We start from the raw sequence: 142,787 nt of genomic DNA, 5'->3' as shown, positions 1-142,787 counted from the left end.
AATGGCCTCCTTTGGTTTCCCCCTCAGACTTCAAATCTCTTGGGTGGTTACGGAAGGAACCCGGAGGGCAGAGGGGACATGTAGGGCTCAGCACTGGGTTCTTGGGCCTTCATCCCTCTGCCTCCTTCTACTCAGGGCCCCATGTGGTGTGAGGCACTGGAGATCACGATGAACAAAAGGAAACATGGCGCCTGTCTTCTCAGAGCTCGTGGACCAGGGGGAAGGGAATGAAACAATTGCTCTAAGGTGAGCATCGAGCCACAGCTCCAAGTTCCAAGAAGGAGAGGAGTGGGGTGCCACTTCCAATTAAAACAGAGGGGACAGGCATAGTCAGTGGACTCAGGGAAGAGAGGGCCTTGAAAGCAGAGGAAGCAGCACGTGCAAAGGCCCTGAGGAAGTGAAAGAGGCTGGTAATGGGGGCCATGGTCTGTATTTGAATGATCCCCAGGTCATGGTGGAGAATGGACCAGAAAGGGCCCGAGGGAAAACATGGGGCTCTCAGAGGAAGGATGATGTCAACACCATCCCCCTCGCAGGCAGCCCTTTGCAGTGGACCAAGTTCTCTACCAGAGTCTGTTTTCATTCCCGGAGCTACAACAGTCGTGGGAGGTGGGTTTTAAACCTCCTCTTATCACAGGAGTAAATGCTTTGGGTAGAAGCCAGGACCCTAACCCAGGACAGACTGATGTCAGCGTCGCAACCTCCCCTCTCCATGGGGCCACGGAGCGGATGAGGGCTTTCTGGGCCCCACTGGGCCATTTTCCTGGATCACACCCAGCCGCAGCAAGTTTGGGGTCCCCACATCTCAAGCCTCTCAGAGCACACAGGTGGTGGCAGCTGGCCAGCCCACTCTCTTCACAAACCTCACATCCAGGGCTGGTGGTGACCTGCCGGTGTGGTCACACGGGCCTGCCTTTCTCTTCTAAGACGATCCCTGCTGGACGGGTGTCTCTTTGTCCCCCCGCCCCCCAGCCACAGGCCAGAGCGGCCAGACCAACAGTTTGGTTCATGGGACCCACCTCTGACTCTCGCTGTCAGTTTCCTGGATTTATTCCATACCTTGTGGCCCCTCCCTCCTCACTCACATCTGGACTTGGCAGCAGCACAATTGATTCTAGTAGCCAGAGGGTCCTGGGCTTTTTGGGCCATGGGGAACCATGGGGGCCTTAGAGCCCTTCCCACGCCAGACAGTACGGTTCTCACCCGGGAACCACGAGCCATGAGCCAGCATAGGGCTCCTCTCCGGGCCTTGGGATCTCCATTTGTTCAATGGGATTGGCGCAGAGCGGATCCCTAGGCCGCCACATACAGGTGTTCAGACCGTCCACTGTGCAACCCCACACACCGTGCCTTGCAGCAAGCCGGGCTGGGATGAGGATCCTCTGAGCTTATGTAAACAGAGGACCTGTAATGATGCCAGGCCAAGGGGCGTGCTCGGTATGTATTAGCGAGGATTGTTATTATTCCTACGCTCCCATTATCAATCATCGTTATGTTTCAGGGCTGGGCTCAGCACTTTCCACATGTGATCTCCATTCCTCTGACAACCTGACATCTCCACAAAAACCTGGAGGCGGAGAGGTTGACTTGCCCAAAGTCACACAGCAAGGCGAGGAGCCAGGGTCTGAAGCCAGGACCGCCCGACCACAGTCCAGAGCTTTACGCCAGGACACGGAGCTGCCTGTCCGTGCTGCCCACCCCAAGTGTCCCAAGTGTCCCACGCCGGCCCTGCAGAGTTGGGGGGCAGGGGGCACACTGTGTTAATGGAGGAGTGAGGGGAAGGCCTGCTCTGACATTCACTCTTGGTTGGGGCAGGTCAGGAAATAGAAGCCAAGTGCAGATTCCCAGGCTAGCCCCAAACGCCGAGTATGACTCCGGGTCTCTAAGCGGCCAATACCTTCCCTAGGTAGGGATTCAGCAAAGGATAGGCAGGACACTCAGTTAAACATGAACTTCAGATGAACACTGGATAATTTTTCGTATAAGTATGTCCCCAGTAGTTCATGGGCTATACTTATGTGAAGAGATTCTCTGTTGTTTATCTGAAATGGAGATTTAACTGGGCATACTGCCTTCATCCTGACAACGCTTTCCCCAGGTGATACAGGTGCCCGAATAATCATAGTTCTCACCATGACTCGTGCTCTAGGAACCCAAACTGGGGGTTGGGGTCTCCACGTGAAGCCCACGGCTGCACGCCATCCCCGGTACACAAGGAACGTGGGCGCTGCCCTGCTCTCGAGACACTCATACTCCAGGGTCACAGCTAGCTGGCACTGAGGCTCAGAGAGAGCCTGCCTGGGGCCGTCCCTCCGAGAGAGGCTAGTCGGGGAGGCCAAGAGGCCGGCTGGACCCCAGTGCGAGCTCAGGCCTGAGGCAGGCCTTCCCGGTAGTCAGGGGCCATCTGGGCTCAGACTCAAACACCTGGCATCTCCCGAGCGGGAAACGGCCCCCCTTGCCCCCCTGGGATGGTTTCCCGCCCACATTGGCCAGATGGCTCGGCAGAGCGGGGGGCTGCCAAGGGCCGAGGAGGGGCCGCGGGATCGTGCGCTGGAGCCAGCCCAGGTGCTTTGGAGGGCAAGTGTTTTTATTCCAGCCTTGGAGACTGGTCCTATTTCTGGGAAGAGGAAAGTGAATGCATGCACAACCCCCCCCCTCCCCAGCCCTCTGGCTGTTTCATTTCAAAGAAACCCAAGGTTTAGAAAGAATCTAATTAAGCATCTCATGGGCAGTCTTATCTCGCAGGGAATGGAATCGCTCATGAAACTTGGCTCATCGTGGACTAGGTGCTGGGAGTCAGTGGCTCTGCTGAGACATGGTGGGCAGGGGGAGGGCTCTGCCAAGGAGCTTCTTTTGGATGCTACTGCAACTCATGAGCCCGCCCTCTTCCCTTTGGTCCAGCACCCACCCCAGCCCCTCCCAAACACTCTCACAGGTGCTTCAGGTGTTTTAGGAGTTGACTGTCTTCCCCAGGTTCCCCAAACCAGGCAGCACTGGGTTTGAATCCTCTTGGCTAAATGTATAGCCTTGAGCAAGTCATTTTCTCTTTCTGACCCTTCAGTCATTTTCTCTTTCTGAACCTTCATAAAATCTGTAAAGTGGAGGTGATCGTTCTTCTGTTCCAGGATTGCTGTAGGAATACATGAAACACAGACCTATCAGAGTCAGTACCCAATGAGTCACAGATGCTATTCCAATCAGTTTTCATTCTCTGTTGGCTTTGGTCTCCCCCCACCCCAACACACACACATAAGAAGCTCCACGAGGATGGGACCTTTATTTTGTCCAGTGCTAGATCATGAACATCTAGCCTCTGGAACAGCTCTGGTCTGGTAATAGCTCTTAGGTAAATAAATACACAAGAGAATGAATGTCCAAGGGTCTGGGGGAAGCTGCTGTGTAGCTTCCAGGAGCTGAATGACAACCTTCAAGGAGAATGGACTGAGGTGGGAGGAAGGTTGGCAGGTCCATTGAGTGCTTTCCAAAGTGTTTTCAAAGTAGGACTGTCATCCCCATTTTCAGATAAGGAAACTGCAACTCAGAAGGGAGGATCAGATCCCCCAGGTGGCTAAGAGAATGGAAATACACATGTGGTCGCAGGTCCCCATGGTCCCCAAGGACTCCTGTCTCTTGCCATCCATTCGTATCCTGATACAATCTACTCCTCTACCGAGTAGGGCAGACCTGTGTAGACCACCACAGGATTTCATGGAAACGGCCACATGGTACGTCTGAGGCTATCACAGAAGACGTTCTGCCTTCTGTCTTGCCTTCTCTTGGGTTGTTCTTCAAGGGACACCAGCAGCTGTATTTTGAGGACACTCAGGTAAGTGCTCTGGAGAGGCCCCTGGGACCACCAGCGCTGTGTGAGTGCGCCCTCCTGAAGGCAGATCTCCAGCCCCAGTCGAGCCTTCGGACAACGTCACCATGGTTGACATCGTAACTGAAACCTTGCGAGAGAGCCCACGCCAGAACCACCCAGCTGAGCTGCTTCCAAATCCATGACCCACAGAATGACCCACGTGCAATAAAAAATGTTTTTCATTTGAATCACTAAGTTTGGGGTTAATTTGTTACGTGCCAATCCACACAAGAAATCACAGTTGGGAGAAAATGCTCGCCAGGCACGTATCTGATAACTCATATCCAGAATATATGAAGGGATCTCACAACACAATAACCAAAAAACCAAACAACTCAAGAAAATGAGCAAAAGATTTGAACTTGCATTTCATGAAGGCTATATGGGCAGCCAACAAACACATGAAAAGATGCTTAACATCATTAGTTACTTGAGAAATCCAAGTGAAGTCATACTGAGATACATCTACACGCCTGTTAGAATAGAAAACATTTAAAAATCTGACAATACCACATGATCACAAGGATACAGAATAGGCAGAACTCTGACTTCCGTGGGCGGGAGTGCAAAATGCTACAGCCACTTTGGAAAAGAGTGTGGCGGTTTCTTGTGAAGTTAAACACATATTAACCGTATGACCCAACAATCTCACCCACAGGCACTTACCCAAGAGAAATGAAAACCCATGCTCATAAACAAAACCAAAACAAAACCAAGTGAATGTTGATAGCAGCTTTATTTGTAATTGCTAAATCTGGAAACAATCCAAATGTCCCCTCCAAAGCTGTGGTCTGTCTCTATGATGGAACATTACTCATCCAGAAAGAGGAACAAACTCCAGACACGCTCAGCATGGATGAACATCAGAGGTGTTCTGCTAAGTGAGAGGAGCCAGATGCAAAGGGATGGCATGGCTCCAAGATGCACTGGAAAAGGCAGAACTGTATGGGCAGGAAACAGACTGGTGGTGTCCAGGGCTGGGAGTTAGGGAGAGAGCTTGACTATGCAAAGAGGCAGAAGGCAACCTTGCAGGGGCTACAGAGCTGTTCTAGATCTCGTCTGAGGCCATGGTTACTTGGTTGTACATGTTTGTCAGAATTCATGGAACGGTGCACAGAAAGGGTGAACTTTAAGTAAATTATACTTCAATAAACTTGACCTTTAAAGAGATCCTCCAAGAAGCAAGCAAAGACAGACCTCTCCGATGATGACCCCTCCATCCAGAAGTCGTAAAAGAAGGACGAAGTTCAACTGCGTAATCAAAGTCACTGTGTGATACGTCAAAACCAACCAGAGAATCAAACCCAAAAAGGCTGTAAGCAACGTCAAAAGGCAAGTGACAAATTGGTAAAGATATCTGAAATTTACATTGTAGACAAGGACCTAACATCCCTAAAATATAAAGCACCTTTCAACAAATAAAAAAAAAAAAATAATAAATAGATAAAGGATATGAATGGCTAATTCACCAAAAAGGAAACATAAATTGGTCTTCAATATATGAAAAAGAGGTATAATCTCATTCATATCACAAGGAATACAGATTATAACTACATTGAACTGATCATTTTTACCTGGCAGATGGACAAAAAGCCAAAAGGTGAATAATTCACCGTGTTGGTTAAACTTTGGAAAAACAGGCACTTTTAAACATTGCTGGTGGGCCCATAACTTGGCATAACCCTTTATCCCCTTATGGGATGGAATGGGACAACCCAACAACAAATCTGTAACATAGTTTTGGAATTAGCAATTCCAATCTTGAAAGTTCGTTCTACAGAATGACTTGCATGTCTGAAAACTGGTGCATGTACATAGTTATTTCCTGAATTATTTTCCAATAACATAAAATTGGAAGCAATCCAATAAAATATTATGCAGCTATAAAAGAGAAAGAGAGAGAGGAGGAGCCTACCCCTGTCTGGTCAGTGACTTTTTTAGTAGGTCTTTAGCCACCTCCCCCCTTGGAAGTCTCAAAAGCTGCTCTTTGGCATTTTAGGGACCTCTCAAGAGTCCCATCCAAGTACTAATGACCAGAAAACCATAGGTCTTTAAACTTGACTTACAGGTCAGTCTTCAAGAACAACAGCAAAACAAAGTGGTTTTATCTATGTAAATTTGTAAAATAATTACGGTTAGATAAAAAGTCACCGACTACTCACCTCTCTGTTTTAAAATATAAGAATGAAAAAAGATACACACACACCCCTCCTTCTGACAAGGGGGCCAAAGTTATCAATGGGAAAAGAATAGTCTTTTCAATAATTGGCCCCGAATCAACCAGCTATCCACCTGCAAGAGAATGAGTTGGATCCCTACCTCACGCCATTCACAAAAATTAATTCAGAATGGACTAAAGATATAAATGCAAGAGCAAAACTATAAAACTCTTGGAAGAAAACATAGGGACAAATCTTCAAGAACTTGATTTGGCAAAAGATTCTTAGATAAGACACTGAAAGTATGATCAACAAAAGTAAAACCAGTTAAATTGGACTTCTCAAAACTAAAAAATGTTGTGCCTGAAAGGACATCATCAAAAAAGTGTTACGACTACACACTGAATGGGAGAAGATATCTGGGAATCATACATTGAATACAGGACTAGTATCCAGAATATATAAAGAATGCTGATAGCTCAATGATAAAAAGACAGAGACCCCAACATTTAAAATGAGTAAAGGATCAGAAAGGACATTTTTCTGGGGAAGATCTACAAATGGCCAATAAGCACATAAAAAGACGCTCCGCGTCATCAGTCATCAGGAAAATGCAAATCAGAATGACAATGAGATACCACATTATACCCACGGAGGTGGCTAGACTCCGAAAGTCCAAAAATCAGTGTTGGCAAGGATGTGGATAAAGGGAACCCTCATGCAGTGCTGGGGTGATTTAAAATGGTTCAGCCGCTTTGGAAAACAGTATAGCTGTTTCCTAAAGGATTAAACATAAGATTGCCATATGACCCAGCCTTTCCAGCCTGAGGTATCCAAGAGACAAGACGTATGCACCCTGTATGCAAATGTCTATAGGAGCATTATACACAACAGCCAGAAGCGGCCCAAATTTCCATCATCTGAATAATGGATAAACAGAGAGCGATTCATCCACACTATGGCATATTAATTATTCGTCCATGAAAAGGAATGAACTACCGATTCACTCCATGCCAGGGAGGGACCTCAAAAACATTATGGCACCTGAAAGACGTCAGACACAAGAGACAAATAATGTATGATATCATGCACGTGAGAGTCAAGAACAGAGAAAACAAAAAGGAGATTAGTGGTTATTTGGGGCTGGAGGTGGGAGTCAGGGGCGAAGGGTGTGAAAGCTCAAGGTTAAGAGTTTTTTTGAGATGATGAAAATGCTCTGATAACGAGTTGCACACTTAAAATGAAGGAATTGTATGAATTATACCTCAGTAAAGTACTTTAAAAAAAAAAAGCGGGGGGGGGGGTGGGCGGAGGGAAGAAGAAGATAGCCCCAGGTGCTGCTGGGTGGAAGACTGGAATCCGCGGGGAAGTGGCCCAGGCAAGCCTCTGTGTCCAGCGGGAGGTCCCACCACACAAAGATGCAAAAATCCATCTTCATAGGATTATTTTCAAGACGTTCATTTCACATATTCTTTCCCTCTGGGGAATATGTGCCCAGAAGCCAGAAATCCTACTTTTGGGCAGAATCTTGGACCACACTTGAACTCTGTAACAACCCCTAGGTATGGCCCCAGAGGGTATGATTTGAGAAAATTCAAGAAGACTCCAACCTTCCATACCCAGCAATGCTCCATCTGCTGGGGAAGGCTCCCACCTTCGGTTCTGCCCTGCCTTCTCCAGAGAGCGGTTTTCAGTGCAATTATCCCAGGGAGGACATAAGGTACCAAGCTCTTTGGGGAAGAATTAAGTAATCGGATCATTTTTTCTCCTTGACAAGGAAGAGCCAGGGACAGCTGGGGATGCTGGAGGCCTAGAAGCTCTTTGAGGGGAAAATGAAATCTTCATTACAACTCAGGTCCTGCTAATGGTTGAATGGAAGAACAGATGACCTAAACCAGGGTGCCCAAAGCATGGTCCCCTGCAACGGCTGCGTCACCTAAAACCAAATGAGCGATGCAAATTCTCAGGCCTTACCTAGGCCTGCTGGGTCAGAAACTCTGGGTGGGACCCAACCGTCTGTGCTTTAAGAAGCCCTCCAGGTGATTCTGATGTGAGCTCATGTTTGAGAACCCCCAAACTAACGGGTGATTTCATTCATTCATCCAGCCATCCAGTAAATATTTACCGAATGTTCCCAGATATGCCTGGAATTACTGGAGGCTCAAGGGCCAACTTTATCAATTGATTAAGATGTCCTGGATTGAATGGTGGTCCCCCTAAAAGACATGTGTCCCCAAACCATGACTGTGACCTCACTCGGAGAAAGAGTCTTTACAGACATAATTAAGTTTAGGATCTTGAGATGAGATCATTCTGGATTACTTGGGGGGCCGTAAACCCAATGACAAGTGTCCTTAAAAGAGACAGAAGAGGAGGGACATAGAGAAGTCTGTGCCAAGCCCAAGGCACAGGGTGGGATGAAGTAGCCACAAGTCCAGGAATGTCTGGGACCACCAGAGTTGGGACAGGGTGGAAGGAGCCTTCCCTCTTGCCTCTGGAGGCAACGTGGAAGTGCCAGCCTTTGACTCTGGCACCTCTGTCCCCCAGAACTGTAAGAGGATAAATTCTTGTCATTTTATTTTATTTTTTAAAAGATTTTATTTATTTATTTGACAGACAGATATCACAAGTAGGCAGAGATGTAGGCAGAGAGACGGAGAAGCAGGCTCCCCGCCGAGCAGAGAGCCCGATGCGGGACTCAATCCCTGGACCCTGGGATCATGACCTGAGCCGAAGGCAGAGGCTTTAACCCACTGAGCCACTCAGGCGCCCCGATTCCTGTTATTTTAAACCACCTCGTTTGTGGCAATTTGTTACTGCAACCACAGGAAAGTAATCTACATGACAAACAAGGGTGGTGACTTTAAAAATCTGATATTCTGGTGGGGGAGATAGATGAAGTTATACATAGATGATATAGATCAATGGGTGGATGGATAGATAGAGAGAGAGAGAGAGAGATAAGACAGATGGATGGATATATGGATAATAGAGAGGTAGACAGGCAACATCAATAAGTGACTAAGATAATCTCACACAATCTAAGTGCTATTACAGAAATAAAACAGAGGGATGTGTGAGAGAGAAACCCAAAAGGAAACAGAGTTGAGACCCAGAGGACGTGACTTCAGGCACAAGAGCTTACAAACATGAGGCAGAGGGGCACAGAAGGATGGCCTGGGAGTCAGAACGAATGCGTCAGGGGAGGGGAAGGAGTTTGGACTTCTCCCCAAGGGCCATGGGAGCCGTTGGACAGTGAGCAGCAGGAAGCTGGTAGGAAGGGACAGGGCCTGCGGAGTAGAGACCAGGAGGTCAGGAGCCCCCTGCAGGTGTGCAGGTGTGCAGCTGAGAGGCTCACGTGGGCTACCTCCTAACGTAATCTCAGCAGTGGCCTCCCACCACGTCTGCCTCCTCCTTTGCATTACCAGGAGGTTACAAGGTCCCACCCACATTCAAAGGGGGGGAGGACTGAGCTATGGTGTGAGTACCGGGATCCCTGGGAGCCCGTTCCGGCACTGCCTACCACTCTGGAGGGAAACAACAAGTTTTATTCAGGATATGGTAAGTTTTAGCTGCTTCTAAGTGGTCACTGAAGACTGTAGCCTGACTGAGAGTAAATAAGTAGTTGACAGATGAAGGAAGAAAGGAAGGGACAGAGGAGTAGAGAGCCCGGCAGACTAAACAATGGAAGACTGGCTGGTTGGTCCTGCCAAAAGCACTTAAAGACCCCTGCCCCCAGACCCCCAAGCACAAGCTCTTTCAGAAACGGTGACCCTGCTCTACCGTGGACCTCCCTGCCCTCCCTCTCCCCGGCCAAGCTCTGGGGAAGATGAGCTCAGAGGTGGGTTTCTGCCCAGCCAAATGGAAACTCGGGCTTCCATCCTGCTGCAGAAACGTCGGCTGGGGTCCGCAGAGGGAGGCGCTGACTGCCTTGGAAGGGCTGCTGGTGGATCCTGGAACTCTGCCTCGACCCATCATCTTCAGGTCCATGAGCTTGAATTATGACAGAGAACCAGGAGCGGTGGGAGCTTGGAGGTCACCCACGAAGACGCTTGCACATGTGTTTTCTATCTGCAGCCTCCTTTTCCAGCTGCATGGGGCACTTAATCCAACACCAAGTCCTGCCTATTACATTTTCTCCGTGATCACAGTCCCTTCTCCTGCTCCAACCAGCGCCAGCACCCGATGGGTGCTTGCTTTGAGTTCTCTCCATGTGTGGCTGTGCACGGCTTGAGCCGAGCCTTTTGTATTCGGCCTTTGGTCTCCTCCCAGGAGTCTGCTGGGCTGCTGGCGGGAACGGGGGCGGGGGGGAGCCTGAAGCGTGCATGGTGTCTGTCCGTGAGGTGGGCTCCTGGAGATGGGTTTCAGGGAGCAGGATCGTGGAAGATAATGGGTATGGTCAGGGCAAGACAGAGGCTTTTCCAGATTAACCAGGCTCCTGGGGGTGAAGATGCTGAGCTTCAGAAGAAGCTTCCCGAACTTAAGGCTATTAAGTTATTATGGCTGATTACATGCAGAGGGGCCTCAGCCGACGCGTCTCTAACTGGCAACACTCCTGTGATTTTATGGGAACGGGGCTGGGATGGGGGAGGCTGAGAGCACCGGGAAAAGCGGCCCCGCCCGCAGAGGCCAGATGAACTGGGTTTTGGATTTTCATTCTGGCAGCCCGGCTGGAATCCCAACGGGCCCCGGGTCTCCGCGGGTGGCCCCCTTCACAGGGTCGGGGAGGCCAAGAGGAAGATGAGAGACTGCTGAGGACTGGGAGTCTCTGTTGGCCTGAGCTGGCCTCCCGGCGTCCCCTTTACCCTTCAGTCCTTCCTCCACCAGGAAATGCATGTTGAGACCCGGGGATAGGAAGAGAGTCGGCAGCTGGAGTGATGGAGGGGGGCGGGTGGTCAGAGGAGGAAGCTGTGTGAACACTTGGAGAAGGTCAGAGCAGCAGCCCTGGGGCCCCAGAACCTCCAAGTGGAAGGAGCTTGGGAGCTTCATTTGCATCGCAAACCTGTGATTTTTATTTAAATTGTGGTTCGTTTGGAGTTGCCTTGAGGGATCTTACGGGTTCAGCTGTTATAACCAAAAACCAGAGAGAGTAGTGGCTTAACTGACACAGAAATTCATTTCTCTCTCCCATAAAGTCTAAAGTCACAGTCCAAGGTTGACAGAGCCATTCCACATCCATCAGAGATTGAGGACTCTGCTACCTCCTGTCTCTGTGTCACACACACACACACACACACACACCCCTTCCATCTCAAGACACAAAGTGGCTGCTCCGGTTCCTGCCATTACTTCTGCATCCCAGCAAATGGGAAAGAATAAAAAGGCAAGGAGTGGGCCCGCCCCTTCCCTTTCGGAGCACAATTTTGGAAATCGCTTGCACATTTCCCCTCACATCACAAGGGCCAGAATCTATCGCACGGCCACGTATTGTTGCAAGGCAGGTTGGGAAGGGTGGTCTTTATTCTGGGTGATCACACACCCAGCTATAGTCTGTTAATGCAGAAGGAGACTCATGAGTGGTTCCGCCGAGGGTATGATGGAGGGATGAGAGCCAGAGTGTCCAGCCACAGCCTCCACTGGGCACACACCTCACTCTGAGCTACAGGGATGGCTCCCCTCTCTTCTTTCAGCATTCAGGGCAGTATGCAAAATCTACCTCCTCCAGGCTGACTTCTGGAATTAATAACTGCACCTGCTGGCTAGTGGTTTGACCTCATCTCCAGCCCATTCTTCCCTCTGGAGGACCCCTGGCTACCTTGGGAGCCGGGCGTTCCCGCATCATCTGCCCTACCATGGTTAGGACACTCTATGCTTCCTGAGTCAGGGATCCGATGTCTTCCTCTGTGTTTACCCCATCTACTACCTCCCCACCGCCATGGGTGGGAGAGGAAGTGGCCCCTCAGAGGCTGGAGAGCCGAGCCAGGCCAGCAGCCCTAAGATGGGTCTATTTCAGACCTGGATGGGAGCCCTTCTGGCACCTTCTCCCCTGTCCAGCCCACCACATCCTCCGGCATTAGCCCTCTAAGATCCCCCATCTCCAACGTGGGACATTCTTTTTTGTTTTGAATTATAAAGGGTTAGCAAACTCTGGTCCAATGGCCAAGGCCTGCGTTTACTTTTGTAAATAAGTTTCATGGACACACAGTTGCCTCTGCTCATTTACATATTGTCCACAGCTGCTTTTTGAGACAACGGTGCTGAGTAGTGGGCAACAGAGACCTTCCGCCCCGGTAAGCCACAAATATTTACTACCTGGGACCCGTGACACCCCCGTCCCCATTACTGAACGGCTGGGCTCCCCCTCCCTAAGGTATGTCCTGCAGCCTTTTGTCCTTTCCCACCACGGAGCCCACAGGTGGGTCGGTCTCCCCTCCCTCTGTGGGCGATGAGCCGCCCCCGCTCCCCAGGACAGCCGGCCGCCCCCACTGGCCTCCTTCCTCCTGCTGGGCCCCTCTTTTGCTGTTCAAGGGCTTGGTTTTCTGGAGTAGCTCAGGACATTACCCAGCTAAATGAAGAATGTGGAATACTTGAAATTTCCACTCACACACTCCTTGGAAAAAACACATTAACCTTTAAGAAGGGAATAATAGCTTCGTTTTCAAGTGACCTTATGTATTAGCTCTTGCCGAGCACTTTCTGGAGGGAGCCACGGCCCATGGCAGGGACCCAGCGGGTGCAAAAGATAAGAAAACATAAAGCCCAGCAGAATCCTTTGCTGGCTCTGAACTGAGGCAGACAATTGTCGACCGACAACAGCGATAGCCTCCCTCACTCCTGCAAGACACCAGGTCTGCCCACCAGGATGTCACCTGCTCTCCTGGATTTGCTCCGGGCCTGGGGCTGAGCGAGCAGCTGCTGTCTGGCTGGCGGGCCCTCTGCTCTCTCTTTCAGTTGTAGCTCCTTCTGCTTGACCAGAAGGCTCACCTTCCTCCTTGAAACAGCCTCCCCCAGGAAAAGCTATCCCACCAGCCTTCTCTGCCTCACCTCCCCCTTAAAACGCAGACTCCACGGTCCACACGTGGCAGAAAACTGCATAATCTACACTATTCTGGGCAGGGGGTGGCGGGGACGGGTGTGTGACGGGGAGATTTACAAAGCATATTAGCATAGGAAAGGCTCTGAGAAGTCCTGCCAGGAAGAAACCTGTTTAATTTTGTGGAACACCAGCATTTTCCAAACTATTCTGGCATGGGAAGCCCCTAGCTTCTTGTATTTTTTGGATAACACCTGTGAATGTTTGGCAGCATTGCTTATCCATGGAGTACATGTTAGAAACTGCCGACCACTGAGCATGCCTTCTCCAAGATCATTTGAGCTGCAGAAAAGACCAGAGCTCATTCTTCATGCTCCAGTTCTTCTGCTGATTGATCACACATGCATTCATTCCTGCACCATTCATTCATCAACGCCAGGTTCCGAGTCCAGATGCCTCCAGGAGCACACCCAGACCTGGGCGCCTCTGCTTCTCCAAGCTTCCTGGACGGCAGGGAAGAGAAGCGAGGCTCATGAGCTGCGGAATATGAAAGAAAGGCGCCGACGTCATGTTCCTGGACATCAAAGGCGCCACTTCCAAGGATGCTTTTTGAAGATAATTAGGGGGCAGATGATTTCAAAAGTTCACCACGAAGGGTCCAAATTTAGACAGTCAAGAAGCAGCTTGAAGGAGAGGGCTAGAAGGAGAGAGGCAGACCGAGCAGAGAGTGGGAAGGGGGCGTGCCGTCAGCTGCCTGGGGAAGATGCGTGTGCCTGGCCCTGAGCTAAGAGCTGTATGCACCACGTGCCTCATTCCCTGCATGAACACCTAGAAAGTGCTTCTCAGGAGCCGGGGTGGGGGGGCAGCAGGGTGAACATGACCTAGCTCAGAACAAGCTGGGGAGGCAGAATCTCCCCAGTAATCACAAGGAGGGTGTCTGGCCACTAAGGGCAACACTCAGGGGTTTGCTCAAAGCCATGAAGCTGGAAAAAGACAACCCAGGAGTCCAAGGCAGGACCCTTGACTCCCAAATCCATTTTCCCACTGAAACAGGAAGCAAAGGGACAATAAACTTAAAACATAACCGATCTCATTAGAAGATCAGTGATGTGGCCGAGAAGGAACAACGTTGGCAGAGAGTGAGCAGGAGGCTCGTGATGGATGTCAAGTGGAAAGGTGCAGCCGGTGGACAGAGCAGACTCGAGGGATGTGGGCCGTCCCCGTGACAGCAGCGTCTCCCCCCAGCCCACCTCTCCTCCCAACAGGGCAATTTAATTCCAAAATAGTCCAGCCCCTTCCCAGCAAGCCAACTGCCAGGGAGCACAGGCCTTACCACCAGCCCCCTGTGCCCTCACGCCTTTGCAAGGGGCTGGGAGCAGCTCCTCATTCTCGGTGGTTCCTCTGCTCCTCTAATGGAAAGCCACCATGCCATTGTCACCAGAGGGGCCCAGGGAGTTGGAAGACTGCTGGGGCAGAGCTCTGCCCCTGTTAGCAGCCAATGGGGTGCCTAGAAAGCAAGGCATGGCCACCCCTTTGTGTTCCCAGAGGGGACAACTCAGCCCTGCTGGTGATGAGGGAGCAGGAGGCCGGCTGAGGACAAAGCAAAAGCTGGCGCCTTGCACCCCCTCTTCACCCGCTCCCCTCCATATGTGTAGCATTCCTCAGGCACCCCTGACTGCCATAAAACGATAAAGAGTTAACTTGCAGGGATCGCAATCCTGCACAACAGGAATCTCCCTTGCTCTACAAGATGTCCTAGAGACCTAAACAGGGAGGTTACCTTATCAATAGCACAAATTTCCAGAGGCAAATAACTCTTGGTTCCTGAAGCCCTAATGTCCCCCTCCCACCATAAACTGGAGGAGACTGGGGTAGAAAGGAATGTAAATGATAGCCAGATCATAATGCCCCACCAAGAATGCCCCATTATCTTGATGTTAGTGCTTGACCTAAAGACGACATTGATCAAGCCATAAGGGCAAAGACTACCCCCCACCCGCACCTTGTAGGCCCTCCCTAACATGTGAGAACTCTGTTGAAACATCCCATCCCTTCACCACCACCCCCAACCGTGGGGTATATAACGTGCCCACCTTCACAACCCGGGGCAGCAGCTCTTCCTGCCCACGGGTCCTGTCCCCGTGCTTTAATAAACCACCATTTTGCACCAACGACGTCTTAAGAATTCTTTCTTTAGTCGTCGGCTCCGAACCTCCTCACCCCACCGAACCTGACTTAGGTTCTGGGACTTCATCACTGGTGGCAGTCCACATCTCCCCAATGGCTCCTGGCTCCTCCGGCCCCCCAAAACCCTGGTGGGAAACCCACCCTGTGATGCTATGTTTTGGACATCATCTTTCCAGAGACAGTCTGTATGCCTTTCCTCTTGCTGCTATAACAAATTTTCACAAACTTAGTGACGTGGAACACAGACGTTTTTTATCATGCAATTCTAGAAGTCCTAAAGTCAAGGCCGTAAGGACCTATTTACTCAAGATGGAGTCGCTCTGGCAACTTTAGAACTTCAAACTAAACCAGAATTAATAACATGGGACTAAACACACTAAAAGATTATAGTATTGTGTCTCTTAATGTTTTGTCTCATTTTAAACATTGCTGGTTCTCTGATGTTTACTCTTCCAGCTTAGAAAAACCTTTTTCTTAAGATGTCTATGACTTACAGAAATGTAAAAGAATTCATTTGCAAACAAATCAAGGCATTCAACTTTTCTCTCTATCTGAACCCTCTGAAACTCAAAAGATCTCAGCAAGTATTCTTTCTTCCGTAGCAATCAGTCATTTGCATAAGTTCAATAAGAATCTGTTCTCCTTGTAACAGGACACTATTGGAAACACTGGTTATCTTACCAAGACTTTGACTGAAATGTCATTATTTTGAAAAGACTCAGATAGGACCAGACTGCTTAAAGGAACTAAGGTTGACTTTATAAAACCTGGAGCCATAAAGCCCCTTGGAACTGTTGGCCGGATACCTTGCAGCAGCCTCACCAGGTGAGTAAAAAATGTCCCTTCCTGACAGGTGCAGGAACTGGAGGAGACCCTGGGGACCTCAGAAAGAGGAATTCGCCCAAATGATAGGTATTCCAGGCATGTCTGATGGCAAGTACGTGGCGTGGCTTCTGGCCTGGAGAGGCTACTAAAAGTTCAACCTAAAGATTCCTTATAAAAGTTCCAGCAAATGAGATTCTTAAAGATCTATATTATCACTCATTGTTCTTACCGAACTTATGTAAATAATTAGGCCAAGTTTCTTAAAACTAGACTTGTTTTTCCAAATCAATTAGTCCTGATTTGGCTATCTCTAGGATTGAAGATTATTTTAAAGAGAAAAAAATATGTTTTAATAACACACCTTTATGGATATTAAGTTCTAAATGTTATTGTCTTTAAATGTTTGTTTACCTAAGCTAGACAACTTGACGTAAACTTCAGAAAAGTTGCACGATAACTCGTTTAGACAATCTTGCTTTTCCAGTCAGTCAGCCCCAAATATAAGAAAAAAAGCTTCAGAAAATTAAAGGATTTGAAGGGAAGAATCTGAGTTTATGGGACTAGCAAAAAAAGATGTTTAACTGGGCACCTGGGTGGCTCAGTGGGTTAAGCCACTGCCTTCGGCTCAGGTCATGATCTCAGGGTTCTGGGATCGAGTCCTGCATCGGGCTCTCTGCTCAGCGGGGAGCCTGCTTTCCCTCTCTCTCTGCCTGCCTCTCTGCCTACTTGTGATCTGTCTCTGTCAAATAAATAAATAAAATCTTAAAAAAAAAAAAAGATGTTTAACAACAGAGAAAATATAGACACAAGTATATGTTAGTTTTTGTGGATACCTTTTCAGGATGGGTAAAGACTTTTTTCTGCCAAACATAAGATGGCAGGAATAATAGCCAAAAAGGCTAGAAAAATAATTCCTAGGTTTGAGTTGCCTCTCATGATTGGGTCAGACAATGGCCCTGCATTTGTGAGTTCAGTCTCACAGGCATTGGCCAAGGCCATGGGCACTAATTAAAAACTACACTGTGCCTACTGGCCCCAGAACTCCAGAAAAGTAAAAATAAAAAATAAACCAGACTCTTAAAGAGACCTCCACAGAGTTAATTCTGGCGACTGGCGGTGGAAGGTGGGTCTCCTTCCCTCCTTAGGGCGCAATATACACCCCACTTTCTTTCAGTGATGCATGTGGGACTCCCCTCATCTCTTGGTAAGTTTTCTCCCACTTGCCAGTAATCCTCTGTAATCAGAATACTGTTACAGGCGATCCTGACCACGCACAGAGACACGTCTTCACTGTCAGCGCTGGATTCAGCGGCCTCCGTCTTTCGTAACTCCCCTACATTCCCCTTCTCCAGGTCCTTAATCACATCTGAGGGTCTCTGCCATGTAAGGTCACATGTTCTCAAGTTTTGGGTTTTAGGAAGCGGCCATCGCTGGGGGGCCATTATTCAGTCCAACACAGAGTCCCCTCTTAAGGCCTCCTGACTTTCCTGGCAGTTCTGTCCTACTGCTGTGGACACCAGCCAGGGCCTGGGGTCGGGTAGGGGCGTGCTGCAGGTGGGTGGCCGGATGCCTCAGGGAGCAAGAGAGGAATGTTTGCCTCGCTGTCCCAGCTCCCCCACAGTCACCTGGGAGACGGTGGGAGCACAGTAAGCACTGGCGGAGTGAACAAATTATTCTGTGCGAAGGGATGTTGGACTCTAGGACAAGGCTCTTCCGCTCTGAGACTTGATGTCCTCATCTGTGAAATGGGGGCGTTCAACCCCGTCTCCTCCTCCTCTGAAGGCCTGCTGGTGCCACAGCAGTGAGCAAGAGATGTGAACCCCGGCTAACAGCACAGCCCAAGACCAGCCTCTCTTTATCTCCAAAGCACCACCAGAGCCCACTGTCCCTCTGCCCTTGAGGACATGGGACAGCACAGCTGGTGACACTTGCATGGACGCTGTGCCAGGCACTCTGCGAGCATGTTGCAAAGGGCCACTCAGTGCTCCACAATCCTGGGGAGTCACTCCTGTTCAAATGTGACTCAAATGGGGGCTCGGAGGGGGCGGCACCAGCAGCCAAGGGCTTTCCTTTGAAGCCTGAGCTTCTGGTGCACACTGAGTGCTCCAGCCGAGCATGGTGGCCAGCTGTTGTCCAGCTCAGGCACAGGTTTGCATGACCCAAATCTTGAGTGACACAGGTCGGTTTTACTGGAAGCTGGAGAATAAGGAGGTCATGAGGCACTCATTCATTCATTCATTCATTCACTTGTTCAGTCCACGTGGACTTACTGAAAGCCTACTCTGTGCCCACACTGGGCCAGAAGCCAGGGTCACACAGCGGGCGATAGCTACTTGAGGGCATGGGGAGAGCAGGACCCCCGAGTCCGTGGCGAGCTCCCCAAGCACCGTGCTTCAGAAGCTGGGCTGTGCTCTGCAGGACACAGATGCCTCTAGCCACGGCCGGGAGAGCAGAGGGGCAGCAGGGCCTGGGGAGACCCTCAGAGCACGTGCTGAAAGCAGGGAGGACCACCGTGTATGTGAGCCCAGCCCGGCCTGGCTCCTTACCCTCACCCCCCCACGGCATGGATGGCCCACGGACCCGGGGGCCGCTCTGCAGGCCACGTCCGCCCGTCTCCAGCCTGCAGCAGCCCCCAAAGACCAATTGGTTCCGTCCGCTGCCCTTGGCCTAGCAACCCAGGCAGACTGGATTCCTGTCACCACTGTGCTGATTCCCCGGGTCCCCCCAGAAACCTGCGCTCTGCTCCCCAGTCTCAACCAGTATCTTTTTGCAAAAAGGAATCACCCTTTTTGGCCATGGGCTTGGACCTTCCCGCTTTATTTGCCTTGAGTATCACCGGGAGGTAAATCAGAGCCCCCTGCCATTCTCTCCAGGAAGAGAGCTTCAGAGGACGTGACTGTCCCCAGGTCTCCGGCCATTTGCCATTCGCTCACTCAGCCCATGGACACTTCTTGCCACCAGCTTCGTGTCCGGTCCCTGCTAGGCCCTGGGGTTCCATGCAAACCAGGGGGACAGAAAGCCCACTCCATGGAGTGTGCAGTGCCAGTGGGGAGGCATGCCAACCCCGGTCCCCCAGCTCCCCAGTGCCTTTCCTTGGTCTTAGGACAAGCCCACGCACCCCCAAGGGCTCGAGACGCAGCCCAGCACAGCAGAGGGGGTGGTCAGTGTTTGCTCTGTGAGGCAGTGAGGGCCTTGCATGTGCTAATGCTCCCACCCGTCTGGGGGCAGGCAGAAATTCTATCTAAAGCTCAGAGAGATGAAATGACTTGCCCAGGGCCCCACAGCTAATGAGTCGTGAATTCAGGACTCCGGCTTGTTACCTGATTCCAGAAGCTCATGGTCTCAACCATTAGGCTTTACGGCCCCTAAACTCCAGCTGACTTGGGAGGAGGAACTTGGGTCCCATCGACAACCAAGAGGCCACATAAGCCAAGGAACATGGGGAAGAGGGACTGTGTGTCAACAAAGAAACTCTGAAGGGGTCAGAGTAAAAGGCAGTGAAGACCCTGCAGGTAGGCCGGCGGGGAGCCTTGTGGGAACGCAACACGAGCAGGGGACACTAGCCCCACGACTCCCACCACGCACCCGGCCACCATCAGCCAAGAGCGGGCCTGGGGCTGGGGGACGCGTGCTGCCCGCCCCAATTCCACCAGCTAACCCGGGCCTCACCATCAGGCAGCTCGAGGTGACTCCCAGACCACATCCATCTTCTCACACCAAATTTGCAGTAAAACTCATCCACTGGGGGGGCGGGGGGGGTCGTCACTTTTTATCAGTGAGGGTTACTATCCGTCACTAAGATCCATCCAAATGTGCTTAAAATACCAAAGCCAACCTTTTAAGGGGCATGCTCTTGGAGCGAGCCCTTCCAAGTCCACGAATGGATCCTACAGAAATCACTGTAGAAGCCCACAAACATAGATATCCACCGCAGCATCGTTCACAATAATGTAAAATTGGAAACAACCTAAATGTCCCAAAGAAAATCGGTTAAACTAATGACAGTACCTTCACACGATGTGCGGCTGTGTAGGCAGTAACCACAGGGGCAAAGGAGACCCGTATTTATGGACACGGAGCCATGGTTGTAACAGATTTGTTAAGGGAAAGCAGAAAGTCACAACACAGTCTGTTGAGAAGGATCTTCTGTTCATTTAAAACATGTTTTCAGCTAGATGAGAGATATGATTGGCCGACGATAGAGAGAGGGCCGAGTAGGCAGGTGGGTGCGTAGACAGACAAACACACACAGAGAGGCAGACGGATGAGGGAGGGATCTAACAAAAATTGACAGAGCATCTACTACGCTCCCAGCACAAGGCTGTGTGCAGGGAAACTGTAAGGAACAAAACTTTAAGCCCCAGCTGCTGGGTGCTTGCATTCTGGATACAGACAGAAACACTGTATCAGGAGCGGGAGGGTGCAGGGCCAGGAGTCGCGAGTCATGTGAGCTTCGGGATGGGAAATCCGCATGGGAGAGCGGATCGCTAGGGGCAGAGGAGAGTCAAGCGTGGCCAGCACTGGGGGGTGATGGGTGTGGACAGGTCAGTAAACTCCGCCCCCCTCTCCTTCCACACACATTTGAAGTTTTCTGAAATAAAGATGGGGAACGAGTGTGCGAGACAGCTCCCCAGGGAAATGGTCCAGGTGCAAGGGCCATCCCCTCGCTCTGAGTCAGCTGAGCACTCCCCTCTCCCGGCTGCTCACTGTCCGAGGCGGAACTCATCATCCCCCTCTGCAGGGCTTGGGGGGGGGCGCAAAGAGGGAGCCCTCAGCAGATGGTGCCTGGGGGACGTGAGCATCTGTGTAGAAGCCAGGGGCCCCGGCGTGCTCGCTGTGCGGGGAATCGAGGCAAGGGACGTCTGTTTTCCCACACCGTTCATGTTTTTGTCAATGGCCACGACTAACCTGGATAATGAAAGTGTAATGGGGAGCCCGAGATGCGCCCAGTGTAGCCTGGTGGGGGTGAGGACTGGCAGGCCCAGGAAGGGGCCATCATTAAGGGTGTGGATTTAGAGCTCCAAACCTGTGTTGAAATTCTGGACACCAGTTTTCTGCTTATTCTCAGTATGACCTTGGGCCCTGTAGCTTCTTCCCTATTGTCTACAACACAGTATCCAAAGCATGCTCCTGGGGCGCTCCCAGGTGACAGCAGTCTCTGGGCAAGTCAATGTGAGTACCATGTAGCCTCCCATGGCCCTCCTACTGTAGTACCACCATGCACATAGAGAGTCAAGGCTCTGACAAGTCCTGCAGCGTAGACAGCTGTCTAGCTTTGCTTAAGGCCATATATTATCCAGTCTGAGGCCTTGCTGTCTTGGGTTGAGATGAGGACGGAGGGAGAGGGATTAGTTAGGAAACATTTCAGGGGCTTGTCCTATGGAGGGTGGGTAACCGACTCACTCTTATAGCAGGTTTTGGAAAGCAGTGGGGATCAGCCACAGGGTCCTTCCCACCAGAGTGAGGGAGCACGGTATATATAACCTCACACTCATATGCCCCAGTTATAAGATTAAGGTTGCCCCCAGGGTGGGGCTGTGAATTCCCAGGCACATTCCTGCTTACTATGTGGGCAGACAAAGTAAGTTCTGGAAGCCTGAGAGAGGCCTTCAACGGAGAGATGCAGGTGCTGGACCCTGGGAGTGAAAGCTCCCGGGAACTGACAAGGAAGTGGCAGAAGGACGAGACAAAGGAGCAGGTCACTGACAGTGTGGAGGCTCTGACAAGTCCCGCAGGACGGGCCACTTTCTAACTTTGCTTAATCCAAACCTGTCTGGCCATGAGCCCTGCTCGATCTCTGTCAGCTGGTTCTAGGAGGCCTTCTCCACGATCCCAAGCACACAGGTTCTGCCAGCACGGTGAACTTGCACTCAGCCATTCTTAACTTTTCAGCTGATGCTAATAGAGCTGCCCTATCACCGGTTGCTATAAGGCAGAGATGATGACCTCTTATTCTCTCTGTGTCCTCCAGGCCTGGCATCCCCATGGAGGAGAAACAAAACAAATCTCTCCGAGAAGAAAATGAATCAATTCACCGTTTCTTTAAGCTGCGGAGTTCTATAGCTGGCTCGGGGCTGGTGGGAAAGAACCACTCTCCCCTTGGAAAATGTGAGGTGCTTGTATATTTAATAAAGTATGAACTTTCTGTGCAAATGGAACATAAGCCAGTGATGTCAGTAGAGCCACCGGCCACTCGCTGGAGCTGCACAGTGGCCGCAGCAGCACCGGAGAACAGAGTGCTCTGGGAGGCCCGGGCCCCCCAGCCTCTCAGTCCCAGCATGACAGACGTCAGTGACAGGTCATGGAGGTGGGGCCACCAAGGGCCTGTGACTGCTACCATCTCCCCTAAATCTGACCTTCATAAGTCCATCATGATGGCCAGCGGGCCTGGGAGCCTTAGGACAAGGTAGGGGGGTGGGGTGAGGGAGAGCCAGAGAGGAAAACCCTAGTCTCTTTCTCTGTTCTAACCCTTTAAAATGAAATCCAAACTCCTCACCAGGCCCTGTGGGGCTTAGCCCCTGCCCGCCTGCATCTCCACCTCCCCACCTTCTACTCCAACCCAGGATCGATCCCCCACAACACCCTCAGCCTTCTTTCTGTGCCTCCAAACCACCCAGCTTCCTCCTGCCTCAGGGCCTTTGCACTTGCTGCCCCCACGACCCTGGAAATCTCTTCCCCAGAGCTTTCCCTGCAGGCTCTTTCTCATCATTCAAGGCTCAGCTCCAACCCCCCTCTTTCGGGGCGGGGCCCGACCAGCAACCTCACGCCTGGCAATCTCACCTCCAAGCTCTTCCATTTTCTGAAAGAAAATTCTTTCTGTGTGTTTTCTTAAATATTGCCTAGAATGGGCCTCCAGAAGGGCAGGGACCACGTCTGTCTTTGCTCACCACTGCGTCCCTCCTTACAGAGAACAAAGAAAGTGTCCCACAAGCACTTGAGATGAGGGCGGAAGGAGGGAGGAGCCTCGGCTTGGCTTCCGCGGCTATGATCTGGGCTTCTGGGATGAAGCCAGGAGCAGGGGAGTCAACATTATAAAAATGATCTACATCAGCGGGTGTGTTCCCCCAAAAGCAAAAGTTCAGAACTTGAGCCAAGAGTGGGGGAGGTTCTTAGAACGTGCCAGGCACTCTTCGGAGCCCTTCAGGTAGATTTCAGGCATGCAAATCGTGCCTCCAACGACCCTCGGAAACAGGTTCTGTTCGTGTACCTGCGTCACAGATGAGGAAGCTGAGGCACAGAGAGGTTGGGTATGTCGCCTGAGGTCGCACAGCCCTGGGCACGCTCACACCTTACTGTTTCCCCCCAGTACGGTCCCACCACAGTCCCCCCACAGAGATGCCTCTCCCTGCTTCTTGGCCCGACCCCAGCCCCACTGGCCTACATTTACAGCCAAGTGAGCAGAAGTGAACGAGCTCACGCGGCTCTGGGAGCCCGTGAAAGACAAGCGGCCCCCTAGAGCCCACCGCCACGCAGGCCACGGCGCTGCCAGCTTCTCTCCAGGATTTATGCCCTGGCCAGCGGCCGGCGTGTGTCACCCTACGGAGGTGTGAGGCGAGGGGTGAGGCAGAGGGAAGGCCAGCGTGAGGACGCGGGCGCACCTGCGCGGGGGACACGCGGCGCCCCACGAGTTCGGCCCCTTCCCGGCAACTCCCACCTGCCCCTTGCCTCCGCCACCAGGGTAATGAGGGAAATGTCAACAGAAGCAATTGCTAGGAGCCTTACAGAGAAACTGCCCTATTGAGTTTTTTAAATTAAATCTATTTATAATTTATACCCTGCCTGCTTCCAACAAGGATTTGAGGTGGTTTACCATAAATGACACATAAAATGGAAAGGCCGCTAAGTAGAAGGAGAAAAATCAAGACCACCACGCAGCAGGAGGAGGCAGAAGATCTCCCAAACGCCCAGGCTTAGGGACAGGGTGACAGATGACGTATTCCAGCTTGACACCCAGCATCCGGGCCATTGGTGCAAAATGGGAAATCATTGCCACAGACCACAGGGCTCTGAGTGACCTGGGGATGCTCGCCCCCCACTCCGAGCAGCTGGGTTTTCCCAGTGAAGTGGGAAGACCCCCGGCTCTGGAGCCCAGCTGCCTTCCTTTCTCAAAACTTTCTGCTCTGCTGTCCACTGGTTCTCAGCAAATGGACTCTACTCTCCGGGAACGGGGGTGCCAGCTTCTCTCCCTCCCTGACAGCACCACCTAGCATGAGCAACCTGTGAACAAGAACCTCCCTTTCCCTGTTTTACAGGCGAGGGCACTAAGGCTCAGAGAGGGTAGGGCAAGTGCCCGAGGCCACACAGCCAAGCAAGGGGCAGAGCTGGGACCTGAATGCAGACAGCCCGGCTTCCGGCTTCCTACCTAAAACTTGCACCTTGCATGTGTGTCTCCCCATCTCTCTAAATTGGGACCCTGGCCTGCCTGGGAAACAGAAATTGGTGGCCATGTTTCTGAGTTGCAGACGACACCGTCCACTCCTCTCGCTGCTTCAGACAGCCAGCAGGGGTGACCTCGAACACTGGGCAAGTCCCACTCTATCCCATGAAAGGTCCTTTGCTTCCTGCTCACCCTGGCTAACACCTAGTCCTTTGTTACCTAGAAATACAACCTAAGATGCAGAGATAGCCCTTTGTGTGTCGCTGGAACCCCACGTCCCACCCGCCTAGATGCGGGCAGTGTTCGGACACGGAGTAAATCTCTAAATGTGCCCTCGGGTCCACCAGCGGAGTCCACGGAGCCCCTCCATGGAGGCATTCACACAGGGGCAGGGAGCAAAAATGGTACACGTACATCAAATTGTTACACTGGACACCTTAACTGATACAATGTTCTGTGTGAACTACATCTCCATAAAGCTAGAAAACCAAACACAGGAACGAACCAAAAGAACACTGTTTATAACGGCAGAACAGCAGAGCACCCCAATGTCCGTCAACAAAGTCCATCCACGGTCTGGAATACGACACAGCCAGAAAAAGGATGCGGGATTCCTCCGCAAGCTCCCATGGGACTAGCAGCTCCCCTCCTAGGTATAATCCAAAGGAGCTGAAAACAGGTGCCCCCACGAAAACCTGCAGGTGAATGTTCACAGCAGCACTGTCTTCCTGAGCCAGAAGGTGGAAACATTCCGAAGGTCCGTCAGCGGAGGGACTGATACACGGAACATGGCACGTCCATTCGCGGGACAATTATTCAGCCACAATCAGGAGGGAGGTCCTTACACCCACTACGATGTGGGCACTAGGCTCAGTGAAAGGAGCCAGGCACAAAAGGCCATGTCCTGTAGGGTCCCATTCACATGAACTGCCCAGACAGGCAAATCCACAGAGACGGAAAGCAGATTCGTGGTTGCCTGGGGTGGTGGCTTGGGAGTGGGAATGGGGAGGAGGGCCTGCCTCCTGGCACAGCGTTTCCCTTCGTGGGACAAAGTGGGGGTGCCGGTTGCATAGGCTGAGTGTACATAACACCATGAGTGGCGTGTTTTGAGTACGGTGGTAAAATTTTATGTTATGTGTATTTTATCATGATTTAAATATGATAAAGAACAGAATAAAAAGGAATCAATCTGCTTCAATGAAAAAAAAAAAAAAGAAAAGAAAGAAAAAGAGTGTGGGAAGCCTGTTAGCCCAAACTTGGGGAGACCGCCAAGACACCACAGAGGTGAGGAATCCTGCGTTCTTTTTACCTGCTGTGTCGTGTTCCAGGCCGCAGATCATCAGGCTCGTTTCCCCCAGTCCTCTGTCGATGGGCACTGAGGTGCTCTGCTGTTCTGCCGTTGTAAACAGTGTTCTTTTGGTTCATTCTTGTGTTTGTGTTTCTAGCTGTATGGAGGTGTACTTGACACAGAACACTGGGTACGTGGAAAACACAGGTCACAGGATAACGCCAACAGTAGGGTCCAGTTAATGGAAGAAAACGATTCAAATATATCTGAAATGCATACAGTTCATGCGTGATAAACGGGGCAACCTTCGGGGCAGGGTAGGGGTGAAGGGGAAGGATGAAGGGAAATTCTCCACTCCGAACCCTTTGGGGAAATGTTTTGCAACAAGAGCTCATGCTTATGCCCTATGTCCATGGAGAGTTCCATGCTCACTGCCTTTCCTCCCCATGGCCAATCCCTCCGGGTGTCCTGGCCTTTCTAGGGACCCTGTCACCCCTCCAATGTTCTCTCCCTTTACACGCTTGGCTGACCTCACTGAGGCTTACTCTGGAAAGACCCCCCAGACCTCCTGCAAAGGGAACTTGAAGTCCAGTGGGGAGACCTGCCACCCCCGCAGGACCATCCCTCATCAAATTCAGTGATGCTCACCAAGGAGAAGGTTCTGGAAGAGCTCCCAGAAGACGTGGCACATGGACACCCACAATTACCTGGGAGGCTTGTTAAAGCCTCCAAATCCTAAGCCTGGCCCCAAATCTGCTGAGCCCGAATCTCCAGCCTGGGGGTTCTCCCCAAGGCCGGTCTGGTGAGCACAACCATCAGCCACACAGCAGCTGCCTGCACTCCTGCCATCACCACCTGCATCCCTTCTGCTCCAGACAAGGCGCTCCACCTGCAGCCACAACCCTCCCTAGGTCCCAGTGGGGCTCTGCTGCCTCACATCCGCCTTCCTTCCTCTGGCCCCACGGAGTTGCCTGAAATACCTTAATGCCCTAAGCTGGGAAACTTTGGAGCCAGACCAGAGGTCTCTAGTCCAAGGCAGACCACATTCCTCAGCCAGATCAATAACCTGTAGCTGAAAATGATCTGGGTTTGGGAAATGAACGTGACGTTGGATCCGAGCTGTCAGTGAGCCTGCAGACCCGGCCCTGGGCGGCAGGCCTGTTTGCTCAAGATGATGGTCTGCTCATGGGGGTTATGAGCTTTTTATGGGCCAACCTGCGCCCTCCCAGCCTCTTCGCCGGGCCATTTGGCTGCGTCTAAATCAAGACATCTCAGTCCGCAGCCACCGCGAGGCATTCACGCACCGGGCCGCCTTTCTTCCCCTTGTAATCGAAATCTAATTTATTGGCCCAGGGATGCAGGGAGCAGCCCACGCACATAGCTGGTGTGCAGTGAAGAATATAATATACAACGTTCCCATGTAATAAGGCTCTTTCTAGAAGGCATTAAGTAGGGGCTGGCTCGGAGCGCCAACGCAGCCATGATTAATCCCCGCCTGGAAAACATCTAGTACCAGACCTTAGAAGGCTCTGTGGGGGCAGGACGGGGCTTGGCGCCTCCGAATTCTCTGGCTGCTTCTACAGCTGGATGGTTTATAAGATTAGATGTGATTAAGCTCCCTGAGGGCAGGAGTCGTGTTTTATAGGTCCCTCTCCCCCGTCTAGCCATGATGGAAGGTATGCAATAAACTCTCGTTGAAAGAATCTGGATGGAATTGAAGTGAGAAGTTATTCTTTGTGCACTTGCTATGACTTTGGGTTTGGCTTCTTCAGTTGATGAAGAACAGCCCTCTCCTGCCTCCGGAGGCCCGAGAGTCCCGGTGGCCCAGGATCTGGGAAGCCTGGCTCCTTCGAGAACCACAGCGGCCCCTGGGCCTGAACAAATCCTTGAGCTCCCGAGGCCTCGGTTTCCGCTCAGGTCCTGGGGGGCGGTGGGGGTCCCAAGAGGAGGAATGAAGGCTGCTTGAAGGACATTCACAGAACACTCAGGGAACTCACCGGGAGGTACCCCTCTTCCCCACAGAACACTCGGGAGCAAGACTGGAGACAACATTGGTTCATTCGCCCAACAAATCCTCAATCTCCTTGACTCTAAGAAAGCTACTCTTTTTACCTTAGAATCTCCTTGACACCAGGATGCCTCGGAACATCGACATTTTTGATTCAGCAGGAGTCCAAATCCAGCCTACATCCAGCCCGTCGCCCGTGTTTATAAATAAAGTTTTATTGGGACACAATCCGGCCCATGTGTTTAGGGTCCGACCAGGGCTGCTCTTGCAGCTTCTCTCTAAGACCGGTCCTCTGTGGCCCAAACCTCCAGCCCCCGATGACCCCTGCTCCCACCGCCGCAAACCCAGAGCCCCAGAAATGCCTCCGTCCATCTCCGAGCTGCACCCACTTCCCGCCCAGAGTTCACTGGGTCACGTCAAATACAAGCCTCATCCAGTCTAGAAGAGCATCAACAAAGCACGTTTTTAAATTACGTTGGGCCGCAGGGCCTGTGCTTGTCACCAGGCCTCTGGGAGGGAGTTCCAGCTGTTGTCAAGTATTTAACGTGGCCACAGACAGCCGCGGGCCGGGTCCTCAAGGGCACGGCCTTTGTTGGGTGACACGCAGAGGCTATCACACAAGGCCTGGCCCCCTGGCCCGGGGGAGCGACTGCCTCTAGCTTTGAGGCCAGAAACAGAGCAGAGAGCCCCCATTACCCACACCCTCATGGAGCACCTAGAAAGGGCCTTTGCTCTGAAGCACCAAGAGTCCTCCCCCGAGCCCAGGGTTTGCTGTCGATCAAATGACAGCAGCGTTCAATCTCCATGCGGGGCCCTGAGCGCATGCCCACAACACGGGCGCTGTGTGTTTTCAGTCTACAGAAGCCTTCCCTGGGGCCCAGAGGTGACAGTGCTCTCTCCCGGCCGGAGGAGGGGGACGGGGTGACCGCCTAGCCCATCAGAAGGCGCCAGCCCAGGTTCGGGCAGGCGGGGCCCCTGCAAGGTCAGGATGCTGCCGGGAGCCTGCCTGGCCCACGGACACTCGTCTGATGGAAGTCACCAGACCGCCAGGCAGCGAAGCATGAAGCTCCCCACCCACGGCAGGTCACGCAAGCAGATATCTGCTTTCGGGAGGCTCCTCGGACGGCCTTGAAGAATTGATGGAGGCAGAGCGGAGGCCAGCCTGGCGTGGGGAAGATGAAACTCTGACATTGAACCACCCAAGTACCACAGCGGCTCCGTTGCTGCGGAAGCGCGACGTGACATGAAACGTGAGCTCAGAGCACGGTCCCGCCAAGGCATCTTGGGGGGGAGGGGGGACTAAACGTTCTGAGATTAGAAGCTCCCCCCACACTAAACACTTGAGCTCATACTAAGTGCCAGCCCAGTCCTGGGCTCCGGGGCCAGAGACAAGCAGAGTCCCTGCCCTCTGACAGCACAGTGACCAGAGACAGAGCACACGTGGTAGGCCGAGGTCCCGCTCGTACCAGGGTGACTCAAAGAGGGCAAGCCTGCGAACCCCAGTGCCCCGGACTGCTCAGGGTCCAGGTCCCGTGGGGAGACCGACTCAGGCATGGGCATTCCAAACAGCCAAAGCTTGTTCAAGCAATTAAAAAAGATCGCCACTCTAATTTGCAGCTTTTGATAGAACAATAAAAATGGCACTGAAGGAGGCAACCTGTCTTCCTCCTTCCCTTCCCCCCCCTCTCTCTCTGTCCATCTTCCTTCCTCTCTCTCTCTCTCTCTCTCTCTCTCTGTCACTCACGTCCTTCCTCTTCTCCTCCTCCTCCCTCTCTGGGCCCAAGACCTGTGTTTAGACATTTGGGGCCATCGTGGTGGCAGAGTGGATTTTGGGGTTGGGACAGCTACAGATACTGAAAGGTTAAGGTGTGCACAAGAAAGTGTAGGTCGCGTCACAGATAGGAAAGACGTGGAGACGAAATTTCAGACGCCCCCGCCCCTTTGCTTTAGCGAGAGAAACTCTGAGTCTGGAGACGAGGGCGCATTTTGGCATCACTGCTGACGTTCCCGAGTAGCTCTGGTGGACGTTGTCTGTGTTTTGCCCTGAAATAAAAACCTCCGTCTCCAGTGAGCGGTGGCGGCCCCCGGGGACCTGAGAAACACCTGCGGCGCCGCGCTCCGCTCCTCTCCTGTGCGCACGTCCTGCCCAGCGCCTCACCCACTTCCCCTCCGCAAACCTCCCTCTTGCCCAACGTCCTTTCCTTCACCTCCTCGTCCCCCAATATGCTGGCAAGGAGCCCCCTCAGCAAGGAAAAGGAGTCCCTTTCCTCCTCCTTGCCCCGATGTTCGCAGCCCCTCCTCCCCATGCTGGCATCCAGGGTGACCACACCTCCCGCGGCGGGGAGGGGGTCCTAGTTTGGGCCTGTCACTCTGGGATCATTCTCAGTCGCTTCCCTTCTCGTCCTCAAAAGTGTCTCAGTTTGAACAACATGTTCTTTCTGCCAATACATCACCTTTTGGTGAGGACCGCTGCTTCCCCAGGCCGTCTTTAGGCAGCCTCCTGACGTTCTTCCAGATGGCCCGCTCTGTTTCCCTGCGGGGTGTCTCACTCTGAAGTGAGTATTTTGCTTGAGAGCAGAACATCTGTTTTGTTTTCCACCTAGAGCAGTGCTAGTCTTAGTAAACCACTGAAGCCGTGTGTGTGTGGAGGATGGATGGACTGACGGAGGGAGGGAGGGACAGACAGATGGAGGGGTGGATGGACAGACGGACAGACGGCTGGGTGCATGGATGGACGGATGGATGGATAGATGGATGGGTTGTAGGGAAACCAGGTTCCCACCTGACAGAAAAGTGACCTGGAAGATGCTGGTAAGAGAGAATGGATGGTTTGGAGTAATTTTGAGGGGTAGTTTGGCGACCCCTGCTTTAGCTCAGAGAATGGAAATTCTTTAGGCACCCATTTTACCTCAGACTTCAGGAGTCAGATTTGTACACATCAAAGAGTTAGAAAATGGGCAGTTACAGTAGTCTGTGTGACGGCCTCAGTATTCTCTGTGAGAAGATGTATAAGGAATCTCTTCTTGATATTTCTCTGTGGGACATACTGAGCTGGGTTTTCTGACTGAGTGCTAAGCCTCCAAATTGTTGCATCCACAGAGAGGTCTTTTTCCTTCCCTCTTTCAGCAGGTTTTAGGAAAAACAAACCATTCTTTCTGCATGGGTGAGGAAGAAAAGCAGCAGCAGACTCAGAGAGTTAAATCATCTCCATTACTCAGCCGCCCGCCATCTTGAACCTACGCTTCTCCTGGGAACACATTGGTTATGTGAGTAAATGTGATTTTTGGTGGAAAGAAAATTCAGATGTGCTCTTCAGATGAACATATGGCTTCTGGACACCAGTACCGAGCCATCTTAGAAATATTTTCCAGAGGGTAGGGTTCGGGGTGGTGAAGCCACTCTATGACTAGACCTTAGATCTTCTGCCCTCTTTCCACTGAGTCGGTGGCTTCCAAAATCACCACTGCGTAGGTAGCAGGAAGGAATGGGGTGGGGGAAGGGGCCCAGAAAATGGTTTTTTTGGAACTGTCGGCACATTTATAACAGAATTGTAACTGTATAATGTTATTGTATCATTTAACTGACATGTCTACTTTGGAATGTTTATAACTACCGTAAATCAAGAGGCCGCCAAGCCAGGGCAGCCACCGCACATAGACATTCCAAGGAAAACGTATAAAATAAATAAAACAATCACACAGTATCAACATTCCATTCCTGCTCAGAAAATGGAAAATTAACAGCTCCCGCATAAATGTAAGCGCCCAAAACTGAGTTTGGGGAAGCTGAGGGGGCCCGGGCCTCCTTGCTAGTTCTCAATAAAGATGTCAAGTGAGAAAAAAGTTATGAAGCTCATAAGAACAAAACGCTTGAGCCCCAACAGCAGCCTCCCCCCTGCCACCTGGTTCCTCGGGCATTCCCCTCTAGGGGGGTGCAGGGGACACCCTGATTTCTACATCTTTAGTCTGTGATTTCCTGCACTGGGGAGGAAAGCAGGAAATCACGATAGCTTTGCTCTTGGCCTGTTTTATGACTTCGGACCAACTGACATTATCTAAAGAAAAATATACAGTTGCTGTCCCCAAGGCAAGAAGTTCTCTGGATTGACAAACTGCTTAAGATTTCTGACCTCCGTGATGGTTTGGGGGCCTCAGTTACTCTGTGTTTTGACCAGAGGCTTATAAAATACGCGTCTCCATGAAGTCTGGCTCGATAAACATTGGGTTGTTACATCTAACAGCATGGTTGAGATCATGCTTTGTCCGAAAACGGTAGCTCGCTGGTTTTTTTCAAAAGTGTTCGCAGAGCACCTGGGTGAGTCAGTCGGTTGAGCATCCGACTCCTGATCTCAGCTCAGGTCTGGATCTCAGGGTTATAAGTTTGAGCCCCACGTTGGGCTTCAAGCTGGGCAGGGGGCCTACTTTTAAAAAATAAAAAAAGTGTCTGCAAAGCCCTTCTGCTCCATCTTTCCTGGCTTGGGACCTTTGAGGTAGGACGAACTAGCTCAGGTAATAAAAACTACCAATTAATAACCGCTGGGGATTCATTACCTTAACTTAGCGGCCTTGAGGGAACTTCTTCATTCTCCCAAGGGAGGGTCTCTGCTTTCCCACAGCACTGGAAGAAAATGCCAGACTTGTTTCCCCTGAAGTGCTTGAGAGGACAATTGCAAAGTATTTTTCAAACACTCTATTTTCATCTTTTTGAGCTCAGTTTGCCTTTGCTCATCAGATCAGAAAAATGGACGGACTTTGGATTTTTTTCAGAAGCTTGGACTTCTGAGCAGAAAGCAGGGAATACATTTTGTCCCCACCTCTTTGGTGGTCTCAGAGATGTTTAGAAAGTTTAGACTCAAAAAGAACCCAAACACACAGAAAAAGAATTTCGAGTGGGGGCTGGTGCTAATAACAGAGGCCCAGGGCCTGCACAGCCATTCCTGCCCCGTGGTAGGCAGAGCGTGTCTCCTTCCTTGGACCTTCATTTCAGAAGGGAAAAAAAAAAAAAAATCTTCAAACTTGGGTCTAGAATTCTTATTTCTAGCCCAGGGCAGAAATGCGGGGACAAGTGCAAATATCTGACCAAGTCTGGCTTCTTTCTTGGTGCTTTTCAGACCAAGTCAATTCTGAGAGTGTTGTTTGCAAGTCTCTGCCGGTCTGGGTTTTGAACACTCACTGCTTTGGACTGCGAGGTGGTGAGGACAGGGCCTGGCAGAGGGCCCTGTACCCTGGGAGCTTCTCATATGACAATTGGACCAACAGAACTGTGCACTCCCTACACCTGTCCTTCCTGAAATGCCATGCTCTCTGCCCGCCGATGGGAAAGAATTGGTCCCTGATTAGCATTCCATTTTTACACCAAATGGACAGGGGCTCAGACTGCAGAATCCCAGATGCTGATATTTGTATTACTGGATCATAATTACATTTCAAAAAACAAATGACTGCTCCCTGGAAGTTAGAGTAATTGTCCCTTCGTTGTCCTTCCCCTGCCTCCTCAAGCGGCCCTCGGGTGATTTATTATTTCGGGGACCCAGAGGGGACACAGCACTCCCTGTCTGTAAAGGTCATGCAGTTAGAAAAGACTTGATCCGGGTCAGAAGTTACCCTCGGATACCAAGGGGAAACTCCCAGGGAGCTTAATCAACATCCAGCCCAGAGCCGGTCAGCGAGCCTGCACCGCAGTCCGGGCGGGGAACCTGTCCTCACAGCGATCCGATTTCTCCAAGGGCAGATTTCTGCGCCCCCGCCCTGTCCCCTCCAGATGAAGAAATCATGTTTTCAAAACATTTACAGTTCTGATCCTAGCCCCACTCCCAAATGAAATCCTAGAAATCCACTCCCCATGGAGTGAGGCCTCTAACACGATCAGTTAGCTTGGGACTTGGTCTTCTTACTCCCCACAGCTGGTAAGTATGGGGAAGACTTCCGACATGGCCATGGCCAGCCTCTGGTAAGCAAGCTGGGGTCCCAAGGGCACCCGAGTTGGAGTCTGGGGACTGTTTATTACGATAGAGAAGTAAGAGGTGGAAGGAAAAACCAACAGGTAAATTCCAAGTCGTCCCCGACATTTCTGGTTCAGGTCACACATCCTAATGCCACGAAGGGGCCCTGGGGCCATCCAGGGCGACCCCTCTAAGCTCGGGCAGTGGCTGAACGCTCGCCCCAGCTGTTGCGTCCCAAGGGCTCCTACGAGGCCCTGGTGTGGGGAGTCTCTTGCGGGCAGTGACCTGGGCCATGACTCACAATTTAGAGATTGTAACTAGCGAACAGCACACGAGGGGCCCTGGTGGGGGTTCTCTCTGATGAGAGGACCAGCCCCCGCCCCCGGGACTCCCGAAACTTCCCTTCCATGCAGCTTTTCTCTGATGAAAGGGACGAAAGTGGAGGCGACCGTGATAAACCCGCAGAGGGTCACGGTTCTCAAGAAGACGGAGGGAGGCAGCGGTGTGAAAAGGAGACGGTGTTCGGGAGTCGTCTTTAATCCCACTGAAAAATGCCCCAAAACACCAAAATCAGCATCTGACCCTTCCTCCCCATTCAGGAAAGGGAGGGAGGAAAGGCCCTCCGCTCAGATCTGCCAGGCTCCCGGGGTCCGCGAGGAGGGCTCCCTGAAGCTCGGGGCGGGCCGACCTTCATGCAAGGGAGCTGGTCCTCCCAGCCCCGGCCACACACCGGATGGAGGTTTCCTGCGGCTTCCAGCGCCGAGACAATGTGGGCAGAGGAACCAGCCAGGATACGGACAATTACAGTGACTGACTGTCTCCAGCTCTGTATTAATCTTTCAAAAAGGCTTCGCTCTGCAGGCAAGGTATTAGGTGGCTCAGCCAACTTCTTAAAAACGTTCCTCTTTCTTTCCAGAATGTCAAGTGAGATTTCAAGGGGGCATACTTCATAACCGAAGTATGTTTTCCTTAGGGCAATAAACCACGACTACGTTTACTCTCCACCCGCCCCTCCGCCCCCCGCCCCCGCCAACCCTCCCCGACTTCCAGCCAAAACCTCATCTGTTTTTCAGAGAAACAACAACAACAAAAAACCACAACAGCACCCGTAGGTGTTTTCTTTCAAGTGCAGCGAAGGTCCCTCCTGGGTGGCAGAACGAAAGTTAGACAAACTTTATAAATCTCGAGGGAGAGCTGATTTTGGCAGCGGTAAGAAGTCGAATGGGTTTTTCTGCCAGTGTTATTTAACACGGGACCAAGAGGGGCCCTGCCTCCCACGGCCCCGGGGGGACAGAGGAGTGGGCAGCGCCCCCCCCCCCGCCACACACACACGAATAAAGGGACAGTGCAGAAGTGAAAAGACAGGCTCCCGGACTCCAGGGCTCCCACGGGGAAGAGCAGGAGTGGGAGGCTGCCTGGGGCTGACGAGAGCTGGACAGAAACGGAGAATGGATGGGTCGACACAGTAGCGCTCAATCCTGGGGACCCCAGCAGGGCAGACCCAGACGTATTATTGCACCAACAGAATAGGAGCAAGGGTGAGGGAGGAAGAAACTAGGTGCAACATACACATGCTCTGAACGATACGCCTCCTCCCGGGGAAGTCACAACAGGAAAGCCGCACTCGGTAGAGCGAAGACCTTCTCCTGCCAACGGGCAATGCCAAGGGGACATCCCTGCAGCCTGGGAGGGTGGCAGGTGGGGGATGGCTGGGAAGGGAGCAGAGCCCCAGGTGCCCATGGCCGTGGGGCTGGGAGGAGCAGCAAGGGGTGTTGTTGGGTGGTGGCGGGCGGGGGGGGGGGGCGTCCATCAGCCACAACCTGCCGCGTGGCCAGGACTCACCCAAGGTCACACAGTGACTTAGAAAGAAACAATCAGCTCCTCCTCTGTCCCTGACAAGCAGAATCCTATCAAGAAGAAGAAAATGACTCTGGGGATTTGAACAAAGAAGCCAGCCTATAAATCTACTCTGCACACAGCTGTGGTTCATCTTCCTGAAATGCCGATCAGACGCTGCCCGGACAGGATACCATATCCAGATGCAGCCGGCGCCCTCGGAAGCCGAGGGCCAGGGGGTTTGTGGCTGGAAGATATACAGACGCCACGGCCCCCCAGGCTCCCCACTCCAGCGTCGACGCCCCCCGCAGACCAGTTTTCTTCTTTCCTTGTGTGTCTCCGTTTCCCTCTGCTTGCCTCTATCTGTGTCTCTGTCTCACCCGTCCAGAAACATCCACGCGACAAAGCTTTGTCAAGCACCACCTTTCTCTCTGGCCCCGTGCTAGGCACCAAGGATGTAACAGTGAACAAATGGACATGATCCTGTCCTCTTGGAGTTTCCAGCAAGAACTTCACCAATTAACCACACCAGTATTTTAAATGTAAAACTCTATATAGGTCTGTGTTTTTAAAAATACTTGTGCAGGGCGCCTGGGTGCCTCAGGGGGTTAAGTGTGTGCCTTTGGCTTAGGTTATGATCTCAGGGTCCTGGGATCGAGGCCCACGTCTGGCTCCCTGATCAGTGGGGAGTCGGCTTCTCTCTCTCCCTCTCACACTCACACACACACACACACACACACACACACACACACTCTTTCTCTCTCTCTCTCTCTCTTTCTAATAAATACCTAAAATCTTTATAAAAAGATACCAATGCAGAAAGTACGGGAGGACTGATGGCCCAGAAGTGACCCTGCTTTGGTTGGGGGGGTGGCCCCTGAGAAAGGATTCCTGGGGACTGAAGGGTGACCAAGCGGGAGGCAGGAGGGCCAGGTGAGTGGGTTCCAGGGCGAGCCTGGAGCAGACAGGGAGGCCAAGAAGACGGAGGCCGGGCGGAGCCTGGGGGGCATCGGGGGTCCTGGTCTGGACTGTCAAAGACGGTAAAATCAGGGGTGGGGAAAAGTTGGGAATCCAGAATCCCACTTTAAGAAACTAGAAAAAGCACACGTTGAAGCCACAACACATATAGAAGGGAGACTCAGGGGAAGGGAAGAGAGCTGGAGAATCGGGAACCCCCACCCCCAGCCCCGCGAGTCCAGGGGAGCGGGAAGCTGGGTGGGTTTGCCTGTCTGAGCGGGGGGCTGGGGGCACCCCACAAAGGCGCCCTGCTCCCCTCGACCTGTCGGTGACCCCGGTGACCCCCGGGTGCAAACAGCCGGCTTCTGGTGCAGGAGGGAGTGTGGGGGCTGGGCCCGGCGGCGCAGGCCAGCCAGACACACAGGTCTCCCGCTTCAGCCGGGCCGTGCTTGGTGGAGGGTTCTGCCATCACCGCCTTGAAACCGTTCAATATCTTCTGAATAAACAACCCCGCATCCTCCCTTCGCACAGACTCTGGAGCCGGTTCTGCCTGGGAGGCAGGGGACAAAGGAGGACGCCCCCAGGGGTGGACACCCACCGTGTGTTCAGACAGCCTGGGCCGCCATCTGCTAGGCGCCCGCCCGGGGCAGCTGCGGGAAGCGTGGCCTCACGGCGCGCCGTCTCACACGGCCAGCGAACGTGCTTGCGAGCCGCTGGGACACATTTCCTCCTGGCTTTTGTCACCTGTCTGACGCTAATACTAATTGTGGCCACTTACTTCCCGCCGCGGAAGTCTGAGCCTCGTGAACGGAGCACACGGGGAGGAAAAGAGCACCAGGCTGCAGAGAAGCCCTTGTGTCTGGAGAAAGGCAAAAAGCCCGAAACTGGAGAGATTGGGGGACCCCATCTGCCCAATATCAGAGCCCCGGGCCCCCTTCATTTCTCCTACACAAGGCCAGGGAGCGCGTCTGTCATTCACGCAGGCTGCTCGCATTCCGAGAGCATGGACGCGAGGGCAGGAGCCTGGGCAGGGTACCCTCCGCCGCCCATTCATGGGGTCCCACGGGGCACCTCCACCTGGCATTCAAGGCCAGGCACAACCTGCCATGGGCTCTCCCAACATTCTGCCCGGTGACCACTAGGCTGGGCTTCTGGGGCACCTCTAGCTGAGCTGTGCCTTTCTGAGGTCAGGAACCCCTTCCACCTGCCCCGGGAAGCCCCCCACCCACCCACCCAGCCCCTCCCCCTGCTCCTGTGTGTCTGAGCACGCGGCTGGGCTGACAGTGAGTCGTCCGCTTAGTGCTTGAGAACACGCCTGAGCCAGACCCCTGGGGGGGTCACAGACCCATCGCCACGCCGGAGCCCGAGCCCCGGCGGTAAATGACAGTGACACTCTCTGGCCTGGCAGATGAAATGAGATAGTGTGAGAAGCCAGGAGAACAGTAATACTGACAGTGCCCTTGCTTTTATGAAAAACACGGCAGATGAGAAGGCACCGCAGGAGAAAAGCGGCTACAGATAGGAACATTAACAAAAAATCCCTCCGGCAGCAGACAACAGCAGGCCCGCCGGAGAAACGATCAAAACCAGACAGCAGCGCGTCAGAAGCCCCAGCGGTCTGAGACCGAGCAGGGCAAACACAGCCCCGGACCCCGGCAGGACCACGGCGCGGTCCTAGCAGTGGGAGGGAGTCTATGACCAGTCATCCGCCCCGCTGTCGGGCGCCAGGGCACACAGCGCGATGCTGGGTCAAACGATAACATATTTCAGTTCTTAAGAAACTGCTAGACCTCTTTTCCAACCAACAGTGTAGGAGAACTCATTCTTCCCAGCCTGGCCGCCACCTGGCGTCGTCAGTCTTTATAAAATGCAGCCATTCCCGTGAGCGTCGTGCATTAGGTATTGTGGTTTTAATTTTCATTCTCCTGATGATTAGTGATGCCCGACAGCTTCACACGGACTCACTGGCTGTGAGGTGTCTTCTTTTGCGAGGTGTCTTTTCAAATCCTTCCCCATTTTCTAGGTGGCTGGGCTTTTTTATTATTGAACAGGAAGAGCTATTTACATATTGTAGAGACAAGTTCTTCGTCAGACACCCATGCTCAATATTTTCTCCTAGGCTGTGTCTTGTCTTTTTGTTTACTTCATAGTGTCAGAAATTCTTTTTTTTTTCCTTCCAGAACGTTCCTTCATGACCAACATGATAATTCCTCTCCCTCCACCCATGGGTTTGCTTTTTCCAGAATGTGAACATTGTATAAACGAAATCTCTGCATTGTGGAAGCTACTGAGCCTCATTCTACATCTTCGTCACGATACCCGCACAGCCTCCGGATGAGTTGCATCAGCCCTTTTGTCCCTCACTACGGCTAAGTAGCTGCACGTTGAGAATTCCTTTTGTGTGGATGCTCCGTCCATTCCCCAGAGATAAACTATAAACAGACGCGCGTGTGTTTTTATGTGCATCTGTTTTCATGTCCTTGGGGAAAATACCTAGAAGTGAGATCGCTGGGTGTTACAGTACACGAGTATTTGACTTTGTAAGAAACAGCCCCGTGATTTTCCAAAGTGGCCATCTTGTTTGGCATTCCCATCAGCAGAGGATGGGAACGCCGGTCGTTCCTCCAGCACTTGATAAAGTCAGGATCTTCGGGCGTTGTTTTTATGCTGATTTGTCTTGGTGAATATTCCACATGTATTTAAAAGAAACCGTGTTCTACTGTGGGGTGCTGTGCTGTGCTAAAAACTGCCGATGAGACCAAGGTGGTTGAACACATTGTTCAGGTCTTCCAGAACCTTACCAGCCTTCTTCCTACTCCTACTAACTCAGGGACGTTGCCATTTCCAACCATAACTCTGGATGCGTCTGTTTCTCTTTCCAGTTCAAGTACTTTCACTTCAAGTATTTCGTATCTCTTATTTCTGTGTGTCTACTTAGGATTACCACGCCTTCTTGTGAGTTGACTTCTGTGGCATTAAAGAATGTCTCCTGCTTAGCTCCGTTAATATTTCCTGCTCTGAATTGTCCTTAATACACCACTTCAACCTACTTTGGATTTGCATGTGGACAGCCAGTCCTCTCCCTCCTGGTCTTCCTCCTCCTCCTCCTCCTACTCCTCCTCCTTCTTCTTCTCAAGATTTTATTTATTTGTTAAAGAGAGAGAGAGAGAGAGAAAGTGCACAAGCAGGAGCAGCAGCAGGCAGAGGGAGAAGCAGGCTCCCCACTGAGCGGGGAACTTGACGTGGGACTTGATCCCAGGACCTTGGGATCAAGAGCTGAGCGGAAGGCAGATGCTTGACCATCCGAGCCACCCCGGCGTCCCTGGACAGCCCATCTTCTTCCAGCATTCAACTTCGACTCATCTGTCTTCACAGTAAAAGTGGCTTTCTGGACGACGGCACGGGGTGGTGTCTTGCTCGTACATGCAACCTATCATGTCTGTCTTTTCACCGGGGTATCTTGACCATTGCATTTCATGTTAATTTAATATTATTATCGATGTAGTTGGGTTTATTTCCACCATCTTGCGGATAGATGTTAATGGTTCCGTTTTATTTCCACCATTGGCTCACAAGCTAGAGCTCTTTATTTTACTTTTACGAATTTGCATCTTTAGCTTATTCTCGTCTACCCCACTCCCATATGATGTGATATTTTATCACAACAGACTTTCATTGCCCGCTTCATCCATCCTGCTTTCGTGGTCACATATTTTACTTTTCCATGTTATAAATCCCACTGCACATTGCTACTGTTTGTTTGAAGTAGTCACTTATTTTTTTTTTTTTTTTTTTTTTTTTTAAGTAGGCTCCACACCTGGCAAGGAGCCCAACAGAGGGCTTGAACTCCCGACCCTGAGATCAAGACCTGAGGTGAGATCAAGAGTCAGAGGCTTAACCGACTGAGCCACCCAGGTGCCCTGGTCAATTATCTTTTTAAATGACTTTTGAATGTGAAATCAATGTCTCTTCTATCTACTCACGTAGTTGCTATTCATTCCTTTTTGTAGCTAAGTTTCTACCTGGTGCCATTTTTTCTTCTCTGAGGGCTTGCCTCCAGTGCTCCCTTTGTGCTGATCTGCTGCTGCTGATTCTATCCGCTGTTTTGTTGTTGTTCAAAAAGTCTTTATTCTGTCATTATTTTGAGTAATATTTTTGTTGTGTATAGACAGATCGTTTTCTTTCAGAACCTTAAAGAAGGCGCTCCATCATCATTCTCTGCCTTATATGCATATTTTTGTGGATTTCTTGTTCCTCTTTACATAATGTGTCATTTTTCCCCCCTGGATATTTAATGTTTTCTTCTTTGTCATTATTTTTCGGCACTCTGGGGATGATGTATGTCAGTGTGGGTTTGGGGGGGCCTGATTTTCTGGGTTTTGTTTTTATTTGTTTTGTTTGGGTGTTTATCCTGTTTGTGGTTCTCCGGGTTTCTTGGACCTGAGCATTTATTACATCCATTAAATTTGGAAAATATTCAATCATTATTCCTTCATATTAATTTCTGTCCTCCCCTCCCCCCACAAACATGCTTCTCTTCCTGTGAATCCCAACCCCACATGCTTGTTATTGTCCCATGGCTCAGTGAAAGTCTGTTCCATTTTTTTCCAGTCTTTCTTCCTTGTTTCATTTCAGACTATTTGTCTTCAAGTTGACTACTCTTTCTACAGCGTTTTCTAATCTGATGTTAAAGCCATTTGGTACATTTTACATTTCTGATACTGCATTTTTCATCTCTAGAAATTCTATGTGGTTCCTTTGCTCTCTTAAATTTCTTCCTTAAATATTGACTGTTTCCCTTAAATACTCAATTTCCTTAAAGATTGAATATGCATTTAATATTTTTTTAAAGGTTTTATTTATTTATTTGACAGAGAGAGATCACAGGTAGGCAGAGGGACAGGCAGAGAGAGAGGAGGAATCGGGCTCCCTGCCAAGCAGAGAGCCGAATGTGGGGCTCGATCCCAGGACCCTGAGACCATGATCTGAGCCGAAGGCAGAGGCTTAACCCGCTGAGCCACCCAGGCGCCCGTTAATGGTTGTTTTAATGTTCTTGTTTGCTAATTCCATAATCCCTGTCAGTTCTGGGACTATTTCTGCTGACTCTCTCTAGGCTATGGGTCACATTGTCTTCCTTATTAATATATCTAGTAATTTTTGATTGGATGTTGGACATGATGATTATTACACAGATTTGGCCGTCTTCCTTTAAGGTGTGTGGGACTTTGTTTTGCCAGGCCAACGATAAAATAAAGACTTTAGTGAACAAAGACCTTTCAAGGCCCATTGTTAGGGTCTTTGTTAGGGTGGATTTAGTGTAGATTTTATTCCACAATTAGTTTAGGCTACCACGAAGGTGTGGCCGTCTGCTTTCTCCAGTGAATGTCTTCAGTGGTCAATGAGGACACATGGCTCTGGTTAATCTAAATTTGAATATCCCCCACCCCCCAACACACACACACGTGCGCGTGCACACACACCCTCTTGTGTTAGCCCTAGGAACTGTTTAGCTCAGAGCTCCTGAGTTGTTATGCACGTGGCTTCATGAAATGTCACCCAGTACACATGTATCTTAATGTCCCCCTGAGATCCAAGACCAGCACACGTTTCTAGAGTTTTTGCCACATAGTCCCCTCCCCACCATGTAATCTGCCCCCACACATCCTAGGCTCTTCAGCCTCCCCTAGTTCCCATCTATGCCTCCTCGACTTATCAGGACAGCCGTGTTTGCTTGGGATCCCCCGTGCTGGTCCACAGACAGAGAAGTGGCCTCAAGCAGAAAGCTAGGATGACTGGAGGGCTCGCCTGTCTTGTTTCCTTCTCTGTGGCCACAGTCCTGGACTGCCCATTGTCCAATCATGGTTTCCCTTACTCTGTCCAGGTTTCTGGTCGCCCCATTTAGCCCCTGTTACCCGCATGGCCAGAAGGTGACCTGGATCTTCCATAGGGTCAAATCACGTCATACTTAACACGTACTCAACATCCTCTCCGTCATTCCAAAGCTAAAGGCCACAGGCCACACCACCTCCCCTAAGGTCCTGCTTGAACTGACCCTGCCCAGGCCTCCACCCTCTCCCCTCTTCATCCCTGTGGGTTTCGAAAATGCTGGTCTTCTGCCCAGAACACTCTGCCTCCTCTCGCCACCGAGGTCATTCCTATTCATTCTTCATCTCTCTGACCAATTGTCTTTCCCTTAGCGAAGGCCTAGCGGACTATGTCGATTACGTCCACTCATAACACCTTATACCTCGCCTCCGAGGAACACGGATTCTACACAACGTGGGACTGCTGTTTGTTTATCCCACAAGAGTGCCAGCCCCACGCGGCATGGACCTGTGTCCCCCTGGCACCTAGCAGACTGCCGACCCCATCGTAGGTGCTTGGTAAGGATTACTGAAGAAAGAGCCTCTACGAACTGGCCCACTGCCTGTCTTCTCTCCACTCCCCTTGCCTCGGTTTCCACTCTCCTCGTGTGTTGTGCGGACCGCACAAATTCTCTCGTGATAACCAGCCGATCTCCAGCTCGGCCAGCACTTCACCGTGCCAGGCTCCAGCCACGCGAGCCTTCCACCACACAGGACTGACGCGGTCACTCGCCTGATTAAAACCCTCCTGGTATTTGTCTTTCTCTGACTGGCTTCCTCATTTATGGAATCTAACAAAAAAATGGATGAACAAAGGGGAAAAGAGACAAACAAAAAACCAGACCCCAACATATGGAGAACAAACCGGTGGCCCCCTGAGGGGAGGGAGGGGGGTGAAGTAGCTGATGGGGACGTGGGCTTATCACGATGGGCGCGGAGCAACGTATAGAATTACCGGAACATTCTATTGGACACCTGAAACTAATGTAACACTGTATGTTAATTGTATTTGGATACAAAATCATAATAGTTTAAAAAAAAAAAAAGGCACCTTACAGAACTTCCTGTCACCTCTGGGGGGAAAAGGGAGATAAAACATTTGACTGTCCCAAACGCTGTCTTTCGCATCCTGTTCCATACTTGACCCTCCAGTAGCATCAACCGATTTACGTCCCTCAGACACCGAGCAGTCACAGGCCTCCGTGCTGCTGTCCAGGTGGTCCTCGCCGCATGACAAAACACAGATATGTCTCTGAGGATGTAGCATGTGTACCGGCCTTTCCACCGCCCGTGCCAGTGTGAATCAGGGGGCATCGGATAAATCGTAGGGGTCAAAAGTTACAACAAGGGGGCTCGCTACCTCTGAGCTGTGCCCCCACTTGCCAGACCCCTGAGCTGCTGGCCCATCACTGAAGATAACCTTCCCTCAGCAAGACACCCAGGGGTCCTTGCGTCGCCCCCACGGGGCAACCTGGGGAGCTCCGGACCCTCTGGACCTGGCAGGAGGACCTGGGAAACAGCCGTCTGGGACTCTGAGGTGTGCCCTGGTGAAAATAGGGCCACGCTCTCTGTTCTGAGCAAAGACTCTGGAGCCAGACCCACTTCTGCTTCTGGCTCTCGGGTCACATCACCTCTTGTGGCTGTGGGTTTGCCTGCACTCCGCCTAGAAAAGCCTCCCTGAGAAGGTGGTGAGGGAGCCCAGGCCCAGCAGGCTCCCATCCAAACCCGACCTCCATCTTCCTGTTGCAGCTTCTTCTGACCCATGCACTAGGCTAGCACGCACGGCCATTTCTTCCTTGCGGAGGGTAGAGGCGTCCTCCTCGTGGGGCTACCAGGGGCCTTGGCCGAGAGACTCTGTGGGCAGGTGAGTGGAGGCGTCTTGCCTTGTAGGGACACAGGGACCAGGCTCGTGCAGCGACTCCAGAAGACTAGGCTGGCTTGGTCCCTGCACTCCTCAGGAAAGCAGGAGGCCCGATCTGGGGCGGGGCGGCGGGGGTTGGTTTCGATGAGGCAGGAGGAGGAGAGCCATTTCAAACCCAGCAGCAAGGCAGAAGCTCCTAAGCAAAGCTAGGAACTCCCTCCCTCCCAGTTCCGCTGCTCTTTGACTCCTTTGGAAAAAGCAATCCAATAAAGTCAATATGACCCATGGCAGGAGCTGACCTTCCCAGCCCTGGGGAAGGTTCTGGATGGCCAGACAGGGTCCTGACAAATCAGAATTCTCCTGCACTCGGTGAGGGCAGGTTTGGAGGTGAGAAAGGCATGAACCACCGCGGCGCCTTCCAAAAATGAGATAATGCAGTCAGGCGACACCCGCGTGAGGCAGACAGAGAGCTGCCGGACACACGATTTCCTTGGAAGGAGCCGGGCAGTGAGCCCCACAGGCTAGGGGGGTGCAGAGAGCACGGAAGTACGGGGTGGGGGTGGGAGCTGGGGCTGAGTTCACTGCCGCTCGGATTCTGGGAACTTTTCCTTGAAGCAAATGATAGCTTAATGGGGCGAAAAACTTGGGTGGTTTTGAAATTCAAGCACAACATCCCCCCCACCCCAGTTCCCCCAGCTCCCTCCCCTGTGCTGCCCCCCCTGCACCCTGATGGAGCCAAGGGCAGGGGCTGCAGCCATGGTCACTAACACTTAATTCAGCCCGGAGTCCAGATCCGACAGCTGGGGGGCCGGCCGCAGGGGGACCACAGAGAACAGCGACAGAGGGAGATTTAACCCGAGTGACGGCAGTGACCAGCCACGTGGCTGTGACTCAGGTCCAATTTCTCCCTCTCCGCCTCTTGCCTTGGATAAACTCCACGCAGGTGACACCAGAGTGATTGCCTTGCTGCCGTCTGACGCACCGTGACATATAGTAAGCCAGTCCAACCATAAGTCAACATTTATCTGTAGGGAGCCACATTCTGCGCGTCTAGAAAAGGCGAATTTTCCAGATGAGAAGGACCTTGAAGATTTTCTACTTCACTGCTTCCCACCGTCCTGGCTGCCCGGCAGCACTTCTGTTCTTCTCACCGCCAGGCCTCATGTTTGCAAAGATTGTGTCGCTGAAACGGCCTCCGCGAAGTAATAATTAATTTGTTTCCCAATTGTTTAATTAATCAAACACATAAATAACCGCCAACCTGAGCTTTTAATCAGTGTGGGGGGAGAGAGGGCCAAAATGAGGACTTAACTAAGCACCTGCCGCGCCCCAGTCGCTGGCCAGACATTTTCCCTGTTGTCTTCCATCCTGTCCCTGTGCGACCCTTCCGGGCGAGGACCAGGAGGGGCAGAGAAGCCCATTTCCTTGCTCAAGGTCGCATGGGCAGCCAGAGACAAAGCCGGAACTGGTTCCTGGGTCTGCTTGATGTCAAAGGGTCTATTCTCGGGGTGCCTGGGTGGTTCAGTCGGTTAAGCATCTGCCTTCAGCTCAGGTCTTGGTCCCAGGGTTATGGGATCAAGTCCCAAATTGGGCTGCTTGCTCAGTGGGCAACCTGCTTCTCCCTCTGCCTGCCACCCCCCACCTTGCTTGTGCTCTCTCTCTCTGATAAATAAATAAATAAAACCTAAAAAACAAAAAAAAAAGGGGGGGTCTACTCTTTCTACCACCCTGTTACTATCTCTATGCTCACCACACTGGAGTGTTGTAAATTCAGCCAAATGCAGAGGAAACGCAGCCTAAAACATTGAAAATACCTATGTTGAGTCAAGACTCTTTCTATTGCAAGTGAGAGAAGCCTGACTCACACTGACCCAGGAAAAACAAAGGGAATAGGAACTGGTGGGCTCACACGACTGGAGTCAAGGTGGTCAAGCTTCAGGCATGGCTAGATCCAGGAGCTCAAACAAATTTGTACACTCTCCCCTTCCACCTTACCATGTCCAGACTCTAATTGGGTCTGTTTCTCCTTGCCCCTGGTTCCCATTCGTCCTGCCCAAATGTCCCCACTAAATCCACACTTAAATGTGCTACCATCTCCTTGATATTTAAAATGCATTTCTCCTTCAACAACATGGCCACATGGGACTATCTGACTCTCCTGTCCTCAGATCTGTTCATCGCCAGCTTCCCCAGCCCAGGAAACGGGGTCCCATCCACCCAGACCCTTAGGCTTTCGGGGAGGGCTCCTTCACCCTCATGCTGCCAGATGCCAATATCCAGTATCCAATATCCAATATCCGGTATCCAGCCCTGCAGAAGATCCCAGATTTCCTCACCCTCTAGCCCCTGACAGCCCTCCTCCCGTGCTGTCTATGGCACCTGGCCCCTTCCTGACCGCCAGCCCCCAGCTCCACTCCCACGCCCGACACCCTCTCAACCCCACGGCCAGAGCCAGATTTCAAAATGAGCCGTGGGTAGCCCTTTACCGCACAGGAGCTCAACACTCCCTCCCGCGGTCAGCAGGTCCCACACTGCTTGAGCCCAGCCTGCCTTACCAGCGGCTCCCTAGACCCGCCACACCTTGCTGCTGAGCCTCTCGCCACACTGACATTTCTGTCTCTCTGAGCACCTCGGCTCCCACCTGCCTCTTGGGCTTTGCCCTGGCTCCTGCCCCTTGGTGGGCCCCTTGTTGTTCAAGTATCACCTCCAACATCACCTCCCCGGGAAGACTTCCCTGAGCACCACATCTAAAATCTTCCTCCCCTGAAGTTACCCTCCAGTCAATCCCTTAAATATTTATTGCCACACGTAATTATCTTACTGAGTTATTTGGTGGCCCGTTGTCTTCCCCCAGTTAGAACAGGTGCCCGGCTGTCTGGTGAACCTCTGCACCCCAGGCTTAGGACAGGCTCCTGCTCCACACTCCTTAATTGTCTGTGGAATGGCAAGCAAATGGGTGTATTGGGCAAATGCGGGATTTCCCTGCCGAGCACCAAGGATCTTGCCTCCTTCTGGATGTGCATGGGGACGTTGGGGCTGTCTCGTAAAATGTTCTGGAAAATCCACATCTGGGACCCCGGTGAAAGGTGCGTGATGCTGGGCAGCACCCCCTTCCCATTCCAGTGCAGCTGCAGGTGGGTGCCGGCGGCCTGCTGTGATGACATGGCTTGCCGTGATGGATGCCGTAATGACAAACACATTTCAGCCTCCGATTCTAAATGGAACGACACATTTCTGAAGCCAGCACCAAAGGAAAGGCACGCCAGCTAAAGAATGAGGTCTCATTAGGGACATTCCTGCAGGGAACGAGGACTCTGGGCGGTAGTCTTTTCTCAACGCTGTAGTCACAACGCAGCCAAGCAGAGTCTCAAGGAAGGAGGGGTGGTCAGGCTGGCTCCCCCAGCTCGCCCTGTCACTGCTCTGGCCCTCTGTTCACCCTGGTCCCACCAGCAGATATCCCTGGCCCTCAGCTTCTATCTCTCCATGTCCAAACCCCTCCTGCAAATAAAAATGCCACCTCCTCCACGAAGCCCTCAAGGATTCACCTGAGGAGAGGAGCTCTCTCCTTTCTTGAGCTACCAGCACTTAATTTCCCCAAAGACAAAAATCATTTTCTACCCACAAGTCTGGTTACTTGTACGTAGGTGATAGATTGCAGTAAACTAGAAGCTCTGTGAAGACATCTTAGATCTACCAAAGCCCGAGTGTTGTCCCCAGAGTATGGAGAGGACCATTTGTTAGATGTTTGTTGGCTCGACGCTGCTTGCTTGGATATACAAATTATGAGTGGATGGTTGGTTGAATGGATGGAAGGATGGAAGGATGGACGGATGGGTGCACGGATGGGTAGATAGGTGTGTGGATGAGTGGATGAGTGGATGAGTTGGTGGGTGGGTGGGTGTGGGGAAAGGTGGATGCCTGGATAAATGGATAGATGGTTAGTTGACTAGCGGTCAAGCCGAGGAATGGTTGCTCACCGCCATTTTTTAAAAGTTGTTACTGAGGAAAACAATGGAACAGGGCGATGATGCCAATTTAAAGCAGTGTACCCAAAGTGATTTCAACAAATGCCTAGTCCATAAGATGGACCTCCAGTAAGCACTCGCACTTAAGTTTGAGAAACGTTACATATCATAGGCCCCCTACGGTGTGGCCATGATATTCACTGGCACGTGAGACAGCCCTGAGAAGTCCTGCAGGAAGAGAGCACGTTCGGCTCAGCGTGCTTCATTAAGTATTGGCTTGAAGGCTTTGTGATGAACTCACTCACACAGCAGCCCTCATCCAAGGACTTTAGAGCTGGTTAACATTCCAAGCAGGTGAATGAGATGGTGAAGACCCTGGGCTCGAGGACCAGGGCCGGTTAGCTGAATGTCTACAGCGTGCAGGTGGGGGACTCTGGGGAGGAAGCTGCTCCGGCCCGTCTTCCTGACTCCTGGAGGCTGTGGTGATGGTGGTTGGGGGCGGGGGTGGGTGGGGATGGGTTGTTGTCTCACTTTCCTGAGCTTTCACGACCCAAAACTGAGTCATCCCACTTTATCTTCCCTTTGTTACATTGGCAAGCATTCAGACGGTTTTAGCTGTAGCTATGATACAATGCCGCAATGATAAAATACCGTCTATTCTCCTTGGAACAAGAGGTCGTGAGGAATCTGATCATTTTTCCTGAAGAAATCATCTTGCATTTCAAACTAAAGACTCTCCAAATTCTCCAGTGGCTACAGCATACAAAAACAGAAGAGGCAAAGACTCAGAGCGTACTGGAGAAACCTCCCTATCCCCCCAGTAAAGGCAGGGAGGGCGGTCTGTGGCCCCTGCCGGCGGGCACTGTGAGGGAGGGTCCTAACTGTGCCCACCCTGAAACAGGGCCGCTGGACTTCCAAGCATCTCCCCACTCCCTCCCTGCCTCAGCCCATCTGGCTAACCGGACCTTGCACCCATGTCTCAGATGCCCCTGCGGCCTCTGCTCATTCCTCTCCCATCTAGACCAGCAGAGTGGCCTCCAAGCCTCGCTCGGTCAGCGCAGCTGTCCTCTCTACACCATGCTTACCCTGACCGCCGCGCCTGCCCCTTCCTTCCTTCAGAGTTTCAGCCATTTGGGAGGTATGACATTGATTTCCCTCTGGGTCTGCCCCCACACACCACACTCTCGTGATGACCAGACCTTCATCTGTTGGCCCTCCCATCACCAGTCACCTGTCCCTGGCCCGGCGCTGTGTGTATAGTAGGTGCTCAATAAAGATTTGCTGAATTGGTAACTACCTCCAAGTGGCATTTCCAGGCATAACGAGAGGAGGAGAGTTTCAGGATGGGGCCGCCCATCGCCTCTCACAAATCTACTGGTGCGGGATACCATCACTCCCATCAAGGTCACTCACGGTGCTGGGTGAGGTCATTAGATGGAGAACCTAGCCTTCCTCTCTCCTTCCTTCTCACTAGCCACGGGTCTAAACATCCACTGCTGGAAGAATTTTACTCTTATCCTGAAAAAGAAAATGCCCCTTGTCCAGACGCAAGACGAGAGGCGGGAACAGAATTCTTGGCAATGGGGCTCCTTCCGGACGCCCTGGCACGTGCGTGCACATTTCCATGAAACTGTCCAGAGTCCACTGCAATTGCTCCGGAGAGAGAAAGTGTGGGCTAAGCCCTGGGCTCTGGGTCTGTAGTTGGAGGGGTCCCGATCCTGGTGGTTTAGAGGCTGAAGCCACTCCACACCCCCATCCCACCCCCACCTGCCCGCTGCCCAGTGGGTGACCTCATCCTCAGGTCCTCATCCTTGCTCTGTAATTAGACCCTCCCGCAGGACGGGGCTGGAGCCACGTCAGAAGTCTCTCTTGCTACTTCAAAGCTTTGGGGGTCCCCCACCCTTTCTTAATTAGGTAATGACAGAGGGAGGCTTTTCTGGTTGTGGCTTTGCTCTCTCTCCTTGGAGAGTCCATTTTTAGCCTCCAGAAGAGGATAAGGTCACCAAGCATAAGAATCTTCAAAGCAATTATCAGTTCCCTGAGCCCTCAGGAAGTCCCACCCCAGGAAAAAGGCTGCCTGCGCCCACTCTGACCACGCAGGGTTGAACGTGGAGCGGGACACCCTGATTTTCCTTCCAGTTCTCTCTCTCTTCTTCTGCTAGCCCGACATCCTAAACATCAGCTGCTTGGCAAGTCCTGTTGTTCTCTGGATACATGAACCCCAAAGCCACCTGTGAACCTTTACATATACAGGTCCCATTCCCAGAAAGAGCTGCCCCTTTCCTGAACTCAAGGACTCCTGGGCATCCATCAAAACCCAACATCAATATCCCCCCTTCTGAGAGCCTTCCCCGATTTGCCCCAACAGATCTGGGTGACTTTCTTTGCGCTTCTGAAGCCCAAATTGCCCTCCTGCCCAGCAGTGCGGCAGAACAGTCTTCATCCAGTCCCTGCGCTGGCCTACATCTTAGGGCTTTCAAGGGTACGTTGGACAGTTTGGGCACTGCTAGTTCCTACTTTGCTCCTGGCCGAGTGAAGCAGTTGGAGTTCCAAGTCTAAGGTTTAAGCCCTGAATCTGGCACTGATTGCCCATGCGACTTCAGGCAATTCCTCTACTTCTTAGGCTCCCCAGTTTCTTGCCAGTATAACGAGGGGCCGTAGCCTGCCTCACAGGACCATGATGAGGGTGGGGAGAAAGGAGGAGCGTGGAAGAAAGAAGGTGGGGGGGGGCGCTTTCCTTGTTTAGTCCTCGATCAGACTGGGGGCTTGTTTCCCGTTTCCCGCATCATACAAATAGGGTCTTGGGGAAATGTCCCCCAGGCAACCAAGAGAAACCCCAGCCTGAACCCCCAAGGCCCCACGGCTCTGCAAGGGGAGCTCTCGCCCCCGGTGGACCTCGGCGGGTGTTGGGAGCAGCTCCTGCACCATCTCACCACTCTGTTAAGACCCGATCGATCTCTCCAGCAAAACCTCCTGCAACAGCAAAACTGCGGCCAACAGATGACGGGAGGATTAATCACGGCCGCCCCTGCGCTCCCACGACAGGCCGTACCCACCCCTCTAAGTGCAGTTAATCAGACAATGTGCGGAGGGCCTCCCCCTTCTGCCTCGGTGACTTCACGTCGTGCTCCAAGACGCCACTCAGACACGGCCTCTTGGGGAAACCTTCCCCGAGCCCCCTCCCCTTCCATCGCCTGCCAAGGCCCCCCTCGCGTGCATACCCATCGTCATGCTATCTCACTGGGCCTTCCACGGACTTCTCTGTGGCCGTGAGGGTCTGGGCGCCTGGGTAGCAGGTGTAGGGCTTGAAGACCAGCCTCCCCGGGTCCCCAGGCGTCTATAGACCCATTCAAGAGGGGTATGTTGTGACAAGCAGGTCCAGGCAAACCCCATTTCTTGAAGCCTGTGGCATTTGTGAGAATGAAGGTTTCGGCAAAATACCCGGAACATTTCATTTACCTTCTCTGAGCCTCAGGATCCTTGTCTGCTAAATGGGGGTCACGATCCTCTAGCCTCTTGGGGTTAATAAGAGCCATCGTAAGTAAGACTCAAGCGCGAGGGCTGACCACCCCCTCCAAAGCTCAATAAATATGCGCAAATCCCGCTACTGTTATTATCAAGACAAATGCAAATTGATACATCTCATGGGAAAGCAGGAGCCCTGGAGGGGAAAGAAAGGAATCACTTTATTTTTATGGATGAGATGCAGTTGCTTCAACTATTACCATGATTTTAAGTGGGGGGCGGGATAGGGATAGAAGACCTGAGGAAGCTCCCTTGGGGAATCTCCCCAGCCTGACCTCCCGCTGAAACCGCGGCGGGACTTCACTCCCGTCCGGTCCGAGCAGGGAGGGAGCGGCAGCTGCTGGGCCCGTCCTACGGGGCAGCGCCGGACCCTCTGATCAACAAGGACTCCGAGGACCCAAAAGGGCCAGCCATGGGAGGGAACAAAGTGCCAGCGCACGACACACACAGATGAACCGCGGGGTCCCGGGGCCCAGGGGAAGACGCCGGACGCGAACGGAGCAAGGCTGTAGGGTCTCATTCATGTGAGATGCTGCGCGAGGCAAGTCTGTAGAGACAGAAAGCAGATCGCACGTTGCTTAGGGCTGAAGGCGATGGGGGCAGGTGGTCGCGAAAGGGTACATACGGGGTTTCTTTTTGAGGTGGTAAGAATGTTCCAGACTCTGCAGTGGTGGCCGCACCCATCCATGAATATGTTGAAAACCAGGGACTTGACATTTTAAATGGGTGACCTGTCTGGTATGTGAGTGATATCTAGATACAGCTGTTTATTTATTTATTTTTTTAAGATTTTATTTATTTAAGAGAGAGAGAGAGAGAGAGAGAGCACAAGCAGGGGGAGGGGCCGAGGAAGGAGCAGGCTTCCCGTCCCGTGGAGCACAGAGCCCAATGCGGGGCTCGATCCCAGGACGCCAGGATCATGACCTGAGCTAAAGGCAGACACTTAACAACAGAGCCACCCAAGGGCCCCTGGGTACAGCTGTTTAAAGTAAAGACAGACAAGGAAAGGGAAGGTATAAGCTCAAGACCACAGAGCCAGGAAGTCTCAGTCCGGGTCCACCACCTAAAGACCCTCACCCTTCTACCCCATGGCCTCACAGACCACCCTCAGTTCCTGGCACCTGGAGAACATCTGTCTGAGGGCTGAGCCCACCCACCCCATGTCTCCCACCCGCCAGAGCCCTGTTTGCAAAAGTACATGCTGACGATCCATTTCCTGGTCGCATAAACAGTCTGAGGATGGCACTTTCTGGAATCCCCCCACCTCCACCAGCCCCAGCTTATCTGATCGGGTGCAGACGGCTCTCAATAAACAGTTGCAGACTACCCTGTCTGGTCGAGCCGTTCTCCAAGATCATCTGAACTGGCTTATAAGTAACAGCTCCTCCCAGGCTGGTTGCTATAGGCACTTTATTAAAAACCACCGATTTGCAGCTAAAATCCGGCTCTGACCAAATCCAATTTTCGTATCTGCTGCTTTTTTAGACATAATGATGAGGACATCGTTTCTGTTTCTATGGGGAAGAATGGATTCAAAGGGCTGTTTTTCTGTGTGTTTTCTCTTTCTTAACAGGCAGGTGGACTAAGGCGTGTTTCAGGCCGCTGTTTGCCACAGTCATAGAGGCCTTCGATAGAGAACAAATATTTATGCTTTGTTAGTGCACAGACGTTCTCGGCAATGTTGATTAGCGCTTGGGGCTTATATCCGACCAAGGTCAGGGGGCTCGTGCCCCCCCCAACAAACTGGGCCCATTAGCTTCTCTAAGAGGGAAAGTTTCTGCTTCAGCCCCCACGCCAACCTCTCTCTGACTAATGCATATTACTGACCGTGCTGGAGTTTGAATGGGAGACAGAGGTGGGTGGAAAATTCTCTGCACTATGGCAAAAACAAACAATATGCCCTTTTCATAATGGGTCCTCAATGGGACCTGTACATCGTGCAGCCTTTTGAGAAGCCCAGAGACAACATGCATGGTGGTGGGAGGCGGGCAGGGATTCAAGTTCACCCGCATGGACTCGGTGGCCCAGGTCAGGCAGTCCTGGGTTGTGGGAGGGTTTCTAAGGCTTTCTGGCCGTCTGCTGCTTCAGCTCCACCGAGGACCAGGACAGAGCCGGCGTCAGGGAATCAGAGGAGATCAAAACCAGCTGAAGCCCATGACACAGAGCCGGTGGGGCCACACTTAATCCATGCGAGACATGATGACAGTACTGACCGCGATGTCCCCAGGATGGCCCACGTAACATGGACACTTCTTTCCAACTTCTATCCCCCCTAAATTGTCATTTGGTTTAATCATTTGCAATGAAGAAGATCAGCTCTGGTTTGAGTCGGAAGCTATTTCTCAGCCTTCTGTTGATGAAATCCTCCTTCTGGTGTTTCTCCCTCATCTCTCGGATTTGATGCATGAGCAGTCACATAATGAATATTTGCAGAGACCTACTGTGTGTCCAGCCTTCCGGGGGGAATTGAAATGAGCAGGAGCAGACTATGCTTCAGGGCATGCGTATCTCCTTGAATCAGAAACAAATGTGCCACGATCCGATATATACCGGGTCGAAAGGAGTGGGGTGGGGGGGCGGGGGCGGGGGAGGCTGGCTCTGCTCTTGGTGGGTAGGGAAGGGGGAAGGGAAGGGGCTTCAGAAGTAATCCCTGGAACAAGGTTTTAAAATCCACAGAAGAGATGCCACAGGGACAGGGAGGGCCGGCCGGCGGCAAGTCCAGGGAGGGGGTCTGGAGCTCAGAGGAGAAATGAGCTTTGTGGCCCCAGAGATCTGGAGGCCACCATGGTCTGCAAATCGAGGGAGGGGGTGGGTTGGGGGAAGGACCAGGCGGCAGGAATGTCAAGGGGACCAGGAAGGGTGCAGGGGAGGGGGCTTCGCGGTAGGAAAGCAAGGGGGCTTCCTTTCCGGAGGACTCCGGGATTCTCCCTGTAGGTTTTCTGCCATTCACTGATTCATTGCTCACTCACTCTGCATTTTGAAAGGTGACTGGTGCTAGCTCGGTTGCCTTTAGGGAGCCCTTATGTTCCTCTCTCCCCTCGTCGCCGTCGCCTGCCTGGGATGACTTTCTCCCGCCCTGGGCTTCCCTTGGAGAGCAGCCTCTGGACTTCAGCCTTCGGAGGGAAAGGGCTCACTACTTAAGAAAATTAAAGCACTCAGTCACCGAACTGAAATAAAACTCTCGTCTCCGCCAAAACTTAAAAAGAGAGAGTAAAGGCTGATCTTAAGACTTCAAGGCACCTGGTTGACGGGCTTCGGGTGGGAGCCCGTTTGGGCAGAATTAATAGTAACGGCAATTCTAGAAACAGGTTATAACAACAGCCCTCACCAGAGACACGCCGTGTGCAGAGGTCTCTGGATGATAAAGTGGATGGAAATAGCTTATTTCCATCCCCAAATTCACTAACAGAGAGCACTTAGCCAGGGCAGATCACGGGTAATGACGCTCGGTTGTCTGTGAATTAATTTCTGGACAGTACTGCCGGGAGCTAATGCATTTTTCAGTGAAGAGGAGCATCAAGAAATCTTGATGCTGGTGCGGACTGGCTCATCATTGTATTTACATCGTCTCGGTGGGGTGAGGGGCCAGCTGCAATGTCCTCTGGGGTTAATGGACATTTTGGAAACTGTGAGGATGCGGGCTTGGCAGAGCAAAGATACAGAAGCCGTCCGTTTCAACCCTGGGGCTGAGACACTCTGCCTGCTGTCAGGACCTGCTGATTTGCTGGCCGGTCGTTGCGGAATTAAAAATGCATCTACTTTCTGATTAGCAGAGTTCAGCTTCTTTTGTGAAACTTCTCAGACAGTTTTATTCCCTGGTCACCTCCACATTTATTCTCCAATCTCTCCTCGGAGGAGAGGCTGGTGTCAGGGCAGAACTGATTTGGCAGCTTAGTGTTACCGTGATTTATCGATAGCAGTGTGAGATATCATTTTGATGCATCGGCCATACTGATGATAAGGTATGCATTACTACAAAAATAAACTCATTGTGGCTCCTGAATGCCTTTTTATTTTTTTTCTTTTTGGCTGCACAGCATTCCCGGGAAATGATTAATAAGATGTTTCATTTAAGTACCAAGCAATCTAGAAACCGAGCAGGAGCACGGGCGCCCGGATGCAGGAAACCTTGAAATTAACAGGCAGCCATAGAAAGTATAAGATTAATTTCATTTTCTTTTCTTATCTTATGTTCTTTTTTATGTCTTTCCCTATGTAAAGGGGAGATTAATTAATCCAGGAACGATCTTTTTGTTGGTAATTTTATATTCTGTTTGACTACTTAATAGAAATCTGAACTATGGCGAGGCGCCGTGCGGAAAGCGCGTCCCGAAGGACAGCAGAGAAGTCATCTTTGAGCAGAGTCGGCAGATTTCACGGCTGCTGTCAGAAGCCGTGGCTGGGAGAGTAAAGCGAGTGCCACGAGGCATTCGTTCGTTCGCGGGTTCATCCATTCCACAGACACTCCCTGACACCTGCCGTGGGGCCGTCCCATGTCGGCCCTCTCCTTGAGGAAACCTTTGGGCCGTACCTGACCAAGTTTTTAGGATGATTTGGAACTGATCTGAAATTCAATTCCATTCGGTAAATATTTATCCTGGCTGTGTGGGGAATATCAAAAGGGGCGAGACATGGTGGCTGTCACCAAGGATCTCGCATCTAATTGGGGAGATGAGATATACACACACAATACAAGGCAATTATGGTAATAGCACGCATTTAAATACCACTCTCCTGTTTACCCACATTTTCATATCACTCTCTTGTACATTGTTGGAACCTCTCAACGACTCAGGGAGGGGCGGCAGGGCGGATATGATGAGTCTCATTTTGCAAATGTGGGATCGGAGGCTTAGCAGCGGGGTGGGGAGGCCGCCTCCAACCGCCCAGCCGTAAACGGCTGCGGCGGGCTGCCAGCCGGGGTCCTTGACCATTCTGCGGTGTGCTTCAGCTAATCAGCTACGCTGATTAAACACCCAACGAGGGGCACAGAAGGTGAGCTAGAGGAGGGCTGGGCCCCTCAGCTGGGAGGTCAGCTCTCAGCCCAGTTCTGGGAAGGAATGGGATGAGGGCACCTATCTCGCTTTTGAAACCTCCCTCAATTTTCCACGAGAGACCCTGACGGTAGCGCTGCCTTCTCTGCAGCACACTGCTCCCCAGAAGAACCCTGCCCAAGCCAGCAGGAGGAGACCAGGCGGCAAGAAAATGCAGGCCCTCCCACAGGCGGCCTAGGGAACAGGTGGCTGGTCTAAGCGCTAGCTGTCGAGCATCGGCGCTGATCCCTGGCCGACCTCTTCTCTACCATCGGGGGGGCATCAGTTTTAGGGTACCATGTCAGCAAGGGCACAGAAGATGCCAGAAACAAGGTCTTCCCAGGATCTTGGCAGGGGCACAGCAAGGGAACACTCCGTAGAGACTTCTGGACAGACGCCTGCATGCAAGATCCTGGCCATCCTTGCTCCCGGGAGGGTGCCTGCAGACACCCAGCCCCCAGCCTGTCTTTGCTTTGTCTCTCCTGCCTCTCATTCTGAGTGAGAAGGACAGATGAAATCAGTCCTACTCAGCCCCATTAACCACATGGATCGACAGCAAGGAATAAAGTTTGGATTTTTCAAAAATCTTTGCAGCAGACGGCCCCGGGAGACCAATTGCAGGCTAAAATATGACAAGATTCCTAATTAAATATAATTAAATAAGCATTAAGAGAGAGACTGATGCTCTCCTCCACACACTACATCACTGTGTGCCCAAAGAATACAAAACTGAGAATGTCATTTTCTGGAAAACACACACGCACACACACACACACACACAAATCATAGAGCCTAACTCCCTGGTGACCCAGGTGGGGAAACTGAGAACAGAGGGGTTTATAAATTCAACAAAGGGCCAGTGACAAAGCTGATCGAGAAGAGCAGATCCCCCGAGAAAAGTCTCATTTGGGGGTGATGCTGTTAGCATGTAAAAGGCCCTGCTGCTTGCATGCTGTGTGACCTTGGGCAAGTTACTCAACCTCTCTGTGCCTCTTTTCTTCCTATAGACCAGCATCATGTGACAGAAATAAAATGGGAGTCCCACCTGGCACTTGTTTTCTAGCAGACAAATTTAATACAGTAAAGCCAAAAGCGCAAAATACATATATGACGTAATGATACATTCTGTGTGACACAATGTATCCAGAATGGTATCATTCCACATTCCAGCGTGTAATCAATATAGAAAACCATCGGTTAAATACGTTTTGGTTTGGTTTGGTTTGGTTGTTTTTGCCTTCTGTCTGAAGCTGGTGCCTTTACACAGACAGCTCCTTTCAGTGTGGACCAGCCGGCTCAGAGAGGGCCCTGAGTGGCCCCAGAAGATGGGCTGGAGGACCGCGTCTAACCCATTGTTTCGAGTTTTAACATAAACACTCGGTGAAAGGCACGGAGCAGCTCCCTCGAGGGTCATTAACGCCCAGCACACATCAGCTGAGCCTGGTCTCCGAAAGCCGGGTCCCCACGGTTCACCCAGACAGGGCGACGATTCATGGCTCCCGATTATGAAATGTTCTCTCTCTTCCACAGAAACAATCCCGGATGCCGCTGCTGGTGGGCAGGCGGGGGGACGGGGGTGGGGGTTTCTTCCGTCTCATGGGTAAAGGCGCTGGAAAACAAATGGAGGCTTCTGGAGCTTCCCCTTGAAGCAGTCAGTGGGTCCCCAGATTAAAATTCAAGTGTGGCCAAATTCTGTTATAAACGGCTTCGCTCCACCTGAGGCCTGGAAGGCCGGCAGATGGAATCCCCTCTCCTGGGCATACGCTGATGAAAACCCTGCGCCCTCCATCACCCCGAGCCCTAAATCAGCCATCATCCCCGGACGGACTTCGCCGGCCCCGCTCTAAAGCTGTCTCAATTCTGTGGCCCGAGCTTCCTAAGGCTGGTCCTTACCCAGCAATCCAAACAAAAACAGCACTATCGATCACGAAGGCATCAATAACGTCAGCCCTAAAGCCACTCGTGCACATTTCTAATTGTCCTGTCCCTTTTTATATCTTTAAATATTACCATAAGCTTCTAGGAGCCGCTGCCTCCACCTGGGACGGGGGAGATCACGACCCGGTCCCACCCGACTGAAGGCCGCCGGGAGGGCACCTCTGTGCTACGAATAATGGTGAGGTCCCTTTTTATAAAAAAGAAAATAAAACACTGGCTAATCCCATTCTGGGCTCCGTGTTCTCACGCATCAGGAAATGCCTCCCAGTGACGCCTAATTCCTCACTGGTTTTCCGACTGGTTCGCATCCCGGCAATTAGGCTTCATTTGCTGTAACAGAGAAAAGTAAAATCCCCAGCTGGCAGGCAATTTCCCCGTGATTAAAGCATCGGGCTGATCAGAAAGTTGACGTTCAATAAATTAATCAAGAAATCAGGAATGAACACCCCTGTTTGATGTTTGCAAATCACACATGTGGGTCGCCAGATGTTTTGACTTCGTTTTTACCACCATAAAAACTAAAGAAAAGGAAACCCCGGGAGGGACCCCCCAAGTGCAAGCGAGCCCCCTCCACCGCCCCCACCGAGGGCACAGCGACCAGCCCTGCAGCTTCTGGAAACTTCTCACCAGCTGCTGAGGGTGAAGCTGCTCCTCCTAGCCATAAGCGTGAGCCTTTCCAGGCCTATGGAAGTGTGTGCAGTGCGGAGAAAAATTATCGGCTCCAAAATTCAACAAGAAAGCAGCAAAATCAAAATTAATAAATGCTTCATTAAACGCCTGCGAAATGCGGCAATGAAGCCTGCTTGCCGTTGTTGGATATGCAGTATTCATGATATCGGAGTCATAAAAACTTCATTACATTTGAGAAAACAGTTGCAGGAATTCCTACGGATGCTATTGGTTGTGGGGGAAATCACAGGTAATTGCGACTTTGATGAATTACCCACTGCCAGATAATTTAACAAGCAAAATCATTAAACTCCTTTCAAATATTTTTACTGCAAATAAATTATAGTTAAAGTAAAGGGTGGGTGTGTTTTAATTTGTCGGAGGTGGTGGGGATTGAGGTCCCCAACGGGAAGACTGCCTGGAGCTTACAAAGGGCTTAGGAGCCACGGAAGGTAGCATTCTGCGAGGGGCGCCCCCGGGGTGGGGCCCAGCTCGCCCTGCACCCGGAAAGCTCAGGTGGCACTAGCGCCCTACGAGGACCCAGGGGCCAGCCCCACGGTTCCCGTCTCCATCATCTCTGACATTCTCCCCCTGCTTCGAAGGCTTTCTCCGGCGCCCCCCACCCCCACCCCACGGCAGAAATGAGCTGCCCATTTCTCCCACTGTTCTGCGAGCCCGCGGCCGAGGGTGCAAGCTGTAATTACATGCTCGCTTAGGCAGTGACACTTCCGAGCGGCGCGGGAGAGCTGATTAACCACCTGGTCCGCAGGCACAATTCAAATGGGCACCTGGGAGGCGGGCTACAATGACGGGGAGCGCGGTTGCCCAGACAGTGCTCGAGACAAAGGTCGCTCTCAGAGTCGGAACAGCTCTGCTATCTACAGTCCCACAGTCCTGCTCAGCCCGCCAGAGCTCTTGAGGCTTCTAAGGTCTCCCGTCCACATGCGGGGACACCAAGCAGCGGCCCTGAGATGGCTCCTGGGACGCAGGACTCTGCGAATTGCTCCCCGGGTGATTTTTTTTTTCTCCTGGGGTCGTTTGGCAGTGGTGGAGGCTAGGTTGTCACCACCGGGGCGGCGGCGGGGCGGGGGGAGGGGGGTGGCCGGGCAAGGGGCTGCTCATAGCATCTGCTGGGGCGAGGCCGGGGATACTGCCCAACAGCCTACAGACAGACAGAATGACCCCTGCACCCTGAATAATCCGGCTGCTCGTGTCAGTAGCGCAGCGGTTGAGTACCCCTGCCCCCGAGAACCTTCCCCACCCAGGGAGCTGCCTCTTGAAGGATCTTTCTTGCACATGGTTTAGAGCGCGGGAAAGCCCAGGTTGGGGGACCTCACAGATTCCGAGCCCACGGCATACCCAGAGCTGCGGGCTGGTGCAGCGACTCTGTGGGGTCTTGCCGGCTGCACAAAACCCACTTTTTTGGCAGCTCTCGCCCCTGGACGTATTTTTGATGGAGTCAGACCCAGATGAGGCCGTGAATCACCAACTTCCAAGAAGAAAGGGCTCTCCATTTCTAAGCCATAAATTAAGGGCCAGGCCTCTCCCCGGCCTCCAAAGCCTGCAGCTCTCCCCCCCCCCCCCCGCCCGTTCCTCTCTCAGAGCCGATTTCCTGTTGAAATCCTCTTTCAGGAGAGTTGATCCTGTCGAAGGCCGCTTTTAGACCGTTCTCTAGAATGAAATAACATCAGAAGAGATTGATCATAGCCTGAAATTGAAAGGGATGAAGCCACATCCCACTGTGACCCTTTTAATTTTCCTTGTGATTGCCTGCCCGAGCCCCTGATGAACGCTGGCCCTGGGGTGGGGGGTGATTTTCAAAGTGGCCCTCGGCTCTGAACCCCACTCACCGCAGTGAGGCGGACAGCTCCTCGGATTTATGAATTAAGCGGTGACCTCCTAAGGATTAGTTTGGCGCCTCACAACGGAAACGGTGATAAGAAAGAAGGCTCACCAGCAACGGCACGATCAGATTTGGGGGCTACGGTGGAATTGCCTGGTGCTGGTAAAGGTACGAGAGCGACCCTCCCGCAAAAACAGTGACTCATTCCCGTGTGAGTGTGAGCAGGGTAGACATTAACTCTGTTTTCCAGGGGATAAAACTGACACCGGAAGAGAGGCCAGGCCTGCCCTGGGCCACAGGCAACCGGTCCTGGGTAGAAATCAGAACCCCAATGTCATGGGCACCCAATAAGAGATAAAACCCTCACCACATGATAAGTTACAGTTTGAAAACTCCCTGTATCCGTGTTGAGGCATGAGAGTACATGATCCCTGATTCGAATAAAAATAAGGATGGACGAGAGAAGAGGAGGAGGGGCTGGTCCAAAGGGAGGCAGGGGCGGGAAGGGTCTTCTCCCCGAAGTCAGCAGATGGGAGCATGTGGGTGAGCCCTAAGGTGAGCAGCATCCTGTTCCGCACACAGCCTTCTTCCCTCATTTCAAACCCCTTCTTTAGAAGCAGGAGACTCCAAGAGGCATCCTGGAACCAGAGCCAGGCAGCTAATTCCTGGGCTCCCAGCTCAGCGGCAAGTTGCAGGAAAGACTCAAGCCTGATGATTATAAATTGTGAGGAGCAGAGTCCTGAAAAATGGCCCCTTGCCTGCTTCCATAACTTTTCAGGAAACGTGGCACAATTATCCTTTCTCTTCCCTCGCTTAAAAGTCGAACTGAAATTAATTTTTTTTAAACGAGCCAGTTATAAAAGAAAACTATAATGCCTTGCCACTGGGTAATTCCTCCTTGATTAAAGACAGGGGCTGTTGACAAAATTGATGCCTACTAAGCACATAACAGATGAAGACCCATGTCTGATGTGCCTTTCTGAGTGGATGGGTTTCCCAGGCAGGGAATGAACAGTTTCTAAAAAAGTGGTACAAAGCAAACCAAAGTGAATGGGGTGGGGGTGGGGGGTGCCCTGGAAGGGGGTAAGGATATGGGACAGGACAGCTGGTGGTTTTTTTCCTATCTGGAATTCATTTGCCCTTTTTCTTAGTAATAGCCCCCTGACTTGACTTTGAAGGCATTTAGTCCATGAGGCTCATATGAAGTGGCCCTACAGCCACCCTCTGCTGCCCTCCCTGCCTCCAAGGAAGGACACACAACCCAGCCTGGTTCTTCTCTCTCAAATTTCCTGCTCCAATTATTGGAAACAAGGTGCTGCCTTTTTGAGAGAGTTGTAAAACTGGCAGGATTGAAACCTGGTACCACTGAAAATCATCGTTGACACCAAAAGGGAGAGTCTTCTGGGAATAGAGCCACTATGCCTCACTCTGGAGCAATTCAAGAGCTGAGAACAAGCCAGGGCCACCACAGACAGTTGGACAGGGTGTGCACTGCACAAAGTCTTCCAGATGCAGGGGCAAGCGGGGACTGAAAGCTAGCCCCACCCTGCTCGCCAAACCACATACCTGGAGGGGCACCTCCTTGCAACTTGCTCAAAGGTATGAGCTGCTCATTGAGGTGGGTACTGGGAGGGCTGTGTCTGCTCAGAGGGGATACCTTTTTCCTATTCATATGAAAACACCATACAGGCTAGCACTGGCCTGCACACAATGGGATTCGCATTCTGACCCTAAGAGCCTCAGTGAAGTAAGTCAGGATATTGTTGATTGATGGATTCAGCCAGCCAGAGTTGGGTACTCTTCACATGCACCAGAAGACGAGAGATGGGGCTGAGGGACCCCCTTCAAAAATAAAAGGAGGGAGTGATCAGGAGGTCCTCTCTGGAGGGGAATCACCCAGGGATGAGTCCGACCAATCCAGAGGAGATATCTCTCTCTCTCTCTCTCTCTCTCTCTCTCTCTCAGCAAAGCCCAGAGATATTGTCAAAAGGGCATTGAGAGAAGCTAGACATTTTCCAAATGTACCTTGTTTTATATTTTTGGCTTCAGAACAATGAAATTGTTTACAGAATTATAAAAACAAGAAAAATTTAAGTGAAAAAGCAAACAATTTAAATGAAAATAATTGCAAATAAAGAGAAAGTATATGAACCTGTTTGTCAAGTCGGTGCTTTGCAATGGGTTTGCAGTGGGGGCCAGCAAAATAGGAGCTGCAAGCTAGCCAAATCTGGTTTGCTGCCTGTTTTTACAAATAAAGTTTTAATGGACCACAGCCCTGCCACCTCATTTATATTTGGTCTAGGCAGCCACCTTTGTGCTACGATGGCAGAGTTGAATGTTTGCAACAGCCTGGACACCATTAAGGCCCACAGAGCTGAAAGTATTTCCTCTTTGGATGTACATCTTGATGGGACAATAAGAACCACAAATTGTTCTTAGGAATAATAATATCGTTAGCAAGATTATCTGTATTGTTATTTTGAAACACACATGCACATCCATACACACAAACACACAAAGCCAATAAGCAATCATTGCGATGGCTGTCGGCCTAAGAGAAAAATACAAATATAAAATGAAAGTGATTAAGTAAAAGCCTTGTCATCTGAAGTTTGAAGTGGAAGTATCAGTACGAACACATGCTGTCTTTTCCTCTCTTCTATTCCCGGGCTCTGTCCACTGAAAAAGCTTAGAAACAATCTGTCTGGCTGCACTGAGCACCCACACTCCACAGACTGCGGTCTCTAAATACTAATTTCCACTGAAGAGCACCGGGGCTCCTGGGGGAAATGTCTGGTTCCAAGCTTGGAATAGGGCATGCAGATGGGCCTGGAACATCTTGTCACCCCAGGAAGCAAGGAAGCCATTGGACTCCTGGGAGCAGGGAGAGGGCATCAAACAAACACAGAGAGCAGCTTTGCGAGGCTCCCACTGACCATCAAGAAGGATAACCACTGCGATTAATGAAGGTGCATCAAATATGTTAAGATCATGAGTTTACAATGATTCTTAAATTCAAAACAAAAACAAAACATTGGTCACCCTTGGAGGTTGCTAGGGATCTAACTCCTTATCCTGATAACTGGAAAGTATAGAGAAAGATGAAAGGATTCATCCTGCCTTTCTTATACCAACTATAATCAGGGTAACTGAATAGCTAATTAGGAAATGTTCTTCTTTATAGAAGTGTTCCAGCTAATAAATGCAGAAAGAATAATACCATTTGAGTGCTGCCATTTTGCAAAGCTTAGTGATATGATGGAGGTCATTAAGGATCATCACTGGCTGATGAAACCATGATGTGAGAGGCTAATGGTCCACTTGTTAAAAAATGCGTTAAAAAAATAACGTCCGACAGGCCTGATTGATCTTAACATCATCAAAAGACAAACAGGCAGACATCGTGTGCCTCCCGGGACGTTGCAGTGAGAAGTCCACAGTTCCACCTCTGACGATTCTTGTCAAGAAATCTAGTGAGTATCACCAAACTTCTAGATCTAACTGAAAGCTAACTACCAGTTTGCAGGAAGCACAGAGAATGCAGGACGTGTCAGAGGACACCAGGCCTAGGGAACCAGCAAGATCCAGATTATGGCAACTACTAGAGGACAGATGACATGGTTTTCAACAACAACAAAAGCATAAGAATTAACAAGGGGAGGGAGACTCATTAGAGATTTCTGAAGACAAACTAACCAAATGCAATGTGTGGATCTTGTTTAGATCTTCATTTGAGCACAGCACTGAGAAGACATGGATGAGGCCAGCAATGGAATTGGACCATTGACTAGATACCACATGACATGAAGAAATCTTTGCTCATTTTTGAAGTACAGCAGTGATATTACGTTTACAAAGTCTTTATCATTTAGAGATACGTAGTAAATTATTCTTGAATAAAATGATATTATGTGTTGGGTTTCCTCTAAAATAACCAGTGGGGAGGAAATGGAGGCATTGGATAAAACAAGATTGGCATGTGGTAACTGTTGAAGCTGGGTGATGGGTACATGAGGATTCACTGTATTATTCTCTCTACTTTTTTATAGAACCAAAAATTTTGACAACGATCAAAGAAAAAAGGGGTATCTGAAGATGGAAGGATGAAGAATCCAGAACCTGTCCCACTGTTCCTCAATGTACCTCAAAAACTGACTGATATGGAGTCCAAACTCCCCATAGAAGGGATTGAAAACTCAACTGTCCACAGGGAGCAAATAAGAGAAACCGAGAGAGAGCAAGGAACAATTCAGACAGGTCCCTGCCCTTGTGGAATTCACACTCTTGGGCAGGAAGCAAATGACCACCAGATAATTACACAAACGCAACTACAAGTTTTGGAAAGGAAAGCAGGGGGTCAGAGCATGCAGTAGGGTGTCCTGACCTGAGAGTGCAGGGGTGACGCAAGGTGTCCTCTGTCTTTGATGCTGCTCACCAAACATTCTTGAACACATGGCAAGGACTGAACTTCCTAGCCTCCTGTGGTGGGTGTGGCCATGTGGCTAATTCCGGTCCAGAAGGTAAGAGAGGAAGGGACACGAGTGTCATTTCTGGGCTGAGCACTTAATGCCTGGTGTGAGACTTGCCAGAGCCCTCTTTCCCTCTGCTGCTATGCCTGGTGGTGTTCCAGGTACCAGCTGATCCAAAGGACCAGACCTTGGAACAAGGATGTACGAAGTTGAGAGCAGAGCCCCCAGCCAACCCACAATGGACATCAGGCTGAGTGGGAAATAAATCCTTACTGTTTTAATCCCATTGAGAGCTTCATTGTTTGAGAACTTCACTGAGCTGTGCTGACTGATACCGGAGGCTTCTCTGAGGAGGTGATCTTTACCTGATACTTACAGGATGGGTAGGGATTAGTCCAGGGGGACTGGAGTCATGGGGGATGAAAGAAAGGGACAGCCCAGAAAGCAGACAATCAACAGCTGATCGATGATACTAATATTCACATCCCCCTTACCACAAGCTAAGCACTGTGCTAAGCTCTCCTGTACATCAGCTCCTCACAGCAACTCTATGAGGGGGCAATTATCATTGTCATCCCTGAACGCATGAAGAATGAGACCCAAGGAAGTCTGGCTCCAGAGTCTCTGCCCTAAGCCTCTAAGTTACTCTGCCTCTTGTGGGGTTCTGGAACAGAGCAGCAGAGTGTTCGAGAGAGTCCACTGTGGCTAAAGGAGAGAAGCCAAAGAACAGGTGGTCCAAGGGGAGGCTGGAGAAGTCAGCAGGTCAGAACACATAGGGCCTTTCCACAAGCTGACAGAAAGAAGGACAAGCCATGAGGGTGACATGATCAGATTTCTGTTTTGAGCAGATTCTCTTTGATCATTGAATCACATATAAATGATAAAGGACATATCCAGATGAAGGATTAGTACAAGTCAATGAGAAAATACTTTTGCACAAAAATGAGCAAAAGACTTGAACAGGCACTTCACAAAAAGATCTCCAAATGGCCAAAAGCTCATGAGAAGAGACTCAGCCTCATTAGCCCTCAGGGAAATGCAAATTAAAAGTACAGTAAGATACTCTGCCCACCGAGAGAATGGCATACTAAAGAAACAAAAACAAAACAGACCCCAAACCACTGGACAACAGCAAGTCTTTCAAGGGCATAGAATGGCTAGAACTCTTCACCCGAAGGCAGGAGGATCACATAGGACTGCCGTTCTGCTAAAGTGTTTGGCAATGTCTGTAAAAACATATCATACCCTGAAACAAAGAGAATCAACCTCTGCCCATCAGAAACAAAATTGCAAGAGAATGTTTATGTGTTGGTGGTGGGCGCTAAAAGGAAATAACCCAAATTCCCATTAAGCAAACGGATAAAAGCATTACAACACAATCATAAGCAGAATACTATCCAGCAAAGACAATCAAATAACTGGATGGAGCCACACACGATAGCTTGCTTGAGTCTCAAAAATTATGCAAGGGGTGCCCGGGGGACTCAAGCAGTATAGCAGCCAACTCTTGGTCTCAGGGTCAGCCACTCAAGCTCCACATTGGGTGTGGAGCCTACTTGAAAAGAAAAGATGTTACGCAAAAGCAGCTAGATGCAAAAGCTGGGGGTCTGAATTACTCCATCTAAAGAAAGCCCCACAGCAGGCCAAATGAAACTGTAGTCCTGGGTGTCAAACAGTGGTTCTCTTTGGGAGGGAAGGGGGTGGTCGTTTTCTAGGATGGAGCAAGGTGACCTCACGATCCAGGTTGAGATTTCCCAGAGGGGCGGAGGCCCCAGCTGACCTACAATGGCCATGCAATCTCGGGATGACGTGACATTTCAACTGCGGGAAAGAAAATTTACCTTGGCTCTGGTGGAGGTAGAATGTGGGTGGGACCTGGGCAGCAACAGGAGCCGCGAGACCATTTCAGAGGCTGTGGCACTTGTCAGGCGAGAGGTGAGGAGGGCCCAGGCTGCATGGCAGGAAGACAGAAGGTGGATGAGTGAACCTGGACCAGATGAGACAGACCTGACGTGGTGCAGCCAACAGAGGGGGCCAAGCACGGTGCCTAGGTCTGTGCACACCAAGCACCTCTGCCTTCCTCATTTCTCTCAAGAGGGAGCCCGTTTTGTACCGGGGTTCTCTGGCCTTTTAAGAAAAGGTTTGCCAATTCCTCTTTTAACCAATCCAAGAAGAATCATTTCGTGTTTTTAAAATACACGAACCTGGGTGTGCTTTCCTGGTGGGATAAACAGAAGTTTTAAATGGCCTTCAGCAATAATAATATTGTTGACAATGGCACCGGCATTGTCATTTTGAAACAGACAGAGCCAATAAGCAATTCTTTAAATTATTTTCAGCCGAAGACAGAAAAGGACTGCAAACACAAAACTAAAGCAATCAAGCATCCACGGTGGGTGTCCAATATCATGTGTTGGGTGGGGACAGCTCGCAGCCCCGGGGCCCTGAGTGGGGTCAGTGCTTACGTCTGTCCTTCTCCACAAGATGTGCTTCTCCAGCTCACGCCCTCCACCCCACCAGCCATGCCCCAGCATACGCCCACCCATCCCTCAAACCTCAGCCCCAAACTCACATTCTCAAGGAAGTGTCCCCAAACCCCCAGACTTTGTTGGTCCTCTGTCAAGAGCTGTCATGTCACCCTGTGAAGTCCCTGTTTGTCGTCAGCTCTGTGTGTACGTGTGTGTGCAGCTATGTGTGCAACTGTTGGTTACCACAGGCCCAAGTCATCACCAAACCATTGTATCTCCCGCTTAACGATGCCCAGCACATGGCAGAAGCTTAATACATATATATTGAGTGAAACTTTGGAGACCTCATAAAGAGCTAATGTTTTCTGAGCACTTGGAAGTGCCAAGCTATCGTGAGCCTTCTCATCTAATCCCCTCAGCGACAGTAATAGCTGCCATTTATGGCAATGCACACTCTAAGCCAGGTCCTATCCCAGACCCTCTCCATATAACACCTCTTCTATTGTTCGCTTCCATCCTACACCATCTGTCATGGTCAGTGTCGTGGTCCAACTCGGCTGGGCTATGGGTCTGTGTTATTCCTTCAAACACCAACCTACGTGTTACTATGAAGGTATTTTATAGGTAGGTTAGCAAGAACAGATGACTTTAAATAAAGGAGGTGATACTTAATAATCTGGAGGGTCTCATCCAATCAGTTGAAAGGCGAAAGTTAAGTTTCCTTGAAGAAGAAATTCTTCAGTGGCCTCAGCTCCTGCCTGAAGGTCTCCAGCCTGCTGGCCTGCCCTGCAGATTTCAACTTACCTAGCCAGACCCCCACCCTGACAGCTGGTTCCTTAACAAGCATCTTCTCATATATACATCCTACGGATTCTGTTTCTCTGGTATAACCCTGACCAATATACCGTCTAAACTTTAAAAAGGGAAACTGAGGCAGCAGCAGGTTTCTGTAGTTTGTCGAAGATCGCACATACATGTACGTGTGTATATGCTGGAGCTGGGATTGGAACCCAGGCAATCAATTCCACAGCCAGCACTGACACCCGCCATAGGGCTCGACCTCTAGTACCGAACCCTCCATCCCCACCCGGAAGGATGGATGACCACCGGGGGGGGGGGTGAGGAGGGGGCTGCGGTAAAGTAAGTGAAGTTCTACTACAGCAAAAGTGGAGTTAGAAATTCCTGCTGCATTTGGATACGGGTTGAGTTGGGTCAAGGGTAGCAATCAATAAGATTAATAAAGCCCAACTCGAGTTTTTACTCCCCCTGTTGTGATGGATGAGGCCTTTGAAGCAACTAACGGAGGCCTCAGCCTGAGCATCCAAGAGAGATTTGTGGACACATTTATATGAAGGATTCCTTGCAGCTCCCACGAGCGTTTAAGTTGACTCGCTTCAAACCAAGATCAAAGCAGGGGCTGGAGATATTGTTTCGCCGATTTGTATAAATCAGCCAGACAAACTGTGGCCTCCACAACTCCTGATGTTTCTCCAGTTGGACGTAACTTGTTAAGAAACATGTCGGGCAGCCGCAAAAATCTGAGAGCCTCCTTGGGATAGAAACTTCTAGAAGAATTGATCACTTGCTGCCTGACTTTACCTTAACTATTTCTGAAGCCATAATTGAAAAGGCCCCAAGGTCCACTTTCCACGTATCCTTCAACCTTTCAGAATGCATTCGAGTGATCATTTTTAACACTAAGGCCTTATGTTTGTAGTTTTCAGATGGTCACAGACATCCTCTTGTCTCAACTTCATAGCAGCCATCTGAGGTGAGGGAGGGCAGCAGAGATTTCTGCCATCTTGCTGGTGAGAAACTGAGGCTCAGAGAAGTCAAGGATCTTGCCCCAGGTCAAGCCGACACACAGCTGATGAGAGGGAGACTCAGCTGCTGGGGTCTCTTCCCAGCCCCAGCCTCTCTCTGTCTGAGGATTTCTCTCTTGTCATTTTGCCAATGTTTACTGAGTCCTTCCTATGTGCCCAGGGCTGGGCTAAATACTTTCATGCTCTCTTTAAATATTTCCTGATCTACACATTTTCTTTTGTCTTAGGATAGGTTTCCAATGTGGAAGTAATGGCAGAAGCTACTTCAGAGAATTTCATCAAAGCCTCAAACTCACACGCTGCGCGCGCGCGCGCACACACACACACACACACACACCAGCCAGAGTCCAGGAGATGTGGGAATGGTACAGAAAGCAACAAGAACAACAACCCTTCTTTTCTCATCTGTGTACATCTGGAACTGCCTCTTACACCACAGATACGGTCTTCAGATCTATGAAAATTAATAGCCACCATTTACGGAACACTTAACATGAGCCAAGCCCCATGCCAAGCACTGTTTATATATTAGCTCTTTTAATCCTCTGGAGTAGATTACATTTGATCTCCATTGTACAAAAGAGAAAAAAGAAACTAAAACTCATCAAGGTCAAGACTCTTACCCAAGGTCATATGGAAGCAGGCGACGGATGGCACACAGGTTGCAAAGCTCTTGTCCTTAATCTAACATTGCCCCAGAACATGGCCTCACCAACCACCCCTATTGTCTTTACCTATACTTTCCTTCGCTTTGTATCATTAACTTATTATTGAAAAGACACATTATTTTTACTGAAAAATAATTTTTTTTTTAAATCAGACAACTTCAGATGTAGAAAGCTGGAAAGAGCATCACTCCCATTCTTACCACCACCACAAGGAAACAGGCCAGATAATTTGAAATCTTGCAACTTTTCTTTAATCCAGCAGAGAGCTGAGGTTGCCAGGCAACCAACTACCTTGAAATATAAGGAAAGATAGGTGCCTCCAAGGAGAGACAGGAGCACTTGCTTAGCTGGGGTAAATGCCACTGGACACTGGTAGGAAAAAATAAGCTAAAATATTTAACAAATTGCTAAAGATTGAATGTGGGCTGGTGAGGCAATCTAGCATTTCTGAGAGCTACACACACAAGAGGAATTCATTCTATACAAGGGTCTGTTCCCATGGCTGAACTGACACTTACAAAAAGATAAGAAAGGGCAGGATGAGAATTCTGAGAAAGTTCCCTCCCCGTGTATACCTGAGGGAGAGGAACAGCAGCCACTATAGGAAAAACACAAAGCCCCACTGAGATTCTTCTTCCCCATAGGGCACCAGTGAAAGCAGTGTACCTGACAAAAGGCAACTACAACAAAACCCCTCTATTCGTGGGGTGGACAGGATAGGCAGGAAGACATCCTGAGCCCAGACTTGTGACAGGGGTTTGGACCTGCTCACACAGTGCCTGGATGAGACTGAAGCATACTCAGAACAGCAAAGAACACCCCCCACTATGCAAACCAGCATCTACTGCTGGCAGAGGGGCAGGAATGTGGGGACAGACACTCACTTTGGCAAAGTGCAAAAAAAAAAAAAAAAAAAGACTTAAAACGGAGAGCAGGGCAAATATTGAGGAAAGCCCTCTAGCAAGCCAGCCCCCAACCTATACCAAAGCCCAGATAAGTGGACTTTGAAGCTAGTATGCACTGAGGGAAACCATAGTTACAACAAACCTCAACCCAGCTCAACTCCTAAGTATGTTGACTCAACTCCCCCATACTAAAGGTCTAGCAGAAATAAAGCCATGCTCCATTTCCAGATATAAAAGTTATTTACCCCAGTGTCTACTGTCCTATATCAGATGTATGGCTTTTGGTAAAAAAAAAAAAAAAAAAAAGTGACTCCTTCAAAGAAGTGAGAAAATGCAACATGTTGTCAAGGGACAAAAGAATCAACAGAATCAGACTAAAATGGTACAGATGTTGGAGTTATGAGACAGGAATTTAAAATAACTCATTAGCATGTTAAAGTCTCTAGTGAAAGTAAAGACACTATGAATCATCCTAAGGGTAATTTCAACAAAGGGGTAGGAACTATAAGAGAAAATCAAAAGAAAATGTTGGAAATAAAGACCTAGCACCTAGCAACAAAGATAAAGCATGATTTTGATGGACTCACTAGTAAATGTAACACAAGTAATAAAATTGAAGATAGTCCAATAGAAATTATTCAAATAGAAACTCAAAGTGGAAAAGAGTTTTTTTCTTACTAAAGGAGAAACAGAGCTTCAAGAATTGGGGGACATGGGGCACCTAGGTGGCTCAGTGGGTTACGCCTCTGCCTTCAGCTCAGGTCATGATCCCAGCATCCTGGGATCAAGCCCCCCTTAGGGCTCTCTGCTCAGCAGGTTCCTGCTTTCCCCCTCCCCCTCTGCCTGCCTCTCTGTCTAACTTGTGATATCTCTCTCTCTCTCCTCTCTCTGTGTGTATAAAATAAATAAATAAAATCTTTTTTAAAGTTTTAAACAGAAGAATTGGGGGACACTAATAAAGGTAACAGAAATATAGTTGGATTCTCAGAAGGAGAAGAGAGAATGAGGCAGAAAAGAAGGATTTGAGAAAATATTCATCTAACTGGCATTTATAGAAAACTCTACCTAACTAAACGAGGAACATTCACCAAGACAAACCATATACTAGACCATGAAAACAATGGTAAGATTTCTAAATACTTAAAATAAGTAAAATTAGACAATAATAATTTTCCAAAACTAATGATGAACACCAAATCACAGATCCAAGAAGCTCAGAGAACACCAACCCAGGAAGTCAAACAGAACAGACACCTCAGCCACCATATCAGCATGGTTGAAAAGGAAGGATGAAGGACAAAGAGAAAAATCAAAAGTAGCAGAGGGGAGAAATGCATTACATACAGAGGGGAAAGAAGAATCATATCGGACCTCTCACCAGAACTAGATAAGCCAGAAACTGATGGAAATGATGTCTTTGGAGTGCCAAAAGAAAAAACCGTCAACTCAAAATTTATTCCCAGCCTGTGGGCCATCTGCAGCCTGCTCTCCATTTTTGTAAATACAGTTGTATTGAATTTATAAAATTCAGCTATATATTGTCTATGACTGCTTTCACACAACAATGGCAGAGTTAAGAAGTTGTGACAAAAACCATATGGCCTGTAAAACCTAAAAGTTTTATTACATGACTTTTTACAGGGTCTTCCAACTCCCCTTCTAAAGGATAAGGGACTCAAACGAGTAGTTGCAAAAGCAAAAGCAGTAGCCAGCATACGTAGAAGTAGAATATATGGCACCCGTGGCTCAGAGCATTAGAGGGAAGAATTATTAGCATATTGTTGTAAGTTTCTTAGACTAGACATAAAGCAGTATCCTATTATTTGAAGTTGGAATTTTTAATTAAAGATTCATATTATAAAACCTAGGGCAACCACTAAAATTGTTTAAAGAGATACAAATAATAAGCCAATAATGAAGAATCATAAACAGAAGGAGGAAAATAATAATGAGTAGAAATTACTGAAATTGTTAGCAGAAAAATAATAGAGCAAATAAATAAAACCCAAAGCTGCTTCTTTGAAAAAAGATAAATAAAACTAAAGATAAAATGTTAATCAGACTAACCAAGAAAAAAGAGAACAAGAGAAATGATCAATTTTTGGAATGAAAGATCAGACATCACATTGCAAAGATTAAGACAATATTATAATCAACCCTATGTCCCCAAGCTTGACAACTTAAATGAAATAGAGAAATTCCTTGAAAGACACAAAATATCAAAGCTCACTCAGTAAGAAATAAATAACCTGAATAATTCTTTATCTTTTAAAGAAATTAAATCCATACTCAAAACCTTTCAAAAAAGAAAGTTCCAGATCAAGATGGCCTTACCAGTGAATTCTACCAAATATTTAAGAAAGAAATAATACTAATTTTACACATATTTGCCTGGAGTACTAAAGAAGAGGGAATACTTCCTAACTCATTTTACGAGACCAGCATTTATCCTGATGCCAAAATCGCACAAAGATATTACAACAAAACTACAGATCCATAACCTTCATGAATGTAGATAAAATCCTTAACAAAACATAAGCAAATCAAATCCAACAATCAAATAAGAAGGGTGATTCATCAGGACCAAGTGGGCTTCATCCCCGGAAGGCAAGGCTGGTTCAACATTCCAAAATCAGTCAACATAACTCACTATATCAGCAGACTAAAGAAGGAAAACTGTATTATCATCACAAGAGTGACCCAAAAAAGCATTTTATATGCACACATCCATGATAAAAACTTTCAGAAAGCAAGGATTTACAACCTACAACAAACAGCATATACAGCGGTGAAATCCTGAGTGCTTTTTCCCTCAGATCAAGAACAAAGCAAAGATATTGCTCTCCTCACTCTTACTCAAAATTGTACTAGTGCATTAAGTCAAGGGGAGAAAAAGTCATCCACACTGAAAGGAAGAAATAAAACTATCACTATTCATAGACTACATCATTATTTACATATAAAATTCCAAAAAATCTATTAAAAAGCTACTAGGCATTGGGGCAGCTGAGTGCCTCTGTTAAGTGTCTGCCTTCAGCGCAGGTCATGATCTCAGGGTCCTGGGATGGAGCCCCGCATCAGCCCTACTTACAGGGAACCTGCTTCTCCCTCTCCCTCTGCTCTCTCAATCTATCTGGCAAATAACTAAATAAATAAAATATTTTTTTCTAAAAAAGCTCCTAGGCATAAAAGCTGAGTATAGCAAGGTCTCAGAACACAAAGTCCACATACAAAAATTAATTGTATTTCTACATACTAGCAATGAATAGTTGAAAATTTAAGTTTTTAGGGTACCATTTACAATAACACAAACCCTCAAATACTGACATATGAATCTTAAGCACATGCATTCTCCCTATGCTGTAAACCAAAAACCAAAAACAAACAAACAAAAAACCCAGAGATGAAAGAAATTAAAGACCTAAAGAGACAGAGGCCAATGCCGTGTCAATGGCTTGGAAGACAATGCTGTTAAGGTGTCAATTCCGCCAAAACCAATCCTTACAATCAACCCAGTTCCATTCAAAACCTTAGCAGGATTTTTTTTTTAATAAATCAATAAGTCAATTCTAAAATGTATATGAACAGGCAAAGGAGGAATAATGAAAACAATTTTGAAAAGGAAGAATAAATTTAGAGTAAAATAATAAACTTTAGAGAACAGAATCACACTACCTGGTTTCCAGGCTTCCTATAAGGCTAATGGCTAGCGTAGCCAAGACAATGGAGAAATTATTTGAAGAGAAGGTAGATAGATGGGAGAGAGGAACAGAATAGAAAGTCCAGAAATAAACCTATCTCTATGGGTCAATTAATTTCCTTTAGAGTTGCAAAGAAAATTAAATGAAGAAAGGATAGTCTTTTCAACAAATGTTATAGGAATACTATCCATCAAAAAAACAATATCCATCAAAAGAAATTCAACCTGTATCTCATACCAAATAAAAATAAACAAATAGGGGGCGCCTGGGTGGCTCAGTGGGTTAAAACCTCTGCCTTCAGCTCGGGTCATGATCCGAGGGTGCTGGGATGGAGCCCCACATTGGGCTCTCTGCTCAGCGGGGAGCCTGCTTCCTCCTCTCTCTGCCTGCCTCTCTGCCTACTGGTGATCTCTGTTTGTCAAATAAATATATAAATAATTTTTTTAAAAAATTTATTATAAACAAACAAACAAACAAACAAACACTATCCGGGGCACCTGGATGGCTCAGTGGGTTAAGGTCTCTGCCTTCGGCTCTGGTCATGGTCTCAGGGTCCTGGGATCAAGCCCCGCATCGGGCTCTCTGCTCAGCTGGGAGCCTGCTTCCTCCTCCTCTCTTTCAAATAAAATAAAATAAAATAAAATAAAATAAAATGTAAATAGTATCCATCAAAAAAATTTGATCTGGATCTCATACCATATATTAAAAAATTCACTCAAAATAGATCCAAGATCTAAGTACAAAACTAAAACTATTTAAAAAAAAAAACTTTGGGAGAACACATAGAAGAAAATATTTGTGATCTTGGCTTAGATAAGTATTTCTTAGGTATGGCCCCCAAAGTACAATCTACAAAAGAAAAAAATGATAAAATATACTTCACAATGAACAATTTTTGTGCTGCAAAAGACACCATTCAAAAAAATTAATAGGAATGCTACAGACTAGGAGAAAATATTTGCTAGTCACATTATCTAGGAAAGGACTTAATACATAAAGAACACTCAGAGCTCAACAAAAAGAAAGCAAACCACCTAAATAAAAAAATGGAGCAAGATCCGATCAGATACCTCAGAAAAGAAAGTAGATGGATTCCAGAGAAGCCCAGGAGAACGGGCTGACCATCACTGGCCCATCAGGGAAACCCAGGCTGACGCAGAGGGTTCCTTTCCCTTGGCTACAGGGAGAACTCGAAAGTGTTAGAGAGGTGTTGAAGACACACCAGCTCCCAACAGAGATGTTCTCTTTGACGGAACACCTGAGAAAGGAGGCCATGAGACTCCAACCCCGTCTACACGGCTCCTGCCAACCTCTGGGAACAGACTTCCCGATTGCTGCCTCCTCGCGGGGCTCTACTCCAGCCCTCTTCCAAGCATCCAGTGAACAACTGGCTACTGATGGAGAGACACCCTCCACCCTTCCTGGGGGTGGTTTCCTGCGTTCCTCAGTTTTCCATCATGGGAACGTGTTTTATGTTGGAATCCGGAAAAAAGAGAGGAGACAAACCTGCACCCAAGGCGTCTGCCAGTTGTGGAAGGTCCGTTTCTCAAGATCGGCAACCGTGCGCGTCACACCTCCTTCCAACGCGCTGGGGCAGTTTTAGGATGAGCAAGCTAATCCAGAGGGGGACAGGGACCTGGGAAGGGCACACAGGAGTCAGTGGTTCAGCGAGGAGGGAGCCAGGACCCCGACTCCTCCTGCCTCTGCCTCCACCTCACCAAAGCCAACATTCTCCAACAACCACCTCGTGCCACGCACTGGGTTGTGGCCTCACATGAGTCTTATTGATCCAGAACAGCCCTCTGAGAACCACACAAAGCCGGCTCGTGAGGCCGTCCTAGCCCTCCAGCAGAGCCCACGGGACCCGCCCTGGGCCGGGGCAGAGCTCCCTTCAAGAGGCAGGACCGCCGGTGAGAGTCCTGTGGTTCCCTCCCCAGCCTCGAAGCTTCTGCGGGAGAACAGACGACGCAAACCCATCACACACTCTGCTTCCCAACAAACCACGCGACCTTAGACCCAGCAGCAGCCAGCGGTTTTAGGGGACACGGGGCTGGCCACCCAGCGTCACCTTGGGAACCAGCTTCCAAGGAAATGCCCGCCGGTCTTAGGGGTCCGCAGGGGGCTCACTCGTGGCACACAGATGCCCACCAGCTTCCCCTCCACGGCCAGGCCCGAGGTCTGGTCACGTAGCCCCTGAAACCCCTTCTGTTCCCCTTCCATGGTAGCCGGGAGACCACAAACAAATGTCCGACCTATGAGAAATGTGGAGAAGGTACTAGAAGAACGGCAACTAGCTCTCGGCAACACTGTGGCCTCCCTTCCACCCATCGGCGCCTCTGCCTGGGCCAGCAGCTCCCGCGCGGGGGGCCGGGGGCGCTGAGCGCGGGGTCTGCGTGGAGAACCCAGGCCTTTGCCCGGGTATCTGGTGTTCGTTTGTTCCAAGTGTTTGCTAAAACCAACGGCACGTTTCTTAATTTCCTGGAGCTTTGGGGAAAACAGGCTCGGGGGAGAAAAACCAGACTCCGATTCATTTTCTCGCCACCTCCCGCGAACGAAAGAGAAAGCCGAACTCGTGTCTGGCTGAGGACCGTTGAGGGGCTTGAATCAAGGCCTCAGCTCCTCGAGGGGGGACAGGCCCGCGCAGCTCCCGAGGGACCCGGACGCCCGCTCTCCCTCCGGGTTTCGATCCGAGGACCCCGCCGGCCACAGGGGCGCAGGTGAATCCCCGCAGTGTCAAACCCAAGTGTTCCCCACCTCCCAGCCGGTGGGACGACTCTTCGAGTGGGGGTGGGGAAGAAGGGAGAGGAAGGAACACCACATCCCGTGGACCCTTTCTCTCCGGGGCCTTTGCGCCATGACCGCCATCGCAACACACAGCTACCTTGGCCTTGAAGAACTGGGACGTTCTACAGAACAAGCTGGAAATCCTCTTTTTTGGAAGCTTAGCAGGAGCCCAACATACCAGGTATCTGTCCAGGCCTGTTTCAGAAGGAGAAACCCCAGCCAAGCACATAAACAACCCCCCACCGCGTTTTATCATCGAAAGGCGGCCAAACACAGGTTCTTACTGTTATCTCATTAAGCCCATTAAATATGTAGGAAAGAAAAATGCCTTCACATCTTGGGTCTGGTTTAAGCTATCAGGGAACAGATTAGAGTTAATTAATGCCGTGAACTCTGAAACCGCCAGCCGGGAGGTTCCCATCGGAATCCACACCTGTCACAGATGCGATGTAGAAAATCTAAGGGAGCACAGACGTGTGCCCCCGCCCCCATCCCCGCATCCCCCGTGCTAGAACCCTGAGTGCCTGATCTGTGACTTCTGAATCTGGATCAAGAGATAACCCCCCCCCCCCCCGGGACACAGAGTCGGTGGACTCCAAGCAGAAACTGTGCAAAGGTCTCTTGCTGGTGCTCAGGAAATTGCCACAGGTTCCAGGCCGCAAGGCGAGACCGCTAAGTTCCTGCCGGCAAGTTGGAAAGAGCTTATCAATTATTCATGCAGCTGGATAAACAGGGATTTTATCTTGTAGCATGAATCAAGAGATAAAAATTCCATTTCAAGAGGGAGGGTGCAGACGAAACCCTGAATGTTAATTGTAAACTGAAAAAAAGAAGGAAAGAAGAAATAGGTAAGGGTCTTCTGCCTCCAGCAGCACCTGTAGGCTCCTCCGTCCCCAAGGGCGTGCCTTTCACCTTGAAGGTAGCGTACCTCCTCACCGCACGTGGCCCAGCCTCTCCACTGACTCTCAGTTGATGGTGGGGGCACCTTTGGATGGATTGTGAAACTCCCAAGCAACCCCACCTATCGGGTATTTCTATTTAAAATCAATTTGCTGCCTCCAGCCTGAAATCAGAAGCAGAGGAAAGTTCATGACCTAGTACGGTGAAAGGTTCAGACAAAACAAAACACGGGCAAAGCAATATGCGGGATATCGGGATCCAAAAAAAGAGGATGACTTTGCTTTCTGCCCTTCGGTGCCCCCTTCGCCCGTGGCCCTGCACGTGCCCAGGCCTGAAAGGCTGGTAAATTAGCCCAAAAGATGAAATTGGGGGAATGAGTGGTTTATTTAGACATTGGCGTTATTAAATGTGATAACAGATCGGAAGAAAATTTATGTAAGGGCAGAAAACAAGTTGTGGCGTGTGGGCTTGTCCTCAGGTGGTGCCGTGCAGGACTCTGATTTGCATTCCTTCTCTCTGCGTTTTCCAAAGAGTGTATTAAGAGCACTGTTGATTTTATAATGGGAGAGAAATAATAAACTTTGTGCTTTCTAAACGTATTAGATATATTAGCTAATAAATTAGCTCTGTGAGGTGCTTTTCATAATGGGAAGAAAACAATAAACATTATTGCTGGGGGAAAAACATCAACAGTCGGAAGCCATGCATGTCCCTGCCTTCCTTTTGATTTGCCTCTTCCACGAAAAGCCCCTCAGACCAGAGGAATCGTCACAGGAGGTTTGGGCCATGCCACTCAGCTGGTGGCCGGCGGCGGTGCAAAGGGGAGACACCCCCCTCCCCACACTCGGGGCAGCCTGTTCTGCAAACACTTGCAGGAGTGGGGAGGGGGCTGGACCACACTATCTAGGCACGGAGGGAACAATTCTGACTCACCCACCGCCATCCTGGTAATCCCTCTGCCCCTTGCCGTGCCTCCGTTTCTCTGTGTTTGAGAAGAGGGAGCCCGTGGTTTCCCACCTCTGTTGCTCAGACGCAGAAAGTTGCCATAATATTACTAATTTATCTGTGTAAGGGCCCGCACGTGTATTGACGGCAATTTCTCCCTTCCCGCCTCCGGCTCCCGTGCCCGCCCGCCAGTCAAACATGCCGGATGTCCTGCCTCAGAGACACACATACCTGAAAGGCATGTTGTCTGCTGTGTACAGTCCTGTGCTTGAAGTTTACATGAGAGAGCCCTTCTGATTCTTTCCTGACACGCTGCGCCTCCTAGATCTCTCCACGTCGCATTTGTCTCATTCATTGCTCCAATGGCCGAGGAGCTCATGTTTGACAGAAATGCGTAGGGGACCGCCGCTCCCCCCCACCCCACGAAGAGCGCCCCAGTACAGCTAAGGCTGCGGAGGATGCCGCTGAGGCCAGGGAAGAGGGAGAGCTGCCTCCTTTCCCATGTCCTCCTCCTGAGGAGGCCCCCAAGGAACCATCTGAAAAAGAACGAGCTAGAAGACCTCCTGAGGCCCTCCCGCTCGGACACCCTGCAGAACAGAGCCCAGTGTGAGGTCCTACATCTCTGTGTTTGGGGGACACAGCCACAACAGCTACCGTCTTACCAAGGACACTCCACCCACCGGGCCCCACGCTAAGGGGCTTATCGCATCACCTCCCAGGATCCACCCCCAAACCCTCCAAGAAGTCTCACTTTTGATGAGTCAAAGGCTCCGAAACATTGCCCAAAGTCATGCTGCCCGTCAATGGCAATGCCAGGAGAACCCCCTCAGACACCCAAAGCCTCCCTTCTCCCCTCAGGCAGGAGCCTCTCCTCAGCCTTGGTATCGACACTGAATGTTCTTTTTTATTTTCATTTTTTAAAAGATTATGCCACAGGGAAGATTCCTATGAGTCTTTTTTTCTTTTAAGATTTTAGTTATTTTTCAGAGAGATGGAGAAAGAGAGAGCACAAGCAGGGGGGGTGGCAGGCAGAGGGAGAAGTAGGCTCCCTGCTGAGCAAGAAGCCTGACCCGGGACTCCATCCCCAGACCCCGGGATCATGACCCCGATCTGAAGGCAGACGCTTAACCAACCGAGCCACCCAGGTGCCTCAACACTGAATGTTCTCAGGTAAAATGGACTGGACCAACCCATTCTCTCTACAATCCACCTGTGAGCCCTGGTGGGTCTAAGTAGCTCCAACTTGTCCATCAGTCCTGAATGGTGAGGACGGACTGGGTGTTCTGTGGACAGACCTACTGGCATCGGACTGGGTGGCTCTTCCAGTGATCCCACAGCCAAGCATGAGCAGCCCTGGCATCACAGAGGCTGGGCTGGGTGGGGGCACCCAGAGATTTAGAGGGAAAGCCAACCCCAAGCCTCCAGTTAAGCAAGCCCGGCAACCCTAGAGCCGCAACCTCCTCTTCACTCAGCGAGAGGCTTCAACCCTCCCCACCATGCTGGCTGTGTGGCTACTCCTAGGGGAACACAGGGTCCCACCCTTGGAAGAGTGCCCTTTCCGTGCAGGAACTATGACGCAGCTCCCCAGTTTGGGAATCTGTAATCCAAGGGTGAATGAATGCATTAGTGAACACTACTAATTAATAAATGTGATGATACAATGAACAAATGATTCAGCTTAGGTACCACCCAGAACAATTGTGACAACTGTGATGTTAGTCATTCTACTCATCTATCCACCTGCCCACTGTACCTGCCTCCCATCTATCCATCCATCCATCTATCCTTCCTTCCATCCATCCTTCCATCTACCCATCTACCTACCCATCCCCCTGGTCATCCATCCATCCATCTGCCCACCCACGCATGCATCCATCCACCCACCCATCCATCCACCCACCCATCCATCCATCCACCCACCCATCCATCCATCCACCCATCCATCCATCCATCCATCCATCTACCCATGTTCAATGAACACTTATGCCGGGTCCTGGGCTAAGTCCTCTAATGTCTCCCAGCTCCTACCACCGCCTGATGGAGCAAGCAGACGGACAGGTATGAGGGATCCTGGGTAGGGGGAGTTTCTGGGAAGCCCAAGGCATCTTCTCCGGGGAAGGCAGGTGAACAAGAATCCATTCAGGACCGGAGCTGTTTAGAATAAGGCTGAGCAGCCAGACTGTCAAGTCCCAGACCACATCGTCATCCCGGCTCCATCTCACACCGGCTGTGTGACCTCTGACTCTTCTCCAGAGCCTCAGGACCAGAGAAGACTGGATCCTCTGCCCCAAGCTCATGTCTGCAGACACCGACTTCTTAGTCCCACTGGGCAGCGCGAGCATCATACCCATTTTCAGAGGAAGAAACCAGGAGTCAGAGTGAGCGGCGGAGCTGCAGCTAGGGTGAGGCCAGTGAGATGCCCGGGACTCAACACGTGAGGGGGCACTCACTCTCGGGCTCATATAGGTGCAGGGTGAGCGTCTGAGAGCGAGTGACCCCTTCCGTGTTGCACCCTCGGTGTCTCGCTTGCCTCGTCCTAGCCCCAGCCCCAGCCAGCTGCTAAGTCGTAGCATTAAGACGCACGAGCGCGTCTTCTGAGGCAAACCCAGCGCTCATTCTGTAGAGAGGCTCTGCTCATTCACCCGCGCAGCAAAGATGCAGTGAGCCTCCGTGACACACAAGGCACGAGCTGGGCACAGGCATGCACTGGGGCAAGGGGAGGAAGGCCAGCACCATGGCAATTACCTGACGGCCTTGGGCTCCCCTGCAGGGCAGAACATGGTTTCCCTGCCTCAGTTTCTCCATCTGGAACATGGAGGCCCCTGTGAGGATCTGGCCAGTGTGACACTCTGTAGGCAGGAATGGTCACCAAGAGGGGTCCAGCCACTCTGGCCGGTCCCTCACTTCATCCGGGGCTGTCCCCCCCCCACCCTCCCCAACCAGGGAAGCCAGCCTGGCTGTTTATTTGGTTATTAGATAACCAGGTCTGGGCACTGTTTCTTTGATCAGACACCCCTGATAACAAGCAGAGCAAACAGACCGTTTTATAGCGAGATTTCATGGGGCGATCGTACCTTCCCACGGTGTTTTCAGCAGAGACAAGGATGAGGAGGTAGGTGTGTGGTGGGGCGGGGAAGGAAGAGGCTCTGTTCTGCGGTGCTTTCCATTGACCCCTCGCCCCCAGCCGTGGATCTGGGGGGAGGGGGGGAGGGAGGAAAGAGCCAAGCCTGCCCGGCCGGCCTCCTCCTCTGCCATCATGGTCCCCCGGCTCAGGGCGGCCTCCCTCACGCTGGCTGTGCATGGACCCAAAGCAACATCCCCTGGCCCCCCTCCTCCACCTCCATGCCCCCCCCCCGCTGCCCCCCTGACTCTGATCGCCTGGGGAGGGTCCCTGCAGTTAACAACCGGAAAAGCCCAGCTCTAGAGGCCAAAATGGGATCATGCCCATGGATGTGACTCAGCCAGAGTGGGGGCTTGAGAAATAATTTGCTTGTCCCCCACACAGCCTTCTAATTACCAGCATTTCAGATGTTCTCAGGGGACTGCTCTGTATGCAAGAAAGGGGTGAGGGGCGGGGCATATACCCCCCCTTCCTCTGGCAAAATGCACAGTCAGGACAATATAATCTTTTTTTTTTTTTTTGGTTAAAAATAAGTATATGTTTGAAAGCCGTAAGTTTGAGCGCTGGCTCCTTCTTTGTCTTGTTTGATCTCCTTGTAACGAGAGCAGAGTCTTGTTCAAACACTGTTCATTTTCTTTCCTTTTTTTTTTTTGTTTTTTTTGTTTTCGGGAGTAAAATCTGCCTTAAAACCGGTAGCTCACCTCCCTGCACTTCTGTTCCCTCACCGGGGGAGGAGGGGGCGTCCTGTCCTCTCCAGATGCCCTCTCCTGAGGGGCCCCCTGCCATTCCCTTGATGAGGGCCGGCCTCCGCAGGGGGTCTAGCTAGGACTTAGGAAGTGCCCTGTCCCCATGCTTCCCCTCATCCCGAAGCCTCTTCCCGAAAAGGCTGTGATTGTAGCGTGGGCTTTCCCCTTGAGGATCTTCAGGCTCGGAATGGAGGGAACAGCGCAGGGAAACGGACACCCCCAAGGAGACACAGAGCGTCCTGGTCACAGCAGCATCTCTGCCACCTTCCAGCTGTGTGGCCTGGGGACAGCAGCCCAACCTCTCCAAACTCAGTTTCTCCATTCTGTAAAACGGGGCCACACTAATTCCTACTTCTCATCGGGTCCTTTGGATGTAAGCTACGCGCGCCTAAGGCACCTCGCCCGGCCCAGGCTCTCGCTACACCCTTGGCGATCCTTCTCATTTAGAAATAAGCCAGCCCAGCAATTCCTAAACGGGCACCATACTTCTCAGGAAGTCCCACATCTAAGAGCAGTACAGTAAGTTCTAAAAGCCCCAGATTATCAGCGCACCAGGGACATCCACGTCACAGACCCTCCCCACGCCAAACCCCGTCAGCCGTCCGAGACTTGAAAGCACCTGCCTTCGGAAAGCCCGGAGAGCCTCCCTCAGGTCCGGCCGGGACAGCGCGCAGGTCTTGCGATGATCCGGAGGTATACGTTCCACAGATGTAAAGACACATACTTGCCACAAATAGCCACAATTATGCAATCATAAACAATCATCCTGAGCAACTCCCCTCCCGCCACGGAAGTCAGCCGTGCCACTCCAGGTTTGTCTGTGCAACAGCCCAGGTGCCCGGGGAGGGCTGGACTGGCCCGTGACGGCAAGGCTGCTCTGCTTCTCGTGCCGTCCCCTGCAAAGCAGAGAGCCCAGAAAAATGTCATTTTCAGGAAGGGAACTGATGGTTTCTCTCACATCTCCATTCGTGTAAGAGCATGCTGTGGCCTCATCCAGCACTTTCCACTCATCTCTGCTGCGCCCGGAGAAGAGGGACGTGAAGACCCAGCTGGGTGGGAGTGTCCCCAGATCCGGGGTCCCTGACATTGCAGTGAGCTGCAGGGCTCCCAGGGGCCTCATCTAAGCTTCTGGCAAGGAAGCCAAAGGAGGGGTGCTGTCTTGGAGCCCCCCCACGACAGGTGCGGACCCATCGGTCTACGCATCCTTCGAAGGGCAGCCAATGGCTTGGAGTGCGGCCGGGGCACAGATGGGTCCTGCGGTCCCCTCACCCACCTCGGGCGTAGCCTCCGTCTCTCGTCTTCCCTCCCCTTCGCTCGCCTCACACTTCCTCCCCGGGTCCGTCTCTCCTCCTTCTCTCTTTCCTGAGTCTCCTGCTTCCTTCTTTGTCTCTGTGGCCCCCTCTCTGCCTTCCAGTCCTTCCTCCCTCCCTCCGCTCTGGGTCTCTCTGTTTCTCCCTCTCCTCTGTCCTCCCAGCGAAAGGCGACCAGCATGGACGGATCCTGATCCATGCACCCCAGCCCCTCCCCCCCCCAGGCCTGCCCCGCACAGCTTTGCTTTCCGGCACCCAAACGGTCCATGCGGGCAGGAACAACCCGGCTGAAACCTTCCAACCCAAGTGATGCTTTCTCTCTGCCTCATTCACAAATCCAACAGCTGGCAGAGAACCTCCTTCCCAGATGCTCACCACCTCCATTCAAGGCTTGCCTGCCACTCAGAGAGGTGCCCCGGCCTGGGGTGGGGGGCAGGAGGTGACTAGTTTGGGGGCAGGGTGTCTGTTCCCTCCTCCTCCTCCTCCTCCCAGCTGCCTTGCCCCTGGGCTGCCACCCTAAACTGACTCACTGGGATGAGAAGGGGGGTGGCTGGAGGAGGAGCTGGGCTGGGGGAAGGGAACCCGCCCTGGTCCTCCACACTGTGTGCCGAGATGATCTCTGGAGCAGGACGTGCTAATTACAGGGAGGCCGCTGGCTGCGGGGCGCCCGGGTTGGCCACTTTCACTGTGTTCCTGCGCTTACCAGGCTCCAAGTTGAGGAAACTTTTCTAAGAGTATCTGAACCGCCTGACTAAAACATTGGGGGTCCTGGGACCCAGCGGGGCCGAGAAGAGCCTCCCAGCAACCCCTCGCCCTTCCAGGGATTCGCCTGTGGCTAGGGGTGCTCTTTGGCTGTAGACGCACGCAGGGCTCTGGCTCGGCCTGGGCAAGAGTTTGAGGGAGGCCTCTGGGCTCACTGCGAAGACTTTGGGGGAGGCGAGGACAGAGGACGGAGAGGGTCGGCTGGGGGCTCCGAATGGCAGGAGGAGCCTTGCCAGAGGGCTGGGCGCGCGGCGGGGGTATGCGCGCAACGCCTGGGGCTGTCTCCACCTCTTCTGGCAAGTTGGACCTATGAGTGCGCAGCTCGACTTACAACTGGGAACAGCCTGGGCGGGTGAGCGCGTGTGAGCGCCGAGGGGGGCTCAGGACCCTTACAACTTCTTCTCGGGACCCCGCCGTAAGGCCAGCGTCCGCCGCAGGAGAACTCCGCGCGCGCCTCCTCTCCATAACAGCGGAGGCGTCCCGGGGGGGCCGTCCTGCCAGCCCGGACAGGATGCCCACAGCCATGCTCCCCTACGCCTGCGTCCTGGTGCTTTTGGGAGGTAGGTGCTGCCCTCCCTCCCTCCACCGGCTCGCTGCCCGCTGCCCGAGTTCGGAAGGGAGGGAGCTCGCCGTCGGATGTTACTGGGAAGCCCGAGGGGACTGCTGTGTGGGCCTGTGGGCTGGGCAGGTGATGCTGCGCTCTGCGCGCTCTTGGGGGGGGGGCGCTCTTCTCTGGCCTCACCTGGCGTGCGCCTACAGCACCTCCAGGGTCCTGCACCACCGGGCAGTGCTCCGCGCTGTGCGCCTATGGGGGCCTGGTCTCCAGGCGCCTGGGGCAACCCCTTGTGCCAGGCCCCGGGGGGAGGGTGGGCTGGGGCCTCCAAGGAGACGCAGGAGGATCCCAGGCCCACTGAGCAGCCCAGTGGCAAGTTCTGAGCCCCGGATCCCTTAGCCCAGAGCTGCAGGTTCGGTCTCGTCCACTGAATCCCGAAGCTGTGGGTGCTCAGGGTCTGTGCCCTGCAGCCGAGCTTGGAGCGTGCAGTGCCCCTGAGCCCATGCTGCTGTCCAGTGAGCCTGATGGCGTGGAGGGAGGGCAGCCAGAGGACCCCCGGGAGAGGAGGCAGTGCCTTCTCCAGGACTAACTGCTCTCCTGCTGGCCCTCTGTAGGGCATGGGCATGGACAAAACTCTCTGCAAGTGCCACCTGACCACGGTGTGTCACCATTAGCCAAAAGGACAATAACAACCATAGCCGTGGAAGGGTGTACAGCCCTGGGCTCAGCCCCGAGCACCCTCACATGGTTCAGGATTAAGAATTCTGGCCCTGGAGTCAGAGCACCCGGCTCAGAACCCAGATCACCTTCAACCTGCGTGGCCTCGGGCAGGCATGTCCATTAGCTGTCTTAGCTTCAACCTTCCAATCAGTCCAGTGGGCTTACAGAATCGCCCCTTCACCTAGGACTGCTGTGAGGTCCGCAGGGAAGCACTAAGCGCACTGTCTGCACCAGGGAAGTACTCAGTGAGGGGCAGCCGGTGGGATGGGGCTGTTGGCTCCCACCAGGCTCCCTGCTCCATGTCTAGGCGCGTCTGCTCTACCCACAGGAGCTCATCAGCTACGCTCTTTGCTTCCCAACCCCCAATTTCTAAGCAGGATATTTGAAGAAGAGACGAGGCGCCTGCGGGAAGGTCAAGGGAGGGCTGGGCTAGCAGTGCGAGACCCTCACAGCGATACCCACGACACCCAGCCACCGGAAGGGGCTCCTTTGCCTCCTGCCGGGGCTGGAAGGGAGCTTCCCACAGCTACCCTGTGCCTTGGAGTCCGCCATCAGTGCAAAACCAGGCCGGGCCACCCTGCTGGTCCCCCGAGGGGCGGAGGGAGCAGGCGAGGACAGAGGGCAGGGTGAGAGCTGTGCACGGAGGTCCCGCACTTTCCTCTGGATACGGAGGTGGGACGAGGGCAGGGAGGAAGCCCTCCACCTCCCTGGCACGGTGCCATGGACAGCAATAGGGCCGAACACCCCAGAAACCTTCGGTCTTGGTCACAGCACAGGGCTGTTGTCTTTGGCAGGCCCCGAAGTCTCGTCATGCCAATGAAACCACCGGAGGTCTCGCATCGCGGCTTGCTCTTGGGGAGCGCCGCCGCTTCTCTCCCTGGCGACTTTTCGCCACAGCAAGTGCCACAGAGGCCACAAGAGAGACGCCGGGGTGGGGGGGGGCGGTGGCCCCGGGTGGGCAGACGGAGGCCCCTCCATAGCCCGCCGCTCCTCGAGGCAGACACAGACCCTAGAGAGGGGAAGGGTCCCATGCGGGGGGCTTCACACTCCCTGCTCCCGACTCGGGCACCCTTCCCCACTGGACGCTTTTCTTCCAAAGTTCTCTCCTCCACTGGCTGCATCGCCACACACCAGATCCTTTTGCTTTCGTGAAAGAAAACAGAACCCACTTCATCCTTGAGATGCTTACATAATCTCAGTACCTGAGCTGGGGCATGCCCGAACATCAGGTCTGCAGTTGTGCGGATGCGGTATAGGGTGGCACACGAGCAGCCCCCCACCCCCCAGTGAGTTCCTACTGAGCACACACACACACACACACACACACACGGCTTCTCAACCTCAGCACAACTGATAACCAAGATCCAGCCCGTCCTCTGCCGTGGAAGCCGGCCTGTGCCCTGTACGATGTTCTACAGCATCCCTGACCCCTCCCCTACCAGAGGCCAGCAGCAGCATCTTCCCAGTTATGACACCGCCCTGGTGTCCCCTGGGGCCGGGGGTAGGTTGGAAAGGGGGCAGGGGCAAAACCACCTCTGATGGAGACCCACTGGGGTGGCGAGAGCCAACTCAACTGGTAGCTTTTCCAATGATTGTCAAAATCACCGGGTCAGATGAATTTTTGTTATTTTTGCTCTAAGCAATCAGGAAATCAAAGGCACAGTGAGGCCCCAAGAAAAACAACACAGCTTAGGTAGTTTCTAATTTGGACGCTGATTTCTCCCTCCCTCTTGTCTCTGAAAATGTCCTCCTCGGGGGATGACGGGAGCGGGGCCGTGGGTCGCGGTTAGCTCCCGCCGCAGCAGACCATCCCCCAGGCCCCACGGTGCCAGACGCATCCTGTGCCAGGTCGCCAGCCTCTGGCTTGGGTTCGCTCCACAGCAATTTCTGGCTTTTAAAAATCTCCTTACTCAACAAGTTATGCTTGAGGGGGAAGAAATGAAAAAAAAAAAAAAACCCACAGCTTCTTTTTCTTTTTCTCCCCCCCCCCTCATTTGTATTTCTTTTTGCTAATTTCAGTCGTGCTTTTATCTCGAGCCTAGACTTGGGGATGGCAAGTTATCATTTCGAGCCAGATTAACTAGCACCGAGGGACAGGCTATTCCAATATAAATGAGTCGTTGACGTGGGGCTCCATTTCGAAACCGGGAATAAAAACTGGGAAGAGAATGGACTTTAATGGGCTCATCCGAAAATCAAATGTGAATAAAGAACGGTAATTGAATTAGTTATTCAAAACAAAGAAAATTGCCATCGGAAACTTTCCCTTGCTGGGGACGGGTCATGGTGGCTGTTTGCTTATCTCCTGACCAGGGCTCTAATCTCCAAATTCCAAATAACCAGCTCAAGGCAAATAGAGCCACTTCCTTAATTTCAAAACCATCTGGATGGCAGACCTGTTAGAAGCCACACATGAAGAAACACTTGGGCAATGTACTGGAAGTTAACTATGTTAATGAAAGCTTCAAGCCAGAATGAGCCCCTGATAAAACCTTCCAAGACACACAGCTTTCACCACCAGAGCCGCCCTGGGAAATGAAGATCAGTAGCCCCGTGCAAAGGAAGGGAGGGCACGGAAATCAGTTTGAACTTGAGGACAACAGAGCCGAGCTGGGGGGAGACTAGGGGAAGACCTAAATTCTGAAGCTGGCACCGGGGGGTGGCTGTGAATTGTGATCAGGGGGTTGGTGCAGTGGTTCCTTAAACCAGATTGGCTTTCAGGATCCATCTGTGCAAAGCCGGTCCCCTGTCCTCCTGGGAGAGTCAGAGAATTTCCAAAAGGCCCTGATACAGGAAACCGTACATGCTAGTAAGTGAGCTGCAGAGCAAGGTCGGGTGTGAGGGTGTCAGAGCGACCGGCGTGTCCCAGACAATGTCAGACCTCCCAGGGGGAGGGCCAGCCTGGGGTCTCGCAAGGGCAGGGGACGGAGGGACAGGACTGCTGTGGAACCACGACCTCCACCTGCACGCCCTGAGGCTGGCTGGGCGGGGCTAAGTCCCCTGCGGCTGTGTGTGTGCTCGGGGGAGCCTGAGAGCAGCATGTTGGGAAGTGGGCGGACCCAGTTCCCGTCCTAGCTCTGTCACCGTCCCCTTCTCCCCACTCCATCCCCACCAGTGAGTTGGGAAGAGTGACTGGTGTAGCCTCAAGCTGTGCTAGAAGGGTTCCGTGATACGATCTGGGGTCAGGGCTTGATGGAGACCCTGGTGAACCCTCCGAGCTCCTACCAGACCCTGCACGAAACTCGCCAGCACACCCTCCCCCACCCCCACGGAGGGGAGAGGCAGGCCCCTGCTCTGGTCGCCGGTCCAACCTGCGTTTGCCTGAGTCTCTTAATGTCCATCTCCTTCCCACTGTGCTGTCCTGGGTGTCCCCAAGACACCGTGGCTGCTGGAATGGTACCGACCACTGTGACAAAATGAGACATTGCTCGCCTTTAGGGGTGAGGCAGGCTCAGCTGTCCTTGTGCGCTGCCTCCTATGATCCTGAAGCCTCGGCCGCCGTCCCCGGTCCCCTTCTCTGTGGAATGGGAACTCGGGCAGCACGTACTGACGGTGTCGGGTGAGGCCAGTGCTGAGCCCACGGGAGGCTCGGCTCAGCGGCCCGGCCCTGGGTGTCTCGCTGTCTACGCGTCACCTGCTGGGAGGCGGCGCTGAAGACAGGATCAAAGGAAGCAGCTCCCTGTCCTCATGGAAGTCTGAGTCAAATGGGTGACGAGATCCTCAATGAGCGAGCCGTGATGGGAGTGGCGAGCGCCGCACAGAGTGTGTCCAAGGGCGTCTAGCCGAGGCTGGGAGGTGACGTGGCAGGTGAAGCCTGACGAAAGAGCAAGGGTTAGCTGGAGGAGGAGGAACAGCATCGGGGCAGAGGGACCAGCAGGTGCAAAGGCCTAGGTGTGGAAGAATCCGTGTCGTGGGGGGGACCACGGAGGAGGCCCCTGGGGCTGGAGAGAGGAGAGGGAGGGGCGGGGGCAGATGTGAGCGCAGAGGTGATCAGGGTCCGTCACGGAGGACCCTGGGGGCCTCGGGAAGGAGCTGCGTTTTGTGTCAAGGGCAGTGAAGCGTCCACTGAAGGCTTTTTGGCAGCGGAGGAATGGGATGGCTCCAGAATGAGCGAGTTTCCCATCACCGGAGGCATCCAAGAGCAAACCGAATGATGTGGGGGGCAGTGCTGATAGGAAGTTGCCTAGACTTGCTTCCATCCCCGGACGTCCCTGAGTAAAAGGAGCCCCACCACCCTCCTTGCACAGGACACAGGCTTTCGACTATTGTTTCTGGCCCCCCACAGATCCAGATCCCCAAATCCAGAGCCTGGTGGTAATGCTAGGAAGGGGGGTGGGCTTCACTGCCCAGTGGCCCACATGTCCCCCAGGCCCACGTTCCACGTGGCACCCGTGTCAGCCACAGGACCCATGGAGGCAGTCGTGGTGTGACCCCCCGCTTACGAGGCTCCCGGGGTGAGGACCGGTGGGACACACAGCCCCTCCCCAGCCACCGCTGCTTGGTCATCGCTCTGGCTCCCATTCTTCACCTCCTCTCTACCCCGTTGCTGATGCATCTAGTGGCGGCTCTCAGCCCCTTCCGGGGCACACTGAGGTTTAAAGTGCTCCCATTCGGGGGTGCCTGGGTGGCTCAGTGGGTTAAAGCCTCTGCCTTCCGCTCAGGTCATGATCTCAGGGTCCTGGGATCGAGCCCCACATCGGGCTCTCTGCTCGGCAGGGAGCCTGCTTCCTCCTCTCTCTCTGCCTGCCTCTCTGCCTACTTGTGATCTCTGTCTGTCAAATACATAAATTAAATCTTAAAAAAAAAAAAAGTGCTCCCATTCTGTCAAGATGTAGGGTGGAGGAAAACGTCCCGATGGCATCACTCAGGAAGTGTGGGACTCGGTCTCAGCCGCACCCTCCGTCCAGCGCAGCCGTGGTCCCCCCTTATCCCTCTTCTCTCCTCCCCTTCGGGTGCTCCTCGGCCCCAGGTGACCTCACCTCCACGCGTGTCACAGACCAACTTTCTCCCCCTCGGAGAAGACTGTGGTCTCTAGCTACCACCATGACGCAGTCACATGAAGTCCTTTCTACTGCCCTCTCCACACACACACAGGCTGTTCCTCCTGCTTACAACTCTGTTCCCTTCCCCCAGCCTTCCTGTCACCTGCTCATCTGGGTATAAATCACTAACAGTGGAATTGCCACAGCAGAACGTGTGTGACATTCTTGCACTGGGCTTCCTTCCCAATGGGTTGCCCCAGTCCACACTCTGCACAGACAGCCCATGGGAGCGCCAGTTTCCGCCCTGGCCAACCCTGGTCATTATCATTCTTTAAGAATCTTGCAGGCAGTAATGCTTGGTTGTTTAGGTTTGCAATCCTTTGATTACAAGCAGACAGGAACATCTAATTGTATTTTTATGGACTCCTTTTATTGATTTCCTTAGGGTCTCTCTGGTCATGTCCTTTGCCCATTTTTGTATTGGACCTCTGAAAAAAAATCTTCTTGTTGATTTGTTGGTGCTCTTTATATATAGAAGATCAACTGTGTCCTGTGGATATCGCAGTTTTTTTCAGGCTAGCATTTGTCCTCCCAAGCTTTCCACCTCCTTCTCACACACAGCAGCACACATCACCAGCTAAGTGCGCATGTTTCCCCAGAGGCGAGACTCGATGGTCGGGTATTCTTACCATAACTGACCACACATTGAGTGTTGTGCGAGAGAGAGGCAGAGAGACAGAGAGACTGACTTTCACTGCAGAGAGGAGCACAACTCAAGTGCTGTGCCAAGGGCACCGGATGCTTTCCCTGCTTTGATTCTCATGACCCCCTCCTCACCCAGTGTGATGGGCATATTTTATGGAAGACAGAGATACCTAGGGCCACCCGGCAGCAAGCCCAGGGCCCAGACTCATGGGCCACGGAGCTTCGTGCCTCAACTGCCCCCTGCCAGTGATGGTCCAACTCCAAGCCCAGGCAAGGGCTTCCCTGCCCTGTTGCCCCCCATCAAAGAGCCAGGGTTGGGTACCAAGTCTGGGCACCGAGAGATGTGCTCGCCTGAGGCATCTGGGCTGGTGGTTTCTCATGTAGGGAGCACGGAGCAGAGAGGCATGCTGGCTAATCCGAGAGTCGTGGAAGCAGGAAGGACCCTGCCTGTCCATCTGCAAAGATGGCAGAGTGTGCTGGGCTCTGGAAGCCCCTTCCCACATTCAAACTCCAGCTGCTCCCTGACTTGCTAATTATTTGATCCTTCTTGCCTCAGTTTCCTCCTTTGCATAATCACACCTACACAGGGGGTTGCTGTGAGGAGTCAGTGAGACTGTCCGGGGGGAAATGTCAGCACAGTGCTTTGTGGGGGTCACTCCCCCCATCACCAAGAGATAGGACACTGCCTGCCCGTTCCAGCCTTGGGAGCAAGCTACTGGTTCTTCCTGATAGCTGCAAGGCATTCTGGGACAAAAGGAGCATGGCTGGGGCGGTGGGGCGGGGCAGGGCAGGGAGGAAGGATCCAAGATGACGGCTGGACAGGGTCAGAGGTGGGTAGGCGTGCGTAGCACGGGTAGGGAGGTCAGAAGCCCCCGCGTAGCTTCCGCTGTTTGCTGGCAATCCGTGGCCTTCCTTGACTTCAGATGCGCCCCTCCTGTGTCTGCCTGTCCCCGTCTATCTGAGCCTCTTCACCCCTTCCTGGAAGGAACCCGGTCACCTTGGACGAGGGCACCCTCATCACACACGCAGGGCCTCTTCTTAACTAGTTACATCCGTAATGACCCTATTTCTAAATAAGGTCATGTCTTGAGGTACTGGGGGTTAGGACTTGAATATATTGGGTGGGAGGGAGGCGAATCAGCCCCCGACACCTCGTGTTGTACGTGAAGGACCCACTGGTGGGTGGATGGCAGCGGGCGTTTCTGGGAAGTGGAGGTTCTAGAAGTTACATGATGAGCCTGCAGCTGAGAGTGTGCGGGGCAGGGGGCGGAGGGGGGCATGTCAAGCCTCACCCAGGGACCCAGGGAGGGAAGGGAGGCCAGGAGACCGAAACCGAAATATTCCACCATTAGGCAATGGCCTGCGTAAATTGTGAGGGAAAATCCCCCACAAAGAGTTCCATGTCACAAAAAACACTGGGTGATATGGAAGATATTTCTGACATCACGTTAGAACAAAACCACAGTGTCTGTAGCTTTGATCTTGGTTTTATGTGCCTTGGCAGGGCCCCCCTATTCTGTAAAAATGAACTAGAAGGGCGCACCCAGGTGGCTCAGTCGGTTAAGCGGCCCACTCTTGATTTCTGCTCAGGTCACGATCTCTGGCTCAGGTCATGATGGAGCCCGGTGTCCGTGAGGTGGGGTCCCTCACCATCGCCAGGGAGAGTCGCTGTGCTACTTGTTGGTCCCTTGGCCCCGAGGAATCCCCGCTCCCAGACCCCCTTCTTGGGTCCTCTTGGCTTGAAGCAAAATGCATTGGACAAACGCCCCATTTGGCGAACAGCGAGATCCCCCCATTGGCTCTCATCCTGGAGGACGTGGCGGTCAAGGAACCTCCCCTCCGGCTGGCCAGAGTCTCAGGCTGGGCAAGTCGGGTACTTGCTCCAGGACCTTGAATCTTGGTGCCATGACTGGAAGCTTGAGTGGGTCATGCCCGCCGAGGGGGTCTCCGAGGCACCACAGAGTCGTTCCCACCAACTGGATTCCCGGGGCAGCCCCCATGCCCTTTGAAAGGGCTCCGTTTCAGTTTGCGTGAGTCCGGCGTGGTCTCTGTTGCTGACGACCACAGCACCTACCCAAAGCCTCCGGAGCCCACTTTGAGTTAGCTAAGTGCTGTCCACACTCTGGTCCTCTGCTGTTGGCCATCCCCAGAGCTCGGTGTGCATTACAAAATCTGAGTTACCATCCCCCAGTCTCAGTGTTAAGTTATATGGAGAAGGGGAAGAAAAGCATTAGCTCACACCCAACCCCACTCTTTCCAAAAAAAAAAAAAAAGGCATAAAAACAGAGAGCAAGACACGGATATATTTAGCTTGGAATCACCAGTGACCACAGTAAAACTAAATTACTTGTTCTTTGAAATATACAATTAGAGTTGTTTTAACATGTGTTTTTGGTGGTTGGGTGTGGTTTCTAGATAGTTTGAAACTTAAGTCTACTGTTTAGCCCATCAGCTTTATCCAAGGCTGTCGGGCTCTGATTTCCTCAGCAGCGACCCGCAGTTACTGAAATGAAAACCAGCTTGCCCGTGATTAGGAGTGCCGGGCATCTTACAGCGATTGACGTTCAGGCTCGTTTGCCCTTCTGTGGTCTTCCAAGACTTCTGCATCTGCCTTTTACAAAAAGGATCGACTTAAAGTAACCACTGAAAGCAGAGAAGGTAAACATTGATACCTCAGAGAAGGTAACAACTTGGTGACCGAGTGACAGCGGCCCCACCCCAAGCGTTCAGGGACTGTAAGTGCCTGCTCAGGGCAGTTCAGAAACCGTAGCTCCGATGCTGACGGTGCAGGGGACCGCCTGACTTCCTGAAACGTCGGCGTGCCCGGGTACAGGCGAAGGGCTAAGTCCATTCCTATCCAGCGCAACCATTATTGCTTCCATTATTACATTCATTATTCCCTGGGCGGGAAGACAGGTAGGGGCCCTGAGCCCCATCCCCGGCCCCACATCCTGTAAGGGCTTCGCAGAGGACCCAGATTCACCTTGGCTCTTGCACATTCATCACCAGAGAGATCCTCCAAGTGTCTAGGCTGGGCTGCTGGAGTTCATGACTAACAGGTGAAACATACTCCCTGTTTATACAGATAAATTGCCCAGAAGGTTCTTTTCTTTTTTTATATCCCACTTAAGTACAAAGACAAATTTCTCTCTCTCCCTCCTCCAGAGTCTAATTTGGGAACTCAAAGGAATGACCATGTAGGTACTGGGTGTTCAGGTAACGTCCCGCAACTTCGACTCAGTGGTGGAAATAACTCTCCGTTCAAATACTCTGTTCCCTCCACAGGGCACTCAGGGGCGCGCGCTCTCCACCCTGGGGCAGGGTGCCGTGACCGTGAACAAGATGGGCCTGTGTGGCCCTCGGGGGGTCCACAATCTAGTTGGGTGCTGGGGTTGGCGCGGGGAGGGGGACACAGTCATTAAATCAGAAAACAGACGAGAAAATGACCAGTGGAGACATCTCTACGAAACGGAGAAAAGCAAGGAGGTGGTGCGATTGCAGGGGAGGGGGAGCTTCCAGATGAGGCGTCCCTGGAAGGAGGTGACTTTGAGGCTCACTCCAAAAAGACAAAATGTCAAGAAGTCGACCCCAGCAGGAGAGGAGGCCTTAAGGCAGAAGGCACTTCGGGCGGTTTAAGGAACGGGAGGAAAATCAGAACAGCCCGCATGGGAGAGGGTGATGGAGACAAGTCAGAAAGGTGGGCGGGCCCACTCGTGTGGGAGTGGACGGCCTCTGACAAGGTTGTGGTCAAGTCCAGTGGCAAGTTTAGGGGCTCAAAAAGGCTGTCCCTTTGCTGGATGGAGAATGGATCGCTGGGGGACAGCAAGGAAGGCGGGGCTGCAGGGGCAGAGACGGACAGAGGTAGGACGATCTCCAAACAAAAGCAAAGGCCGGACACCAGGACTTGTCCCTGGATTGGATGTGGGGGGTCGTGTGAATGTCCTGGGGCTGCCGGAACAAGGTACTACCAACTAGGGGGCTTAAAACAACAGAAATGTATTCGTTCCTATTCTGGAGGCTGGAAGTCCCAAAGTCAAGGTCTCAGCAGGGCTGTGCTCCCGCCAGAGGCTCCCAGGAGGCTCCTTCCTCACCTCCTCCAGCTTCTGATTATTCCAAGCATTGCTCGGCGTGTGGCCATGTCCTTGCGATCTCCGCCTCTGTCTTCCCACGGCATCGTTCCCTGTGTCTTCTGGGTCTGTGTCCAAATCCCTGTCTTCTTCTCAGGACACCAGCTATAGGGCCCACCCTCAGCCAGCATGACATCATCATAGCTTGATTGCCTCTGCCAAAACCCCATTTCCAAGATTATACTCATAGGTACTGGGAGTGAGGACTCGTGTCTTTTTGGGCAATACAATTCAACCCACAACAGGCGATAAAGAGATGACTCCCAGATGTGTGGTCTAATATTGGGAGGGTAATGGAACCTGGGGCAGGGGGATGAAGATTGCGGCGGCTGAACCACCATGTACTGTTGGGTAGGTTGTTCACTCTACAAGAGTGAAATGCTATCTGTGCTCCACAAGCCCAGCCAAGGGCCCTGGTGGGGGCTATGCCTACCCAGAGGGACGCCTTTTTCTAACTCACTTTCTAACTTCCTTACTAGCCTTACGGGCTAGCTGGAGCCCATGTGGGCTGCCTGGAGAGGGGGAGATCAAGAATCCTGTTTGGCTGGGAAGCGCTTCAGTTACCCAAGAGCAGGGATGGTCTTAGCTATGTTAGCACCCCCAGAAGGCTCTGCCTCCCGACTGAAGCTGCGGTCCCTCCTTCCCAGAACTCACAGAGGAGGCTGCAGAGAGAGAGATGTGTGAATGACAGCAGTTCCAAAATCCCAGTGCAGGTGGGAGACGCTCCAAGAGGGAGCCCCCTTGGAGAATCAGAAAAAGGCCTCCCTGAGCACAGGTGTTTGGGTGAAGTCTCGAGGGATAAGTGGGAGTTGGCCAAGAGGACAGGAGGAAGGGCGCCCCGTACCACCATCACTTCTGGCTTCCAGCTGTGGTAGGAGGCAGACGGATGGAAGAGGCACGTTGCAGTGGCCCCCAGCCTGGCGCAGGAGCCTGGGCTCCATCCGGGCCGGTGGGGGGCTTGTCAGTGTGCAGCCGAGGAGCGACACCCTTGGGTTGGCACAGCAAGCTCGTACCAAGTTCACTTGGACAGCCTGTGTGGTCTAAGAGGGCAGCTTTCTGTAGTTTTTTAACTAGGTATTGTCTTTGTTAAAAGCCAAAATACCAGGTTTCTCAATCGCATGATCTTGTGAGAGACAGACGTGCCGGGCACGTAGTAGGCACGCACACAGGACACCTGTTGGAAGGCTAAGTGGAGGAATTGTGGTGTTTCCAGACAGGAAGTGAGGCCAAGGTGGGTGACGGAGCTTAGCAGGCATGGGTGTCTCTGAAAAGCGTAGAAGGTTGTGGAGAAGGAGAGGGGCAGAGAGCTCGGGAGAGGAGCTGCTGGGGAGGGGCCCAGAAAGGGGGACTCTGGAGCACAGGGGTCGCTGCACTCCACGACCCTGAGAACATGTCTTGCTGAAGGAGGTGGGATGTCACCCCCCCGAGCAGGACAATCAGGGAAAGGGAAGGAGCTGACGAGGAGGAGCTTCAGCCAGAACTCGGGCGCGTCTGGGGCTGCTCGCCGGCAGCTGCCGGAGCAAGGAAGGTGGGCCCCGTGACTGGTCGCTGTGAGGCCCAGCACTGAGGCGCTGGCTCTGGGAAGGCTGGTGGCCACCAAGAGTGAGAAATCGGGGGGTTGGCGTGGGTGTGACCAGTGGGGGAGAGGCGCCCCAATATCCCTTCTCCTTCCTCTCCTACCATTCTCAAGCCCCTTCTGTTGGCCTCGAGGCCGTCGGAGGCAACACAGCGTCCTCCAGGCTCCCTCGCCGCTGGCGGGCCGCCGGCTTGGCCATGTGTGCGACTAAGAGCACGCTCCTCCTTTCCCCGGTGGAGAGGCAGACACACTCGGAGCCTGGTTGGCGGGACACGCGGGTGACGGTCACACCCAGGCAGGGGGCAGAGCAGAAACAGACTTCCACCTGCTTCCTCGACCGTTCCTCAGCGCCCCACCACCACCATAGCAGCCACAGCTGTGTCCTTGTCAACACTGAAGGTGCAGGAAGGGAGGAAGAAGAGGCTTCTGGAGCCACGGTGGGGACCGGCCACCCAGATGGACACAGGACAGACCCGAGACTCCAGGGAAGGGGAGGGAGATGTGAGAGTGGTGCCCGTGGCTGGAGACGGCGTCCACCAGGAGGTGAGACCACAGAACAGGGAGACGCCTCCAGCGACAAGGTTGCTTTGGCCTGAGGGAGGAGGAGGCAGGTTCTGGAAGCTGCACTAGCTTAGGGTCTGCGGTCGGGGACACAGACACACGGGTGGCGAGCGAGGCAATCAGGGACGGGGCTGTGGGTTCGGCCAGCGTCCAGACCTGGCCAGAGCTCAGGCGGCCACTGCACACGGACTCTCCTAAAAGAGCTCCCTTGATCCCGCTGGCCCCTTAGGACCCTGCTCCTGGTCAAGCGCGCCCCTGCGCCCTCCCACCTCCACCAGTGCCACGTGGCCTGTTTTCAGAGGCCAACTGGGGAAAACGGAGGCTGTGAGCGGCATCAGACGCTCATTAACCCGGCACCGTGACCTGCAGACTGGCCTTAAGCAGCCTTTCATAGGTTCCCAGTTACCGAGCGGGTGCGTGTGGGGGGCTAAGACCAGAGCTGCGCACGGCCAGCCTCCACCGGGCTCTGATCAGAATGCTGGCCCCTTGGAACAAATTTCATTATTGAACAAGACACTTCTGAAGCTAGTTTACATTGTCTTTGCTTGGCTGACCTTGTACGCTATTGAATTGGAAAATGTAGTTTGTATTGTAAGGCCTCTCAATAATGTATTTTTTTTTTTTTTGAAACAAGGGACTTTTCCATTGCAAATGAGACAAAGAACACCATATTTAGCACAAAGAACGCCTCAGTCTGTTTTGAAACATAATTTTCATTAGCCAGGTTTTTCACCGTAACAAGGATTTAAATTTTATTTTTAAAAACAGCAGGCCCCCTCCCTCAACCCAACAACACGAATTTATGTATATTCCTCCATTTAAAAAGGCCTGAAAGATACACAGCCTAATCATAAGGGTTGTTGCCAGGAAGAGGGAAGAGTGTTGAGGATACTAATAGGAGAGTCTGCTTCCCCATGCTGGATTATTTTTTTAATAATGAGAACGTGTATCAGTGAAGGCCAGATAGTGAGCCAGGGCTCCGATCAACAGTGTGAGCTTGGGTAAGTGACGCAGGTTGAACCACGTCCCCCCTCCTCCAAATTCATATGTTGAAGGGTCAACCCCAGTAGCTCAGAATGCAGCCTTATTTGCAATAGGGTCTTTACAGAGCTGACAGAGTGAGACTGAGGTCACTGGGTTGGGCCCTCCTCCACCAGGGCCGGTTTCCAAGGAGGGGACACTTGAAAGGCACATGGAGACACAGGAAACAGAAGACGACCTTCCATATGCCCAGGAGAGAAGCTTGCGAAGGAACTAACCCTGCCCACACCTTGATCTGGGACTTCCAGACTCCAGAACCTGCAAAGAATCCCATTTCTGTGGTGGAAGCACCCCAGTGTATGGTGCTTTGTCCCAGGCATCCAGCTAAGTCACGAGGGGGTCCAGGTCCGTCTGTGGAGTGGGGTGTCGGGGTGGACCCGAGCTGGACATGGAGCTACAGGCGTGGCCCTACACGGATGCAGGCCTCCTGTTCATCCCCCCAACACCACCTCCTCTAGCCTCCACCCAGGCTGCCGTGCACCTGCCCTTCCACCTGCCCTCCCACCAGCACTGCCACCACGCCAGCATCTTGCACACGAGGTGAGCGATTTGGGAAGGATCTGTATCGCCAGATCTCACCCACACTGGCCACCCCCAGAGCCCCGCACCGTTCTCTGCCTTCTCTCGTTCAATCCTCAGACAGACGCCTACAATCCCTGGAACATCTTGTCAGGCCTCCTGGGCCCTCTCCCAGGGTTCCCCAGACTGATCTCATCCCCACCGCCTCCACAGGGCTCCTCTGAACATGCCCTGCCCCCCTCCTCCCTCTCTGTTTCCAGAGGCCCCCCCACAAGCGCCAAGGAGGCCCACCCAGCTCCCCATCATCGGCTCTGACAGCTCTGCTTCCTTGTGGTTTTGCTCCTGCGCCTCTGTCTCTCGCAGGCCGCTGCCCCTTAAAGCAGAGTGGCCAGTGGGCACCGAACACCGGCCACGTAGGCAATTTTAACCGGCCTAGCTGGCACCTTTGTAAAGGGTAAACAGAATGAGATGAAATTCTTTAACTATGTTATTTTAATTCATGTTTAATTATATATTTAATTCAACATTTTCTTTAACCCAACAGAGCCAAAATATTGTTATTTCGACATGGAATCAATATTGTAGAATTACTGAGCCGGCTCACATTCGTTTTTCACAGTGAAGTCTTCAAACCCCGGCATGTGGTCTACCCCTCACGGCACGTACCGTTTCAGACGCAAGCGTTCCATCAGAAATCCTTGATCAGTATTTCGGTTTCATACAGTTCACAGTTGAAAAGGACAAGCACCTCCCCATCACTCTACTGAATTTTAATGCTCACATTTAAATTAAATGTAAAATCCCGTTTAAAACAGGGGCGCGAGGCAAGAACTAAGGAAATCGGAATGAAGAATAAACTTCCGTTAATGATGATGTATTACTATGCTGGACGACGGTACTAGTCTGGAAGCGTGGGGAGGTGTGAGGGCTCTGCACTGTCTTCCCAACTTTTCGGTAAATCTGGAACTCTGCTAAATTTAACGTTTATTCGTAATTCCAAGTCTCAGCTCCTCGGTCACCCTGGCCAGGCCTAGGTGCCCACCGGCACAGGCAGTGGCCTCAGGGCGTGGCCACCCCCCATCCCCCCCACCCCCGCTCAAGCGGACACCCACGTTGCCCAGTCTGGCCTTGGAGAGAGAAGGGCTCGGGCACGCCCTTCCCAGCCCATTCCTCGGGACTTCCCTGTGGACCCCACCCCAGTGGGCTTCCCTGGAGACTCAAAGAGAAGTCAGTCCCCGGGGCCAGACTTAGGCCCATACCTGCCCCTCAGGCCTCCACCCCTCATGCACACTGGGGGCCCCCGACAGCTCAGACTCAACTCCTCAAACCGCCATCACCCTCCCCCCGAAACCCGCTCTGCCTCCAGGGCTCTCAGCTCCAAGGGGCTCCCGAGCCGTCCCCCACCCAGTCCATGCAGTGGCCACAGCCCCCACCCCCACAGCTGGCCTTGCGGCCCCTGCGCACACCCCCTCCCCCAGCGTCGGTCTACGGGGACCTCATGACCAGGCCTGCTTGCTCGGGCGTTGTCACGCGTGCATGCAAATTCGAATAGTGGCTTTTCTGTTTCGCAGAGTTTGGGTAATCTTTCTTTTTTTCCCACTTCACAGTAGATCAGAGTCTTACCACTGACACCTCCTTTCTTCCACGCCCAGCCCAGGCCTCCCCCACCAGAAAGCCCCCCAGGGCTCTCCTGTTCCTGTACCCTCCCCCTGTAGGCTCAGGCTTCCTGGGCTGCCTCGGCTCCCTGCGCCCTCCCAGGGCTTCTGATGCCTCTGGATAAAGTCCAAACCGCCCCCATGCGCGAGCCTCCCGGCCCACCGTCCCACAGCAGACGGGGCTCCAGCCACGGCTGCTCTCTCTCCTGCACGCCCGAGCAGGCACGGGCTCGGCCCCTCCTTGGGGTCCGTGCATGTGCTGTTCCCCCATCGCGCGGGGCCCCACCTAGGCAGTCCTGACTTCCTCCTCATGGGTCACACCCCAAAGGCCCTTCCTGGGGCCCCAAACAGGAGCCCTCCGGGCTTGCCTTCCTCAAAGGCACCGCTCTTATCTGCACGTTCACGCCAGGTTTGTCGTTACATTTGATCTGTGCGATTATTTGAACAACATCTGTCCCCACAGACACCTGCGGGGCCAGGCGGGCTCTCACGCGGCCCGCAGTGGGGCATCTGCACGTGGGCCATCTGCCCGTGGGCCCTGCTTCCCCACCACGTGGAGAACAGGCCAGGCCCCACCCCATGGCATCATCACCTCCCCGCCCCCCCACCAGCCCACTGCCCAGCCACGATTCCTCTGGGGTCTGGCTTCCGAGGAGGGCTGGGAGCCCCTCTGTGCCCCTCTGTGTTGTAGCCCCCTTCGTGGCCCTCCCACGCCTGGCCCGGAGCTGGGCGCAGGTTGTGGCTGAATAAAAGAAGTAATTGCATGCGCTAAAATTCCTTTTCAGGATTCAGAAAACCAACCTGAACTCATTAACCTTGAGGGAAGCGGGACTGAATAGAAATGCCCCTTGCCCTCATCTGCTCGTAAAAATAGTCATAAAGAGTGAGCAGCTCTCCGCCGCCCTCCGTCATGTGGTCTGCACTCCCGGCTCCGGGAATGAGTGATGTGGCTGCATTAGCCCCAGGCTCGGGATGAGGGAACAGGTGTGGGGAGGGGGCCAGGTGCCCACAGTCAAGCGAGCAGTGACCTTCGAGCTGGGGGTCCTGGCCTCCTCCAGCCAGCTGAGTGCCAAGAGTGCCATTGGTGGCTAGGATGTCACACCCCCGCCCAGAGCAAGGGGCCTGCACCTTTCTCCTTCTGTGCGGCACAGGAACCCCCGCCACACACACACACACACACACACACACACACACACCGAGGCTTTCCCTACAGTCAGCACGGGAAGCCCCTCCCCTATGTGACCTCTTTCCCCACAGCAAGCTTCTGAACCCACTGAACAGATGAAGACATTGAGCCTTCTTGGGGCAAAGCACGGGCATCTCACATGAGGCCACGTGCGCTGGATTCCAAGCTAGCTTTGGCTGACCCAGCCTGGGCTCCAGCCACGGGACCTGATGGACACGGTCCTTGCCTTCGAGGAGCCTCGGGCACAGGGAGGAGGAAGAGCGGTGTGTGCCGGGCTTGGGAAGCAGGGAGACCCCCGCCGGCTCCCCTCAGAGAAGCCAGCCTTCGGCAGCGAGTTCAGGCCTGTTCATGGTTAGGTCACGCACTGCGACCCCAAGGCCCCATGCTGTGCTAAGGCTTCAGGTCTTGCTACACTTATCTGCAAAAGTGCCCACCTCATGGGCATGGGGCTTGGGTGGGCCCACAGAGTCCCATGCTGAGAAGGGCCCCGCACTGGGTTTAAAGCTCTGCTATCACTGTCCTGAAATTCCTTGGTTTCTGAATATGGACCCCATGTTTTCAAATATGCACTGGGCCCCAAAAACCAGGTGGCTGGTTCCGGCAGCTGTGTTCACTGTGAGACTCTGGCAGACATGGCACCAGACTTGGCAGGTGACAAGGAGAGTGAGACAGAGGCATCCCAGCCCTCCCCAAGCTCACAGTCCCCTGAAGAGGCCCACGATCAGAAGTGCCCTGATCTGCACTAACAGCGGTCAGTGCCGAGAAGGTAGTGACTGGTACTCCCATTGTCCCCTGCTGGGGGAGGGGGAGGGAGGAGCAGACTCCAGGGGCACCAGAAGAGCCCAACTCGAGGTAGGGTCATGGGTAAGTTCTCACCAAAGAGGTGACCCTTGAGCTGAAGGATGAGAATGAGCCAGAAGACCCAAAAAGAACATCCCTGGGACAGTACCAAGTGCAAAGGCCCTGGGGTGAGTACAAGATAGGTGTGTCAGTCATTTCAGGCTGCTACAGAAAACGCCATAGACAGAAAGGCTTAAACATATAGCTCTTGAAGTTTGGGAGCCTAGCAGGCCCAAGATGCAGGCGCCAGAAAATTCTCCGTCTGGTCAGAGCCCACTTGCTGGTTTACCTTCTTGTTATGTCCTCAGTGGGTGTCTTGCTCTTCTTGCAAGGGAACTGTAATCCCATGACATGGAGGATCCATCCCCATGACCACATCGAAACTTCCTGTCTCCCCAAGGCCCCACCTACAAATGCCACCACACTGGGGGAGCAGGGCTTGAGCCTACGAATTTGGGGAGGGCACAAACACTCAGCACATCACACCGGGTGCGATTTAAAAAAAAAATCACGGGAGGTCAGTGTGCACGGTCCACAGAGCTCCAGGAGAAGACAATGAGAGGAATCCCGGGCAAAGAGTGGATTTTGTAGGACTTGCAAATGGGAAGAGTTTTAACTAGGAGAGCAACTCAATTGTATGTATGTTTTTATTTTCCAATACTCTATAAGAGCAAGATTCTGTGTCCTCTGAAATATACAACGTGTCGCCATGAACCCTCTTCTCACACGATGAACCAGGACGTGGCCAGTGACTTTATCCACCCGTCAGCTTCCCTGCCTTGTGCTTGTCCTTCCCCGGCCTCCTCAGGACAGGGGTGCCCTGCATATATTTTGTAGCTACTGCTTATTGTTGAGCGATCTCAGAACTATTGGGACCGGCATGTGTTTGTTATTCTGCACACTTTTGTCACTCCGTACTGTTTCTAGAATGTTCTTAGGATGTGGGTGTGGTTGGATGTGAGCACAGTGGATCCATTTTTTCCCTGCTGTCTAATTCTCCAGTATATAAGGCGGCTACAAGTTATTCCTCAGTTCCTGGGTCAACAAACATTCTATTTGTTTCTGGTGTTGGGCTCTTAGAAGCAAGTTTGTTACAAACACCCCTGGACTCGTGAGGTGACCGGGTGGGGAACACATGTGCAGAACACGTGTGCAAGAATTATACAATCAGAGTGGTGATTTATTGATGGGTTAGGAAGTCACACTGGCGGGGCCCCCCAGCGGGAATGCTGCAGAGCAGAGAGCGAATAGTGAGAGCCGGTGTTGTTTCCTAAAATGTCTATTTCCGTTATATGCATGGACACGTGTGTATGTGCATGAGTGTGCATTCGTGGGCAGCCTAGTGGGTGTTAATGTTAAACATATTTCTAACTGGGAGTCACAGAAACCGCTTGTAAGCCACAGATCTCACATTGTAAACTTTTTATAAAGTTGATTTACAAGAGTTGCTTTACAAAGTAATTATTCCAATTTATGCTCCCCCTGGCAAGGCTCCCACCAATCTCCAGCTACACTTGCTATTTTGGGGATTTATAATTCTTGCTAATCTAATGAGTATAAAATGTTACTTTGTTGGGTCTTCATTTGTATGGCCCTGACTATTAATGGGTCTGAATGTCTCCACATGGCTTTATTTACTATTTCATTTCCTCTTCTGTGAAATACTGGCTTGTGCATTATGCTTATTTTTCTATTGTATTGTTTGTCTTTTCCTTAAGATTTGGAGGACTTCTTTTCATATTGTGTATATTAATTCTTTGCTGGTTATTGTGTGGCGAACATCTTCTCCCAGTTTGTGGCTTTCCTTCTCATTCACTTTACGGTGTCTTTTGAGTCACAGAAGGTCCTAATTTTATTTTTATTTTTTTTAAAGATTTTATTTATTTATTTGACAGAGAGAGATCACAAGTAGGCAGAGAGGCAGGCAGAGAGAGAGAGAGGAGGAAGCAGGCTCCCGGCTGAGCAGAGAGCCCGATGCGGGACTCGATCCCAGGACCCTGAGATCATGACCTGAGCCGAAGGCAGCGGCTTAACCCACTGAGCCACCCAGGCGCCCCCAGAAGGTCCTAATTTTAATGTAATCATATTTATCTTGTCTTTCAGCATTAACACTCTTTGCATTTTGTTTCAGAAATCCTTTGCTACTTTGAGGTCCTAAACATATTCTTTCACATTTTCTTCTAAAAGTTTTAGTGTTTTGCATTGACATGTAAGTCTTTCATCCACTGGAAATTGACTTGGGGCTATGGTGTGAGGAAGGGCTCTGATGTCTTTTCATTCTCTGCATGGATAACCATTGTCCTGGGCCTGACTGTTGGCTAGATACCTCTTCCCCAGTGATCAGGAGTCCCATCCTATATCAAGCTCATAAATTTCATAAGCCAGTATCTGGGTTCTCTATTCTATTGGTCAATTTATCTCTTCACAGAATATACAATGTTATAATTACTCAAGTTTTCCATAAATCTTGATCTCTGATACAGTGTGCCCCCATATCCTATTTTTCTTCAATTTCTGGCAACGTTGCTCTTTCATATAAATTTTATAACCACCTTGTCAAGATCCTCAAAAATGGGATTTTTGACTTGAATGAGTTGTATCTGTGGATCTGAAGAGAACAGACATCTCTTGATACTTCTATCCATTAATACATCACTTCATTTTTTATATCTTTATTGTCTCGCAATACATTTTTATAATTTTCCCCAAATGTGTCTTTCTTACTTTTATGAGATGTATTCCTAGGTACATTCTACTTTTTACTACTGTTGCAAGTGGTGTCTTTTCCCTCCAACTATTTGTTGCTGTTATAGAATATAATTGATTTTTTTACATTGATTTCTTTTATCCAGTCATCTTGCTAAATGCTCACATTGTTTCCATTTTTCTGTAGATGTTGAGTTCTGTACAAAGATAATTATGTCATCTACAAATAGTGATCACTTTATTCCTTTTCTTATCCTCATGCCTTTTCCCCCCCTTACTCCTAGGACCTTCAGTAAATGTTGGAACTAACTGGTGGCATCTTTTCTTTTTCCGGATCTCAAAAGTTTAGTATTTCACCATTAAGAAATGTCACTTAATGTATAAATTTTAGTAAGGCCCTTAATCAGCATAAGGAAATTTCAAAACTATTTCTCTTTTGATAAGAGGTTTTTTTAAAGATTTTATTTGTTTATTTGACAAACAGAGATCACAAGCAGGCAGAGAGGCAGGCAGAGAGATAGGGAGGAAGCAGGCTCCCTGCTGACAGAGAGCCAGATGTGGGACTCGATCCCAGGACCCTGGCTGGGATCACGACCCAAGCCCAAGGCAGAGGCCCAACCCACTGAGCCACCCAGGTGCCCCTGATAGGAGTTTTTTAAATTGTGACTGGGTGTGGGATTTTATCAAATGCTTTTAGTCCATCTATGAATAGTAGGTCATATGGTTTTCCTCTTTTAATCTGTAAATGGAATGACACTGACAAATTGTTCTAGCATTAAATATGTTTGCATCGTTGGGATGGACCCAACATGGACATAATGCCTGATTTTTTTTATATACTACTGCATTCCACTTGGTAATATTTTATTTGGGATTTTCGCGACCATGTCCCAAAATGAGGTTGTCTCATAACTTTCCTTTCTCATCCCATCCTTAATTTTCCTTCCCCACACTGTCTTCAAAAGGCTTCAGGGTCCTTTTCCAAACCTGGAGAGAGGCAGGAGCCCTAGCCACGCGTTCACAGGGACACCAGGGTCTGCAGACTTTGGAAATGGAAACTAGTATAACATTAGCCAGTTAGAAGACCTTCTCTTCCTGCTCCTTGCGGGCTCTGTCCACGCGGACTTCCTTCCATCCCTGCCTCTTGCTGTGAAGTGTTGCAGTGACCACAGGCACTTTGGGGATCCAGCTGAAGGAGAAGTTGAGTTGGGAATCCTTCTACCCCGTGGAATATGTTCGTGGGCTTTGCAGCCATTTCTCTGTGTGGTTAATTACTGTTATCTGAGCCTGCGTGGGACTGGCTTCAGGAGTACTCTTGCTTCTGGGTAGGAAGTAGGAGCTACCGTCATGAAGGACCCTCCATTTGGATCTGTCCTCTGGCACAGTCACCCAAACCACATAGGTGGTGTAGAGATAAGGCGTGAGACACAGAGATCCAGAGGGAGCGTATGCAAAGTACTTTGCATCACATAGCTCGTGTGTGACAGAAATGTGGTAGAGACTTCCAAACTTTGATAACACCCCGCAAAATGCATGACCTCTAGCAGTGAGTTCACGAGGCTTAAAAAAGAAAAGAAAAAAAAAAGTTTCTAAACTATCAATAACCAAAAATCGTTTCAGTCAACAAAGACGGCAGAAAGCCCGAATGACCTTTCTACTCTTGCCATAGAAAATGAAAGTACAAAATCTTTGTCATACGAAGAGGTGACCGAAGACAATATGATCCCAAAAATGTTTGATTGATAAGGACAGTGCTTTTTTCCTGGCTGTTGTACTGTTTGTGGTCTCTTCCAACTTTATAAAATTTGTAATTTCTTGTGCTGTTTTTCTCCTTCCAAGTCAATATCTACTTTTATTTGATGTTTGTATACATTTGCCCTTTTTTCTGAAGAGTGTTTCCCAAATTGAATAAACTTTGGGCCCTGCCCTCGGTACAAAGGGCTCACGCAGGAAGTGGGGCGCCCTCTCTTTTTCTACTTCATTGCAAGAGTTTATGTAATAAAGTTTAGCAGAACTCATGTAGAAACACTTTGGCCTGGGCTTTTTGGTTTATTTCCTTTTGTTTTGTTTTCTGTTGATTTGGGGGAGGGACGATTTCAAATCAGTGCTCAATTTCTCAGTCATGAACCTGTTCATTGGCAGCTGAATCCTAAGCTCCTTTTCACAAAAATCCTTCTGCTGGACCTGTAGTTATGCCCCCTTTCATTCCCGATTTTATTTCTCTGCTCATCTCTCCCACCCACCATTGTTCTGTTCTTTTCTTTCTTTCTTTTTTTGTTAAGTCTTACCAGAGATTTATCTAATTTATTAAGGATTTCAGAGAACCAACTGGGGCCTCGTTTATTCTTTTATTAATGTCTGCTTTTTTTTTTTTTTAATCTCTTTCCTTTTACCTTATTTGGGCTTATTCTATTTTTCTGGTTCTAACTTTTTAAATTGGATAAGTATCTTTAATTTTCAGGCCTTCCTCTTTTAAATACATGCTTATAAGCCTTTATTTTATATGCCTAAAAGCCTTGTTTTCCCTGCCTTCCACAAGTTTAGGTAGGTGCTATTTTCAATTTTCATTAGCTGTAAGTTCTGTATTTTTTAAACTATATTTTTTATATTGATGTACTCATTGATAACTGGGTGTTTTAGAAATGTTTGGGGGCACGCGGGTGGCACAGTGCGCTAAGCGTCTGACTCTTGGTTTTGGTTCAGGTTGCCATCGCTTCTCGGCCTTTTGGCTAAGATCAAGTGTGGTTCAGGTTGCCATCTCAGGGTTGTGAGATCGAGCTCCAGGTTGGACTCTGGCGCTCAGCGTGGAGTCAGATTAAGACTCTCTCTGCCACCCTCCCCCACCACTTGTTCTCTTTCTCTGAAATAACTAAATAAATCTTGGCGGAGTGGAAGAAGAAGTGTTTTTAGCTTGCAGACACATAGACTTTTTCAAATGTTTTACTTGCTGATTTTTAATTTAGTTGCATTGTGATCAGGAATTATGCCTGTGTGATACCAATTATTTGAATTTGCTGACTTTGACAGACTACAGGATCAGTTTTTATAAATACTGCACGTGTGCTTGGAAAGAATGTGTATTCTTTCATTGTTGAGCATGGTTTTATACACAGAGACACTTACATGTACACACACATGTAAAATGAATTAGATTTATTCATTGTGCTTTTAAATCTCCTGCATGCTACTAACTTTGGTCTGTTTGCCCTATAAATAATTGAAAACATTGTGCCATGTAATCCTCCACCAGGATGATGGATTTGTCAATAGTTCTGTATGTCTATAGCAATTTTTGCTTTGTATATTTTCATGCTGCTTTATGATCATGTCTTCCTGGCAAATTGAACCATTTGTGGAGTGGCTTCTGTCCTTAATAATGCTTTTATAGTCTATCCTGTTTTATCTGAATTCAGTTTCCTTTTATTTAGTATTAGTAAGTAAGTGGCTTTCACTCACTTTACTTTCAACCTTTTTGTGTCCTTATGCTTCAGGAATCTAAGTAACAGAGCAGGAGTTCTGAAAAATCCAATTTGATAATGTCTGCTAACTGGCAAGCAAGTCATATTTGTTTCTATTCTCTTCTTATTTTCTACAAATTGTGTTTTGATGCTTTTTTCCTCCTTTCTTGTCATATGTGTGTGTATGTACACACACACACACACACACACACACATATATGACATATATATATATTTAAAAAATGAGTTGGGTTGTGTTTGTTCCTACTACTTTTTTCCCCCCTTCTTCTGGTTTAGAAGTTATATGGTACTTCTAGTATTTATTGGCTCCCTCTGAAATTTTAACACCTCAACACTTAATATCTTCACTGTTTTCTGATAACACAAAGAATTTAGAACACTAACCCTAAATATTCCTCTCCAAAATCATGTACTGCTATTTTCCAGTATTTTAGTCATGTCTGGTGGTTCTTTGGGGGGGGGGATTGACCCCACAAAATTAGAGATTATTAGTTTACTTGTGTTGTGTGTGTGTGTATTTACAATATTTTCAAATTCTTTGTTCATTAAATCTTTCTAAAAATCAGACCTTCCTTCTTCAGTTCCTTTGCATAAAATGTTATTAAGGTAGTGGTCCTCTTGGTCCCTGCCACACTTGGTACCATTTAGTTGAAGATGCCTTTGTTTTATCCTTGTTCTTGAAAGATTATTTTGCTGGGTGCACAAATCTAGGCTGAGGTGTCTTTTCTCCTCTTTTTACTCTTAGTGTTCTAGAGATTCAAAGGTTCATTTATTTTTATTAATCTTGCTTGGTACTCACTGTTCTTCCTGGCACCTGTGGTTTTTGTTGTCCTGATCACTTCTGGAAAAATTTCAGATCTTCTTTCTCCACCTGCTGCTTCTCTGATAAGCTGCCTTTTCTCTCCTTCCTGGAGACATTAGACTTTCCCCCTACAGCTGCTCTGTCTCTCCACCACCTTTCCTAAGTTTTCAGTCCCCTCTCTTTCTTTCCTGAACTTTGGGTAATTTCTTTACATCTATTTTCCAGTTCACTAATTCCCTTTTCAACCGTGTCTAACCTGCTCTGTGATCCAGCCACTAAGTTTTTGTATCAATAATTATATTTTTTATTTCTTAAGGTTCTATTTGACTCTCTTTCCAAATCTGCTTAGTCGTTTTTTATAGGCTCTTGTTGGGTGCTCATCTTTTTTTTTTCATTCTAGGCTTTAGTTTATGGAACATCTCATACACACTTTTCTTTTTTTCTGTGATAGGAATTCCAATATTTGATGCTCTTGGGATGTAAGTTTTTTCTCTCTTCTAACTCTTAGTCTGTAGTGAGCTGTTTACTTGTGTATTTGGTGATCTTTAATTGGGAAGTCATGTTTGTTTGGTCTTAACCCATGAAAACTCTTGGAAAAAGTGATCATGCTTTTCTCAAAAGAACATTCATATTTGCATCTCCCAGGAGCCAAGGGGTGGAACTAATTGGGGACTGCTGTAACCTCTGGTTTGCCCCCTGGTTCTCACCACAAGCAATGCTGACTTTGACATTCGCCCTCAGAACGGGTTCCATTGGTCCCACTTCAGCTCTGTTTGGGGGCCAGGGATCTCGGGGGCTTCCCTACTGTCTTAAAAATTATACATTACCTCAAATATACCTGTGCACAGTGAGAGTGTCTTCAGAAGAGGCAGAGAGCCACACTGCAGAAACAGGAGGCTGACTTACATTTTTTAACGATTGCACTTGCTGCTCCATGGAGAATGGGTTACAGGGGGCAGAGCAGATGCTGGGAGAATGGTGAGGGGCAACTGTCAGGTTTTCAGGCGAGAGATGATAGTGGCTTGCCCGAGAGTGGTGGCGGTGAGAATAAACCGAGGGGTGGAAATCCAAGTTACTGGAGTATCTGCTTATTAACTTGTGTCCCTCATTTATTTGCAGGCACGAAAATGTGCAATTAGCCACAAATGTTCATTAATTTTTAATTTCTCTTCTACTGTTCAAATGCGAGATAGCAGAAAGTGAAAATTTTGATCATACCCAGTGTGGCCAAATTCTCTCTATACCATTGGTGGAGGCTAAGTTGAAATAGCATTTTTGGAGGGCCGTTTGGTTCAATCTAGTAGAATATTGAATGTACAATTTCTTTGTTAGGAATTTCTCCAAAGGACACATGCAAAATGTACACCAGCTATGTTAAAACATTAAAACGATGTCCAACATACTGTCTTATGTAATAATAGCAACAGACAAACCAACCAAAAACCACACCACGATCTAAATGACCATCTGCAAAGGGCTGGCTAGCTAAATCGAGGTTCATCTATGTAAAGGCATACTCTTACCTTTCCACAAAGGGGTATGTCTACGGTGGAAAGATAACCCTGATAATTTAAGTGTAAAAAGCAAAATGCAGAACGATGTGTATAGAAAGATTGCATTCATAAAAAATTTTTAATAGCCAAATAAAAAACATATACATTTATATGCAGAGATGGGCACGAAACTATTTTCTGGGAGAATGCACAAGAAACTTAAAATGATTCACGTTGGAGAAAGCAACCAGGGCTTCGGGGTAGAAAGCAACTTTCGCTTTTCATTTTATACCTTTTTATACATTTTGAAAATTCCACTGCAAGCCACGTATTGCTTTTGTTTGAAGAGTTTAGCCCATTTTTATTGGACTCTTCTTGATTAGGGAACCTGCTTCTCTTGGTTATTACATCTCCTGCTCGTGGCACTTCATTATTTCCTCCAGTTCCTCCCCTGAAAACGGTGAATATGCCTGAGTCCCTCCGGTCCTAAAATGCCCACCTTCCTCAAAGATTTCTAAAATCTATTACGAAGTTAAAAACATCGATTTCAAATAATATGCATACAACAGTCCCATTTTTGTAAATAATAATGGAACTAATGCATGTATCTGTGTATAAAAGAAAATAAAGTGCAGAAAGATTTATGCATTCATTCAGCAGAAACGAATTATGTGCCTGTCATGGGCCGGGCATTGTTACAGAAACAGAAGTTCAAAAGGTACCACAGTCCCCACGCTCTGCCTCTCCCTGCCGCCCAGCCTCCAGGGTCTGAAGGGGCCTGTGTGCCAGCAGGTTAATGGCAATACACTGTGGCTGAGGCAAATGTGGGTGAGCTTTTCCATCACCTTCATGCCCTTCTGTATCTTCTGATTCATTTTTTTCTTGCCCTGTGTATGTCATAAAAGATCTTATATAAAAATAATAATTAAGTCATAAAACACAATCTCTCTATCCCTCTGGTTTTGTGTCTCTCTCCTGCAAACGCCTACAGTCATCAGTGTGATATCGGAGATACTCTACTACTAAAAAGTGTTGCGTTATGTACCCGGAAATCAAATGTTAAGCGTGCGTCTTGTGTTTTAGCTGTGACCCTACTTTTAAAGAACCCGCGCCCAGCACTTGTGCCCCTCTCTGGGTGGCCCTCCTTGGGCCCCATCTGGCCCTTCCCTTGGGTCCACCGCCCCTGGCTGACTTCCACCCTCGCCCTGTGTTTGCATCGTGGACAGGCGGGTGGCCCCAGGGAGCCCCCCAGGGGAAGGCTGCCTCCTCCTGGATGTCGCGGCCCCTCCTCCAACAGCACAGCCCAGCGACAGAGCTCCCTAGGCCTCAGTCTGGAGAGTGGCCCCCCCGTCCGTCCCCTCCAGGCTCCAGGCTGCAAACCCACACACCCACAACACCTCTCCCCTGCCCTCGCCCCACATCTCAGCCGCGCCGGCCCCTCCACGCTGCCTGTCCCGGCCTGGCCTCAGGGCCTGGGATTTGAGGTGGTCACTCACGGGCTAGAGCCCTTCCTTCCCCACCTCGCACCCTTCACACACACACACACACACACAAGATCTCCTCAACCCGAGTCAGGAGACCTTTGAGCCTTGGCCCCCGCCTATCAGCCTATGCCTCCATGACCATTTGGCCACATCTGACCGCTACTGTCCATAATTGGGTCACCGTTTCTCTCTAAAGCAAGTAACTCATTTTCACTTATTTCAGAAAAAACAACCTAACCCTGTATGCGTTAGCCTCGTGCTAACAAAATCCCTGGCCGCATGTGTCAGTTATCGAACCGAATCAAAATGGGGACTTGTCACTAATCAGATGCAAGCTGTCCAGCACGCTCCCCCCCAATCCCGGCCAGCGTCTCCCCCGATGGGCACAGAGTCCTTGGAAAGCACTGTCTTTCAGAACGCCCACCTGACCTCAGCCCCCCGCATGGCTCCCTCTGTTTGAGGAACACTCCAGAATCCCCGAAGTGGCTCACAGGGCCCCCCGCAGGGCTCCCAGAGCTGCCTGCCTCCCCCTCGCTCCCCCGACAGCCCTCGCCCTGTGCCCACACGTCACAGGGACTAATTACGTCTCCCTCAGCCTGTCTGCTGCTTCACACCTCCCTGCCACCTTCGCAGCCTCAGCCCGAGTGCCCATTACGGCTCTCGTCCACCTGTCAAGCAGCTCCTCGCCCCGCAAGGCTCTCAGGGAGCATGTGGGCAGTGAGGCCCCTCCTCAAGGCCCCTCCTTGTAGCTCCCATCAGCAAAGGGGATCAGCATCGGGCAGAACATCTCCAAGGTTCTATTGATCGCCCCGCTCGGAATGGCAGACCCTGAGCTGCCATAGAAGCATCTTTGCTACGGTGAGAGGCCAGGCACACAGTAGGTGATCAATAAATGGGGAGGAGGACCAGGGCCTGCAGGGAGGTTGAAGGAAGCCGGGAGGGACAGGTAACAGACCTGGTTTGGAGTTTGGGACTTTCCACCCACTGACCTGGGTAACATTCTCAGACTCTCCTTCCCCGTACCTCTGTTTCCCCATCTGGAAGATGGGGCGATCACAGTTCCCAGCCCCAAAGGCTCGTTGGCACAACCGATCGGAGAAGTAAATGCAGGTTTTGCAGACTTTAGAGCTTTACAGAAATGTGGGATCATTCCCAGGACGGTCGCAGGACATGGATGACGAATCGGTGGTGACCGTCCCCTGTGCACCGACTGCGTCCCCGCTGTGAGCTGTGTGTGTCTCCCCAGTGGCCTGAGACTGCCCTGGCCCAGGGTCGCAGGGGAAAGCAAGAATTACAAGCCTGTTTATTTAACATTTAGGAACCAACGCATTTTCCTGGACCTCATCTGCAACACTTAAGCCAATATTTGCGTCTTTGGGATTCTATTTGTATGGTAATTTAAAAATAGGGTTTGGACTTACAGCAGGCTTTTCTCCTGAAACTCTGAAAGCACATTAATTTTCTAGACGGTAAAATAATGCCATAATTAAATATTACCATTTCTCTTAAAATAAAATCTGGTAACTCCTAACAAAATGGGTTTTTCGAAACATGATGTAGGTTTTCCCACAAAATTGCTCTCTAGGGAAATTCGTTATTTTCAACGTATGGAAGAGACCACGAACTTAATCTCAACACAATGTAAGAAAAATTGATTTGTGAAATTACAATAATTTTCCTGCATTTAAAATCTCCGTGCTTCCTGTCGCCGCTGACCCAAAGGACCCCCTCCCCCACCTGCATCTTTAGGGAAAGGCCCGAGGAGGCAGGATGTTTTGTTTCATTGTTTATGAAGCTTCCTAGATGCTCTTTCTTGTGGTTCCCATTGGAGTTTCTGTTCTGTGCTGCAAACTTATTTGAAAGGAGGCAAGGCTAAGTGACCCCATTACCCATGTCCTTCAGTCTCCAAATATGTTCTTTGGGAGCAGACACGATGCCCCATGGGAGAAAGCATGGGGCCCAGCGCTGGCCTTCCATGGGCTCACTCTTCACCAACGTCAGGTTGGATGAGGGAGCCTTGGTGGCCCGGGACTAGAGGCCGGTTCTGGAGGAGGTGGTTCTCCGACGCACCCAGGGCGCCCAACCACCCCAACCAAAGCTCAAGAGGGCCCCCTTGTGGAGACTCCCACAAACAGCCCAGTAAGTGGTGTACTTCCCCCCAATGCCCGGTTGCTCCCTGGGACCCCCCACATCTCCCGGGAGTTCTCAGGCCCAAAGACGCTCAATAGAAACCACCAAACTCCATCCTTCTCTCTTCAAGACCTAACATTTCCGTGGGACAAGAACGTTCTTGGCCCCTCCAGGGAAGAACTGGTGGAGAAGCAGCTCCCAAGGCCCCATGAAGAGTTGAGCTCCTCAACGTTCGGCCCGAAGATCCCTTTTCCTTTACTTTTTTCCAGAGTCTTCACCGCGATGACACACATGTCTTCCTTCTTATTGAATATGTCAAAACCTAGTGATTATCTTACCAAATTCCTGTTCCGTAGAACAATGGAAGCTTCAGTCTTCTGCCAAGAGGGCGAACAAGGGAGACTTTCGAGAGACACATTCTGTTGAGCAAATCCTGACTTGTAACTTACACCCTCGTGGCAGACACCAGGGCGTCTGGGCCAGGCACACTCAGAAGGCCTGGGGAAGCCCACGCGCTTTCTTTCCAAGCCCCTACACCCGTCGCCCCCTCCTCAAAGCCCAGGACAGAACGCTGCTATCAGTGGACAGCGCTGACTGGATTCGGCATGAATTATGAACATCAGAGGGCCAGCATGCACATCTGGGAACACAAGCACTAGAACTGAGCTGACGAGACCTTGTCTCCAAGTCACCAGAACATCTGGGTGAAAAAGCAAAACCTTCCATCAATCACCCTAATGCCTTGGCTATTTGCTAACAGCTGGGCTTTGGCTGGGCTTTCCCAGTCTTCATCTGGGTGGAAGTCCCAGCCAGAACGAGCAGTAATTAGCATTATCATGGGGGCCGAGGGAGAGTTTTGAGGTGAACCGGTTTTGTTCTGGAACATTCCTAAACAAACAAACAAAAAAACGCTGGCTGATGAGCCAGGCCTGGTGGGCGAGACTCGTCTCCCAAACCCCCGCATTCCTTTCCCAGCCCAGGAGCTGTATGGTTCCTTCTCCCTCTGCAGAAAATGCTCAGCGCAGGCTGGAGTGGGGGGTGGGGCGGCTGTGTGAGCGGCCGCTCCCCATATGAAATGTTTCCAATTTTGGAAACCAACATAAAGCAATCCCCTCTTCCAGGCAGCACCGAGGGAGACCCACCTTTATCCACCCACCCCGTCCATGGTTGCGCCTGACCTGGGACTTTTCACGGAGAACTGGGTAGATGGGGGCAAACCACGCTCGACCCGTCACCAGCCTTTCAATAACTGACATCTGACTCTCATGCCCTCTTCCTTCCCGCCAGCTGGGAATCCGCTTCTCCGGGCACCTAATCCCTCCAGAAGGCCCAGGGGGCAACTTTCCACTCTCCCAGCTCTGCCAGCAAAGGAGGGCATGCTTCGGGGTCCAGGATGCTGCGGGGCGTGGACGGTGGAGCGGACTTCGTCTCGTGCACACCATCTCTGCATTTCCTAAGAACGCAAGCCCATCTCTTCCCCCGCCCCAGCACTTGGCCTTGAACACGAAGGCCTCGGATTAGATGGATGATGAGTTTCAGTTACGGCCAAATGAGGGACATAGAAGGGATCTGAAGAGCAGCCATCCGCACCAAAAAGGAAGTTTAGACTCCTTAGGATTCTGAGTTTGTCTTCATATTTCTGCGATTGCCTGGTACTGTCGTAGCATGACGATCTGTAGTCTTCTCGGGGGAGTTTAAATGGAAACTCTGCGTGCCTTTTGTGCAATGACTTCATTGGAAAGCACAACACAGCGACGGCCACCATTTCAACAGCCGGTTTCTGAAGCTTGTTGGCCAAGCTGCCGGCGCGCACCGTTACACGCCAGCACATCTCAGTCTGTAAAGGGCAGTCACCTCTAATCAAGAGAGGTTGTTTTCTGGGGGGGATTTTCATTTAAAATGTGCATAAGCTTCCAAGTCCAAACATTCTAGGTGAATTACCTCAAGCTGAGGATTTTGAAATAAACCAGAGGATTTCAGACTTTTTTTTTTTAAGCAAGAGAACACTTTATTTTTTTCCCCCAAAGCAGATCTTTGAATCAGCATCCCACTATATAAACGAGGGGCTACTTGGGCTAAAGCTGGGGGTGGGGCTAGAGCTCCACTCCCTAGGTTTCCCCTCTGCTCCCCCCTCAGATGCCAGTGGTCTTCAGAAACCAGCTTGAAAAACTCCAATACCACAAAATGGGGGGACACACACTCCATGCCTGAGCCAGAGCTAGGCTGCCCAAGATGGCAGCCACCAGCCGCATGTGGCCCCAAGCCCCTGAAACGCAGTCAGTCTAAATTGAGTTGTGTCAAGACTGTCAATACATAACTCATTTCCAAGTCTTTTATGAAGAAAAAGCATTTATCTTAATTGTTTTCATACTTACTACATGTTAAAACACAGTATTTGGGGCTGAACAAAATATCATTAAAATTAATCTCACCTGTTACCTTTTAGCTGTTTTAACGTGGCTACTAGAAAATGTAAAATCCCATACACGGCTCGCATTTGTGACTTCCATTCTGTTTCTACTGAACAGTGCCAGGAGCTAGATGGAGCCTTCCCTGGGGTGTGCAACCACAGCAGGGGCCTGGTTTAGCTGGGGTGGGCTCCAAGGTTCAACAAAGGCTTTTGAGCAAAGTACCTGGCATCAGGTCCTGGTGCTGGATCCAGCCTGTCCTCAAAGCTCTCAGCAGAATTCAATGCCCACACTTATATCTCCACCTACTTCTCTTTCTTCTCTATTTTCTTGGTTCATCCAAGATCCCCAGCCTGCTGGGAACTCCCTTACTAACCATCCTTCCACCCTTAGCCAGGCTGTTAGTTATCCCAACAACCAAAAGCCTTCTCTTTCTCTAATAGCCTGACTAATAAGCCTTTCTCTAATAAGCCTGACTCTAATAGCCACACACATAATGGAAATTACCAGTGATTTTTAAGAGAAGAAACCCCAAAGGGTGGGAGAAGTGTCAACAAGGAGCTCACGGGCATCGGTCTTCTGGTGCACAAGTCATTCATTCATTCATTCATTCATTCAACTAAAGGTGCAATTATACCTAATGTTTATTGAGCACCTACGATGTACAGATGTTATTCTAAGTGCTTTCATGCCATGACAAAAAATATGAATTGAGCATCCATCAGGCACTATGCTAGGTGCTGAAGAATCAGCAGGAAGCAAGAGAGATAAAGACCTGTCCTCATGAACAGGCAGATTAGTGGGAAGACAATGAGAGAAAGGAAGGAAGAAAAGAGGAAAGGGAAAGAAAGAAAGGGAAAGAGAAGAAAAAAAAAAAAAAGAAAGAAAGAGAGAGAGAGAGGGAAGGAAGGAAGGAAAGAAAAAATTGAGGAACCTAGAGGGACACCCCAGCAGCAGTGAGCACACCTAGCACCCAGATCTTGGTTTCTAAACACCATCCTCCAAAAAAAGAAAAAGAACCAGGACTGCTTGAAGAAATGGTTGATTCCAGAGCAATGAGCCTAGAAGGTCTTTCAGTACCAGAAAATAAGGAAGTGCTCACAAAAATGACAAAGTCATGTAGGAAGTTACATAAGAGCTAAGTTGAATGATCACCTAAAGACCAAGTCAGGGACAATTCAGCAACAAAGTGAATAGATGATAGCAAAGGGTCATAACCTATAAAACATATATATCTGGGTTCATACTAATGCAAATAACAATTAAACAAAGAGATGTGTAGGAGAAAAGAAAGTGCTTCCTTACAGCACAATTCCAATCAGTACATGCAGAAAAGATGACGGAATTCGGGAACGCCCATTTGGAAAACACTGCAGGAATAACTGTTGTAGGCAAGAATCATCAATGGTCATCAACAGATGCTAAAATTAGTGGGGGGAACGTATAATGAGAAACAAACCATTTACATTATCTAAGTCTATCCCCATAAGATAATTGTTAATTACAAAGAGAAATGTGGTAATTTAACAGTGTGGAGAAACGTGGCAGACACCTCCTAAAGCAACTAACCAAAGTGAACATCACCAGTATTGGGATAAAGTGAGACCGTGTGCTTCCTGAGATGTTGTCCTGAGAGTCACACATCACCTCCATAACATTCTTACCAAAACTGCAAAAGCTGAATTGAATCATAAAGAAACATCAGACAAGCCCAAGTTGGGAAACACACTACAAAATACGGGGCCAGAGGTCTTCAAAAGGTGTCAAGGTTGTGAAAGACAAAGACCAAGGAAGTTCTTGGTTAAAGGAGACTAGAGACGTGAAAAATAAATGTGCTGTGTGATCCTGAACTGGATCCTACACCAAAAAGGAGAATCTCATGGGGGAGTTGGTGAAACCTGCCTAGGGCTTGTAGGTTACTTAGTAACACCTTACCAATGTCAGTGTCCGAGTTTTGATCAAGTACCATGTCTGTGGGTGATAGTGACATTTGGGGAACTGGAGGAAGTTTGCTAGAACTTTCTATTACTTTTGCAACATTTTCGTAAGTCTGAAATGATTTCAAATGGAAAAGTCAAAAAATAAAAGTACATAAAAGACAGAAAGCAAAAAAAAAATAATTGTCAGCTGCAGTGAGTGCCGCACAGAACAAAAAGGGAGCAGAAAATAGCAGAAGGGAGTGTCCGATGTCAACCTGCTGGGAGCTGCCATGTATCCTCAGACCTCCGCACAGAGGGAGAACACAGCACTAAGCAGAGGAACAGTGCTCTGCCCAAGGAACAGCATGAACAACAGCCCTGAGGCAGGAAAGTTTCATCCCTGTCCTTCCCTAGGAACACTCCATAAAGAACTATGATGGGATGTGTCGGATGATGCTGCAAAGACAGGAAAGAAGTCCATGTGTCGACGGAGACAGAACCCAGAGCGATGCACCTCCAAGCCAAGGAATGGCTGGAGTCATCCGAAGCCAGAAGATACCAGAACAATCCTCCCCTACGGCCTCAGGAGAGCATGGCCCTGCCCACACCTTGATTTCAGACCTCCAGTCTGCCGGCTCTGACAGAATGAAGTCGTGTTGTTTAGGTCCCCCCACTTGTGGTCTTTTGAAAGAGCTGTTCTAGGACACACAGCCACTGCCCTTCTGCACGGCTGGCGTGCAGTGACGAGTGCACCTCACGCCCGTCCCCCTCGTTCTGTGTGCTCCTCGCGCTATAGACGAGTCACTTATGCATTTACTCGTTAGGGATTATTCACGTAAAGCACTCTTTAATATTTTCAAATCAAGCACAGACCAAGCCCCTTTTAAAATTCAGTCTTGTCCTCAGCAATGTGGACCGTGCAGCCCAAGTTTGCTATGGGAACTGTGGCTGCTTTTTAACACCCTCTGAAATCGGTGCAAAACCAGCCGGCTGAGTGCTCGCCGCCGCCCCCAAATCACCGGGCTCACCTCCTGGGACCCCGGCACAAGCCAATTAGGATAGGAGATATGACTGCTTTTCTGTTGCTTTTTTGTCCCCAAAAGAATGACCTCCAAAGACCTAATGTTTTGCTGCCTAGGCACCCCGTGTCTCTCTCCACCTCCTCCCCTTGTCTCTCGGCCCCATATTTGTCGTGATCTTTGAAAAAAACACTCATCGTGGAGCGGGGTGTGAACCTCTCTAAGCCTTCATTTTCATCTCTAAAATGAGGATCACCACATCCACCGAACAGACGTGCTCGAAAGGCTAGATATGAGAAGGGCACCTATTTGTAATGCCATTTCTAGGAAAAACCCAGAATAGGCCCATCCACGGGGATAGAAAGCAGATTAGTGGTTGCTGGGGTTTGAGAGGAGAGAATGGAGAGTGACCACTGATGCGTACAGAGCCTCCTTTTGGGGTGATAAGAACATTCTGGAGCCAGACAGTGGTAAGAGCTGCACGGCCTGGGGAATGGCCTACACGCTACTGAATTTTAACTTGTAGGCTTTACAAGGGTTAAAACAACGAGTTGTACGTTGGGTTTATTTCGCCAAAATTTATTTTTTAATTGGATAAGAAGCGTCTGCCTGGGGTAAGTGACACCAGCCAAGTTATCTCCACTCTCTGAACCTGTTTCCTCATCTGCAGAATGGGGGCATGGACAGAACCTATGCCCTGGGTAGTAGTGAGACCACGCCTGCTGGTCCACAGACATGATGGGCACATGGAAGGCACAGACAGGCCGCTCCCTCTGGGATTGCTACAAGGACTCAGCAGCTGCTGATCTGGAGATGGTCTCCGCTGGGTGTCTGCGCTCAGCCGAGAAAATCAAGCATCCTTCCCCCTTAAGATCCCAAGCAGGCTCCCTACGGTGCGGGCCTGTGTGGGCTGTCTCTGGCATCCTGACTCACGGTAACACGTAAAGGTTGGAGCAGATCATATTTTAAACCCCAGAAGCTCGCTCTGAGCAGTTGGGCGCTCTGGATGTAATTCTGCAGGTAATTTGAACGAGGCTATCTAATTTCAAATGTCCCTGCTCTTACGAGTGCAAAAGCAGCATAATTTTTAATTAGTGGGTAAACAGTAAATAATGGATGGCGGTAAGTGGACACTGCTGTTAATTAAAAATCCATGGTTGATAAAAATCAATTTGGCCCGTGCTTTGAACTCAGTCTAACAGGTCCCTGTGAAAAGTTGTGCAATTGGCCTGCGGTACCATCTGCTTTCAGATGTTCCTTTAGCAGAGATTGTTTGGGGCGGGGGAGGGGGGCCAACTAGGGGGGTTAAGAAAAGGGGAGAGAAAGAAAAAAATTAAAAAGCTACTTCAAAAGCTACAACAGAACAACTTGCCCGGGTTCATTTGTAATTAATTTAATTTTTGCAACCTTTAAATTGAAGCTCTGCAAACGGCCAAGAGGCCAAGGCCAGCTCCGCTCTGGTCCTTCCACAAAGGCCTCCAGTTGTGTTTTGCATTTTGTGTGTCTGTTGTGGATACAGCGAGATTTCGCGTCGTCTCCTGACTTCATTAAATCCCAGTTTCTCACTGAAAAACAAAACAGACTAAAACACCCTCCGCAGGAACATGCCATCTGAGAATTCAAAGCAAAAAAGCAGTATCTAGGGCTTTCTCGGTGCTTCAGGGAGTACAGGGGAGAAGGCCTGTTTTGCTTTCAACAGAAAACATTTCCTCAAGAAACAGAGCTTTGTGGAAACAATGTCAATATAATTTTCAGGACCCGTTTGCTCTTTTTTCCTGAGATACAATCTCGATCTTCCGACCAGGCAAGTAACACTGACCCCTTTGGTCCTTTTCTTCCCTGTGCTTCTCCGAATCAACATTCCCCAAATCGAAACATTCGGATAGGTCTCCTTGACACTGATGGTGTTCGCGTGAACCCGCAGAACTGAATTCAGGGGACCCCGTGTCTCCCGAGGAGGGGGCTTGCAGGAGCACGAGAAGGTTGGAGAAGCTGACTCGGAGGCGGCCCTGGCTCGGGTTCCCTGACAGGGCCATGCATGCTGGCCATCTGGCCTGATTTCAGTGCCTGCCCACACGCCACAAGGTCCTGCTTCTGGTCCTCAAGAAATGAGATGTGCCCAAGATACTGCGGAACTGTCCGCAAGCTTCTTTCTCAAGACTCCCCTTGCCACGTGCTCCCCGTGAGCTCCCCGCAGAGTGGCCCTGTGTCGTCTGGGGCCAGACCAGCCCCGGCTGACTGGCTGGTGGTTTTCGTTTCTCCTATTTGGCTGGTTAAAACCAGGGAGGACACAGCAGGAATACAGCAAGGACCCTGAGCTGCACCAGCACGTCTGCTTGCTCATTCATTCATTCATTCATTCAGCAAATTCATCCCCCACAAGTCTTGAAAAAAGCCCCTTCCCCCTGGCTGTGATGGAAGACGGCCAACGGTGGAACCATCAGGCCGGTCTGACCATCTGAGCTTTGTCCTTTGTCACATCTGAGCAGCATCTGGGGTCCCCCAGGCTGTCTCTCTGTCCCAGAAAGGAAGCGAACGCTCACGGCCGTCTCCAAGTGTCGTCGCGAAGATCAGGAGGCCGCTAAACCCCGTGGGATGGATACACAGTTTACAGGACCAGTGGCTGCCGTCCCTGCTGTGGCAGGTCCCACCTGCGCTTTCTCTGTGTCTGTGGGTCTCTGGGGACCCCCTGAGTCTCCACAGGAGCCTCCGGGCCTCCAGGAGGGGAGGGATCTACTCTGTCTCATTTTTCAGAGAAGCTGTCCGGGGCCACCCGCCCCATCAGACAGCTGCCGAGGGACAGTGTGGGGACCTCAGGCCTCCCCAGGCCTTCTCTGGTGGCGCCGGGAAGCTGCGGTGTGCGGTGGAGAAGGGGGCAGAGTGTACCTTTCACGTGCTTCTCCATGCAGCCCACAAGCCTTCCTGGGCGTCCCCCGGGGCCCCTCTGGGCCTGTGTCACCAAGCCGGCCCCCAAGCACTTGGCCCACAGGTTCAGCGGGAGGAAGTGTCTTTGGCAGGCCTGCGGCAGGGGCGGCCAGCAGGTCAAGGCCGCCCCTCAGCACAGCCTGTTGCTGTAATATCTGGACCTCGCTGGCCGCCAGGCTTCCCACACATCCCGCCATCTGGGCTCTGTCAAGCCCAGCCCTCTGAGTGGAGATGACGGTTTCTGGGGAAATCGCTGCTCTTTAGCAGCTGAAGGCCCTGGTGCTCTCGCCTTGGGGCAACACGTAGAAGAGACCGGGCGTACTCCCAAGGCCGTGCCTGGCTTGTCTCCATGAGATGAGCACATGTGGGGTCACTCAGGAGGGTGTGAGGCCCCGGCTGCTCATGGCCGTCCTCCCTGAGCCTCTGAGTCCTCCCTGCCCCCCGCCCCCCGCCAGCTGCACGCATCAGCCCTGCTACCCACCACACGCTTCCCGGGCACCTGCCTGGGGCCCGTGCTGCGCAGGCGGGCAACACACGGGCCTGGCACCAAGAAGGGACCGTTCCACGAGCGGCCTCCAGAGGCTGGCGGCAGTTCTGGTCTGTTCCGCAGGGCAGAGGTCAAGGAGAACCTAAGCTCTTTGGGGCGGTGGGGGGTGGGGAGGAGTCCCACTGCCCCAGCACCTTGGGCTGAGTCTAGAGGCCCCTTGTCCTGGAGTGTGGAGTCCTTCAGTCACCACATGCCAGTGCCTGGCTGCACAGCAGCTCAGGAGCCTGGGGTCGCGCCCCTCCATGGTGGAGACGCAGGTGACAACTCCAGGCGCTGACCCAGGCGCCCAGAGCTGGAGACCCAGGGCAGGGCCACGGTGCCGGGGGAGGCCGACCCTGGCTGGCCTCCGACTCCGCTGTGGCCCAGGATGGCTGGGGAGGGCAGGCAGAGTTTCTGGAGCAGGTCAGGACCCCTAACTCCTCTCTGTCTGCTTTGCAGCCCGCACCACAGAGGCGACTGGGACCGCCAGGGGTGGCCGTCTACACTGGGAACCCCGCTGCCAACAGCCCGCGCCCAGCAGAGCCCCCGTCACTGTGCTGCTGCCCCCACGCCTCGACGGGCCCTGGGTCTCTACCGGGTAAGACCCTGAGGTCACCCTGATCACAGGCCCCTGGGCAGGGAAACTGCACACACTCTGGGCCTCAGTGTCCACACGACCCGATTCAACTGGTCGTCCAAAATGCCTGCTACCTGCCAAACGTGTGGCCCTGCTGACCCCCCTCCACAGCACGAGCCTGGTGGGCGGAATGTGTCCCAGTCGCATGCGGCCATGGATGAAATCCATGTGTGCGACATACTGAGCACCCCGGCTACAGGACTTACTGAGTGCCCACTAGGGACGGGGGAGCCACTGTGGGAACAGGCAGCAGACATGCGGACCCAAAAGTAAGTGTGGTGAGCCTGAGATGGTGCTAAGCTCTGCCACGAAGGACACGGAGCCACGGATGTGAGAACCAGCAATCCGGGGGGGCTTCTCGGAGGTGGCAATGTTCCGCTGAGAGCTGAAAGAAGAATCAGCTATCCAGAGGCCCAGGGGAGGAGCCAGGCAGAGGGAGAAGCTGGCGCAAAGGTCCTGAGACAGGACGAGGCAGAGGAGAGGGTGGAGAGGGCCCAGGCATCCCGCTTGTCTGTCGAATTTTCTTCCTAATGGGACAGGCTTGCCTGACATTTCAGAGGCCCTGTTAGCTGTTCCGGCCAATGGGATTTGTGCTCTAACCCTCAACCGTGGGGCACAGACGCTACAACAGCTGTCTAAGTCCTCCCTCCTGGGAGAGGGCGAAGGGTGGCCGTGGCCTCCTCCACACCTAGTACACCCTTTCCTCCCCCGCCACCCCCTGCGGGCCCGTCCTCTTCTGCAGTCAGGGACTGGCCTCTCCACGTCCTCCATGTACCTCCTGGGGTCAGGCAGAAACTCAACTGCCAAACATCTGTTAGCACTCTGTTGGTGAGGGAGGGGACGTGAGCGCTACTAAGCCACTTTGGATGCATTCCCAGGCTCTGTCCCCATCCTGACTCCCCAGTCCAGGTGAGATCCAGGCGCCACTGGTGTGGGTCACCCCAAGACAGAACTGGGCTGTGGGGAAGGTCAGAGCTGGGTCCAGGCTCCTTTTGCCCTGAGATAACAGCGTTCCAGGACAGTTCTTCTAGAAACTTCTAGAACTGTCTTCCTAGAAAGTTCCTCCTCATGTTCTCCAGACAGGCTTTGCTGCTTCCTGGAGGCAATGCAGGGAATGATCTAGAGTCCGGGGCCCACTGAGGTTGTTCACTGTGACCTGCTGCGTCCCGTTAGGCAAATCTCTTGCCCCCGGCCCTGTCCGAGACGCAGGTGAGGACAGGACTACGGCACCCCGCTCATGTGTGTGAGTCACCTCTCTCCGTGTTCAACAACCTCCTGTCCTGGCAATTCTTTACCATTTTTCTTTACACCGGCTTGCTTTCGTTTACCGAAATATATTCATTTATTTTTCCAGCTTTACTGAGGCATAATTGGTAAACAGTAAACTGTACACCTTTACAGCGTACTGTAATTATTTTTAAAGGAAGCGTAGTATCATCCCGGGGAGGGAGGGCAGAACCACCTGCCATAAATAGGAGGCAACTGTAAAAAAGAAAGTCAATGAAAACAAAACAACGTAATTAGATTCTCACTAGATTCGTTGCCTGCCTTGGGCCCGGAGTCCGTTTTCTCGGGGAGAGAAGGGAGGTGGGCGTTACAGACACGTTAGCTCCAACAGAGACTTTCTCCTTAACATAATCAGAAAGATTGGAAGAAAAGAAAAAGGAACTGTTTTCGTGCTGGGTAAGAACATGTTTCTTTCGCTCCATCCGTCTTGCTATGAAAACTACTATGAGAGTTCTCAGCAGCGTGTGAAGGGGGCCCTGCCCGCTGTTTCCCCCTAGAACTCACCCAGCCGCCCCCCTGTCTGCACCCTCAACGCAGTCTCAGAGGCTCCCCTGCCCCCAAACCCGGCTGTGGCCGTGGATCTAGGAGTCATTCAGCTTCCCTTTGTGCCCAACCCCACGTGCTTGCTTTACCACCAGCAGAAGTGATCCTGGGGGCCAGGTCTGGCCCACCACCTGTTTTGTAAATAAAGTTTTATTGGCACACAGCTATGCCCCACCTCACCCCACTTACTTATTGTCCCTGGCTGCTTTAGTGCTAGAGACCGGCTCACGCACCCAAACAGAAATACTTATTACCTGACCCTTTACAGAAAAAGCTTGGTGATCCCTGGTTTAGATCAACAAACCTGTCACAGGCACGAATGGAACTTGGTCAGGGAAGTCAACCGAAGGGGAGACCGGAAGTGACTGCGCATTAGCCACGATTCCCTCCACGAGGCCCTGGGGAGGGTCTGCTCTGAGCCAGGGGTCAAGGATCTACTGGGCCAAGAACAAGGAGGCCACTGCCTGCTGGGGCTCATGGCATGGGGCCCCCCAAATGATGCAAAAGAGCCCGTTTCCTAAGCACCTCCTGGGCACCACCACCATTCTTCATGTTTCCTGGAGACCCTGACTGCGGGTCTGACGCCTCCGTGTCACAGAGGAAGGAGCTGGGCATTATCCCCAGCCGCTGAGGGACAGGAATGGGATTTGAACCTGGGTCCTCTGGCTGCAGAGTCTGCATACTTCTTGGGTCACAAGAGGCCCAAGTATCCACAGGTATGAGGACCCATGCCGTGAGGGAGGCTGACAGCTAAAGGAGGCAGTTAGGATTGGAGGAAGCAGAAGGAGGCTTTTGTGGAGGCCACAAGGCAAGTGAAAGGCCCTCGGCCCCAAAGGGGGTGGCTGAGACCAATTAGGGAAACCGAGGCTTGTCAGGGCCCAGCTCTGGACTGAGGTCTAAAATAGAGGCTGTGGGAGCAGAGTCCAACCTGGAGGGAGAGGGGCTCACCGTGTAGGCTCTCCCTGCTCTGCCCAACCCCCGTCTCTCTCTCTCTCTCTCTCTCTGACAGCTGTGAGGTGCGCCCGGGACCTGAGTTCCTCACCCGCTCCTACACCTTCTACCCTAACCGCCTCTTCCGAGCCTACCAGTTCTACTACAGAGACCCTTTCTGCCAGGAGCCTGCCCACTCCCTGCTCATCAAGGGCAAAGTCCGCCTGCGTCGGGCCTCCTGGGTCACGAGAGGGGCCACTGAGGCCGACTACCACCTGCACAAGGTGGGCATCGTCTTCCACAGCCGCCATGGCCTGCTCGATGTCACCGGGAGTCTCAACCAGACCCGGGTGGGCCAGGACTGTGCCCGGCGCCTGCCCCCAGCCCGGGCCTGGCTGCCCGGGGCCCTGTACGAGCTGCTGAGCGCCCGGGCCAAGCAGGACTGCACAGAAGCCCTGGGCTTCACCATGCACGAGCTCAGCCTGGTCCGCATGCTGCGGCACCTGCAGCCGCAGCCTCGGGCTGGGCCCCGGCTGGTGGAGGAGCTCTACCTGGGGGACATCCACACCGACCGAGGGGAGAGGTGGCACTACCGGCCAACGGGCTACCAGCGCCCACTGCAGAGTGCCCTGGTGAGTCTGGGGCCCTGGGAGGGCGAGCTCTGGGCCCCAACCCAGTGGGCCCTCTACGGTCTGGTCCCTGCCCCAGACCCTCTCCGTACCCCCTTGCTGGCCTGCTGGCCTCAGGGCATTTGCACATGCTGTTCCCTCTGCTTGAGACAGGTCTGTACAGGGCTGGCTTTTTCCAAAGGAACCGCTGCTCAGCTTGTCTGTGCCTGGTCCTCCTGACATCCTTCTTGTGGTCCCCACAGGGTCCTCTTCTGCTCGTGCTGGGCACTTGGGCAAGTGTGTCTCAGTTCTCAGATCAGCTGTTCCCACCGATCCCCACTCTGCACATTTTCCAGCACTCAGCTTCCCGGGGCTGCATGGTTTGTTTACTTGTTAATTGCCACTTTCTCTAGCAGTAGACTCTGCATGGATGGGGCCCTGTCCTCTCCTGGGTCCCTGCACACGGCCCAGGGTCTGGCACACAGTGGGGGCCAATAAAGCTTAGTGAATGAATGCAGGAGAGGTCAGTCCCTTCTCCAGGGCTCTGCTGGACGGCCACAGAACCCAGAGAAGGTGACCCCAAGAGCCCCACGTGCACCTCTTTGGTGTCTGGAGCCAGAGATGCTGAGTGTACCCATTCACACTAATGCCCGGTAAAGCAGCACTCCTCAGCCCCTGTTCTCAAGATGCCATTACCTGGGCATCTTCTGAGAATGCAGAGTCAGGTCCTGGGGGGGGGTCTGGGTGGGGCCTGGGACTCTGCATTTCCAACAGGCTCCCAGATGGCCCACGGACTGCCCTCTGGGCAGAAGGCTGCCCTGTGAAGGGAGATGTACTTCCCCCAACCCAGCTCCAGTGTGAATTTCACTTGAGGTCCTTAACCTAGATTTTAAATTAAGTGATCACAGCACACTGCCCCCATTTGGGGGAGACCTGGTAGCCCTTCTCTGCCTGATGAGCATACAGGCAGAAAGAATCCGCTCTTCTCGTGTGTGAGATGTACTCTGGGCACGTGGCATAGAGCCTGGCCCTCAAGGAATGGAGGCTCAGGACTTCTCCAGTGCAGCTGGTTGACGACTTGGGACCACCACACCACCCCCACCCCCAGGACAATGTTTGCAGAAGCATCAAATAGCGAATTTAGACAGAAACCAATTCTATTAAAATAGCTACCCAAGTCTTACAGCATTAATTTGTGACACAGGAACCTTTATTCTCCCTAATTGAGTGTAAACATGTTCCCAGTATCTGCAACATTGTTACTAGGAGACAGGAAACAAAGCTAGAGGTTCCAGAAATTGCAGGGCTCCCTTGTCTCCACCCACAATTACAAGTTAACTTTTATCAGTTGGGGTTTCTTGAAACTGAAGTCAAGGCAGGATGCCGCGAGGAGTATGTCTCTACTACGTAACCCAGGAATATTTTTCAAAAGTGAGAATGAAGAGACTGGAGGCATGAGTTCAGGAGCCCCTATCAAGTGAGCCCTTGGGCAACCCTCAGGTCATTCAGCAAGTATTGAGTGCCTACTGTGTACTCAGTACTCAAGGAACTAAACCAGATGGGCAATTTCTCACCTCTGGGAGCAGCTACTTGTCAAAGGACCCCAAAGAAGCGTCGTAGGGATGAGCCCCACTGCCCTGTCCTCTCCCACCCCCTCCTCTGGGGAGCAGAGAAGAAGCACAGAAGTCCTCATAATCAGAAAATCAGCCTGAGTTCTTTCCATGACCTCAAAATTATGCTCTCTTTGGCAACCAGTGTTCTAGGCTGGTCTGACGTTAATCCTACTTAGGAGAAGGTGCCGGCAGCGGGGTGATGACAGGCACCCCCCCCCCCATTAGGAGGGCAAACTGCTCAGAACATGGACAGGATGGCCCCCTGGGGCACAGCAGATGACAGTTGTCCTGTCTCCCCAGGCCGGGCTGTGGGGCTGGAGACCTCTGCGCTCCTGCTGCCTCACCAGCCAGCGCGGCTGACACAGCCCAGCCCGTGATCGCGCCGCAGAGCCGGAATGTGAGCAGAGACGAGCCGTGCCAGATGTGCGCACCTTAAATCACATACCTGCTCAGCAACTGCCCCCGCCCCACCCGGGGGAAAAAAAAAAGGAGAGAGACACACACAATTTCAAAGAAGAAAATGCTGCATATAAACCCCCAAGTAACGAATCAGTCGTTACCTTATGCTCTCCAGGGTCTGAGCCTTGTCCATGACCCAAACCAGATGGTACACATGAACATTTTTAGAAGTTAATTTAAAACCAATTTGATCCCCAAATTCATTGCCTGGATGTAGAATCCTAATCAATCAGCCAACACTCAACCAAAATCATCTAAGCCTGGTGTCACCTCTGGGGGTTAATTAGAAACTGTTATGTGCTGTTCGAGAAATAACTTTATGTAACAGGTTTGAACCAGTAAGAGTTTGGCTCCCGCACAAGTGTGAATTCTGCTGGCTGGGGCCTTGCTGATTAACACATGCGTCTCCGGACCGCAGAATGACACTAGAACGGGCTGTTTTTCATCCCCTTTGAAAGTGGAGGAGATACCTGTTCTCGCATCTCTCGCCTGAATGGCTCACTAGCTCTCAGTTTGTTTCTGTTATGCAGAAAGCCACTTGCCCTGCCCCAACGACCAACTAGGATCTCAAATGTCCTGCCTGCAGGAGAGGGCGAGGCAGGGAAGACAGCCCTGGTATTATTTTGATGTAAGGCTATCTGCTCTGTCAATACACATCAGCGTGACAACAGTCGGAATGTGGGTTAAAATGCCTAAATTAGACTCCGATCAGCCGGACTTCCAATTACCAGCACTCCAGCTTACCACCCAGCCGGCTCATTTCTTCCCATCACACTTTTGGACCCATTTACTAGCATTTCCAAGTGCCTTCGAGGCCTCTGTCCTCGAGTCAAAATCCCCCAAACCAAAAATAATATAATCTTCCATATTATGGAGATCAAGGCAAGTTTAGGTTTATCATAGACACAAATAAGAGCTGAATATGTGACAAACTGAAAAAGAACACAAATAGTTTCTTAGTCCTCCGATAGTTCCTTTCTAGACAATAAGTCCTGAACGCCACTTGTCTGGCATAAAACTCACCCAACAGCAACCTGCAGAAATCTTCTGTTTTTTGCAAGGAAAAGAAAAAACGGAGCTGTTTCCCGGCTGGGCTCTCCAAATGTCCCTCTTCGTCCTTGCCCGTCCTGCCTGCGCCCTGGCCTGAGGTTTCCTTCTCGAATGGCAAAAGCAGGGGATGCCTGCTAGTACCCGCATCAACCTTGCTTAGACAAGCCGTTGTTCCCAGGGTGTTTACCTTTCAGAGTGATGCTCTGGACTGAACTCTGGGCAAGAGCTCCCTTTCAAAACACAATACAAAACAAAACAAAAACAAACAAAACAAAAAAACCCCACCAAGGTGTCTCTATCTGGTTCCTTTTTGACCCTCCGTTGAGCTTTTTCCCTCCAAAATGCAGAGTGACCACGCCCACACACTTTGGTTTGGCATCTGTTCCCCGTTGACGTGCTTCACGGCGAGCCCAGCTCCATGACTCCGGAAAGCACGGACAACTGTAAATGAGGCCACAGAGAAGGCAAAGCAATGCACAGCCTGGGACAACGGGGACCAAGGTCCAAGTGGCCACTGGAGGGTGGCTGGTGTCCCCCATTATAAATAACACTACAGTGAACACCTCTGCGCGCCATCTCTTTCCCACGACCTCCTCAGGGCAGACTCTAGCGGGGGCAGGCACACGTGCAGGGGTATTTAAATGGGACTTTGTCCCTGTTACCATGTGCACTCTCCAAGGCAGTGAGGGAACGATGCTCGCCTTCCCCGGGAGAGGTTCTTGGAGCGAGAAGAGCCTCTCCCCCCAAGCTGGGGAAGGCACGTCTGTGAGAGCACGGAAGCTCTCAGTATGGAGGGGATGCGGAAGGGGCACCAGGAGGCACGTTCTAGCCTGTGTCCACCACTTCGGGCTGGAGACGCGGCAAGCTCTGGTCCACTGAAGCCCGGCATCTTCGGCCCGGACACGTAACACCTGCCTGAGGAGGGCTGAGCCCAACACCTGGCGCTTGGGCTCAGGGGAAGGGGGAGTCACAGTGAGCCAGGAGAAGGGAGATAAACTTGAACAGTCGCATCAGGACCAAGCCGGATAGGTGTGGAAAAGGTCCCTTCCAAACCCCAAGGCCTTTCTCCTTCATCCATCCACCCATTCATCCCATCGGCATGGGGCTACTATGAGCTAGGCCCTGTGCCAGGCCCAGGGGCTGGAAGAAGTAGCCACAGGGACCCCCCGGCTTGGGGAGCCTACCATCCGGCGAGGCAGAGGGGCGGACAGGAAGGAGGCAGGAAGGGACAGGTCCGTGATCTGCAGAGCTCTCGCTAAGACCTCACTGAGCCGAGACCCAGACCAGAAGCAGCCCACCAGGCCCCATGTGGGGGAATTTCCAGGTAGAGGGCCAGCAGGTGCACAGGCCCAGAAGAGGGAGGACTTCCCTGAGATCCAACAAGAGCAAAGTGGCCACTGTGGTGGGAGGCTTGGAGTGACCCACGGGCGGGACCCCGCGATACCCCCACCCCCGGCCGCACCCCGACTGCTCCCGCAGCTCGGACGATCGCTGTCCTGTTTCTGTTTGTCTCCTGCCAGCACCACGCCCACCCCTGCCCCGCGTGCAGCCTCATCGCGCGCTCTGACGAGCACCACCCGCCCGTGCTGCCCCCCCAGGCGGCCCTGCCCCTGCGCCTGGGGGGCCGGTGGGTCAGCCCCGGGTGCGAGGTGCGCCCCGCCGTGCTCTTCCTCACCAGGCTCTTCACATTCCACGGGCACAACCGCTCCTGGGAAGGGTATTACCGCCACTTCTCAGACCCCGCCTGCCGCCAGCCCACCTTCACGGTCTACGCCGCGGGCCACTACACCAGGGGCAGGCCCTCCAGCAAGGTCCTCGGCGGCACCGAACTGGTGTTTCAGGTCACCCGGGCCCGAGTGACTCCCATGGACCAGGTCACCACGGCCATGCTCAACTTCTCTGAACCAAGCAGCTGCGGGGGCCCGGGGGCCTGGTCCCTGGGGACCGAGCGGGACGTCACAGCCACCAACGGGTGTCTTCCGCTGGGCATCAGGCTCCCCCACGTGGAGTACGAGCTTTTCAAGATGGAGCTAGACCCCCTCGGGCAAAGCCTGCTCTTCATCGGACAAAGGCCCACGGACGGGTCAAGTCCCGACACCCCAGAGAAGCGCCCCACGTCCTACCAAGCGCCCCTGGTGCTCTGCGACGGGGTGGCCGAGGCAGTGTCCGGACCCCTGCAGCACAGACCTCTGCCGAAGCCCTTCCGTGGTGGGGGGCCATGTCCTCCAGCGGCCCCTCTCCCAGTCCTGCCGCTGGCTCTAGGGCTGGCCTTCCTCAAGGGGCTCTGAAATCGGTCTCTGAGCTCTAGACCGCCGCTTGGGACACTAGGTGCTCCGTGGCCTCCCTCCGGGCACAGACTCCTCTTGCGTCGGCGAGAAGGGCCCGCTCTACCCTCCGCTCGACTGCGGATCCTCCCCGCCTACTGCTGTCCACCAGCCTTGGGCCCCACAGTGCTCAGCCCCGGAGTCCCACGGCACCTGCAAGGTCTGCCCTCGAGAACTGGCCGTGCACCTGGGCGTGGCCATGGCCAGGGCTCTGCGGCTCTAAATGCGAGCTCCTGGTTTTCCGGGGCGGTTGGAGGACAGCAGGCCCTTCTCCCACCCCGTCCTTGGCATTTTGGGGACGGGAGTGAGGCCCTGCACGGGGAGGCCACCGCCGCTCTGCTGAGCCTGTGGATTCTTATTTTAAAGTTTATTAATTTGAATTTAGCAATACAAACTCAAACCAGGGCTATGAATTAAAGATGCTGCTTCGGGCTTTCGGTGCTTGGCGGCTTTCTGGAAGAGCGCCTGTCTCTTTGGGGCAACTCGGCTTTCCTGGATTTGACTGTGCGTCGGCGAGTCAAGCCCGGAGCTGTCGACACCGCACGCAGCTGAATCTGGCCCTCCCGGGCCAGGATGCGAAGGAAGCCGCCCGTTGGGGCCCACAAGGGCGCCCGCCTCGCCCACACCCGGCTGGCTGCTGGGGGCAGGTCTGTGGAGGAGCGCAGCACCTGCCGCCTTCAGAAAGTAATTAATACTAACGACAGCGGTGACACTAAGGTGCTCCGTAATCAGCCTTGTACAGGCGTCCTCTGTTTTCAGGATTCTCTGCACTCAACTGACGAGGAGGCAGAGACCTCTGAACGGGTCTTTGGAACCACCCTAAGGAGAGGTTGGGGTCACCAGGCTGCATGGCAACCTCTGGAGGGGGACACAGCCTGCGCTGAGGTGCCGATGTCCTCCTCTGCTAGGAGGGGGCTGTCATCCAGGTGGGGGACAGGCTGTGCCTCTGCAGGGACCCTGCCCGTGTTCCCGAGGCCTCATCTGCACATGCGAAATTGACTGGGATCCTCATGGGCTTGAGGGTTTGGGGGACTCTGTGCCTAGGACTCGCCCCTCCTTTCTCCCCCGATCCCTATCTCTGGCTCTTATCACTGATCTTGAACAATTGTCTGTGAGGTTAACGGGGCTTTCAGAGGGAAGCCCTGGTCCTCCGTTAGACTGTGTGGGGTTCCATCAGCCCACTGAAATGGCTCCAACTTATCTACCCATTGTTCTTGAAAAGAAGAAAGACCCACCAAGTTAATATTCTCTGTAGGTCTCAGAGAGCTACGTGTGTTTCCGGAGTATTTACCGAAGTACAAGAAATAATTAGATTATTTACGGTCTCCGACTGCGCGGGTGGGGGTGCAGTTCCCGGTGGGGCTGAGGCTGGAGGTGGTGGTGTGGCCGTGGCTCGGCAAGTCTCGTGTCTGAGGCTCCAGGCGACCGTGACGCCATTTGTCATCAAATTTGAATCTTTTAATAAAATTAAACAGCCTGAAAAATGTTCTTGCCGGTTATTAAAGTCAACCAAGGGGATTACGGTTCTAAAGAAAGGAAGTGAAGTGTCTTCAAGGGAATGTGTGAAAGAGAATAAAACCAATGGAGGTAAACCCCGGCTCTCTGTTACGCCCCTTCGGTTCAGGGAACTGCCCTGCCCTGTTGCAAATTCTCTGGAAACTTCCAATGCACTGGGAAGAAAATCCCTGCTCCTGGGTCAGTGCTGTCTGCAAGGTCCAGCCGTGCCTCCCCCCACACAGGCCACACCGGCCTCCCTTCTGGCTCTGGATTGCAACAAACTATTTCCCTACCTCGGGGCCTTTGCATGTCACTGCTGCTTCTCATCCCCCAGATGCTCAGAAGCTTGACCTTTTCAAGTCTCAGACCAGATGTCACCTGCTTAGGGATGTCAGCCATCAGTACCCCCAAATGGCAGCCTCCCTTCCCCTTCTGTCCTTCTGTCTGTCCACCCATCCCATCCTGAGGACCCTTCTTTCTAACGCTTACTGCTCACTGTCGGAGATGACCTCATCGGTTCTTGCTTATTCTCTGCCTCCTCTACCACACCCGTAGGCTCGGTGCAACAGGGAAGGACCAAGTCAGCCTCTGCCATCTTCTCCAGCAGAGCTTGCACATGCTCAGAACCACAATCGCGGAAACAAATGTTTACGGTCCCAGTTAATCCTCACACCAAGACCCACGACAAGAACACAGGCACATGGCTGGCATAACCCCTCCAGGCGCAGCAGGGCGGGTGGGTGGGCACCCCACAAGGTGAGGGGTGTATCTCTGCTCTTGGGGATGCTGAAGGCTCACAGAGGAGAATGGGCTTTGCCCAAGGTCGCCAGCAGCCGGGCCCCAGACCCCGAGGGCTGCACATCTGTCCTGGGGTGTCCTTCCAGGGTTCTAGTTCCCTTCATAGGGGTAGGACTCCTTGACTGTATTTGGGGAAAGGAAGTCAGAGCTGCTTCATGGGACAAAGCATGAGTCATTTCAAATTCAAGTCTTCCTGACAGGACCGAGATGCCCTCCCTCCCCGGGCCTCTTGGTTCTGGAGCAGTGGACGCCGACAGAAAGAATCACGGCTAGAGAAAGGACAACAATCCCTTTCCCCTTGGGCTGAAACCAGAGGGCGTCATCTGAGGACCCAGGGGGCCGAGGGGTTTGGGGGAGAAGCCCGCAGACACCAGCCTTCTGGCCCCTTTCTTGGCTCCTTGGAGAACCCTCCGCAGAAAACCCAAGATAGCTTTAATCAACAGAGGGGAAAGTAAAACCCATACTTCTCGTTCAAAACAAAACAAAAACAAAATTAATGTTCTCCATTCCGTGTTCAGTCACGTTTAAAAGGGAAGGGAAAAAAAAACCCGTGCAGTTTATAATTTCATAGTGCAATCTCCCAGGAGAGTAAATGAGGCTTTCTTTTTTTTTTTTTTAATAAAAAGTTTAAATTGTATACAGCTCTCGGAGGCCCATTAACTAACAGATGCTGGTTATCAAAAGAAGCTATTTCTTTGCTTCTTCTAACCGAATGTGTTTAATCTCCCCATGGTGCTCCCGGCCTGAGAAAGAGCAGCTTGCAGTGACGCGGGCTCTGCCGCACTCAGGCCGGTCTCATGGGGCCTTGGTGACTCAGGCGTTAGGGAGGCTGGAGAGGACCAGGGCGGTGGGGGCAGCGGCAGCTCCTGATGCAGAGGAGCGGGGAGGCGCATCAGGGCCATCAGTGGGGCCCCAGGAGGGCTTGGGGGGCCGTTTCCGCTCCGTGGGGGTGAGCTTGGCCTGAGCGCCTGGAAGCTGATCCCCCTCACACAAACCCCACTAGCCGGGTGTGAGGACCGAGGGCTAACCTGCCCCCCCCCCCCCGTCAGGGCCTTCTCTTCAACCCCCCGCTGCCTGGAAAGCTTCAGCACCTTAGTCTCACCAGTCACCATGAAGGACCCTGAGCTTCACTTCCTCATCGTCGGCCTCTCGCCTCTAGGTGTCCCCTGACGGCTCGCCCTTGTCCATCTTGTCGCCCACCACGCCCCCAGCACGTGGACAGCGCCTGACACACAGCGGGAGCTCAGTAAACACGGGCTGGGGGAGTAAACCCTCTGAAGGCTGACTGGAGGCTATGAACTCAAGCAGCCAGAGGACAGCCACATACTCTGTCTAAATCTGGCTTGGAATTTTTGACACTGATTATCATCATCATTATTATTATAAGATTGGCAGAGCAGAGCCCAGAGCTATGAACTTGAGCAAATCTGTTTTCTCCTACCCAGGCTCTTCCTAGGAAGGGTACTGGGGCCAGCTGCTGTCCCAGAATAGGGGGCCACACAGCCTGACATCGGCAGGATCCTGACAGCCCCCCTCAGGCTTCACATCTATAAAGGTCATGGAGACGGGGAGACCCTCAGCCTTGTGCAGGCACCTAAGACTTTACGTCCTTAGCTACGGAACACCCGGCTGCAGTTTCCTCACCAGGAAAATGAACTCGAACACCTGGAAGGTCCACGCCTGGCAGGAGATTCACGAAGCAGCAATGTCCTTTTATACGAGGAATGGCTTGAAACAAAACTCTCTGGGAGGATGGGTCTTCTCCCAGCAATGCCGTGTTTACTTCCTAAGGGTTATTAATTAATAATCTGCTACTTTCACTCCTACACTTGGTATTTTTTCAATCCCGCAAGAGAAAAATAATTAACAGAAAACTTATTTTTCTTGGTCATTAGCGCTGTTAACATCAACAGTCAGTTTATTAAGAATTCCACGTAGGTACTGAGTACCCGGCACAGGCCAGGGGGAGCACACACTTTCACATCTACTTCTTTCTGAAGCCCCCAGTAAATTCTGGGAAAGGAATAGAGGCACAAGGGCACATGGATACACAGGAAAGGAGAAGAGTCAAGAAGAGATGGTAGCAAACTTCCAGAGTCTGGAGGGCTCATGGGCAAGAAGCTGAGAGGTGACAGAGAGCAGGGAGAAAGGTGCTGCCTGGCCAGTTTCGGAGCAGGGGTCAGAAGCAAGTCCACTCATGCCCCCAAAGTCTTAGGAAGCAGTGGTCCAAGGAAGTCTGGGGATAGGAAAGCACTGGGGCTGAAAACAGGACTATGCAAAAGTCTACAAAGGAGTTTTATCCCCAGATCCTCTTCCCAACCCCTGTATGAAACCAGAAGGTCAAACAGATGTCTGGACTTGGGAGACCATCCAGAGCAAGGTGTCACACTAAAAATAGAGATATCAAAGAAAATTCTACCCATTAAATGGCTGGGTTGCACAGCCTCCTTCTCCTTGAGACATAGCGGCCAGTCTTCTGTTGCCAGGCAGGAGAAAGAAAGATTCCCAAGAAACGAGCCCATACTGAACTAACTGCAGATACTGACAGCTGGAAGTTCCCCCAAGGAGGCACCTGAGTGGTCCCCAGGCCCTTCGCTTGCACAGAGACCCAAAACCCAGCAAATCCCACCTACACAAACGTAGCTCTTCAGGGCCTCACTCATAAATACATTAAAGGACATAAAAGGGTTACCAGGCATTTAGGGAAAGCCTCCAAAATGCTAGAGACGAAAACCCAACCCAAAGAGACTAGTAAGAGCCCCATACTGGGTGTAGAGATTACTGAAAAATAAATAAATGAACTTAAAGAACACTCAAAGTAACCAGTAAGAAGCAGATAATGCAGAGGACAGAACAACAAAAAGACCTATACCACCCTGGGTGAAAACAATGCTAACCTTTTAAAGACCATCAACATTTTTCAGTCCCTCCTATTTACAGAAAAAGAACAACAAAAAAAAAAGGAACTAGAATATCCTCAGTGAAAAGAATATAAACTATCTAGCAAAAGCAGGTTGTTAAAAAACAAATACTAGTATTTAGAAAGGAAAGAATTCTTGAAAATTATGAATATGATGACAGACAAAGCAAGAGAAAGTTGGAAATTAAAGCTGAATTTCTCTAGAAATTAAAAAAAAAAAAAAAGCATCAGGAGTTAATGGCATTAACCTTCTTAAGGCCAACACTGGAAGCTGGCAATCAGCAAACATTCTCGGGATCCTGAACATGATTTTTATACCCAGTACAACTATCAGTTTAGTGAAAGGGCTGAATGGAACCTGTTCAGATATGTAACCTTCTCAGAAAAGTTTTCACCCACATGCTCCTTTCTCAGAAACCAGCCTGAGGATGTATTCCACCGCAACCAGGAGGTAAAACAAGAATGAAGACGCTAGAGATGCAGGAAACAGGAGATCCACCCAGAAGAGAACACAGGGAATTCCCCAGATGATGGTGAAGAAAGGGCCTTCCTGGGATAAAAGTCAGGCAGCAGCTCTGGAGGCCAGTCAGTCCACAGAGTAACAAGAGAACAGGGTGCTCTCTAGGAGGGACCTTCCTGAGAAAATACACAAGAATCATAGTATACCAAATGTGTGAACGCTCTTCCACGTCTGTCAGAGTCTGGGGCTGAATTAATGAAAGATATGTAAGAAAGTAAGCAGTGGAGAGGTGCAGGATTACGTATAAAAGGGAAATAAAATCACAGAACAGACAATACCTTGCTGTGAACAATATTTAAGTCTCCATCAAGCAAAAGGATACTGACATAGCCAAAAATCATGACATAACACTCTGAGGGGGAGGGGAAGGAGACTGTGTTTCAGACAAGGGTGGAGAGAAAGGTTGCTGGAGCCACTTCCTTACCTTCCTTAGAAGGAAATCAACAGATAAGATCTAGAAGTGAAAGAAAAGGTAATATAAGCACACAACTGAGAAATATAGATGTTAATATGAGAAGACAGAAAGTGCTAACATGCTTCCTCCTGGAAATGGAAGCACAGGGCCAGGAGGGTCTGCTGGTTTTCACTATGAGCCTGTTAGAACTATCTGGCATTTTATACGACGCACATGAAATGCTGTGGTAGAAGGTAAAATGAAAAATGCTGCAAAACACATCACACATGAAAAGATGGTTCTGCATCACTCAACACCAGGAAAACGCAAGTCAAAACCACAACGAGATGCCACCTCACACCTGTCAGAACAGCTAAATACCCAAGAAACAAGACGTGTTAGCGAGGACGTGGAGAAAAAGGAACCCTCATGCACGGTGGGTGGGAATGCACACTGGTGCAGCGACTGTGGAAAACAGCACGGAGGTGCCTCAGGAAGTTAAATAGAGCTTCCCTAGGACCCAGCAACTGCAATACTCGGTTTTTACCCAAAGATTACCAAAACACGAATCCAGAGGGACACGTGCACCCCGATGCCTACAGCAGCACTACTTACAATAGTCAAATTGTGAATGTAGCCCAAGCGGCCACGAACAGAGGAGCGGATAAAGAAAATGTGGTGTATGCATATGCGGGAACGTTACTCAGCCACAAAAAAGTGTGAAATCTTGCCACTTGCAGTGACAAAGATGGAGCTAGAGAATATTGTGCTCGACAACGTATTTCAGGGGAAGACAAATACCATATCATGTCACTCATATGTGGAACTTAAGAAACAATGAACAACAGGGGTAAAAAAGAGAGAGGAAAAACCAAGAAACAGATTCTTAACTACAGAGAACACAAAGGCGGTTCTCAAGGGGCAGGAGGCGGGGGCATGGGGATGAAGACGCACACTTGTGATGAGTGCCGGGCGATGAATGGGAGTGCTGAGTCTCCGTATTAACAGCAGACGCTAACGTAACACTGCATGTTGGCTAGCTGGACTTTCAATAAAAAACTTTTTAAAAAATGCAAAACCAAATCCAACTACAAAACCTAGAACTTCCCTTCAAATTGCTTTCAATCCAGTATGGACAGACTATGGCAAGAGAGGCATCAAAATGCTTTGGGGGACAGGGCTGGTGGAGCAGGCATCCCAGAGTGGGGGAGAGGGAGCAGCTGAATTTGTACAAATCAGACTCATCCTCAGAGTCTGAGACTGAAGGAAACAAGGGAGAAAATGCCCAAAGCACCAGCCGTGAGCTCTCAGCGAGTGGAGAGATACCTTTGGGTGGTTTTACCATTACGAACGGGAAACACTTCCTGTGCTTTGGAGCTGCACTGAGGTCGGGCACTGCGACTGCAAGGCTGGGGTCAAGATAGAACAATGGGTCTTGGCTTGACTTTCAAAAGCCTCCTGCCTGCCGTACACATTCTCGTAACGTTTTTGAAGTAGCATAAAGGTCCGTTCTTCGAAAAGTCTGTAGCACTTATGTGTTTCTCGACATTTTTACTCTTTTTTTCTTTCAAGTGATTTTAGTGGTCAAGCATTGCTAAGAAAACAAAGAGAAGTTCTACTTGGACAAGGGAAAGCCTCCACTCTCAGTGCAGATTCGGTGGCGGGGGGATCTGTTTCTGGCAGGGCACATCTCCCCCCCATCACAGGACCCTGGCAACTTCCCAGACGGCGTCTGTCTTCCTGATGCGCTAATAACGAGATGCTCATGACAGATAATGCCAGAACAGCTCCTGTGACTGCTGAGCAGAAAACACCTCTATTTCACAGCTTTAAGGATGACCACCATCTCTAGTCCCTCTTCCAGAACCCCCTGGGGCCTGGAACACTGAAATGTGCCTCACTTACGGCCTCTGTGATAAGGACCCCTGGGCAGCAAGACGACAGGCTCATTAGACTAACGCCATCAGGACGTCGCTAGCAGAGGTCAGGAACGAGAGCCTGATCAGTTGGCAATAAAGTTTTATCACCCCTGCCCCCCCACCCCAATCCATTTCTATATCCTCTGCGGCAAGTGCTCTTCCCAGGACCAAAATACTGTACATTCCTATTTCCACATTCGTAAACGTACCCCTTTTCAA

General features: G+C 51.4%; 1 protein-coding gene and 1 long non-coding RNA gene across 6 annotated transcripts; one reads left to right on the top strand and one right to left on the bottom strand.

The window, feature by feature from the left end:
- Positions 1-57,713: 57,713 nt before the first annotated feature.
- On the bottom strand, positions 57,714-85,410 carry LOC309870727. Of its 3 annotated transcripts, XR_014314773.1 has the most exons (5): positions 85,327-85,410; positions 76,652-76,781; positions 67,422-67,531; positions 58,847-58,929; positions 57,714-58,270 (listed from the first exon to the last, which is right to left on the bottom strand). It is a non-coding gene; the product is annotated as an uncharacterized lncRNA (long non-coding RNA). The 3 variants fall into 3 exon arrangements; XR_014314772.1 differs by having other exon boundaries at positions 57,714-58,929; XR_014314774.1 differs by lacking the exon at positions 85,327-85,410 and adding an exon at positions 78,027-78,100 and having other exon boundaries at positions 57,714-58,929.
- A 154-nt stretch (positions 85,411-85,564) lies between these two features.
- On the top strand, positions 85,565-136,004 carry APCDD1L (APC down-regulated 1 like). Of its 3 annotated transcripts, XM_082743087.1 has the most exons (5): positions 85,565-86,273; positions 125,529-125,667; positions 128,546-129,098; positions 129,338-129,454; positions 133,717-136,004. In XM_082743087.1, exons 1-5 carry the CDS (start codon positions 86,225-86,227, stop codon positions 134,482-134,484), a joined length of 1,626 nt encoding a protein of 541 aa, XP_082599213.1. In that variant the 5' UTR covers positions 85,565-86,224; the 3' UTR covers positions 134,485-136,004. The 3 variants fall into 3 exon arrangements, with proteins under 3 accessions (XP_082599213.1, XP_082599215.1, XP_082599214.1); XM_082743089.1 differs by lacking the exon at positions 129,338-129,454; XM_082743088.1 differs by lacking the exons at positions 85,565-86,273; positions 125,529-125,667; positions 129,338-129,454 and adding an exon at positions 125,696-125,975.
- Positions 136,005-142,787: the final 6,783 nt, after the last annotated feature.

This window comes from Mustela nivalis, assembly GCF_964662115.1.
Source record: "Mustela nivalis genome assembly, chromosome: 8".
Classification (NCBI taxonomy): Eukaryota; Metazoa; Chordata; class Mammalia; order Carnivora; family Mustelidae; genus Mustela; species Mustela nivalis.
Note: the sequence above shows the minus strand (reverse complement) of the source record. Positions and strands in the feature narration are given on the sequence as shown.

What these genes read in the sequence shown, in the direction of transcription:
- APCDD1L (XM_082743087.1), top strand. Translation starts at nt 86,225, where the DNA reads ATGCCCACAGCCATGCTCCCCTACGCCTGCGTCCTGGTGCTTTTGGGA. An exon ending in GCCCACTGCAGAGTGCCCTG is followed by an intron (nt 129,099 to 129,337) that starts GTGAGTCTGGGG and finishes TGGTCCCCACAG; the next exon opens with GGTCCTCTTCTGCTCGTGCT. An exon ending in CAGCTTCCCGGGGCTGCATG is followed by an intron (nt 129,455 to 133,716) that starts GTTTGTTTACTT and finishes GTCTCCTGCCAG; the next exon opens with CACCACGCCCACCCCTGCCC.